We start from the raw sequence: 134,879 nt of genomic DNA, 5'->3' as shown, positions 1-134,879 counted from the left end.
GCAGTGATTTTGGAGCCCAGAAAAATAAAGTCTGACACTGTTTCCACTGTTTCCCCATCTATTTGCCATGAGGTGAAGGGACTGGATGCCATGAGCTTAGTTTTCTGAATGTTGAGCTTTAAGCCAACTTTTTCACTCTCCACTTTCACTTTCATCAAAAGGCTTTTTAGTTCCTCTTCACTTTCTGCCATAAGGGTGGTGTCATCTGCATATCTGACGTTATTGATATTTCTCCCGGCAATCTTGATTCCAGCTTGTGCTTCCTCCAGCCCAGCGCTTCTCTGTACTCTGCATATAAGTTAAATAAGCAGGGTGACAATATACAGCCTTGACACACTCCTTTTCCTATTTGGAACCAATCTGTTGTTCCATGTGCAGTTCTAACTGTTGCTTCCTGACCTGCATACAAATTTCTCAATAGGCAGGTCAGGTGGTCTGGTATTCCCATCTCTTTCAGAATTTTCCACAGTTTATTGTGATCTACACAGTCAAAGGCTTTAGCATAGTCAATAAAGCAGAAATAGATGTTTTTCTGGAACTCTCTTGCTTTTTCAGTGATCCAGTGGATGTTGGCAATTTGATCTCTGGTTCCTTTGCCTTTTCTAAAACCAGCTTGAACATCTGGAAGTTCTCGGTTCATGTATTGCTGAAGCCTAGCTTGGAGAATTTTAAGCATTGCTTTACTAGCGTGTGAGATGAGTGCAGTTGTGTGGTAGTTTGAGCATTCTTTGGCATTGCTTTTCTTTGGGGTTGGAATGAAAACTGACCTTTTCCAGTCCTGTGGCCACTGCTGAGTTTTCCAAATTTGCTGGCATATTGAGCGCAGAACTTTGACAGCATCATCTATCAGGATTTGAAATAGCTCAACTGAAATTCCATCACCTCCACTAGCTTTGTTCGTAGTGATGCTTCCTAAGGCCCAGTTGACTTCACATTCCAGGATGTCTGGCTCTAGGTGAGGGATCACACCATCGTGATTATCTGGACTGGAATGGGTGAATTTAATTCAGATGACCATTATATCTACTACTGTGGGCAAGAATACCTTAGAAGAAATGGAGTAGCCCTCATAGTCAACAAAAGAGTCTGAAATGCAAAACTTGGGTGCAATCTCAAAAATGACAGCATCATCTCTGTTCATTTCCAAGGCAAACCATTCAAATCACAGTAATCCAAGTCTATGCCCCAACTACTAATACTGAAGAAGCTGAAGTTGAATTGTTCTATGAAGACCTACAAGACCATCTAGAACTAACACCAAAAAAAAAAAAAAAAAAAAGTCCTTCTCATCATAGGGGACTGGAATGCAAAAGTAGGAAGTCAAGAAATACTTGGAGTAACCGACAAGTTTGACCTTGGAATACAAAATGAAGCAGGGCAAAGGCTAACATAGTTTTGCAAAGAGAAAGCACTGGTCATAGCAAACATGCTTTTTCAACAACACAAGAGAAGACTCTACACATGGACATTACCAGATGGTCAATACCGAAATCAGATTGATTATAGTGTTTGCAGTCAAAGATGGAGAAGCTCTATACAGTTGCAAAAGCAAGACTGGGAGCTGACTATGGCTCAGATCATCAACTCCATATTGCAAAATTCAGACTTAAATCGAAGAAAGTAGGGAAAACCACTAGACCATTCAGGTATGACCTAAATCATATCCTTTATGATTATACAGTGCAAGTGACAAATAGATTCAAGGGATTAGATCTGATAGACAGAATGCCTTAAGAACTATGGATGGAGGTTTGTAACATTGTATAGGAGGTGGTGATCAAAACCATCCCCAAGAAAAAGAAATGCAAAAAGGCAAAATGGTTGTCTGAGGAGGCCTTACAAATAGCTGAGAAAAGAGAAGTGAAAGGGAAAGGAGAAAAGGAAACATATATTGATCTGAATGCAGACGTCTGAAGAATAGCAAGAGAGATAAGACAGCCTTCCTAAGTGATCAATGTAAAGAAATAGAGGAAAACAATAGAATGGGAAAGACGAGAGATCTCTTCAAGAAAATTAGAGATACCAAGGGAACATTTCATGTAAAGATGAGCACAATAATGGACAGAAACAGTATGAACCTAACAGAAGCAGGAGATATTAAGAAGGGGTGGCAAGAATAAACAGAAGAACTGTACAGAAAAGATCTTAATGACCCAGATAACCACGATGGTGTGATCACTCAGCTAGAGCCAGACATCTTGGAGTGCAAAGTCAAGTGGGCCTTAGGAAGCATGACTACAAACAAAGCTAGTGGAGGTGATGGAATGCCAGTTGAGCTATTTCAAATCATAAAAGATGATGCTGTTAAAGTGCTGCACTCAATACACCAGCAAATTTGGAAAACTCCGCAGTGGCTGCAGGACTGGAAAAGGTCAGTTTTCATTCCAATCCCAAAGATGGGCAATGCCAGAGAATGTTCAAACTACTGTACAATTGCACTCATCTCACATGCTAGCAAAGTAATGCTCAAAATTCTCCAAGCCAGGCTTCCACAGTACATGAACCAAGAACTTCCAGATGTTCAAGCTGAATTTAGAAAAGGCAGAGGAACCAGAGATCAAATTGCCAACATCCTCTGGATCATAGAAAAAGCAAGAGAATTCCAGAAGAACATCTGCTTCATTGACTACACTAAAGCCTTTGACTCTGTGGATCACAACAAACTGTGGAACATTCTTAAAGAGATGAAATAGCAGACCACCTTACCTGCCTTTGAGAAAGCTGTATGAAGTTCAAAAAGTAACAGTTAGAACCAGACATGGAACAACAGACTAGTTCAAAATTGAGAAAGATGTACATCAAGGCTGTATATTGTCACCCTGCTTATTTAACTAATATGCAGAGTATATCATGCAGAATGCCAGGCGGGATGAAGCACAAGCCAGAATCAAGATTGCCGGGAGAAATATCAATAACCTCAGATATGCAGATGACACCACCCTTACAGCAGAAAGTGAAGAGGAACTAAAGAGCCTCTTAATGAAGGTGAAAGAGTAGAGTGAAAAAGCTGGCTTAAAACTCAACATTGGAAAATGAAGATCATGATATCCAGTCCCATCACTTCATGGCAAATAGATGGGGAGACAATGGAAATGGATTCCAAAATCATTGCAGTTGGTGACTGTAGCCATGAAATTAAAAGACACTTGTTCCTTGGAAGAAAAGCTATGACAAACCTAGACAGCATATTTAAAAGGAGGGGCATCACTTTGCTGTCAAAGGTCCATCTAGTCAAAGCTATGGTTTTTCCAGTAGTTATGTATGGATATGAGTGTTGGACCATAAAGAAGGCTGTACACTGAAGAATTGATGCTTTTGAGCTGTGGTGTTGGGGAAAATTCTTCAAAGTCCCTTGGACCTCAAGGAGATCAAACCAGTCTATCCTAAAGGAAATCAATCCTGAATATTCATTGGAAGGATTGATGCTGAAGCTGAAGCTCTAATACTCTGGCCACTTGATGCGAAGAACTGACTCATTGGAAAAGACCCTGATGCTGGGAAAGATTGAAGGTAAGAGGAGAAGGGTATGACAGAGGATGAGATGGTTGGATGGCATCACTGACTCAATGGATATGAGTTTGAGCAAGCTCCGGGAGATGGTGAAGGACAGATAAGCCTGTTGTGCTGCAGTCCATGGGATTGCAGAGTCGAACATGGCTGAGTGACTGAACAACAACAACTCTTATTTACATTTCAAGCCAAGACCAGGTGGGTTACTTCCTCCTGGAAGCCTTCCCTGCTCCCAGGTTGGGCTAGGCACTCCTCTGTGCTCCCAAAGCAACCTATGCTTATATCTGCCATTTGTATTATTTGGAGTAGCAGGCCATAACATGATCACCCATAGTTTATTTAAGTATTCATTCATTGAAAAACATCTGAGTTGTTTCCAGTTTGAGGCTATTACAAATCAAGTGGCTATAAATATTAATATTTGTGTACAAGTTTCTGCATGAATACATTTTCATTTCTCTAGGATGATTTCCAAGAGTATAATTGTGAGGAGTATGGTAATTGCGTTTTAGTTTTGTAAGAAACTGCCAGAGTGTCTGTACCATTTCACATTCCTACCAGTCATGAATGGGTAATCCACTTTCTCTACCTGCTTGCCAGCATTTTGTGTCATTAAAATTTTTCATTTTAGTCATTTGGATAGATGTGTACTAATATCACATTGTGATTTGAATTTGCATTTCTCTAATGGCTGATGATACTGAACATCTTTTCACATGTGAATTTGCTATCTGTATATCCTCTTTAGTGAAATAAATGTCATGTCTTTTGTGAGTTTCTGAATGGAGTTTTTTTGTTGTTGAGTTTCAAGAGCTCCTTATAGATTCTAAATATGAGTACTTTGTTAGCTATGTGGTTTGCAAATATTTTCTCCCAGTCTCTTAGCTTGTCTTTTCATCTTCTTGAGGGTTTTTTTTTGGCAGAGCAAAAGTTCTTTTTTTTTTATTATGGATTATACTTTTATGGTGTCATGTCTAAGAGCTATTTATCAAGCTGTAGGTCTCAAATGGTTTCTCCTATATTTTTCTCTAAAAGTTTTAGAGCTCTATGTTTTACACTTATATGTATGATCCATTTGAGCAAATTTTGTGGAAGATGTGAGGTTTATATTGAAGTCTATTTTTTTTCCTTCTGGCATATAGATGTCCAATCACTCCAGCAACATTTGTTGGAAATGTTGATCTTCATTAAATTCCTTTTGTACTTTTGTTAAAAATCAGTTGCCTGGGGACTTTCCTGGTGGTCCAGTGGCTAAGACTCCATGCTCCCAATGCTGGGGGCCTGAGTTCAATCCCTTGTGAGGGAACTAGATCCCACATGCCACAGCTAAGACCCGATGCAGCCAAATAAATAAATATTTTTTAAAAAATCAGTTGACTGTACTTGTGTGAATCTGTTCTGGATTCTCTGTTCTGTTCCATTGATCTATGTGTCTATCCCCTCATCAATACTACACTGTGTCATGCAGCCTTCATTACTGTAGCTGCACACTAAGTCTTAAATTTGGGTAGAGTGATTTCTCCCACTTTATTCTTTCTTGCAAAATTGTTTTAGCTATTCTATTTCTTTTTTTTACCTTACCATGTACATTTTAGAATAATCTTGTCTGTATCTACAAAAAATGTTGATGTGATTTTGATAGGAAAGTTGTTAAAACTGTAAAATATTTTGGGAATAATTAACATTCTTACTCTGTGGAGTTCTCCAATTCATGAACACAGTATGTCTCTCCATGTAGCTAGTTCTCCTTTGAGTTCTTTCATCAGTGTTTTGCAGTTTCAGCACACAAGTCCTGTACATGTTTTCTTAGATTTATATCTTTTCATTTTCTTTGAGTGATTTGTGCATGATATTGAAATTTTTTTTATTTGGCTGCATCAGGTTTTAGTTGCAGCATGTGGAATCTTCATTGTGTTATTCAGGATCTTGTGATACACAGATTCTCTAGTTGCGGTGAATAGGCTTAAATATTCCATGGCATGTGGATCTTAGTTCCCCGATCAGAGATTGAACCCATGCCCCCTACACTGCAAGGTGGATTCTTAACCACTGGCCCACCAACGAAGTCACATAATATTGTAATTTAAGCTTTGGCTTTCACATGTTCATTGCTGATATTTAGAAGTACAATTGAGTTTTATATGTTGATCTTGTATCCTGTGAGCTGTGATCTTGTTGAACTCATTTATTTGTTCTAGAAGGTTGGGTTTTATGTTTATTTTTACAGATATTTTGTGATTTTCTATATAGACCTGCCTCTTGAGAAATCTGTATGCAGGTCAGGAAGGAACAGTTAGAACTGGACATGGAACAACAGACTGGTTCCAAACAGGAAAAGGAGTACATCAAGACTGTATATTGTCACCCTGCTTATTTAACTTATATGCAGAGTACATCATGAAAAATGCTGGGCTGGATGAAGCACAAGCTGGAATCAATCAAGATTGCCGGGAGAAATATCAATAACCTCAGATATGCAGATGACACCACCCTTATGGCAGAAAGTGAAGAAGAACTAAGGAGCCTCTTGATGAAAGTGAAAGAAGAGAGTGAACAAGGTGACTTAAAACTCAACATTCAGAAAACTAAGCTCATGGCATCCAGTCCCATCACTTCATGGCAAATAGATCAGGAAACAGTGGAAACAGTGGCTGATTTTATTGTTTTGGGCTCCAAAATCACTGCAGATGGTGACTGCAGCGATGAAATTAAAAGACGCTTGCTCCTTGGAAGGAAAGTTATGACCAACCTAGACAGCATATTAAAAAGCAGAGACAGTACTTTGCCAACAAAGGTTCACCTACTTAAAGCTATGGTTTTTCCAGTGGTCATGTATGGATGTGAGAGTTGGACTATAAAGAAAGCTGAGCGCTGAGGAATTGATGTTTTTGAACTGTGGTGTTGGAGGTGACTCTTGAGAGTCCCTTGGACTGCAAAGAGATCCAACCAGTCCATCCCAAAGGAAATCATTCCTGAATATTCATTGGAAGGACTGATGTTGAAGCTGAAACTCCAATACTTTGGCCACCTGATGCAAAGAGCTGACTCATTTTAAAAGACCCTGACGCTGGGAAAGATTGAAGGTGGGAGGAGAAGGGGACGACAGAGGATGAGATGGCTGGATGGCATTACCAACTCAATGGACATAAGTTTGGGTAAACTCCGGGAGCTGGTGATGGACAGGGAGGCCTGGCATGCTGTACTCCATGGGGTCACAAAGAGTGGGACACGACTGAGTGACTGAACTGAACTGAACTGATAAAGACCAACATGTCATCTCCAAATAAGGATTCCCCCCCGCTTCCTTTCCAATCTGTATGCCTATTATTTCATTTTCTATTCTGGCTAGGGCTTTCAGTACTGTGTTGAATTAAGAGTGGTGAAAGGAGATATCCTTGCCTTGCTCCCGGTCTTGGGGAGAAAAGCATTTAGTATGGATGATGTTAGTTGTAGGGGTTTTATAGATGTTCTTTACCAACTTTAGGAAGTTCCCCCTCTTTTCCTAGTTTTCTAAATGAATGTGCAGTTCTGTGCTCAATGTTATGTGGCAGCCTGGGTGGGAGGGGAGTTTGGGGGAGAATGGATACGTGTACATGTATGGCTGAGTCCTTGTGCTGTTCACCTGAAACTATCATGACATTGTTAATCAATTATACCCCAATACAAAATTAAAAGTTTTTAAAAAATGAATGTGTGGTTACTTTTGTCAAATGCTCTTTTTTTGCATAAATTGATACAATCATGTGATTCTTTTTTAGTATGTTAATATGGTGGATTACACGGATTGATTTTCAAATGTTGAACCAGCTGCAAGGATTGATTGATGCAAACCCTTGGAATAAACCCTACTTGGTTATGGAGTATAATTCTTTTTATATATTGCTAAATTCTTTCTAAGTTTTTTAAATTGGAGTATAGTTGCTTTACACTGCTGTGTCAGTTTCTGCTGTACAGCAATGTGAATCAGCCATTCGTATGCACGTATATCCCCTCTTTTTAAAATTAATTAATTTGGCTGCACTGAGTCTTAGTTGCTGCATGCAAAGTCTTGGTTGCAGCATGTGGGATCTAGTTCCCTGACCAGGAATCTAACGTGGACCCCCTGACTATGACCTGGAGTATAGCCAGTGGACCACCAGGGAAGTCCCTGTATATCCTCTCTTTCTTAGATTTCCTTTCTATTTAGATCACCACAGAGCACCGAGTAGAGTTCCCAGTGCTATAAGGTAAGTTTTCATTTGTTATCCATTTTATGCATAGTAGTATATATATGTTAATCCCTATCTCCCAATTCATCCTACACTACCTTTCCCCCCTTGGCCTCCATACATTTGGTCTCTACATCTGTGTCTACTTCTGTTTTGAAATAAGACCATCTGTACCATTTTTCTAGATTCCACATATATGCATTAATATATGATATTTGTTTTTCTCTTTCTGAATTACTTTACCCTGTATGACAGTCTGTAGGTCCATCCATGTCTCTGCAAATGACACAATTTTGTTCCTTTTTATGGCTGACTAATACTCCCCTATATATATGTACCACATCTTTTTTATCCATTCCTCTATTGATGGACATTTAGGTTGCTTCCATGTCCTGGTTACTGTAAATAGTGCTGCAATGAAGACTGATGTGTATGTATCTTTTTGAATTATCGTTTTCTCTGGGTATATACCCAGGAGTGGGATTGCTGGGTCGTATAGTAGGCAATGGCACCCCACTCCAGTACTCTTGCCTGGAAAATCCCATGGACGGAGGAGCCTGGTAGGCTGCAGTCAATGGGGTCGCTAAGAGTCAGACATGACTAGGCGACTTCACTTTCACTTTTCACTTTCATGCATTGGAGAAGGAAATGGCAACCCACTCCAGTGTTCTTGCCTGGAGAATCCCAGGGACAGGGGAGCCTGGTAGGCTACCGTCTATGGGATCACACAGAGTCGGACACGACTGAAGTGACTTAGCATAGCATAGCATAGCATAGTATATATTGCTGAATTCTATTTGCTAATATTTTGTTGTGGATATTTACATCTATATTCATGGAGGATATTGATCTATAGTTTATTTTGTATTGTCTTTGGTTATTGTATAGGGCCTAACCTCATAAAATGAATTGGGAAATGTTCCCTCCTATTTTCTGAAAAAGATTATATAGAATTGGTATTAATACTTCTTTAGATATTTGGTAGAACTGTCCAATGAAACCACCAAAACTGTATTTCTTTTGGACAAACTTTTAGTTACATATTCAATTTTCTTCATAGGAATCAGTCTGTTGCATTTAGGTGTCAACATTTATTTTATTTTTAAATGTTTTTAAAAATGTATTTATTTTGGCTGTGCTGGGTCTTCATTGCTGCATGGGCTTTTCTCTAGTTACGATGAGCAGGGGCAACTCTCTAGTTGCAGTGCATGTGCTTCTCATTGGCTGGCTTCTCCTGTTGTAGAATACAAGCTCTAGGGCACACAGGTTTCAGTAGTTGTGGCTCCTGGGCTCTAGGGCACAGGCTCAATAGTTGTGGCCCATGGGTTTAGTTGCTCCACAGCACGTGAAATCTTCCCAGATCAGGGATCAAATACATATCTCCTGCACTGGCAGGCGGATTCTCTACCACTGAGCCACCAAGGAAGCCCTCAGTTCAGTTCAGTTCAGTCGCTCAGTCGTGTCGACTCTTTGTGACCCCATGGACTGCAGCATGCCAGGCCTCCCTGTCCATCACCAGCTCCTGGAGTTTACCCAAACTCATGTCCATTGAGTCAGTGATGCCATCCAACCATCTCATCCTCTGTTGCCCCCTTTTTCTGCCTTCAGTCTTTCCCAGCATCAGGGTCTTTTAAAATAAGTCAGCTCTTCTCATCAGGTGGCCAAAGTTTTGGAGTTTCAGCTTCAACATCAGTCCTTCCAATGAACATTCAGGACTGATGTCCTTTAAGATGGACTGGTTGGATCTCCTTGCAGTCCAAGGGACTCTCTCAAGAGTTTTCTCTAACACCACAGCTCAAAAGCATCAATCCTTTGGCACTCAGCTTTCTTTATAGTCCAACTCTCACATCCATACATGACTACTGGAAAAACCATAGCCTTGACAGAATGGACTTTTGTTGGCAAAGTAATGTCTCTGCTTTTTAATATGCTGTCTAGGTTGGTCATAACTTTTCTTACAAGGAGCAAGCGTCTTTTAATTTCATGGTTGTAGTCACCATCTGCAGTGATTTTGGAGCCCCCAAAAAATACAGTCTCTCACTCTTTCCATTGTTTCCCCATCGATTTGCCATGAAGTGACAAGACTGGATGCTATGATCTTAGTTTTCTGAATGTTGAGTTTTAAGTCACCTTTTTCACTCTCCTCTTTCACTTTCATCAAGAGGCTCTTTAGTTCTTCACTTTCTGCCATAAGGGTGGTGTCATCTGCATATCTGAGGTTATTGATATTTCTCCCGGCAATCTTGATTCCAGCTTGAGATTCATCCAGCCTGGCATTTTGCATAATGTACTCTGCATATAAATTAAATAAACAGGGTGACAATATACAGCCTTCATGAACTCTTTTCCCGATGTGGAACCAGTCTGTGGTTCCATGTCCAGTTCTAACTTGCATGTTGACCTGCATACAGATTTCTCAGGAGGCAGGTCAGATGGTCTGGTATTCCCATCTCTTTAAGTGTTCCACAGTTTGTTGTGATCCACAGAGTCAAAGGCTTTGGTGTAGTCAATAAAGCAGAAGTAGATGTTTTTCTGGAGCTTTCTTGCTTTTTTGATAATCCAGCAGATGTTGGCAATTTGATCTCTGGTTCCTCTGCCTTTTCTAAATCCAGCTTGAACATCTGGAAGCTCACAGTTCATGTACTGTGGAAGCCTGGCTTGGAGAATTTTGAGCATTACTTTGCTAGCATGTGAGATGAGTGCAATTGTGTGGTAGTTTGAACATTCTTTGGCATTGCCTTTCTTTGGGATTGGGATGAAAACTGACCTTTTCCAGTCCTGTGGCCACTGCTGAGTTTTCCAAATTTGCTGGCATATTAAATGCAGCAGTTTCAGAGTATCATCTTTTAGGATTTCAATCGCTCAACTGGCATTCCATCACCTCCATTAGCTTTGTTTGTAGTGATGCTTCCTAAGGCCCACTTGACTTCACATTCCAGGATGTCTGGCTCTAGGTGAGTGATCACACAATTGTGGTTATCTGGGTCATTAAGATCTTTTTTATACAGTTCCTCTGTGTATTCTTGCCACCTCCTCTTAATATCTTCTGCTTCTGTTAGGTCCATACCATTTCTGTTCTTTATTGTGCCCATCTTTGCATGAAATGTTCCTTTGGTATCTCTAATTTTCTTGAGGAAATCTCTAGTCTTTCCCATTCTATTGTTTTCCTCTATTTCTTTGCATTGATTGCTAAGGAAGGCTTTCTTATCTCTCCTTGCTATTCTTTGGAACTCTGCATTCAAATTGGTATATCTTTCCTTTTCTCCTTTGCCTTTAGCTTCTCTTCTTTTCTCAGCTATTTGTAAGGCCTCCTCAGACAACCATTTTGCCTTTCTTTTTCTTAGGGATGGTCTTGATCACTGCCTCCTGTACAATGTCACAAACCTCCATCCATAGTTCTTCAGGCACTCTGTCTATCAGATCTAATCCCTTGAATCTATTTGTCACTTGCACTGTATAATCATAAAGGATTTGATTTAGGTCATACCTGAACGGTAGTGGTTTTCTTTACTTTCTTTAAGTCTGAATTTGGCAATAAGAAGTTCAAAATCTGAGCCACAGTCAGCTCCCAGTCTTGTTTTTGCTGACTGTATAGAGTTTCTCCATCTTTGGCTGTAAAGAATATAATCAATCTGATTTCAGTATTGATCATCCATTCATATCCGTGTGTAGAGTCTTCTTCTGTGTTGTTGGAAGAGGGTGTTTGCTATGACCAGTGTGTTCTCTTGGCAAAACTCTGTTATCCCTTGCCCTGCTTCGTTCTGTACTCAAAGGCTAAATTTGCCTGTTACTCCGGGTATCTCTTGACTTCCTACTTTTGCATTCCAGTTCCCTATAATGAAAAAGATATCTTTTTTTGGTGTTAGTTCTAGAAGGTCTTATAGGTCTTCATAGAGCCGTTCAACTTCAGCTTCTTGAGCATTACTTGTTGGGGCATAGACTTGGATTACTGTGATATTGAATGGTTTGCCTTGGAAATGAACAGAGATCATTCTGTCATTTTTGAGATTGCACCCAAGTACTGTATATTGGACTTTTTTGTTGAATATGATGGCTACTCCATTTCTTCTAAGATATTCTTACCCACAGTAGTAGATATAATGGTCATCTGAGTTAAATTCACCCATTCCAGTTCATTTTGGTTCATTGATTCCTAAAATGTCAGTGTTCCCTCTTGCCATCTCTTGTTTGACCACTTCCAATTTACCTTGATTCATAGACTCAACATTGCAGATTCCTATGCAATATTGTTCTTACAGCATTGAACTTTACTTCCATCACCAGACACATCCACAACTGGGTGTTGCTTTTGTTTTGGCTCTGTCTGTTCATTCTTCCTAGAATTATTTCTCCACTTTTCTCCAGTAGCATATTGGGCACCTACCAACCTGGAGAGTTCATCTTTCAGTGTCCCATCTTTTTGCCTTTTCATGCTGTTCATTGGGTTCTCAAGGCAAGAATACTGAAGTGTTTTGCCATTCCCTTCTCCAGTGGACCATGTTTTGTCAGAACTCTCCACCATGACCTGTCCGTCTTGGGTGGCCCTACATGGCATGGCTCGTGGTTTCATTGAGTTAGACAAGGCTGTTGTCCACGTGATCAGTTTGATTAGTTTTCTATGATTGTGGTTTTCATTCTGTCTGCCCTCTGATGAATCAGGATAAGAGACTTATGGAAGCTTCCTGATGAGAGAGACTGACTGTGGGGGAAACTGGGTCTTGTTCTGATGGGCAGGGCCGTGCTCAGTAAGCAACAGTTAGAACTGGATATGAAACAACAGACTGGTTCCAAATTGGGAAAGGAGTATGTCAAGGCTGTATATTGTCACCCTGCTTATTTAACTTATATGCAGAGTACATCATGAGAAATACTGGGCTGGATGAAGTGCAAGCTGGAATTAAGATTGCTGGGAGAAATATTAACAGCCTCAGATATGCAGATGACACCACTCTTATGGCAGAAAATGAAGAACTAAAGAGCCTCTTGATGAAAGTGAAAGAGGAGAGTGAAAAAGGTGGCTTAAAACTCAACATTCAGAAAACTAAGATCATGGCATCTGGTCCCATCATTTCATGCCAAAGAGATGGGGAAACAATGGAAACAGTGACAGACTTTTTTTTTTTTGTGGCTCCAAAATCACTGTAGATAGTGACTGCAGCCATGAAATTAAAAGACCCTTGCTCCTTGGAGGAAAAGCTATGACCAACCTAGACAGAATATTAAAAAGCAGAGATGTTACTTTGCCAACAAAGGTCCGTCTAGTCAAAGCTATGGTTTTTCCAGTAGTCATGTATGGATGTGAGAGTTGGACTATAAAGAAAGCTGAACGCTGAAGAATTGATGCTTTTGAACTGTGGTGTTGGAGAAGACTCTTGAGAGTCCCTTGGACTACAAGGAGATCCAACCAGTCCATCCTAAAGGAAATCAGTCCTGAATATTCATTGAAAGGACTGACGTTGAAGCTGAAACTCCAATACTTTAGCCACCTGGTGTGAAGAACTGACTCATTTGAAAAGATCCTGATGCTGAGAAAAATAGAAGGTGGGAGGAGAAGGGGAACAGAGGATGAGATGGTTGGATGGCAGCACAGGCTCAGTGGACATGAGTTTGAACAAACTCCGGGAGTTGGTGTTGGACCGAGAGGCCCGGTGTGCTGCAGTCCATGGGCTTGCAAAGAGTCAGACAGGACCGAACTGAACTGATGCTCAGTAAACTTGTAATCCAATTTTCTGTTGATGGGTGGGGCTGTGTTCCCTCCCTGTTTGACCCGAGACCAAACTATGGTGGAGGAATGAAGACGATGGTGACCTCCTTCAAAGGGTCCTGTGCATGCACTGCAGTTGTAATTGTCAAATTTCCCTCCAAAGAGAGTAGACCAGCCAACATTCCCACTGAGCGTGTGTAAGGGCAACTATTTATCTACTAACATTTTATTCTTAAAAGAGCTGCCTTAATTACTTAATTAGCTAATAATTTAACAAGATCATTCTAGAAAACTTTCTCTGTATTCAGGCCATAGCACTGCCTCTGGAAGGGAAGTTACCATCTAGGAAGCATCTCCGATTACTTCAGAAATTACCCCCTTTTGCATCCCATCCAAGGCCTCTGGCCTAATACTAAAGTGGTTTTATGTGGAACAGTGCCATGGCAAGGTTCCAATGTGGTAGTCTTTGCTCTGCTGAAACATTTCATAAACAAAGTAAATTCATTACAGGCCTTTGGGGGCTTAGCTCCTTTGGGACTAAGATTACATCTAAAACATTTCAAGATAGTAATTTTTTTTTAAGCAAAGTTAGGCATGTTACTCTTTTGTAACCTCAACAGAATGCTTTTCTCCCAAAAGGATATGACGTTCACATGGCCTAATGGGTCATTCTGGTGTCTCCAAGTTTTGCCCCTTCTAACCTAATGATGTGAAAATATGCTAGGTCTGCTGTAAGAGCTTAGTATGAGTAAGGTAGTATTCAATGTGGAATGAATTAAAACAATACAAAAATTGATGTATGATATATCTGTATATGGGAGTAGGTTTATAGTGAGTATAGTGACTATCTGGGTATGAATCCTAGTTTTGTCACCTACCAGCTGTAACATCACAGGTAAGTTACTTTTTCTGGCCTTGTCTACAAAGCAGACTAATATTAGTATTTTCTTCATAGGACATTCAGAGAAGGCGATGGCACCCCACTCCAGTACTCTTGCCTGGAAAATCCCATGGACGGAGGGGCCTGGTGGGCTGCAGTCCATGGGGTCACTAGGAGTCGGACACGACTGAGCGACTTCACTTTCACTTTTCACTTTCATGCATTGGAGAAGGAAATGGCAACCCACTCCAGTGTTCTTGCCTGGAGAATCCCAGGGACGGTGGAGCCTGGTGGGCTGCCATCTATGGGGTCGCACAGAGTCGGACACGACTGAAGCGACTTAGCAGCAATAGCAGCATAGGACATTAGAAGGATTACAATAATTATTTTGAATAAAGCATTTAGAACTATGCTTAACACACAAGTACACTCTCAACAAAGATAAACAATTATTATGTTTGCATGAGCCAGTATTTTTTCTTTTTTTGGGCAAAGTGTGTTAATTAACATAATCAAAGCTCTGTGAGATGATATCCTGGTAGGTGGTAGGGTGTTTTAGAGTATAAGGTGCCTTATCCTAGCAAAACCTGTAAATACCCTAAGAAGCTATTCCAAAAGCAAAGAGAAGGAAGTCACACATATAGAGGTACATTAAACAGCAATGAACAATTGTCTATAAAAGACAGTTCATGCAGGAACTCAGAAATCACCACTGTGGTAGAAACTCCACTCTAACCTTTTATTCCAGATATTTGTCATTGGAGGCATTTACTCTCGTTAGATATGTGAATGGGCTATTTGGAGGGGGTAAGGCTAGGGCCACAGCTGGAAGCTGGAAGGAATTGACTGAAAACAGGAAAGTGTAAATAAACAGGGGTCAAAGCTCACAGACAGGCTGAGAAAGAGGGACTACAGGGCAAGTGGATTTTGCACAAGGTTTACGTGCCTATCTCACTTTAGGCTGTGAGCAATGCGAGGGCAGGGGCCCCATGTATTAATCATCTCTCTAGGCTGAAGATGATTCAGTAAATATTTACTGATGGCACTAAACGGAATTAAAATTAAATGGGCCAAGAATGGTGTTAAGGATTCTGAAGCAAGCAGGAGAGAACAGGCAGAATGGATTCCTACAGTGTTTGGGAACAGTGGCCCCAAACGCATCAGAAACAGATGGATACATGGAATTGGCAAAACACTGTTAGAGAAAAATAGGCAACAAAACATTGCAGAAAATTCGGAGAAACTATTTCTAATCATATCTCACTAGTAACAACTACAGTCATTTTTGTTTATTCCCTTGTAGTGGTTGTGATGCCATATGTATATTACTTTTCATTCTTAATTCATTCAACAAATGTTTACGAACACATGTGCCAGGCATGTTCTATACATGGTTGTACATGGTTTCAATCATAACTTTGCAGCCTGCTTCTCCATTTACTGTAGCATAAGCCAGGATTTCTCTCCTGTGTTTTGCTGAACACAAGCTGCCCCATGAGAAAAAGTTTCCATGATCAATAACCTGGGGTGGGATGGGGAGGGAAGTGGGAGGGAGATTCAAGAGGGACGGGACATATGTATACCTATGGCTGATTCATGTTGATGTTTGACAGCACCAACACAATTCTGTACAGCAATCCTTCAATTAAAAATAAATAAATTTAAAATAAAAAAAATAGGACTTGGGAACACTGCAGTCTAGAGTTCTTCTCTTGACAGTTCACAACTCAGCTTCCTTTCTTGGTTGTTCCTTCTTTGCTGGGTATCTAAACACAGGACAGCCCCAGGGCTCATCCTGGGTTCTCTTCTCTATTTTCTTTTGCTCCATAGGTGAACTCATCCAATCTTAAAGTATTAAACCATCAGTGTCCTAAGAGAACTCCCAAATTTCTTCAAGCCCTGACCACTGCCCTGAACTGCTTATCTGTATATCCAGCTGTCCACTGTATCATCCCTTGAATGTCTAATAGGCAATTCAGATTAAATATATATAAAGCATAATCTTGGTCCCTCCCAACTCCACTCTTTGTCAAATCTTCACCATCCTAATAAATGGTACCACCATCCATGCAGCTGCTGAAGCCTCAAACCTAGGAGTTTTTTTTTAATAATGATTTTTTAAAAATTGAAGTATAGGTCATTTACAATGTTGTGTTAGCTTCAAGTATACTGCAAAATGATTCAGTTTATATATATATATATAGTTTTTCAGACTCTTTTCCATTATAAGTTATTACAAGACATTGACTATTGCTCCCTGTGCTACAGTAGGACTTTGTTGCTTATCTGTTTTATATATAGTAGTGTGTGTGTGTGTGCTTAGTTGTGTCCGACTCCTTGCAATCCCATCCAACCCTATCAGCCTCCTCTATCCATGGGATTTTCCAGGCAAGAATACTACCATTCCCTTCTCCAATACATCATAGTGTGTACATGTTAATGCCAAACTAGGAGTCATTCTTGATTTCTCCTTTTCATTTGTCATCCACTTCCAAGTCACCAGAAGAAAGTCTAGTTGGCCCAATATTCAAAATATAACCCAAATACTTCCATTTCTCCCCATGTCCTTGGTTGCTACCCTGCCCCGAGCTGCTGTCCTCTCTGCCCAGCTTGTGGCAGTAATCTCCTCACTGGTCCTCTGTGTTCATTCTTGCTTCACTCCACTCTATTCTCCACAGAGCAGCGAAAACAGTTTTGAAAACAAATCAAATAATGTCAGTGACTCTCCTAAAACCCTCCAAGGGCTTTCCTTTGTTCTTAGGATCCCAACTCCTTAGCTTGGTCACTCTGCTTCACTCACTCTCTCCCAATCATGCCAGGCTTCTTTCTATTCTTTGAAAACAACAAATTCTCTCCTTCATCCAGGTTTTTGCATTTGCTGTTCTCCTGCCTGGAAGATTCTCCTTTCAGGCTCCTTGAGGTCACTCCAAAGGCACCTTCTGTTACCAACCCATCTAGAGTAGCTCTTCTCTCTCTATTCCCATCTCCCAGGTCACCCTGTTAATTCCCTGCACAGCACTTGCTGAAATCTGAAGTAATTTGGCATATTTACTTATATTTTGCCTCTTCTGATTGGAATATAAGCTTCATGAGGTCAGGGATCTTGTGTCTCTGTTCACTGCTATATTCCCAACAGCTGGGTGTCTGACATATCCAAAAAATACTTGCGGAATGAATAAATGTGTAATAAAAGCCCTGAGAAGTCTGAGATTGCTACTAAAAAAACCTTTAAAATCTGGTATTAAAAAAGACCTATTATGCCCACTCTCTCCAGTATTACTCAGCATAATTTTGGAAGTCCTAGCTATGGCAATCAGAGAAGAAAGAGAAATAAAAGGAATCCAGATTGAAAAAGAAGAAGTAAAACTCTTAGTGTTTGCAGATGACATGATATTATACATAGAAAACCCTAAAGATACTATCAAAAAATTACTAGAGCTAATCAGTGGGTTTAGTAAATTACAGGATACAAAATCAACACACAGAAATCACTTGCATTCCTATACACTAATAATGAAAAATTAGAGAAATTAAGGAATCAACCCCATTTACTATTGCAACAAAAAGAATAAAATACCTAGGAGTAAACCTACCTAAGGAGATAAAAGAGCTATATATAGAAAACTATGACACTGATGAAAGAAATCAATGATGACATAAACAGTTGGAGGGATATTCCATGTTCCTGGGTTGGAATAATTAATATTGTGAAAATGACTATACTACCAAATGCAATTCACAGATTCAATGCAATCCCTATTAAATTGCCAATGGCATTTTTCACAGAACAAGAAAAAATGATTTCACAATTCATATGGAAACACAAAAAACTCTTAATAGCCAAAGAAATAATAATGGAGCTGGAGGAATCAACCTTCTTGACTCCGACTATACTACAAAGCTACAGTCATTAAGACAGTATGGCACTGGCACAAAAACAGAAATATAGACCAATGGAACAAGATAGCAAGCCCAGAGATAAACCCACACTCCTATGCACACCTTATCTTTGACAAAGGAGGCAAGAATATACAAGGAGAAAAGGCAGTCTCTTCAGTAAGTGGTGCTGGGAAAACTGGACAGCTATGTGTAAAAGAATGAAATAAGAACACTTCCTAACACCATACACAAAAATAAACTAAAAAATGGATTAAAGATTTAAATGTAAGACCAGAAACTATAAAACTCTTAGAGGAAAACATAGGCAGAACAGTCTATGACATAAATCACAGCAAGATCCTCTATGACCTACCTCCTAGAGTAATGGAAATAAAAACAAAAATAAACAAGTGGGACCTAAGTAAACATAAATGCTTTTGCACAGCAAAGGAAACTATAAACAAGGTGAAAAGACAACCCTCAGAATGGGAGAAAATAATAGCAAATGAAACAACTGACAAAGGATTAATTTCCAAAATATGCAAGTAGTTCATGCAACTCAATACCAGAAAAACAAAAAACCCAATCAAAAAGTGGGCAGAAGGCCTAGACAGACATTTCTCCAAAGAAGACATACAGATGGCTAAGAAACATGTGAAAAAATGCTCAACATCGCTTATTATTTGAGAAATGCCAATCAAAATCACAATGAAATATCATCGCACCAGTCAGAATATCATACCCCAGTCAGAATGGCCATCATCAAAAAATTACAAACAATAAATGCTTAAGAGGGTGTGGAGCAAATGGAACCTTCTTGCACTGTTGGTGGGAATGTAAATTGACACAGCTACTATGGAGGAAAGTGTGGATATTCCTTAAAAAACTAGGAATAAAATTACCATATCACTCAACAATCCCACTACTGGGCATACACCCTGAGGAAACCAGAAGTGTAAAAGACACATGTACCCCAATGTTCATTGTAGCACAATTTACAATAGCTAGGACATGGAAGCAACCTAGATGTCCATTGGCAGGTGAATGGATAAGGAAGTTGTGGTACATATACCCAATGGAATATTACTCAGCTATAAAAAGGAATGCATTTTAGTCAGTTCTAATAAGGTGGATAAACCTAGAGCCTATTATACAGAGTGAAGTAAGTCAGAAAGAGAAAAACAAATATCATATACTAACACATATACTTGGAATCTAGAAAGATGGTAATGATGAACCTATTTTCAGGGAAGCAGGGGAGACACAGACATAGAGAACAGACTTATGGATATGGGGGGAGGGGAAGGAGAGGGTGGGATGAAAGGAGAGAGTATCATGGAAACATATATACTACCATATGTAAAATTCTTAAAGAGATGGGAATAGTAGACCACTTGACCTGCCTCCTGAGAAATCTGTATGCAGGTCAAGAAACGACAGGTGAAACTGGACATGGAACAATGGACTGGTTCTAAATTGGGAAAGGAATACATCAAGGCTGTATATTGTCACCCTCCTTATTTAGCTTATATGCAGAATGAAAGTGAAAGTCACTCAGTCATGTCTGACTCTTTGCGACCCCATGGACTATACAGTCCATGGAATTCTCCAGGCCAGAATACTGGAGTGGGTAGCCTTTCCCTTTTCCAGGAGATCTTCCCAACCCAGGGATCGAACCCAGGTCTCCTGCATTGCAGGCAGATTTTTTACCAGCTGAGCCACAAGGGAAGCACATATGCAGAGTACATCATGCCAAATGCCAGGCTGGATGAAGCACAAGCCAGAATCAAGATTGCCAGGAGAAATATCGATAACCTCAGATATGCAGATGACACCATCCTTATGGCAGAAAGTGAAGAGGAACTAAAGAGCCTCTTGATGAGGGTGAAAGAGGAGAGTGAAAAAGCTGGCTTAAAACTCAAAATTAAAAAAACTAAGATCATGGCATTCGGTCCCATCCCTTCATGGCAAACAGATGGGGAAACAATGGAAACAGTGAGAGACTTTATTTTCTTGAGCTCCAAAATCACTGCAGATGGTGACTGCAGCTGTGAAATTAAAAGACGCTTGCCCCTTGGAAGAAAAACTATGACAAACCTAGACAGTGTATTAAAAAGCAGAGACATCATTCTGCTGACAAAAGTCCATAGAGTCAAACCTATGGTTTTCCCAGTAGTCATGTATGGATGTGAGAGTTGGATCATAAAAAAGGCTGAGCACCAGAGAATTGATGCCTTTGAGCTATGGTGTTGGAGAAGACTCTTGAGAGTCCCTTGGACTGCAAGGAGATCAAACCAGTCAATCCTAAAGGAAATCAATCCTGAATATTTGTTAGAAGGGCTGATGCTGAAGCTGAAGTTCCAATACCTTGGCCACCTGATGCGAAGAGCCAACTCATTGGAGAAGACCCTGATGCTGGGAAAGATTGAAGGCAGGAGGAGAAGGGGATGACAGAGGACAAGATGGTTGGATGGCATCAATGACTCAATGGACATGAATTTGAGCAAACTTCAGGAGATGGTGAAGGACAGCGAAGCCTGGTAAGCTGCAGTCCATCAGATCAGAGTCGGACACAACTGAGCGACTGAACAACAACTATATGTAAAATAGATGGCTAGTGGGAATTTGCTCTATGACTCAGGGATCTCAGATCAGGACTTGTGACTACATAGAGGGGTAGGACAGGCTGAGAGGTGGGAAGGAGGCTCAAGACGGAAGGGACATATGTATACCTATGGGTTATTCATGTAGATGTATGGCAGAAACCAACAGAATATTGTAAAGCAGTTATCCTTCAATTAAAAATAAATAAATAAAAATGTTAACAAAATAAATAGCATACCAAAAAAGGCCTATTAGTAATGTCTTATGTCTTTTGGGAAAAAATACTTCAAGAAATGCTAGAAGTTTTTTTTTTTTTTTATTTTTTTCATGTTGCAGTATAATGGGGTGAAAATAACAGAATTTTCAATTCAGATAGATATGTACTCAAATCTTGGTTCTGTGCCTCACTAGCTGTGTGATCTTTGGCAAGTTAATTTGCTTCTCTGAGATTCAGTGTCTTCATATTTTAATGACAGTAACAATAAAAGACTTTGGAGTTAGCTGCATTAAACTAGATAAAGTAATGCACTTACTATAATACATGTTAAGACATATCACTAAATAAATGTTAGTTTCCTTCCTTCCTATTATCATAATTATGATTTTTACTTAGTGGTGCTTAACAAAGTTTATTCAATGGTTTCCCTGTTAAGGGATACTTGAGTCACTTCCAGATTTGTTCATATAACCTTTCCTTCCTTTGCATGATTTTCCTAGCACAGATTCCCAGAAGTAAGATTACTAAGATGGTATGAGCATTTTACAATTTCCTGATGCATATTGCCAGATTTTATTTTAATGGGATCGTGTTTTTTCATAGCATCAACAGCCAGTAACTCCAGGCTTCAATTTGGTACTCTTTCCAGCCTGACATATTGTGATTTCTTCTGCTTCCCCTCAATTTTTGCTACTATGATAGGCAAAAAATGGCCATTCAGTTTTTAAAATTTTGTATGTCTTATCTCATTAAAAAAGAGTATGCATTTCCTCATATGTTTGCCTTCTAACAGGCTTCCCTCATAGCTCAGTTGGTAAAGAATCTGCCTGCAATGCAGGAGACCCTGGTATGATTCCTGGCTTGGGAAGATCCCCTGGAGAAGGGATAGGCTACCCACTCCAGTACTCTTGGGCTTCCCTTGTGGCTCAGCTGGTAAAGAATCTGCCTGCAATGCTGGGGACCTGGGTTTGATCCCTGGGTTGGGAAGATCCCCCGGAAAAGGGAAAGGCTACCCACTCCAGTATTCTGGCCTGAAGAATTCCATGGACTATATAGTTCCCTGGGCTCGCAAAGAGTTGGACACACTGAGCAACTTTCACTTTTACTTTTCCTTCTAATAGTATTCCCATCTGTTTGTGCCTTCACTTATTTTCCTCTCATGTAAGCACATTCTTGTCATGGGTGCAAAGACCCAGAATGGTGGCTCTCAGACCTGCTTGCAATGCCTCCTGTGGAGCAGGGGTGAATAGGAGTTGGTGCTGTGGTCCACTCCCTTTGGAAATTTGGCAGCTTCTTTTCTGATTTGCTGCCTGCCCTATCTCTTTCCTATACTCCTTTTCCTGCAGCTTTTGTCTTAAATTTCGTGCAACTCAGAATTGTATCCTGAGTCTTTAAAAATGTTCTTATTGTAAAATATAACATACAGACATGCATACAGAAAAAAGTGTTTAAAACAAATGTATAGTTTATTTCTATGCTTATAATAATAGCTATAAGCGAACACCAGTGTAACTACTACTCAGTATCCAAAACTAGAACTTTGCCAGAACCCTAGAAGCCTCTCCTGTGTTCTCACCAATTACAGTTTCAGTTCAGTTCAGTTCAGTTTCTCAGTCGTGTCCCACTCTTTGCAACCCCATGAACCGCAGCATGCCAGGCCTCCTTGTCCATCACCAACTCCTGGAGTCCACCCAAACCCATGTCCATTGAGTCGGTGATGCCATCCAGCCATCTCATCCTCTGTTGTCTCCTTCTCCTCCTGCCCTCAATCTTTCCCAGCATCAGGGTTTTTTTTCCAATGAGTCAGCTCTTTGCATCAGGTGGCCAAAGTATTGGAGTTTCAGCTTCAACATCAGTCCTTCCAATGAACACCCAGGACTGATCTCCTTTAAGATGGACTGGTTGGATCTCCTTGCAGTCCAAGGGACTCTCACGAGTCTTCTCCAACACAACAGTTTAAAAGCATCAATTCTTCAGCACTCAGCTTTCTTCATAGTCCAACTCTCACATCCATACATGACTACTGGAAAAACCATAGCCTTGACTAGATGGACCTTTGTTGACAAAGTAATGTCTCTGCTTTTTAATATGCTGTCTAGATTGGTCATAACTTTCCTTCCAAGGAGTAAGAGTCTTTTAATTTCATGGCTGCAATCACCATCTGCAGTGATTTTGGAGCCCCCCAAAATAAAGTCAGCCACTGTTTCCACTGTTTCCCGATCTATTTGCCATGAGGTGATGGGACCAGATGCCATGATCTTAGTTTTCTGAATGTTGAACTTTAAGGCAACTTTTTCACTCTCTTCTTTCACTTTCATCAAGAGGCTCCTTAGTTCTTCTTCACTTTCTGCCATAAGGGTGGTGTCATCTGCATATCTGAGGTTATTGATATTTCTCCCGGCAATCTTGATTCCAGCTTGTGCTTCCTACAGCCCAGCATTTCTCATGATGTACTCTGCATATAAGTTAAATAAGCAGGGTGACAATATACAGCCTTGATATACTCCTTTTCCTATTTGGAACCAGTCTGTTGTTCCATGTCCAGTTCTAACTGTTGCTTCCTGACCTGTATACAAGTTTCTCAAGAGGCAGGTTAGGTGGTCTGGTATTCCCATCTCTTTCAGAATTTTCCACAGTTAATTACAATTTACCCTTCCTCTTATAAGAAGCCATTCTCTTAACTTTATAACAGTTTCCTTGCTTCTTTTACAAGTCTTTTTTAAAATCATCTATCTATGTATCCCTAAACAAGAGTTTAGTTTTGTTTATTTTTGTACTTTATCTAAATGAAATCATACTGTATGTGTTCCTTTGTGCCTTACTCTTTTGTGTTTGTTTGTTTTTAAGGTGCATGGCATGTGGGATCTTAATTCCCTGACCAGGTATTGAATCTGTGCCCCCTGTACTGGACTGAACTGAACTCCTGTACTGGAAGCACAAATTCCTAATCACTGGACCACCAGCAAACTCCCCTGTGCCTCGCTTCTTTTGATCAACTTTTTGTCTGTATGTTCCATACATGTTCTTGCATATGCCTATAGTTTAATTATCATTGCTGTATAATATTCCACAGTTTATTCATTCTCCTTTTGATGGACTCTTTGGTGGTTCCAGTTTGGGGTGTTACATGCAATGCTGCTATGTATTTTCTGTATATATTTTGGGAAAGATAGGCACACATTTCTGTAAGATGTATAGCTAGAGTAGAACTGCTGGGTCCTGGGGGATGTGTACCTTCAAGTTAAATAGATAATTACAAACTATTTTCCAAAGTGGTTGAAGCAATTCCAATCCCCACTGCTGCTGCTGCTGCTAAGTCACTTCAGTCGTGTCCGACTCTGTGCGACCCCATAGATGGCAGCCCACCAGGCTCCCCCGTTCCTGGGATTCTCCAGGCAAGAACACTGGAGTGGGTTGCCATTTCCTTCTCCAATGCATGAAAGTGGAAAGTGAAAGTGAAGTCACTCAGTCGTGTCTGACTCTTTGCGACCCCATGGACTGCAGCCTACCAGGCTCCTCCATCCATGGGATTTTCCAGGCAAGAGTATTGGAGTAGGGTGCCATTGCCTTCTCTGCCAATCCCCACTAGGGGTGTATAATAGTTTCTATTTCTATACCTCTTCCTCAACCCTATTTATTGTCAGACTTGAAAATATTTTGCCATAAGATTTAGAAAACTATTATACATAGAATCTTTTCTTGATCTTTTCTGCTTCTATTAGGTCATTACCATTTCTGTCCACTGTTGTGCCTGTCTTTGGATGAAATGTTCCTTTGAGATTTCCAATTTTCTTGAAGAGCTCTCTAGTTTTTCCCCTTCTGTTGTTTTCCTCTATTTCTTTGTATTGTTCATTGAAGAAGGCCTTTTAATCTCTCCTTGCTATCCTCTGGAACTTGAGATGGAGATCAAGAAGAGATGGAAAGAATACACAGAAGAACTGTACAAAAAAGATCTTAATGACCTGGATAACCATGATGATGTGGTCACTCACCCAGAGCCAGACATTCTGGACTGTGAAGTCATGTGGACCTTAGGAAGCACTGCTGTCAATAAAGCTAGTGAAGGTGATGGAATTCCAGCAGAGCTATTTAAAATCCTAAAAGATGATGCTATCAAAGTGCTGCACTCAATATATCAGCAAATTTGGAAAATCTAGCAGTGGCCACAGTACTGGAAAAGGTCAATCCTCATCCCAGTTCCCAAGAAGGGCAGTACTAAAGAATGTTCAAACCACCAAACAATTGCACTCATCCCCCATACTAGTAAGGTTATGCTCAAAATCCTGCATGCTAGGCTTCAGTATTACATGAACCGAGAACTTCCAGATGTCCAAACTGGGTTTAGAAAAGGCAGAGGAACCAGAGGTAAAATTGCCAACATTCGCTGGATCATAGAGAAAGCAAGGGAATTCCAGAAAAACATCTATCTTTGTTTCACTGACTACGCTAAAGACTTTGACTGTGTGGATCATAACAAGCTGTGGAAAACTCAGAGATGGGAATATCAGACCATCTTACCTGTCTCCTGAGAAACCTGTATGCTGGTCAAGAAGCAACAGTTAGAACCTTGTACAGAACAACTGACTGGTTCAGGATTGAGAAAGGAGTCCAACAAGGTTGTTTATTGTCACCCTGTTTATTTAACTTATATGCAGAGCACATCATGAAAAATGCTGGGCTGGATGAGTTACAAGCCGGAATTAAGATTGCCAGGAGAAATATCAACAACCTCAGATATGCAGATGATACAATTGTAATGACAGAAAGTGAAGAGGAACTAAAGAACCTCTTGATGAGGATGAAGAAGGAGAGTGAAAAATCCAACTTAAAAATAAACAACTAAACTTAGTTTTCTGTACAGCAGAAACTAACACAACATTGTAAATCAACTACACTTCAATAAAATAAAATATATTTTGCAGTCTGGTGGGTGTGAAATGGTATGTTATTGTGCATTTGTGTGTTTTACAGCTTTATTGAGGTATAACTGATGTACACCAAACTATATGTATTTAAAGTGACAGTTTGATGAATAAACATCTGTGAAACCAGAACAACAATCAATATAATGAACATACCCATCACCTCCTAAAGTTCCACTGCCCCTTGGTAATCTATCGCCCCTCAATCTTCATTTCTCTCTTAGATGAGGTTAAGCATATTTTAATGATTATTGGATATTTGGAGTTCTTTTATCATGAGTCTATACAGGTCCTTTACCTATTTTTTCTATTGAGTTTTCTTTTTATTACTAATTTGTAGGCGTTCTTTGTGTATTCTGAGTACCAATCTTTTTAAGTGTTGCAAATATCTTTTCTTTTACTGTGGCTTTCGTTTTCACTCTTTAAATGGTTTCCTAGTTTTAAAATAGTTGAATTTTATCAATTTTCCTTCATGGTTAGTGGTTTTGTATCTTATTTAAGAAATCTTTCTCGACTTTGAGGCATGAATATATTTTCCTTCATTATCTTCCAAAAGCTTTATATTCTTGCTGTTCATATTTAGGTTTTTGTCCACTTGGAACCAATTTCCTACTATGGTGTGAGGCTCACTTTTTATCGTGTGAAATAAATAACAGAATGATAGGCTTCTAAGTATTTATTGAGCCCTTACAGCAATTAATAAAAATAAAGAATGAAGAAATACAAGAGATATTTATGTGGTAGAATCTGCAAAGCTTTTTGAATGTAGCTTATCGAATGTAAGAAGAGACATCTATGAAGGTGTCCAGGCCCCTGACTCATGCAAATGAGTGGATGATGACATGATTCACTGAGGAATGAACCACAAGAAGAAGGGCAATAGGTGTGACTGAGACAGCCCAGGGCAAATCTGTAAAGGAGAAGGAGGGGAAAGTCTGAAATACAGGCCTGAGGACTCCAACTCAAGAATGGAGGCTACTGAGAACAGCATGGAGGTTCCTTAGAAAACTAAAAATATAACTACCATTTGATCTTGCAATCCCGCTCCTGGACATAAATACAGAGGAAAACTTGGTCTGAAAGGAAACACACACTCCAATGTTCATTGTAGTGCTGTTTACAATTGCCAAGACATGGAAGCAACCTAAATATCCATTGACAAAGGGATGGATAAAGAAGATGTGGTATGTATATACAATGGAATATTACTCAGCCATTAAAAAGAATGAAATAATGCCATTTGTAGCACCATGGATGGACCTAAAAATTTTCATGCTGAGTGAACTAAGTCAGACAGAGAAGGAGAAATATTGTATTACATCCCTTATATGTGGAATCTAAAAATAAATGATACAAATGAACTTATTTACAAATCAGAAAGAGACTCACAGACTTAGAGAAGAAACATGGTTGCCAGGGAGAGTGATGGGGGCAAGGGATAGTTAGAGAGTTCGGGAGAGACATGTACACACTGCTGTATTTAAAATGGGTAGCCAACAAAGACCTACTATATAGCACAAGGAACTCTGCTCAATGTTATGTGGCAACCTGGATGGGAGGGGAGTTTGGGGGAGAATGGCTACATGTATATGTATGGCTGAGTCCCTTTGTTGTTCACCTGAAACTTTTGCAACATTATTAATCCACTATGCTCCAACACAAAATAAAAATTAAAAAAAAAAATAAAGTGGAGAGAGAAGCAAGGGAAATTGCAAAGGAGTGCTCAGGTAAGTGAATGGGGAAACCAGGAGAGGGCAATGTCAGGGAGGCCAAACGAAGAAGCTTCTATTTTAAGAAGAAGCTTATTGAGAAGAAGGCGGTGCTCAATGTACCAAGTGCTTCAAAGGTATAAGGCAGAACTGAAAGCGTCGCTGGACGTTTTTGACATGGAGTTCTTCAGTGTCCTCAGGACAGCATGTGGACGTGGCGGAGGGAGGAGGGTAGAACTCAGATCACAGAGAGTTGTGAGAGGGTGACACATGAAGAACAGAGCTGGGCAGTGGTGACAGTTCTTTCATGATGTTAATTTTTTTTCTTGTTCAATATCTATTGGTTTCATATTTGTTGGTTTGATATTAAGCAAAACCAAAGAATAGATAACTATCCTTAGGAGAATTTGAGGTGTTATAATTTTAAAATATGTAAGTAAAATGACTTCTCATAAATTGCAAATGTTCACAAAATATTATTTCACACAGCAGTGCAGAGTTGAGACTTTTGACTCATGAAGGATCAAAAATTAAGATTTGTTTTCATTATCAATTCTTGAAAGAAATAAATTAGTCATGAATGTAGTTAATATTAAAGATTATCCTATCCTGATTTTTTTTAAGTTGAAGTATAGTTGATTTACAATATTGTTCTAGTTTCCAGTGTACAGCACAGTGATTCAGATATATGTGTGTGTATATAAACATATATATATATACACATAACACATAATACATTCTTTTTCACATTTTTTTCCATTATAGGTTGTTACAAGATAATGAGTGTAATTCCCTGTACTATACAGAAGGACCTAGTTGTTTATCTATTTTGTGTATAGCACTGTGTTTCTGCTAATCCCAAACTCCTAATTTATCCCCTCCCCTTCTTTCCCTTTGGTAACCATAAGTAAGTTTGTATGTCTTTGAGTCTGTTTCTGTTTTGTAAATAAGTTCATTTTTATCATGATGTTAATTTAAATGACAGGAGATGAGACAAGGGATGGTAGCTGAGAAGTGATGTGAAGTTGAGGAAGAGTTATGTTTAGGATGGAGAGATATGGCTGTCTCTGTTCCATCAGGAGTCAGGAGAAAGGAATCCCAGGTTACTGTATGACCTCCACATTGCCTTGTTATTTCCGGAGAGAGTGACCACTCCACCCAAAAGGCCACACTATCTCAGCTGATGGCTTTGCTTCCTATTTCACTGAGAAATTTGAAGTAGCCAGAAATGAACTTCCTCAGGCTCCTATATTCACACCAGTCCATAAAACCTGTGTTTATGCCCAAATACTCTGCTTTCCGTCCTGTTACTATGGAAGAACTCTCTTCACTCCTTATAAAAAGCCAGCCAACCCTTCTTCCTGTGTTCAGGGTATTATTCACTCTCACCTTTTCTTTCTTTTTTAAAAAATTTTATTGACATGTGGTTGATTTACAATGTAGTATTAGTTTCAGGTGTACAGAAAAGTGATTTAATTATACATATATGTATGTATTACATATACTATGTATATGCAAATACATTCTTTTCCATTAGAGGTCATTGCAAGACATTGAATATAGTTCTCTGTGCTATACGGTTAGGTCTTTGTTGAGTATCTATTTTATATATAGTACTGTGTATCTGTTAGTGCCAGACTCTTAATTTATACACCCCCTTTCCCTTTTGGTAACTATAAGTTTGTTTTCTATGTCTATGAGTCTATTTCTGCTTGGCATCATTTTTTTAGATTCCACATATAAATGATATCATGTGATAGTTGTCTTTCTCTGTATGACTGACTATCACCCTCACCTTTTCAATGGCTCTGCTGCATCAACAGGGCTGTAGAGTGAACTAGTCTCAGCAGTGGCCCCAGTGGACTGTAAACTCCACGAGAAATGGGCACACTATCTGTGTTGGTCACTACTGTACCCTCAGCACCTAACACCCTGCCAGGCAGATTGCTGTTGTTGTTCAGTTGCTCAGTCATGTCCAAATCTTTGCGACCCCCTGGACTGCAACATGCCAGGCCTCCCTGTCCTTCACTATCTCCCAGAGTGTGCTCAGACTCATGTCCATTGAATTGGTGATGTCATCTAACCATCTCATCCTCTTTTGTCCCCTTATCCTCCTGCCTTCAATCTCTGGTGGCCAAAGTATTGGAGCTTCAGCATCAGTCCTTCCAGTGAATATTCAGAGTTGATTTCCTTTAGGATTGACTGGTTTGATCTCTTTGCAGTCCAAGGGACTCTCAAGAGTCTTCTCCAGCACCACAGTTCAAAAGCATCAATTCTTCGGCACTCAGCCAGGTAGGTAGAAGGAGCCTGTTACATTTTTGCTGACTGGATGAATAACAGAAGTGGCTGGGGGAGCACACAATGTTTGAGCCGTCTCAGGTGCTTGATAGATGCTGACACCATTTTATTCCTGGTATCTATGATGGATTGATCCATTTGCATCTATGACATGCCCTCAGAGAAAGTTTGCTAATGGGCATGAATGAGGTTTGTGAAACACCAAAGGCCAATTAAGGCTACTGGCATGTATCCTGAAATGGTGACAACAATTTAAGAGCTATATACCTCATCAGATGAACTGTAATCTGTCTGAGGTAACAGGAAATAAGAATTTGTGTGTTTTTTTAAAAGATTTATTTGGCTGTGCGGGGTCTTCATTGTTGTGTGCAGACTTTCTCTATTTGTGGTTAGCAGAGCCTACTCTCTAGTGCTCAGGCTTCTCATTGCGGTGACTTCTCTTGTTGTAGTGCATGGGCTCTAGAGCTCAGGCTCAGTAGTTGTGGTACAGGGGATTAGTTGCTCCATGGCATGTGGGATCTTCCTGGACCAGGGATTGAACCTGTGTCCCCTGCATTGGCAGGTGGATTCTTAACCACTGGACCACTAGGGAAGTCCCAGAATTTGTGTTTAACCTGCACTGTGCTTGTGAGAAAGACACCTGTGATGGATACAGAACTGTGTCGGCCAGATCCCCCTTCAAGGGCAGATGTTGCTCCAGCTGCTGGGAGTGCTGTCAGCCAAGAACTTTCTTTAGCTGTCCCCCACCTTTGGGGACTGCCTCTGCTGGAGAAAGTCATCTCACCCAAGGTCAGGCCCTTGGTGGGATGGCCCCATAGCCAGAAACTGACTGAAGCAGGGTGTGAAAGCCTGCCTTTGGCTTGTGCAGGACAACTCTGACGGGTCATATTAGTGCCAGAGCTCTCTGTAGAGTCAGCCAAGGCTATCCGGCGCCTGCATTGCTGCTCTTTTCTCCTTCGGCCTAAGCCTGTTTCTTTCCCTTCTTTCCCACAGATGTCAATCCCCTGGACATTTCCTAACAAACATCCCACACACCAAACTCCATCTCTGAGTCTGCTTCCCAGGGAGCCCAACCGCAACAAGGTGTCGCAGGCTCAAATGCCTTCAGGAGCCTGGCAGGTGATATAAATGAATGAAGCTAGTTGGACTTCATATAACAGGGAGTGGTGGGGAACTGGGTAAAGTGAAGACTTTGTGTCCCATCTACATTTTGAAAAATTAAAAACCAACATTAAGTACTCTGCTACTGCTGCTGCTGCTAAGTCACTTCAGTTGTGTCTGACTCTGTGTGACCCCATAGACGGAAGCCCACCAGGCTCCCCGGTCCCTGGGATTCTCCAGGCAAGAACACTGGAGTGGGTTGCCATTTCCTTCTCCAATGCATGAAAGTGAAAAGTGAAAGTGAAGTCGCTCAGTCGTGTCCGACCCTCCGCGACCCCATGGACTGCAGCCTTCCAGGCTCCTCCGTCCATGGGATTTTCCAGGCAGGAGTACTGGGCAATGTATAAGAACTCAATTCAGTCTGTGGGCTTCCTGTTGGCCTGTATGACCTGTGCTTTAAAGGTATGCTCTCTCTTTGGTTATACTGGTATATTTAAAGTATTTAAAGGCAAGTATCTCTTTGCCTTTAACATGTAGTTTGTGACTTTGGTCAATGTGGATCAATCCCTCAAAGCTTCCCCAGCTCACGGTGGGGGGTGAAAGGGGGCCCAGACCCTGCTGGGATCAACACTAGCTGGAACCACAGGGTCTCATTGAGGTACTGCGTCCCATGAGGCCCACATCGAGTCAGCCTCCTTCTCTGACCTTGGTCTTAAGTCTTGATACCTGCTATTGTCTGAGAGTAGCCCTGGCCCTTCTTCCTTCCCCTGTAAACTTCCTAGGTTGTTTCCAGCTCTGCGGTGTCTTTTCGGAAGATCAGTCAGTGGTATCAGCGGAGGTGAGCTAGCACGGGGACTGGGAAGACAAGAAGGCTGGTTGCAAGGGCCTCACCCTTAGAGGCCTGGGCCAACCGGGACCAGAGAACAAAGTTTTGGATGGGACTTGACCCATGAATATAGCAGTCACCACCAGTATAGTGGGACCATTCCCTTCTTGAGGGAGGAGGTGATCTGAGCCATATCTGGTCTGCATTTTTTGCTCCCAGTCCTGACTCACTCTAATCTGCCCCTGCCGGGTGGCTTCATTGAGCCAAAGAACAAAGAGGGAGTGCGTGCCCTGAGCACAGTTGCTATGGCAACCTCCTCCCCTCAGGAGCCTGGTGACTGCTGCCCACTTCAGCAGAGCTGTGTTTGTCTGAGACCCCTTGTTGCTTCCAGGAGTAGTTGAATGAGAATCCCTGAGACAAAGTCCTCAAGCATGGATTCCCTGCCCATATAACATAGATTCACAGATGGATGGGTTATGTTTCTATAAGACACTGTCCTGCATATCTGTTTTGGGCTCTCGGGGGTTTGTGAGAATCAAAGCTCATATTTGTGGGCCCCATACTTGTGTTGTTGGGAAAAGGTACTCACAAACTAGGCTTAGCATCTGGATAAACGAATCATTGCTACAATGAGAACCAGAGGATGAAACAGAAAATTATTTTAACAGAAAAAATTTATTTTAAGAAGACACAAACAGCTCTAGCTATATAAAGAATACAGTTCAATTGCTGGTAGCAAGCCAGTAAGGAATGCTTTTTTTTTTTTTTAAGGAAAAAAGAAAAAGAAAGAAAGACAAATAAGACCCTTTGTAATATCACCCCACAGAGGGCTCCCTTCCATTCTGTGTTGTAATTCCAAAAAGACTGGGATGACACTCTTCTCCTAGTGTATGTTGCTTCTTGAAATTTCAATCCAGGGATACATTCTCATCACTGGGGGAATTGCCTCATCACTGTCTTTCAGTTTAGGATATTGGTCTGCAAGTTCCTGTCTTCCTTATTTTTCTAGAGCGCATCACACCCACTCAGTAAGCACTGAATGGTAAGCACTAACTTAACAAAAGTCCTCCTGACTGCAGAGTACGACTAGCCAATCCTCCTTCATCATTTTGTTTTTGGCAAGTGTGCTACTTTTGCTGCTTTAGAGTCCAGGGTACAAGCCTGGTTCCCTCAAGGCTGGAAATCCTAATCAAAATGCAGAAAGGAACTGTTTCATGAATGCTTTTAAATAGGGAAATCCTAAAGTTACTAGTGTCTCTGGTCTTTTAAAAATGTAGATTTTAGTAAGTGGGTAAATCCCTGGGCTCAAATGACAGAAAGCAAACTAAAGGTCCCCAGAAACAAAGTTCTTAGATTTAAAAAATCCTGCAGCCTGAGAAATACGTCTAAGTGACAGAATTCATAAAGGATTAAAGTCCTAGCTCTCTGTATGTTGGCTGTCCAAAACTGCCCCAGAGGAGTATCTTCAAATGGCTTCCTGGGAGAAGTGAGCATAAGCCAGTGGAAAGGAGGTTTCAAAAGACAAGAAAAGGGAAATGTCTCAGGAGCCCCCACTATCCCCTACTCCTTGGCCAGCCCCATCAGACCTGGAACTGGACCAGAGAACTGATGAGAGAACTGGACAGTGTATGTGTGTGTGTGTGTGTGTGTGTGTGTGTGTGTAAGATACACTAGCAAATGGGACCTTCACAGTCCAGGTGGCGAAACCATGCTGTTCTCATACACAGGCACATAACTTGTTATTCACTGGTATCCTCCAATATTTATATGAGCAAATGTGAAAATGTGAAACTGAGCTTTACACACCCAAGCAGCATGAGAGGTAGAGACAGGAGTGAGATGAAGAGAGATGTGGAGGAACTTTAACGAATCCTTTTAGAGGTTCAAAAAACAGGAGGTGGCAGTGTGCTGAATGCCTGCTGGCTGTGGTGCTGCATTGGGCATCCCAAGGAGCCTATTCCTGGGGCTGGGGGTCAGGGATGCAGGCGGTTTAGGCAGGGGAAAACTGTGGACATAGAACACCTTCCATACCTCACTGGTTTCATTGCTGGGGCTGAGTCTAGAACAAGTCCAAATCACATTAAAATGGGCACATGGACATTTCAGATTTTGAAACCAGCCATTAGAACCAAGAGAGCTGGTGATTTCCCTAGGAAACTGTAGACTGAACTGGAATCTCATGACCCGGGCCACCAGACTTTCCAGAGATGGCCCTGAACATGTGAGGGAAGTATTGGGCACAGTGGGACTGATGACCAGGGCCAGGGGTCCCCGATCATAGTTTGGAATGAACGAAATAAGAAAACTCAGAAAACCATTCTTTCCTGCCAGCTTAACCCACACTCGAGGAAGCAGAGGCACATTAGATAACCAGTACAGGAGATCTGGAGAAAAGAATGAGGGTTCTACACTGAGGTAGTCAGAGAGAGAGAGGGGGACAGAGACAGAGACAGACTAAGAGAGTCTATGAAGGGCATCTGTCAGAGAGTACTGGTTGGCATGTGCAACGCCTTTCCACCCACCTCTGTGCGGGTGAGTCTGACATTGTGGTAAATGGAAGGGCAGTGTGCACATCACGCAGCACACAACCCAGTCATCACGTGGGTCACAGAAATGTCCGACCCAGGGGTCAGGAAACTATGACAGGCAGGCCAATTTCAGTCTGCAGCTTTGTATGGCCCAAGAGCTAAGAATAGTATTTACATTTTTAAAGTGTTGTAAAGCAAGCAAACAAACACTAACAAAGAAGAAGACTATGGTACAGAGACCATCTGTTCCCTGCCCACAAAGCCTGAAAGAGTTACTATCTGGACCTTTATGGTAACAGTCTGTCAAGCCTTGGTCTAGATGAAGAGGAAAATCCCATCAATCTCTGAGTATTCCTGAAAAGGGAAACCAGAGCAGGTTCAGGAGAAGGACTGGAACAATGGGATAACTGAAAACACCACTCCATCTGATGAATACTGCCTGCAACTCCACTAAACCACACTAGTGAGGTACACATGAGCTTTGGAAGGAAGCCTGAGAATAGCTAAAGAGAGAGTCATAATAAGGAACATTAGGCAAAGCATGTTCTGGAAAACAAACAGCATGCAGAGCTCAGTACGGATGAGAAAATTCGGTTATGTTTGATAAAATTGAGATAGAGTTTGAGCCCAGGGATTGATAAAATATCAAGAAGTTTCTAGAACACAAGTAAGTATCTCATGAGCATCTAACAGTCTGAAACTATCTTGTAAAGTTTAATAAGGGAAGAATAAAGTAGATTCTAGGAAAGTCTATATTGGTTTGCCCTACTTTAAATAAATACCAGTTACAAAAGTTCACACTGAAGAAGAAAATAGAGGCATTAGGGATATGGACAAGAGCATTTTTCATTTTTCAAAAGAAGATGCCCTTCTGTAAGAAGCTTATCTCTTAAAACATGGAATTTGATCTACAAAAATTCAGTTTTTCAAATAACTCTTAGAGAAAACATCCACTGTAAAGAGTAGGGCACATATATTTAATTTGGAGGGAAATGAATGTTTCTATACTAAAAATCAGATTTGTCTTTGGATTCACGAACATTTTCCTTAAAGCATATGTATTATTCACTGACATACCTGGGAAATTCATGTGTCATAATAGTAGAAGCCAGCTGTGGGTCTTCCATAAATGCAGTGACTTGGATGAAAAAACACTGGGCCCAGAGGCAGGAGAACTGGGATTGAGGCTGGGCCTGCCACTGCATGACTTTGCGTAAGTTATTTAACTTTCTGGGCCTCAGTTTCCTCATCTGTAAGAGGAGAGGTTGGTCCCTTTCAGCACTAACATTCCATGACTACAGATAAATATAGAAATAAGATCAATACAACAATCTAAAAATAAGAAATAATCCCCAAAGTAAGCTCTGGAGTCAGTAGAAAAAAGTAGCAATGAAATATAATAAAAAGAATTAAATTTTAACTACTAGCCAGAGTAAATATATCTCATTTAAAAATTAATGAAAAGATTTGTAATTTACAATTGATTAGGAGAGGTAAGAACATACATGTTGCTATTTCTTCACCATCATACATATGGAGGAGATGAGTGTCTGGTGACTTGTACAATGAGCACAATGCTGCGTTTGCATGCAGAACATTTTGTAAAATTGGACATTAAAAAGAGCTCAACACCACATAAGGAATAAAGAAAGAGTAGTTAACTAGTTGCTGCAGTTCAGATTTTTTTTGCAGATTTGTTGATATCAAATTCCACAAATATGCAAAATCTTAAAAATCAAATCTACTTCTATAAGAACCTCCCTAGAGAATAGCCACCACAGGGAAGATAGACATTTAAGGGTCGGCAGTATCAAACAAATGTAACACCTTTTATTTTTCCTATTTGTGGATTAAAAAATTGTTTTTAAACCAAAAACAGGCCAGATGTGCTGGCTAAGTCAAATCAAAAGTTTCTGCAGGTTGAGCGAGTAGTTGATTCAATATGATAATTACTTAACACCAAATAAACATATTATCTGACGAACATGATAACGTAAGTCACATGGCCGGAGATTGATCACTTAATGTAATGACAGCAGAAAAGATAGGAAAGGCTAGAATCATTTGGAGTCGTGGCTATAGTGACTCAGGAGCTTGAAGAAGTAACAGCACTAGAACACACACACACACACAGACACACACTATTCGGATACTGCTGCTGCTGGTCCTGGGACCATGCTTTGAGAACCACTGGGCTAGATTTTGGGCTTTACTGAACAGAAGTAGATACCTATTTCACATAACTCATTACTTATGCAAATTTTTTTTGCTAAACTTATTAAAAGTGCCTCAAATGTGTGCCTATGACCATTTCCTACTGTATTCCTCTACAAAATGTTTCAGATTATTAAAAAATTTATTTCGTATCCTTGCTAAAATCCTTATCATTTTTGCCGCCCTTTCACAAAGTTAGCTCTTTGCATCTCTTTCTCACTCTCTCAACATTTTAAATCCGTAATAGTTTAGTCACTTATAGCTGAAATACACACAAAGGCTTTGGAAGGACCGTACTCTGGAATAGATCTGGTCTCATTCTCACACCAAGAGGAAGTGGTAGCACAAAACACAGATAAGGGTTGGGGCCGAGGCTGCGTGCAGTAAAGTTGCACCTTGAAGAAGTTTAATAATCACCACTGATACCAGATGGCTGACATTGATCTGGCACTTATTGGACAGTTTCACCTTTCATAAACAAGACACATTTTCACAAACTCTTTAAGTCCTTGTGTTTTTTACTCAAATGATAAGTAGTACTAATTGCATTTGTGTAAAAATGTTAAGGTACAACAAGAATTATCTAGGCCTCCTAAATGTCTTGAGTAGCCATTTCTGAGACTCCGTTGGTAGAAACCATACTGAACAGCACTGAGAATCAGGAGAATTTAATTGACCATCAGCAATTTACTCAGATAGTTCCAGGAGATTAAGGTATTTTCTATATTTAGGAATTAGTTATCAGTGAATTTGACCTTTCCATGGTGAAAAATATACTTCTGTAACTGACAGATGCCTACAATTCTACAAGTAGAACATCATTCCTTTGGCTTAAGGCTTTTTCCCTGTTAAAATGCAAGTGACCCTCCAAAGAGGTTTCAATAAGCCTTATAATCTCAAAGTAAAGGAATTTATTCCTTTCCTGAGAGCATGCTTTCCTTAGCAAGGAAGAGGACAAACAAGGAGGCATTCAGGAGAGTTGGTACCAAGCAAGGTCTGCGGGGAATGGAGCAGAAAGAGGAGACAAAGGATGCCAATGACAGACCTCCAACTAATTCACTATTTTGCTGAAGGGCTGTCTCTGTCAGTATTCCTACTGAAATGAGTGCTAACTTGCCACTTGGAGCAGGTTACTTAGAAATCAGCCATGTTTTCTGATAATATTGAAGAGTCTTTGATGTATAGGCATACAAAGGTTTAGAACCATGGAAAAATTGATGGCAATGAAACATTTGGTGCAACAACAGATAGGGAGTTACCCTCCCCCCTCAAATCAGAAGAACCGTACATGTCCATAGGAAGAAGTTAAATTGATATTTCTTTACAGAGTGCAAATTGCAAGGCCGGGATTAGGGTAAGGCACTTACATGGCCCTGAGAGTGGGTGCCTCCTTAAATTTTGCACCCCAGGTGCCTCACTCACCCCACTCTAGCCCTGGCCCTGGCAAATCATATTAAAGTGAAGGCTGGCCATTGTGTTACATACTTGGTGATAATCGAAGGCTGCACTGGAGAACAGAGCACTGACTATGAACTTGTCCTTTTAGGGAACAGTTTGTTGATGAGGAAGAGAGCAGGTGCCTGGACAGATCTGCTCAGACTGATGGGTCTTGTGGGATCACAATCTGACCTGTGTCACTGGAGAATTAAAATGGGTGTCTGGTGACACTCCTGTTATAAGAGCCTTGCAGACTCTCCTCTGTCTTTGCACATTCAAGGTAATGTTTCCAGATCAACTGGTTGATTTGTGGTCAGTAAGCTAACATGAGCTTTTTTGCTTCCTATGATCTTGCCTCCTTAAAGGGTGAGCTGTTGGCCAGGGATGTAGTTCACAGGAATGCCTACTGAGGGACATGTTGGGGCCAGGTGGGAGGCCCAGGTGAGAGACTGAGGCAGGCAAAGGACAAGAGACAGCAGCAAAGATTCCTGTTGTGCTGAGAATGACTTGCTCTCCACACTCAACCTTTGAACCACAAACACATAATGAATACCCACCAAGGGCAAAGTGCTCTTAGCTACCGATTAACCTCCTCCCCTGGGGATGACTCCCTCTACTCCTGACTAGACAGAAGTCAGTCCAGCAGAGAACCCTGCTGCTATTAGTTGGAATCAGAGGAAACAAAGGGACAGAAACAACTTGAATTGGAAGTTGATTTCCTGGGGCTAACTTCATTTCATCTGAATCCCTTCTGTATTCCACCTTCAAAAATTATTATTTTTATTCACACTAGTAATAGTGGCAACAGTGGGTTTTCTGAAAGTCTTACTGGAAGGGGCTTTCTGCCTCTCTTCCCGTCTCGGCAGAGTAGGTGCAGAAGGCAGCAAAGACTGCAGCTTGTGCCTGGATGGGAGACAGTTGGTGTTATGATAAACAAGGGGAAGCAAAACGTTGAGTGCTAGGACTAGGAGAGCTGTCTGGTATGATGTTCATCAAAGATTGATAGAAATGCTATAGTTTGGTTGTTTGTTTAGGACTACGTCCACCTGCTGCAATATTAAATGATTATTACCAGCCTTCATTGTTACCTCTGACTACACCATCTCTGCCCCGAATCCTTTTCTGCTAATAGGAACAACACTGGGTATTGGAGGGCCATAGTGAAGATGTATAAGACTTTCTAAAAAATGCAGGCATGCAGAATATTGCAGAGGAAAGCAAGGCTTAGGGTTATTGAAAAACGTCAAGATGTCTGGGTATTCAGCTTTAGAATCTTTGGGGAAAACCACCAGAGGGGAGAGACAAAAGTAGCAAACAAGAAGCTTCCAAAAAGTCAGCAGAAGTAACAAGTCTTATACGATGTGAGTCTCATACTCTGTTTTATAGCTCATAATGGTTCAAGAGTACAGGGCCCTGGCAGTCTTTCACTTTTGTTAGGCAAAAGAACGAACACTCCATTTCCCCACAGAGGAAAATGTTTCTGTCCTTTGACATTCTGAGTCGAGGGCAGACAAGTGTGGTATTTGTATATAAATTAAGGCTAGGAATGAATCTTATTTTACTTTAGGCAAAACCTCTGAAATCTGGTCAGGGCCTTTGAACCAACTAGTAGACAGCAAGGGAGTGGATGGGCCTGGTCTGCACTCAGAAGTCTAGAATTCAAAACTGTACCAACCAAGGGTCCAGGCCTAGGCCTTCTATGTGAGAGGCCCAAGTCCCATCAGCACTTAGTCTGGTTTTCCAGCTGCTCTGTCTGCTGTGTGGGCAGCTGGGCTAAAGGGTTTGCTTCTTATTGAGACCTATCAAAATCAAGATCTGCTTGTTTCTGGGGGGATGTTTCCACATCCCCCAAGAGGTTGACCAATGAATCTGTTGGGTGGGGGGGGGGGGGTGAAGGAGGAAGAGGTCAGGATACTGTCTTTGTGAATTTCATTTGACTTTCTTTTTTCCCTCTTGGGAATGGTGGACAATTAATTTTCCATTATTGGTCAGCTAGTTTTCTTTGTTCAAAGCTGTCTGTTTTCCCCCTCAACCTCTCAGAAACCAGACATATGAAAATCAAATGAATCACGGCTCTTGCTTTTCTTAGAAAATTGAACTGACAAGAATAGTTAACGTCTATAAGCTTTGGCAGGGGGTAGGGGGAAGGGGTCACAATGATTGTTCTGGTGCTCTGTCAGCATCCCATTTAACAAAGTTCTTACTTTCTCCCCTAGCATGGTTAATTGAAAATTGGTCAAACAGCAGAACCTAAATGGCAAAAAGTAGCCCTTTTTAGGGGGTTATGGACCATAGTAACTTACAAGGCTGCCTTTCAGATTTTCGCTCTATCCTTTTAGTGTGTATGTTCTTGGGAACAGAGGAAGATCTCCTTCAAACAAAATCAAATCAACCACAAACCACAATCTGAACTGAATGGTGGTGGGCAAGTTACACTTACTTTCTCTCCTCCTTGAGCCTCTGAGGATGCTCTTCCTTCAGCTAATGACTTCCTGTAATGAATGCTATATGCAAATGAAACCAGAGTTCTTCGAATGCAGCATGAGCTGGGCACAGACACTAGCTATCGTTGGTGGCAGACACTTGAAGGATCTCAAAGTGCATGTGTGAGTTACCTTGGGTAGATGTGAGTGAACAAATGGCTGCCTTGTTTGTTGACTGAGATTGATTCATCCAAAGCAACCCAGTTCTGACCTTTTCTAGCAGAGGAGTGAGGAGGGGGAGGTCTATATGTTTACTGAAACTCATCACCCTGATCTCCGTGTAGACAATCAAACTGAAAAAGGCATGAAGTTCAGGACAGAGTCACATTCATATTTTGTACTACAAAAGCCATCCAATCAACCCCATGCCGAAATAAACGCACACCTGCAAACCTCTCATGAGAGAGAGTTATACTGTGGTTGAAGAGGCATTAGAGTCCTTCTGTTTCTCCATACAAGGTCATCAGGGCCTTGATGGGAAAGTGAATAATGAGCATTGGCACCCTATATCCCCTGGGATTGGCAGCCCTCAAACTGCTCTCTCACTGTGCCCCTCAGTGACAGGAGCCAGGGATGGAGCAGCTTGGTGATTGATTAAAGAGATGGCACATGTGCCCTTGCATCTGAGAATTTCTTCTAAGTGCATACCACTGGGGGAAATAAGGAGAAAATCGGTACTCAGTAATGGCAAGATTTTAAGTATGAAAATGTAAAATGTCTGAAGATGATTAAAGTGCCTGATAAATTTAGTTCTAGATGTGGCCTCTCTCCTGCTGTCCAGAGTGTAAGTTAACATCAAAGAAATGCAGGCTTTTTTGTTATGTTCTTTTTCAAAACCTTCTTTTCCTCTTCCCCCTTCTCTACTCAAGTTTAGTAACTAAACCTTGCTTGCTGAACCCAGGGCTTAGGTACTGGGGTTATCAGGGGTTTTGTAGTCTTTTGAAAATTGTGCAATAATTCGCCGAGCCAGTGGGTTAGTGGTCTTCAGCAGTTCGGCTGCTGAGGGGCGGGACCTTGGAGTTGCCTTGCTTCCCTTCTTCTGTAGCAAGGCCTTGAAATCATCATTTCTGCCAGCATCTAGGTTGGCACTGCCGCTTGACCCTGCAGAGGCAGCCAACTCACTGACCGGAGACTCAGGTGGGTTCCTTACTGGTGAGTGGGAGCTTGGTCTGCTGCTGCCAGCAAAGGTCTCACCAGGTTCCTTCCAGCCAAGCAGCTTTCTTTTGGACCTAAATAAGAGAAAGTGTGTTTTCAGTGAATTCATGTGCAAACATTTCCTAATGCTTCATATAGTGTCACGAGTGTCGGTGACATGATCTGGGAATGTCCATGCAACAGCTTTGTGAGCAGTTGTACCTCCAGCTTTCTCTCTCTCTGCTAAGTCCTCAGAGTTCCTCGTCTGGTCCCGTCCCTATACTCCTTTCAATGTCCACATCTGGAGTCACTGGGCCTGTGCCTGCAGGCTCAGTCCTGCCCAGGTTCTGGGACTCTGGGACCAATGAAGAATTTAAGGAGTCAAGGCTAGTACCTCAGTGACTCTGAATCAAGACAGCCTGGGAGCTGGTCCTGTTATGAACTTGTGTTCCAACTCCAGTAACTAGGCTCTTTCCAGTTTCCTCACTATTGAATCCCTGCTTTGTGCCCCGGTCCAATAACTGGGTCCCCATGTGGTCATTCTTTGCTTATAACTGGGTCCCCATGTGGTCATCCTTTGGCTAAGTTCCTGCTCTGATGCTCAGCCTGGTGTCCCACTTTACTTTTTGATGAGGTTTTTTTTTTTGGGGTACAGGAATTCTGTGAAGGGTTAAATGTCTCTGACTGTAGGCAGAGCTGTGAGAGAGCAGATGGAGCCACAATAGGCCATGTGGTTGCTAAGAGACGAGGGGCCTCTCACTCCGCACCTGGTCCTCCCTTCCCTGCCTGCCCCTCCTCCACTTCACCCGAAGATGTCAGTGAATCAGAGACGTGAGGCCCTGCACTGTGTTCACATACGTGGACATCTGAACTTAGTCTCCAGTTTCCAATCTAATGCTTAGAGGTAGCAGTTTTTCTTCTGGTATAAGGAGGGAAGGCAATTATAATGAGAATTAAAGAAATTGGTCCAGACCTGTGGATCACAGTAAATAAATCTTCAGTTGTACGTGAAGCCACAAACACATCATCATCATCTTCTGCAATCCATTCGGCTGTTTTATCACTGATTACACTTTTTTCTTCGGTGCTTGGTTCCATCAAACTCCCTAGGCATAAAAACCAGAAAGAATTATTTTGACCACAATCATTAGGACAAAGCACATTCTCAGATGTATTTTATCTGATGTTCAGAGCAACTCTGGGAGGGCAGCAGGGCAGAAACTTGTTGTCTGCATTTTGCAGAGAACAAGATGTTCCCAAGGTTAGTGATTTGGCCTGCACAATGTGGAGGGAGTGATGAAGACCAGCCTGGCTCCCTGTTTTCTCATGCCTTTTCCATTACAACAATGCTTAGGTTGCCTGAGCAGTCTCTTGTTTTAAATGTATCATTTTTAAAACTGGAGGAGCTGAGAACAATCTAAAGCAATGACTCAACCAGTGGGTGGAAGTGGGACCTATCTGAATCTCAGAGGGAGCCTGTGGAGTTTGAGGAAGCAGATTCTAAAATTACCTGTGGCTTTGACTTGTTTGCTTGTTTTAGTTACAATGATTTAACTTATGTCGAAAATCCAAATCAGCTTAAGGAAGGCCATAAGATTTTGATGTTTGTGTTAAGGGTTTCAAAAAGGATGAGAAACACAGATGAACCTGGAGGACATTATGTTAAATGAAATAGCCAGTCATCAAAAGACAAATACTATATAATTCCACTTATATGTGGTCCCTATAGGAGTCAAATTCATAGAGACAGAAAGTAGAAGAGTGGTTGCCAGGGGCTGCAGGGAGAGGATGATGGGGAGTTATTGTTGACTGGGTACTGACTTCAATTTTGCAAGATATAGAGAGTTCTGGAGATGGATGGTGGTGATGGTTGCTGCTGCTGCTGCTGCTGCTAAGTCTGTTCAGTCGTGTCCGACTCTGTGCAACTCCATAGACGGCAGCCCACCAGGCTCCCCCGTCCCTGGGATTCTCCAGGCAAGAACACTGGAGTGGGTTGCCATTTCCTTCTCCACTGCATGAAAGTGAAAAGTGAAAGTGAAGTCGCTCAGTCGCATTCGACTCTTAGCGACCCCATGGACTGCAGCCCACCAGGCTCCTCCGTCCATGGGATTTTCCAGGCAAGAGTACTGGAGTGGGGTGCCATTGCCTTCTCCGGGTGATGGTTGCACAACACTATAAATGCACTTAACACCTACTGACCTGTGCACTTAAAAATGGTTGCATGCATGCTAGGTTGCTTTAGTCATGTCCGACTGTTTGCAACCCTATGGACTAGAGCACACCAGGCTCCTCTGTCCATGGAATTCTCCAGGCAAGAATACTGGGAGTGGCTTGCCATTTCTACCTCCAGGGGATCTTACTGACCCAGTCATTGAATGCATATCTCTTATGTCTCCTGCATTGGCAGGCAGGTTCTTTACCACTAGTGCCACCTGGGAAGCCCTCAAAATGGTTAAGATGGTAAATTTTACATTATATGTATTTTACCACAGTTAAAGCAAAAAGAGACAAGAAAGAAAAAAAAAAAAAAAACCAAAAGGATATGAAATATCATCCAGCTTGGTCTTATGGTTCCAGGCAGAGATAGGCTCAAACCATCCAAGAAAGTGAGCCCCCTTTCCTCTAGAAAACACTAAGAGAAGCTGCTGGTGGTAAAATATTACACTGCTTGAAGCCCGCCAGTCTGCCATGGCACTTGAACTCAGACTGGGAGGGTACTTAGTCCCATGCATGAAACTAAATTTAGTGGAAGCTGGTGAAAAGTGCTGTCTAGTGAGATGGAGAGACGGTTCCTAGGGCAGGAGGTGCCTGCCTGAGGAGGAAGATGGGTTCCTAAGGTCTTAGGGTGCTGAGACCTAGGTGATTTCATTAGCTCACCACTGGGGGTTCCAGGGTAGACTGTTCCATACTGTCCCATACTCCACTGATTGCTGTGGAGATCCCCCCGACCCCCGGATCAGTCCTGATCCCAAGGGCAGTGAGACCAATTTAGAGTAACTCAAACCTCAAGAGGTGTCCACTCTTGATTTGGTCGCCCTGGGATCAGGCTCATTATCTGGGGGCGTTTGCTTCTGCCTCTGGCACCCCATCCTCACTCTTGTCTCTTCTGGGATTGAAAGGAAAAGCCCACAGACACTTTACTAACCTGGAGGACTTGCTTCCCTTTCGCTGTTGGACTGTGGCCTTGAGGTCATCCTTGTACCAGCAGATGGCAGGTGATCATCAGTTGGGAGACACTTGGCCTCTTCCTCCAGGGTGATGATGGGGCTGAGGGGCAGTCTTGGTTCAGTCACATAGGCCTCCGCTTGAGCCGTGGGTGAAGTGAGAGGCAGGTACAGCACGCTGGGCTTTTTTGGTACAGGAGGTGGAATCTTGCCTTTCTTTTTCTCAGCTTCTTCTTGGCTCTGGAGGCTAATTCTTTCAGGCAGGGCTCTCCCCTTAGGGCCCTCATCCTCCATACTTCCCTGGGGAGGTTGCTGTGTTCCTGAGAAGAAAGCACCAGAGGAACTGGCAAAAGGCGTGAAAACAAGAGATGAGGGTGCTGTGGACTCCCCTGGGCTTCTGCTCTCAGGGAAGCTGGAGGACTTTGATTTCCGCACCACTGTGTAGATATCTTGAGGGAGTGGCCTTATGTGCTGAATTGAGCTCTTGGGAGTCATAGCCAAGGTAGGCGAAGTTAATGGGTACTCCTCGGGGACAGATGGTGGCTTGTGGACTAAGCTTGCAGGCCTTCGGGCCAGAGGGGGCTTCTCGGCTATGGGAGGTTTCATCTTCCTCTCTGGCAAGGTGAAGACTTCAGCTCCTGATTCCTCAGCATAGTCAGGGCTCTCAATGTCATCTTCCAGCTCAGACTTGCTGACTGACCTCAGGCGAACAGAACGTAAGTCAGACTGAGTAACCATAGGCATGATTGGCTGGTTGGGGCTAGTTTTCTGGGCCAGCTTGGCCCCCAAATTTGTGTCTGAGTGATGCTGGCTCACCTTGTTTTTGCTTCGGATTGAGATACTCATCCCAGACAGATCCAGGTTGGTTGAAGAGGTCAATGGTAGGTCAAACGATAGCCGTGACTTGGACATTTTTTCCATTGGTGATGTTGGGGGTAGTGATGACTTCCTCTCAGGTACCACTGGACGCACCCGGACACTGCTGCTTGGAGGGGGCAAGTGGCCCAGGGTCAAGGACATGGAGACAGTGGGTGTTGGCGTCTCTGACTGGCTGGAGTATCCACTGGAGGGTGACATCAGCCCAGTAGGCCTTCCTGGAGAGGATACCTCCCTGGCCTCCACCTCGATGGAAAGCTGGGAAGGCGTCGTGGCTCTGGAAGTGGAAGGGGAGGCAAGAGACTCTGAGCTGCCCTGAACTTGGGTGCACTCAATGACTGTGGTGCCAGTGGCGGTGCTGGAGCTGGACAAGGACTGGTAGGTGTCACCAGACTTCCAGTCAGTAAGATACCAGTGATGGGCGAATTGTGTACCTTCTGGGTCTTTGAAGGTTGGCACAGCTGGGTGACCCTGAGTATCTGGGTGGGATGAGTGATGTCCTTGGTGTTCCAAGGAGAGACAAAGGCTCCTGGGCCTCTGGTCCTTGGGTAGTACTGACCCACCTTCCGGCAAGAGGACTGGTTCATCTTTGACCAGTGAGACACTGCGAGTCGGAGGGGAAGGCTTCTTCTTGGCCTTCTTGAGTGAGATGCTCTTGGACCTCTGCCTTCTGTGATGGGCCTCCTGTTGGGCACTGAGGGAGGCAATGTTGTCAGCACTGTTACTGCCCTCAGAACTCGTACTGGCATAAGGTAGGGCACAGGCTTCACTGGCCTTCTGCTCCTCCTCATAGTCCACATCCATGGTACCTGTATCTGTGGGTACAGACAGTGACCGCTCCCGGAACCTGCTGGCCCCACCTGGGCCTGTCTCCAGCCTTGAGGTACCACCGGTCAGAAGGCCAATCTTGGAGGGTCGCTCAGATACTTGGCTTCGTTGAGTAGGATGCTGAGAGTAGCCAGCAGGCCCACTGCACCCTGCTGGGATATCACGAGTGACAAAGAGGGTAGCAGCCTCCTTAGGAACAAGAGGTGGCAGTGTGTGCAGAGAGACCCAGGAATTCCCAGAGGAAGGATTTTTTCCATTTTCATTGACTTGACTGCTCTGAGCGGTGGCACTTGGAGTCACATAGGTAAAAGCATCTCCCTTCCAGGAAGCAGAGAATGTCGATTCTGTTGGTCCATTGCAAGAACCAGGAATGCTGTACACCATCCCCATGCTCTCCATTCCAGGGGGTTTTGTGGCACCCCATGCCTGGGGAGGTTCTTCCGGATGACTAGAAGGATTTCTTAGTACTGGTGAGGTGAGATTTGGGAACCGAGCTTCCTGACCAAGTGCAACTCTTCCATGAACACTTTCTGGAACTGAATGGCTGGGCCTGATGTCTGAGGTGGTGGAGTGGGCCACACTGCCTGCTGGGCTGTTGCTGTGACCTGGAGGAGGTAAACACAGAATGTTAGTGGTGTGGTTAGGGATCCCCCAGCAGCAGCTGTCACCAAAGAGACGGGATCACCAATTTTTTGTCAAGAAGCATTTGCCAATAGCTTGGTCAGAATTCCTTGGTTCTTCCTTTCCATAGTTGAGGATGCTGGGGAAGTTGAGTCCTTACCCATCACCACACGGTGAGGCACAGGGTGCCCTTGAATTGTCCAGATGGCTGCCAAAGACTTTCCAGCTTTTTAAAATATATATATATATATATTTTTTTTAATTGAAGGATGATTGCTTTACAACATTGGTTTGATTTTTGCCATACATCAACATGAATCAGCCATAGGAGGGAGGTTCAAGACGGAGGGGACATATGTACATCTCTGACTTTCCCGCTTTGAATATGCCTTTCGGAGCTGAAGTAGCATGTGGGACAGCCATGGTCTTTTTTCCCCCAGGTTTTCACCCCAGGCTCAGGAAGCCACCACAGACAGCCCTCAGCATTCACCTCTCCAGAGATGAGAGCAGAGGCTTTCAAACTGATAAAGGACAGCAGTGTGACCTTCAGTTCCAGCAGCACATTGGGAGTATGCCACAGCTGAAAAGTTGTTTGGTTGCATTCTTGGCTTTTTAGATTGCCAACAGGAGAAAGTGAGGATAACTTACAATGTGAGGAAACCATTCAGATGTTGAAAACCCCCAAAGGTTTTCTCATATACATAACAATTATTACTGTTATGAGGATGACTACTCTTATGATAATTTATAATAACGGCCACTGTTTACTGAACACATACTATGTACTGGGCACATGGTAGGAAAATTACATACAATAACTCTAATCCTCATGACCACTCCATGGGTTGGAATCATCATCCCCACTCACAGATGAAGAAGCTGAGGCTCAAAGAGGTTAGGGAACTTGGCTAAGGCCTCACAGTTAGTAAGTGGAGAGGCCAGAATTTGTATTCACATTTCTCTGGTCTGTGCTCTTTGGATGGCATTCATTTAATGGCAGTAATGGTTGTGTGAAGATGCTACTTTTAGTGATGATTTCCTTCTTTATCCACCTAAAGTTGACATATATAGCTATATTCTACTTATAATGGGAAACAATAACATAACAAATTTATTAGCCTGGAGATCTCCTGTCCATTTTCAGTTGCTGCCCTGTAAGCCTTGTTACAAAAGGCTTTTGGTTATCCTTAATTACTATTAATATATTGCCTTTTTCAAGATGTCCAGAGTCCCCCTCTCCCCCAATCACTCCTGTTGTCTGTCACAACAATAACACTTAGGTTGCAGAAATGGTAAGAGTGAGCAAGGGAAAAGGTTTGGGGGATCAGCTATGGTGGGGTCACCTTGGTCTCGCTGGGAATAGTTAGAGAATCCAATAATGGTCCGCCTCCGCCTCAGGGTGGACTTGGGGTTCACGGCTGTCTCTGTGTTAAACAACGAGTGTCGCAAACTTGCATGTTTATCAAACTGCTGCCCTGTAGCCAAAATAAAGACACTTGGGTGCATCCTGGTTTCTGTTCACAGTATGGTAGAAACTGGCCTGAAGTAGAGAGAAGGGATGATGGCAGTAGCGATGAGAATGAATAGCATTCAGGCAGGTGACCCTTCTTCCCCATCCCTCCCATCTTGGCCCTGGGCACGCGCAGCTCCAAAGCATGCATGCTGAATTTCAGAGGTCCACCCTGGGGTCACCTGTGAGTCTTAGGTGGCTGAGAGCTGTGGTTTTCAACCCTGGTTTTATATCGAAATAAACTGGGTGGCTTTTCAAACTCTAACAACTGGACCCCATCTCAGAACACTTAACACTCTGGGAATAGGGCCCAGGTAGAAGCATTTTCTCAGACTCCCCAGGTGATTGTTCAGATGTACAACCTGGGGTGAGAACCCTTGAAGTGGAGAGACAGGTTGAGACTAGATGTTGTTTGATTGCAATCTTTTCTCAAAGAATGCTGTAACTTGGGCCAATGAGTGTCTCCAAGAAATTGCCCCATCCCGGCATCCAGGAAGCAGTCAGATAAACCTGCCCTCCAGCCCCCTGATCACATTTGATCAAAGTTCGCCCTGCATGGTGACTGAGATCTACTTTTCTCAAAGCACTGGCTCAGCCTTTGCTTCTGTGGAATTGCTAGGGCAAGGACAGGGTGAGGGCAGTGGAGTGAAGTTTGCTGCTTCCCACCACTGTCTCTCTTACAGCGGCTGGCTAACCAAACCCTCCCCTCTCAGTCCCATGAACACATAGGTACCCGCCTCCCCAGCAAGTGGCTCTGTGGACAAATCACAGGGCCAGCCTCGTTGAGGGCAAGGTAGAAGTTCAAAAACAAAGTGCCCACCATCACTGTGAGCTTTTCGTCTCAGCCCTCACACTTCTGGGTATATCTCCTGAGGCTCTGGGCTCTGTTTCCTGCCTGATTTCCTGAGATGACACCAGTGGCATTGGATGACCTCATATCCAGGGAGTATCACCACCTGTGGCCAGAGCTGTCCTTATCATCTTCATCAACTTTTTCCAGCACACCACAGGCCAGTGCTGGCGCACAGGGTGCCTCTGGTCCCCTTGGGTTAGGAGGTCTTGATCTCATCAAGTTGTTGGCCCTATCTCCTGAAATGGTTGACATTCCTCCTCTTCCACTTATAGCTGGTGAAGTGTGGTGAATGAATTAATAATGGGCACGGTAGAGGGTTCCACATGCCCCCAGAGAAAAAGCCAGCTGAGTTGTATACAGTATTTTTCCCATCTCAAGGTAGTACCGGGTTCCTCTTTGATCTTACACAATAGGAGGAGGCCCACCCCCACTAGGAGACGGAGTGACGACTCAAAGTGCTGCAAGGCCCTTGGTCTGTGCTCTGTGTCTGGTCTTACTATTTACCACCAGCACCCTGAACCCCACACATCCCCTGAAACTCCTATCTGTGTGCTCCAAACCCAGCTTCTGGCACAAGTTTTCTTTCCCCAAACCAAACATAACTCATACACTCTTAAGTTTCCACAATGCTCCAAAGAGCACACAAATTCATAAAGTTTTAGAGTTTTCTGATAAGAGAGTTTCCTTTGCCATCAAATGGTCTCAGTTAGCGTGGCAGGGCCAGTAGAAAGTGAAGAAAGAGCATGCCTCCATTCCCTGGTGAGATCCACGATCTTGACAGTGCGGGGTGAGCCAGTAGCAAAGAAAGTCTTGCTCCCTCCCCCAGCACCCAGTGCATTTGGACAGGATGATCTATAGTTGGCATGGAGGGAAGCGAACAGAGGTGATGCTAAGCAACTCTACCGGAGACGTTGATGGGCACGATGTCAGAGTGTGTGGGGCAAGACTGAAGCCACCGCTTCTCCTCTAGGATGGGCAGAGGAAAGGGGCTATTCCAGGCAGCTTGCTTGTCGGCTGTGGTAGGCAGGCTCAGGGAGGCCTCAGGGGCCCTCACACCCTGCATGGTAGTCTCATCCTCGCTCAGCTGCCATTTTGTGGGCTGTTGGGAAAGAAGGTGATGGGAAGGGTGTGCTTCCAACTGGAGATGAGCTGTGCCCACAGGATGGCTGTCTAGGCAGGGTGGTCAGAGGCTTCATCTGGGAGGCAGGAAAGCGTGGATAGGCTGCCAGGCCAGATGCCTGCTGTGTAGGGCCCACCTCAGTGGGGCCTCGGGATGGCTCTGCTGGTGAGCAGAAGTAAGTAGCAGCTTCCAGTGGGTAATGAAAGTTGTTTCAGGTCCCCCGTCAAAGGGCGCAGGGCAAGCTCTGCATGCTGGCTCTCCCAGGTGGGGGAAGAGGCAACTCACCATCAGTACAAACTCCAGACGCCTGGCAGACTGGAGCCTTGGGCTGGGGGTGGGCTCAGGGGCCTCATCAGCAGAGCGGAAGGTCTGCCCCAGAAGTCTGGCCTCCGAGTACTGTTCCTCATATTCTTCTGAAAAACAGCACAGTGGATACACACTCTAGGGAGCCACGGCCAAGTGCCAGGCTGGGGAAGGACCACAAGCTGGGGGCTCCTGCTCTAGCTGCCAGGTCTGACTCTCATTGTTTCTTTAAGTTAGTTCCCAGCATCTGAGCCTCTGGATTCAGGAATGGAAAAATGCCTACTTCCTACGAGGAGAAAAGAGAGTCAATGGATTTGAGTTGTGCTGGTTCGGGGACTAAGCCTTTGTCTCCATGGCCCCCATGGTAAGTGTTCAACTCAGGGAAGAGGCTCAGGATGCAGATGCCTTTGGCCACTCTTTGCTCCAAGGCCCTCTCTTTGAAGCCCTTCAGCTCTCTAGGTTTTTACGCAACTCTACCAGGGACATGACCTGTGTGAAGCACAAAGAAATATGCCTTGGGAAGTCCAATGTTGAACATTTCCTTGGATGCCGAGAACTCTTACCTCAGCCTCTAAGGGCTTGGTTCCCTGCACCTTAGCCCCACTGTGGTGGGGGGCGATGTCAGTTCCAGCGGGGCTAAGGTGAAAGAGAGGGAAGGCGGAGGTAGTGGCAGAGGAGAAAGAGAAGTTTGGGGGCATTGTCAGGGAATAACAAGGATGCAGAAGATTTGAATGGGTTTTATTTAAGTGATGGATTCAATGAATGAAGGAAGTGAGGCTAAAGAACCAACAGTCAGAGCTTGCACATTTGAACAGAGACTTGAAGAATCATAGAAACTTGGAGTCAGGAGGGGCCTCGAGGGTTCTCTGGTCCAATGTTTCATTCTGGGCTCCCATTTCCTCCTCAGCAGCCCTTCTAGGTGTTTCTTCAGCCTCCACACACACCTGCCTGCAGAGACGGGAAGCAGCCTTCCTCCCAAGGTGGCTCATTCCATCCAAGGACAGTTGGGGCTGTCAGGCGTATGGAAAGTTCTTCCTTATCTTGAGGTGAAATCTACCTCCCCCTAGGTTTCCACCCACCTGTCCTCATTCTGCCCATGGCGGTAACACAGAGCACACTGACTCTTTCTGCATGGCAGCTCCTCTCATCAGAACACAAGGCTCACGGTGTCCCTTGGAATCTTGCTTCTCTAAGCTTGCCACTGCCCTGGCAGGGAGGTGGGGTTCATGGCTGTTGTCCAGTTTTCTATTCTCCATAAAAGTTAGCCTTTGTTGGTAATGCATAAATAACAGCTGGTAAGACCTCTTTTCGCTTTTAATGTTCATTCAACAAATGCCCTCCTGCGGATGCAGCCCTACGCCAGGTGCTCCCGGAAACCTGAGAGTTCTAAGAGATGTGATCTTTTACATTGAGAAGCCCAGTATGGTTAGGTGGACAAAATATATACCTGGGATTAGCAGAAGAATGAGTAAATGAACAAATGAGTAAATGAATGGAAAATCAGTTCATAACTATACAAGTCCTTTTGAGCTGGATGGTACAAAGGGCCTTGTATGAGTGCTTAGGGAGGGAATGATGCAAAGTGCAGAACTAGCGTTAAAGGTCTTCTTGGAGTCAGCAAGCATAGAACTTGGAAGAAAGTGTAAGGATTGGAGTGAGGAAGAGGGAGGAAGGGCTTCTCTGTTTGGAAAAGAGCCTGGAGTGGGGCAATGAGTGCCTGGAGGGTATAAGGAGCTTGTGACTAGCACTGGGGTTTTATTTGTATTTTTTTCTTCAGATCTAACTTACCTACAGTAAAGTACACAAATCTTCAGTGTGCAGTTCAGTGAATTCTGATATATGCATGCTCCTTGTAATCTCCATCCAGATATTTGCAGCACCCTAAGAGTTTCTCTCATAGCATTGAGTTTTAATCCTCTTGCTACTTACATTGGATAAATCCCACTGGTCAATGTGTATGTTTTTCATATTTTAAGATCTATTAGGGACCACATTGTTTTTTTCTTTACGTTAATTTTAACATTGTGTCTAGATCAGTCTGTGTTCCAAAGGACACCAATCAGGAGTTGATGTTGCATTTTATCAGTATCATTTTACCCAGATGCCAGATACTGTTGCTAACTGGTTTAGGAACACCTTATTTTTAATTCTCACAAGATTCTGCCATGTGGGGAACTGGAATCCCCATTTTAAAGATGACGGACTAATCTGAGGCTCAGAGAGATTGGGTAATATGCATAATGCCACACAGCTAGTTAGGTGTGGGATTCAAATCAGATTCTGGCTCTGTCTGATTTTAAAGTATGGGTTTTCTCACTCCACCTGGTGCGAGCAGTCTGACTGCTCAGGTGTTATGACTGGGATGTTTCTCTGGTTGTGTGGACCCAGATTTGTGTACAAGGTGCTCATCAGTATACCTCAAAGACACTGAGTTGGGAATTGGGAATGAGATGAAGTCTGAGTGCTGTGTATTGGGCTTACTTGGTGAGGCAGGAGTGACCCAGGAGACACATGAACAAGGCTATTTCAAAAGCAGAGAGAGTGAAGCCCAGAGAGGGAGACCCTGCTGATGTCTCATTTGTCTTCGGGTGCCAGAATTCCAAAGGCTTGGGTGATGTGGCAAGAGAAGACCTGAGGGTATGTGGACCCACATTCTTCGGAGTCTCTCATCTGGTGTTCTTCGTAAATGACTTGACTCATGGCTCTGTCTCGGCCTCTGTACCTTTTCCCCCAGAGACAATGAACTGAAAAAAAGTAAGGGGGGAGCAAGGGCTGTAAACAGCCTTAAAATTAGGGTCTTTTGGAGTCAGTAGTTTGGAAGGTGAAAGATGGCAAGTGTGTCTTTTGTTTTTCAATAGGTTTTCTACTATTCTCTCTTTTTCTCTCGCGGGTCCCTGTCCTTTCTTCGTCGCCTCCCTCTAGCCGCTGCTGGGCCCGTGGCCTCTGGCCGCAGCCCCCCTCCCTCTCAGTACCTTGCAACAGGCTCTGGAGATTGAGCTGCGCCTCGCGAAGCAGCTCCTCTACACTCGGGGGCCTGCCCGAGGAGAGGAACACGTTCACTGGCTGTCGCCATGACGACCTCGAGTGGGCAGTCGCTGTCGCATTTTCCCGACCCGAGTTAGCTGCAGCTAGGGAAGGAGAGAGGCAGTGAGAGGCGCTGCCAAACGGGGGGGCGGGGGGGTTTGAGGGGGGCGGCACGCAGCGGCCAGTGGGCTCCCGCGGTTCCCTAAGACCCGCCCCTGCCGGGGGTGGGGGGTGGTGGCGCGGGCCGCGCTTAAAAGGCGGGGACGCGCCAGCCGCAAGATTTTTCCTCGACAGATCGTGCCGCGGTCAGTTCCCTACCTCGCCGCCAGCCTCCACCCGCCCGATTGCCGCCTCGCTGCCTCGCCGCCCGCCTCCTACGCCTGGCGCCTCCCGGCTCCCGCCGCCGCCCGCCCTTTGCGATCCCCGGGACGAGGTAACGCGCCCCGGGCGGAGCCTCCAGGCCCTCCGAGCTCGCTCCAGTGGGTGTGGCTCGGCCCCCCGCGCGCCCCGCCGCGGCCCCCGGCTCCTCTCACGGCCCTATCTCCCCATCCCACCCCTGCTCACAGCCCCAGAGCCCCGGCTAGTCCTGATGTCCGAGGCGGCCGGGAATCTCAATAGCCTCCGCATGGCGAACGTGGCCCTGCGAGAAGAATTAAATGCCCTTCGCGGGGAGAATGCCAATCTGGGCCTTCAGCTCGGCAGAGCCCTGGCCGAGGTCAATTCCTTGCGGGGCAATGTCTCGAGCTACATGCGCTGGCCGGTCCCCGGGGTGCCCGCCCTTTCTGAGGAGAACTTTGAGTTCCCGCTCAGTGAGATCGACGCCACTCCCGAGGGAGAACTGCCCTTCCTGTGCTGGCCTCCCCCGCGCACCGAGCCCGAGTATGCCCCGGACGAGCTGTTGATTAGCGTGATCCAGGATTGCAGTACTTCCGGCGCACCCACCGACCCACCCCCGATGCCCAGTCCACCCCCGCCGGCGCTGCCCCCGCCTCCGGCCAAGGAGCTGCCCCCGCAGCCTCTTCTGCCGCCGCTGGAGCGGCCTGAGATAGAGCCCTTCTCGGGGGACCCAGTCTACCTGGCTGAATTCTTGATGCAGCTAGAGACTTTCATAGCCGACCATGAGGATCATTTCCCCGGGGGCGCTGAGCGGGTGGCCTTTCTGATCTCCTTTTTCGCTGGTGAAGCCAAGGACTGGGCCGTCTCAGTCACCCAGGAAGGAAGCCCCCTGCATGCTAACTTTCCGCGCTTCCTAGATGAAATCCGTAAGCAATTCTGTGGCCCCATTCCCCCAAGCGTGGCAAAAAAAGCCATCCGCAAGCTCAAGCAGGGAGACTGTACCCTGGGCAGCTATGCAGATGCTTTTCAGTTCCTGGCTCAATTCTTGTCTTGGGATGACTGCCGCCTTCAAAACCAGTTCCTCAAAGGCTTATCAGAGTTCTTCCGCAAGGAGCTCTTATGGTCAACTGAAATGGCCGACCTGGACGAGCTGATTCTCGAGTGTGTGGAGATAGAAAGAAAAGTGCGTGTCCCCAAGCCAATGCCACTCCCTGGGGTTCGCAATATCTTCTTCCCTTTTGCAGCAGACCGTAATCTCGAAGGTGAAGAGGGAGAAGAGTGCCACAGTGGGGATCAAGATGAAGAGGCACGCAGGTGCAGGATTCTCAACAAGGACCAGCGGAGGCGCGTGAGAGCAATCCAACAAGAGACCAGGGGGGAGGAGGAGGAGAAGAGGAGGAAGAGGGAGGAAGAGATGAGGAAGGAGCTGAAACAGAAAGGGGAGGAGGACGGGGAGGAGGAGGAGGAAGAAGAGGAGGCGGAAGAAAAGGAGGAGAAAGAAGAGGAGGAAGAGGAGGGGATGAGGAAGAAGAGGAAGAAGGAGGAGGAAGATCAGAGTAAGGATAAGAAAGAAGAGGAACATGAGGGTGGCCTCCAGGAACCAGAGCAGGAGCCTGAGCAAGAACCCGAGCAGGAGCAGGAGACAGAGGATGAGACCCAAGATGATGACCTGGATGAGCTGATGGAGATGGAGCCCACCTATGCCAACGCTTCATCCCAGACTTCCGGCTACTATCATGAAAACTTCCTAGATGTGACGCCTCCCATCATACAGCCCAGCAGACGGAGGAACCAGAATCGACTCCCACTTCTGGAGGGCCTTCCAGGTACCAATTCACCATTCTACAGTTCACCGCCGCTAATTCGCCGCGCGGGTCGCCTGGGGCAACGCCAAATTCGACGCCGTCCCCCAGTGCTATTTCGCCTCACTCCGAGGCAGGGGGGCCACCGGGCTGCACGGGGCCGTATTCGCGTGTGAGAGCTGGAGTGAGCTGCCCCCTCCCCCACAACACACCCTTCCACTGTGTTCCCTGCCCCTGCTTTCGCTGCCACACCTGCCTCATTCACTGACCAGTACTTAAAGGGAGTTCCGGACCTGCAGAACCCGAAGAAGACCTGGAGGACTCCAGACCGTCCTGTGACCTTGACTGGGGAGTGACACTCGGCAAAGGAGGGCGCAGTGATAGCTGTCCTCTTAGTGTGCACTCTGCTCATACCTGCCAGGATCTAGAGAGCAGGTTTCTAGGCCTGTTCTCATAAATGAACTGGTCACCCTCTTGTATTTCCCCTCTAGTTCCAAGCCCTCACCTCTCCTGTGTTAATTCACACTGTGTTCTATGGTTTAATCCTCTGGCTGGATAACCTGGACTTCACCCAATGGCTCACTGCTCTGCCCCGGACAGGCTCCACTGAACTTCTAAAGCCACTGAAGCCACTTACTAGGTATAATTGGTGGACAGCAGGATACTATCAAGAAACGTACCTGGAAGCCTACACTTGCTTCAGGTCACCCCTCCAGCAGGAGGGCCCTGAAAATGCCCCTCCAATTAGCCCAGTGAGAGAATGCAAAGCCACATGTCCAATGGATCACCCAGCTGAGACCTGTCTTCAACTGACTGAGCAAGCTGGTTCCACCTTCCCACAGACCATGGGCTTAGGGCCTCAGAGCTCACCAGATCTGGGACCCTTTCCTCTTACTTCACTGCTCTCCTGGGCATCCCTAGCAGACACAGCCCAATATTCCATGCCCTACTCCTTTCCTTGACATTGCCTAAAGGGTAGGCAGTTAGGTTGGGGAGGAGGAGGAGAAAGCAGCAGCAACAACTCAATTTTCAATTTGACCTTGTAAGGAGTGACTCTTTCCTTAGGGATGGTGGTCTCCTCTCCTGGCCAGGCCTTGGACTGCAGTCTCCAGCCATAGGTCTTGGCAGAAGATTTGCCATCCTTGGGGTTCCTTTCCTTCCCAGAATGCCAGAGAGAGAGAGGTCCAAATCCTGCTCTTCAACTCCAGCGTGAAGGACTCCTTAGTTCTGAGAGGAGAGAGGAAGGTTCTCTCTACAGAGACTGTGCCTCCTGCAGCTTTGCAACTGGGATGACCTCATGTCTCTCACATGAGGGGCGAGCCATAGCCTGATGCTGGGCATTGAGCAGATGGTGAGGTTTAAGAGGTAGACTGCCTCCTAGTAACTCCTGGGGCTTCTGGGTCCTAACCTAGGGGCCTTCACAGAGACCTGCTGCTGGCCTTGGGTCCAGCAGTGAAAAGTACATACTATGTTACTCTGGCCACAGAATGGCAGCCAGATCCACTGATAGCCTGAACTGCCCTCCACACGGGGCTTCCTGCACAGGGCCTGGTAGCTGGGCAAGTGCAGCCAAAGTGTCTGTGGCCAGACGGAAGAAAACATAGTAAATTAAACCTCTGTTCCTCACTGGAGTCTGACAGATAACCTCAGCCCAGCCTTAGGATTTTGAGCTCAGAGGCAAGAAAAAGGAGCAGGAGGAAGAGGAGTCACAGAGAAACCCAGTCCTCCGACTGGTTTCCGGTGAGGTCTCTATTCATCAGTCGGAGGTAAGAAGCACTTCTGTTGCTCACACATTTCTCAGCCTGGGGATTGGTGGAGCCAGGTTCCTATAACCTGTTGCTATCTTTTAAAAAGGCTACTCCCTTCTCCAAATAGAAAAGTAATACATAATCATTATAGAAAATTTGGCAAATAGAGAAAATGATGGGGATCCAAAAGCCACATGCAGAATCCCACCACACAGATGAGCCACACTCTTAACACTTTGCTGCCTTTCTTTCTAGTGTGTTCTTGCCATGTCTTTTCAAAGCTGAGATCTGTGAGCTCTTGATCAGCAGGATTTAAAATGGCTGCCACCTATGTAATCACACAGACAGAATAACATTTGAGCTTTCTCCTAATGTGTTGGACACGTCAATTGCCTGGTTTTCCCCGTCCCCGCCAGTTCAAAAGTAAATAACCTTGTAAAGAAAATTTTGTCTGTTTTTCAGCTATTTTCTCAGGAGAGAGTTCCAGAAGGAGGCCTGCCATTCTTCAAGGCTGTGGACTCTGTTTGCTGATGGTCAACATGCTGGCCCTGCTGCCCATGTCCCTGTCAGAGAAGTCCAAAGGACAGGTGCCTTGCACCCACACTTCCAGGGACCCCTCATCACAGGCCCTGCCTGTTCCCATGGTGCTTTTCATCCTGAGCCCATGTAGCCTCGGCTGGGGCAAGAACAGATGAGCAGTGAGCTGGTTTGTGGCCCTCTGGTGGCAAGGGAGCTTGGGCTCCCCTTTGACCCTCTTCCCCTCCTTTCTCAGATCTTCAATATCTAACAGCCACGAGAGCTGTAAGAGGAACTACGGGCTTTGGGCTATTTCTTGGGTTTAAAGAGGGGTGGGTGGGGGTGGGCGTATGCATGCAGGGGTATGAGGGCAGCCCAGGGATTCCCAGAGACCCGGGGAGAAATCGTTTGAAACCAATGTGTTATTGTGTTATTGTTGTTTTACTGTGTTGTGAAGATGAGAAATTGTTCTGTATGCTAAAGCTTTCTCCTCAATAAAAAGATAAAGGGTGTGTAAAGACTGTGTCTCTCTGGGTTATTGAGCAAGCACAGAAGACCATCTAGGAGGCATTAGGTACTTCCCAGGCACTTCACCTGGATCAACCCTAGCCTGAAGCCTCGAAGTCCTTCAAACTAAGGGCTCCAGCCTACTGAATCTGTGAATGGCAGAAGCTGTCAGGAGGGAAGTGGAGGGACTAGGCATCTTAAAAAACAGCATTAGTTCTCCACTAATATAAAGATACGAGTGACCTAGCCTTACCATCCTGTAACAGTGCAGTCCCCCTGGCCTCCAAACACAACACACACGCACACACACGACTTTGGAGGGAGGGAGAAGGGAAGGAGGGAAGGCCCTTCCACTTCTTGGCACTAGATGGTGCTATGGGACATCAATCAGAAAGCTGGTGAAGATTTTTAAATACACTCTCAGAGCAAGTCCACGCAGACACTGTCCAGCAAGAATTCACTGCTCCTCACAGACTGTGGGGTCAGAAGAAACTGAATCCCATTCTGGGATTTGCTCAGGTTTCCCAGCCATGAGCTGAATTTTCCCCACCTGGGACAGTGGGTGAGAACGCTTATGGAGTCCCTACCAGTGGCTCCGCCAAGCACCTCACACCCGTTATCTCACTCATCTCACTCTCCTCTTACAGATGAGGAGACTGAGGCTTAGAAACGAGAAAGCCTGGCCCAAGGTTTACAGCTGCTAAGTGGCGCTATCATAGCATCACAGCTGCCCATTCCTCAGCTCTAGGGATGCTTCACCCCTCTCCGCCTCCCTCTACTGGCCCTCCAACACGGTCTGTCCTGCCTTGCCCACCACCATACAGACATGCTGTGAGAAACAAAGCCCGGCATCAGATGTGCGCTTGCTTTGCCTCTTTATGGGGAAGGAACAAAGGGAAGGAGGGAGAAAAGAGAGAGGAAACTAGCGTGTTTCTGACCGTGTGCCAGGCACTTTCACCACATTTCATTCCCACACTCAGTGAAGAAGGTAATGGTGTCTTCTTTTAGAACTGAGGGACCTGAATTTCAGAGATATTAGGTTGCATGGTGGACTCGGGTCATTGTGACTCCCAGATTTATACTCTCTCAATTCTGATACTCCAAGCCTTTTCCCAAGAAAGCCCCCCGACACACTCAAGCCTCAACCTGACCAGATTCTGGGTCTTTGCCAAAGCAACCAGGTGCCCGATCTCTGGAAGTTCCAGAACCAGCCAGTTCTGTCCTTCAGGGAAGGGCCTGAAGAGCAAGGCAGGGCAGTGGCAGGGCTGAGTTTATGGAGATGAGTATGCATGAGTGTGTGGCTGACAACTGCCCCTTTTGGGGAAGGACAAGGCTGTGGGGCCATGAGCAGCACCAGTGAGTACTGGAGCTCCCCTTTTTGCTTTAGGGGATCAGATAAAGTCTCCAGCACCCAATGGAGTTTCTCATGCCATTTCAGGGAGAGCTAGGTGATCCCAGATTGCATACGTGATGGCCTGTCAAAGGAGGCGGGGGCAAGTAAGAGCAGGCTCAGCCTTGCTAACCCTTGCAGTGGGGAGCCCTGTGAGAATAGGAAAAAGAGCCCTGTATTCCAGTCTGGTCACACCACTGGCTGGATTTGGGACCCTGTGTGACTCCCAATCCTGCTTAGGACATAACTTCCTCATCCATATGGTCCCCTGGACCCAGCACACAGCTATCCAGCACAGGTATTAGCATTTCATGATCCACACAGTAGGATCACAACCCTAGTTTAGTACATAAACAAGTGAGTGAATACATGGGCTGCTGGATGGAGACCTAGAGGTAGGCTGCCAAGGGCATTAGCAGATGGTATTAAGTTGAAGGACTAGAGGACCCCCTCCAAAATGGAATCAGGAGCCACCCGCTCCCAGTCTAGCTTGGAAGGATGTGCTGAAATGATCTTTACTAGGTGCACCGGTGAGATCTTGCAGTTAAGTTCACAAAACCATCTGCAGAAACCTGAGTGGGGAAGATGTGGATGAGAAGAAAGTTGTGGAAAAAAACTGAAAGTTGATGGGGGCCTGAGGTGATGGGGGCTCAGGATGAATCAGCAGAGTGCCATGGGTGCCAGAAATGCTAATACTTTCCAGGGCTGCTGCAACAGAGTGCATGCAGGACTCAGGAAATAGCAGGCCGTACCTGGGATCCGGGCTGCCCAATGGAAGTGAGCAGGTTGTATCTCACAGAAGCCCATTTGCATGCCCCAAACAAGGAAATAGAACAAAGGCCCAGAAGAGGCAGCTTAAGGTCGCTTGCTCCATCTGCAGAGTTCAACTGTGAGGTCTAGCAATGACATCCATAACTCAGCCTCCACCCTCCACTCACACCCACACTGGTGGAATCAGAATCTCCAGGAATTTGTATTTCTAAAAAGCTCCCTAGGCAATTCTAATGACTAGCCCAGCCCAGTGCAGAAAAGAGCCTTGGAGACCAACCAGCTCAGGTGACATTTAGTGGCCAGTTTGGTTCTGAGCCTTCCCATAGAGCTTCCTGGGGCAGGAGCCAGCCTGGAGATCCTGCACTAGCGTGCAGTATGGGATCAGGAAATGTTTGTGCAGTGATCCCCCAGCATGTAGCATGGCTTGGTATGAGCTTCCCCCTCCAGGACACTTGATCAGATTGCACTTCCTGAGAGGTGTGCCATAAGATGGGCCCGGCCTTGAGAAACCAGGTCCACCAGAGCCTAGGCTGCCAGAACTGACTTCCCTGGGGCCTTGGCCCCTCCCAGGGGATGAAGAAAGGCATTAACAAGGCAAGAGATTATCTCTAAATGGGAGTAGGGGCTCCACCTCCAGCTAGCACTTCCTGCTTCCTGCCTAGACTAGGGAAAGCTCCGCAGATCACTTCTCCCCAGGGACTCCACAGACAGAAACACAAAGCCCAGGGTTCTTCGTTGCCCTGGTAACAGCGGGACCTACTTGGAAGAAAACAGTCTCTGAAAGGCTTAGGAGGGTGGATATTTCCTTTGACTGAGGGCAGGCTCTGACCTGCTCTTCGAGGCCCCTCTCTCCTTCCTGCCTGCCACGCAGAGGGGTAGAGCTGGGGCCCCTCATCTCAGCTACTCTCCTAGGAGGGCAGGGCCAGAAAGTAGGACCCTGGCTATTTATTTATTCTGCTCTTGGAGGTGTTAGCCTGTGAATTCATGGAGATTGTCTTCTGGCATGAAGAAGACTTTCCAAACACAATGAAACTTGAGGAGGGCAAGCACCCCCAGCCATTGTGGTCCTGATCCCACCTCCTCCTCACCACTTAGTGCAGAGGCTGAGCCAGAGGGAATGTCAGAAGCTCCAGACTCCTTCCTTCCCAGTTTAGCCCTGCCTCATCTCTCCACCTACTACTGAAGTAGCCTCCCGATTGGTCTTGTTTGTTGTTGTTTAGTTGCTCAGTCGTGTCCGACTTTTTTTGCAACTCCATGGACAATAGCTCACCAGGCTCCTCTGTCCACGGGATTCTCCAGGCAAGAAAACTGGAGTGGGTTGCCATTTCCTTCTCCAGAGGATATTCCCGACCCTAGTCTCTTTTGTCTCCTGCATTGGCAGGCAGGTTCTTTATAGTAGCGCTACCTGTTGGTCTAAACAGCCTCTAGTCTCTACCCCTTCTAATCAATCCACCTTCTGCAAGCTTGCTTGTGGGGTGGGTGGGCATGGTTCTTTGAACAGGCAAATCTGGTCCTGTTGCTGCTATATAAAAACCTTTCAACGGCTCTCCTTCCTCTATTGGAACATTTGTGGACCAGGTTCTGACCTTCCTCACTCAGTTCAGTTCAGTCACTCAGTTGTGTCCGACTCTTTGCGACCCCATGGACTGCAGCACACCAGGCCTCTCTGTCCATCACCAACACCCGGAGTTTACTCAAACTCATGTCCACTGAGTCGGTGATGTCATCCAACCATCTCATCTTCTGTCATCCCCTTCGCCTACCACCTTCAATCTTTCCTAGCATAAGGATCTTTTCCAATGAGTCAGCTCTTCACATCAGGTGGCCAAAGTATTGGAGTTTCAGCTTCAGCATCAGTCCTTCCAATGAATATTCAGGACTGATTTCCTTTAGGATTGACTGGTTTGATCTCCTTGTAGTCCAAGAGACTCTCAAGAGTCTTTTCCAACACCACAGTTCAAAAGCATCAATTCTTCGGCACTTAGCCTTCTTTATCATCCAACTCTCACATCATACATGACTATTGGAAAAACCATAGCTTTGACTATACGGACCTTTGTAGGCAAAGTAATGAATGTCTCTGCTTTTTAATATGCTATCTAGGTTGGTCATAACTTTTCTTCCAAGGAGCAAGCATCTTTTAATTTCATGGCTGCAGCCTTCCTCACTATCTGGTTATAAATAAACTGCCATCTCATCTGCCCATGCCAACCTTCTTCCCTCTTCCATTCAATCCAAACCCCAGACATCCTGAATTACTTTCTTCTTTCCTTACATATCAGACTCTTTTATGCCTCTTGCCCTTTGCATGGCCTATTCCCTCTGCCTTAAAAATTCATAAGCACTCCTGGCCCCACTCCAACTGGTGATCTCCTCTGCTCCCAGACCACTTCCTTCTCAATGCCACTTTCACTGCCCAGACAAGCTCATCCATTTCTGAGTCCCCAGTTGCTCCCCTACCCCCAACTCCAATGCTCTGTAAGGCTTGAGTAGAGGCTGGTTCACGACCCCAAATGAGCTTGGTATTCATTTGTCCCCTTCACATGTAGGGGCTGCACTGGCAGTAGACTTTGGGAGGATGGGAGGACTGGCCTCCTGAGATCTGGCTGAGGGCTGATGGTATATAAGTGGAGCTGGGAGCACCCCCTCCCCCCCATCAAGCTGGAGGTGTGGACAGTAGGAATAAGTTGGGGAAGAGAAATCAGGAGTGTGCAGAGCTTGTTGTTCATTCCCAAACGACTCCCCCCTTGATGGTCCCCATCTGTTTGGGGGAGACGGGGAGTTGCTTCTAATCAGCCATGTGGTGAAGAGAGACCTCTGCTGGCCTTGAGAGTCACACAGACCTGGCTCTGAACTCTGGCTCTACCATGTCCTTGTGTGTATCCTTGGGTCAGTCATTTCACCTCTCTAAGCTCCAGTTTCCTTTTTCTAAAAACAGAGATAGTAATAGAATATATCTCTGTTTTTAGAAAAAGGAAACTGGAGCTTAGAGAGGTAAAATGACTGACATATATATATTAGTGAGATAATCGATATGAACAATAATAAAAATAACTAATACTTATGAGCAGTTACTACTTGTTGGGGACTAAGTGCTTTACATGTATTAACTCATTGAGTCGTTGCAACAACCCTATAAAAGTAGGTAAGTCAGTAGTGTTATCATTCCCTACTTTGCAGATTGAGAAGCAGCAGGGAAATTTGAATTTGCCTAATGTCACAGCACTAGCACATAAGTGTTTTGGGCCCTCCAGTAAGATAAGGAAAGTTTTGTAGATCAGAAATGAAGCCAGTGGAGTAGGAGAGCACCAAGATATAGGGCGAGCATCTCAGCCTCTTTTTGGTCATCCGTCCCTCTAGCAGTTTGGGCAAACCTCTGGACCTCAGAATATGGTTTTCAGATCATAAAATATAATACGTAGAATTACAAAGGAAATGAATCATATTGAAATGGTTATAAGAATACTTTTAAGAAATTGTGATCTAGTTATATTACTTTAATAATGCATTAAGTTACAAGACTGAGTGGCAAGTCTATAGATTAGAAGTTTTGAAGTGATGATGAGCATAAATAACTTTTCAGAGATACAATAACTGTAATCTGATATGAAAATATTTGTGATTTCTATTGCAGATAAAGTCCCAGATACTGTTAATACTATTATGGCTTGCTGCCTACATTCCAAATTTGAGGAAATGCTCAATTTCTGTTAGAGATTAGTGGAAAAGGATCAAATAGTTTTCCCATCCAAGTTCATAGACCCCCTAAATTCTTTCCACAAACTGCTTGGAGGTCCACAGAGCTCAAGTTGAGAAGCCCTGCCCTACAGTGTCACAGAAAAGACAATAGCTGCATTTTAAGCTCTAAGGAGAAGCTGGGGGCTGGCAGAAAGACAAGTGTGTGGTTTCTCTTTCAAGAACTGTTTACAGAAATCATGAAGTCTGGCAGCTCCTTCTTCCTTTTGGTCCTGAGTCAGCAGCCCAGGGTGGGGCTGAGGCTGTCACACTTGGTTTGAATTTCAAGCTCACCACACACTCATCCCTAAGAGTTGATTTGTTGCCACTTCCTTTCCAGTGAAATCTCAGTGGGTTTTGCTCCCTTTTAAAATTTGGACTTGCTTGCACATACAGATTTCCTATTAGTCTGGAAATAATCTTTAAGCGAACATTTTATTGGCTCAAAGACATTTTCTGAGATAATAGATACTTCTAACCCCAACACCCCAGCCAGACTTAAGGCTTGCAGAGAGGGGAAAGATCACCAACTGTGCTATGCACCCCAGACCACCAGTCAAAATTGGCACTTTCCCAAAACACCAAATGCCTTTTCCTGACTTCCTGACTTTGCCACCTGTCAGCTGAATCCCTGCCAACCAGGGCAGCACAGTCTGGGTGCCATGGCTAAGGAGACAAATGGTCAGAACAGCAGTAGGCCTCTGGCCTTTCTAACTTGCCTCTGTTCCCATTCAAGACTCAAAGAGCACTGTTTATCAAGACCAGGCCTCAGGTCTACTCACAATGCTTTGCTTGGGGCTTCTAGCTAGCCAGGGTCTGCTGCCTTCTGCTCTTCCCCAGGTCCCCATATTTATTCAGAAATAAGCAATACTTGGCTGATGGCCAGTGTGCTAAAAGGGCTGCAGCTTAATTTCTAAAACGAGCAGTTGAGATTGTGATAGTCTTATGAACTATAGCCAGGGGCTAATAAAGAGGCTGGTTCACAATGAATCTGCTTCAGTTAGCCAAGGGAACAGAATAGTATGCTTTGGGGGTTTAGATTGAGAGCTTCATGTGCTGGAATGTGAATAAGACTTATTCTTTTGACTATAAAAGAAATATATATATGTTCTTAGGTCTCCAAGAACTCTTAGGCCAAGTCTCCCAAACATAGGCAGAAAGAAACTGAGGATCAAATGAGAATTCAAAAGAACTTTGATTAGCTAGACTGACCAAGAACAAAAGTGAGAAGATCCCAATTACTTGAATCAGAAATTAAAAAGGGGACATTACAATCCACCTTACAGAAATAAAAAAGATTATAAAAGAATACTATGAACAATTGTATGACAATAAATTATACAAGTTAAATGAAATGCATAAATGCTTAGAAAGACACAAACTATTGAAAAGACACAAAGAAGAAACAAAAGCTCCAAATAAATTTGTTGTAAGTAAAGAGATTGAATTAATAATCAAAAGTACCCATGAAGAAAAGCCCAGACACAGATGGCTTCTCTGATGAATTCTACCAAATAATTAAAGAAGAATTAATGTCAATTCTTAAAAAACTCTTTCAAAATGTAGAAGAAGAAGTAATACTTCTCAACTCATTCTATGAGGCCAGTATTATCCTGATAACAAAAATAGACACAAAACATAACAAGAAAACTACAGACTGATATCTCTTCTTATTATGGACACAAAAATCCTCAACAAGATATGAGCAAACCAAATCCAGCAACATACACATTACCATATGTAAAATAGAGAGCCAGTGGGAATTTGCTGTGTAACTCAGGAAACTCAACCTGGGGCTCTGTGACAACCTAGAGGGGTGGGATGGGGTGGGAAGTGGGAGGGAGGTTGAAGAGGGAGGGGACATATGTATATCTATGGCTAATTTATGTTGACATATGGCAGAAACCAACAGAATATTGTAAAGAAATTATCCTTCAATTAAAAATAAATAAATTAAAAAAAGAAGGATCACACACCATGGCCAAGTAGGATTTATCCCAGGAATGCACAGTTGTTGTAACGTTTGAAAATCATTTTATGAAAAACAGCATATCAACAGAATAAAAAGCAAAAACAATTATTTCAAAAGGCACAGAGAAAGGACTTGACAAAATCCAACACCCTTTCATGATAAAAAAATACTCTCAACCAATAGAACTAGAAGTTGACAAAGGGCATCTGTGAAAAACCCACAAGAACATCAAAATAGTGAAATGCTAGAAGTTTTCCCTCCAGACCAGGAATGGACAAGGGTATCCTCTCTTGCCACTTCTGCTTGACATTGTACTGGAGGTTCTAGCCAGAGCAATTTGATAGGAAAAAGAAATAAAAGGCACTGGAAAGACTGGAAAGGAAGAAGGACAGATGACATGATCCTGTATATAGACATTCTAAGGAATCCACTAAAAACTATTCAAAGTAATGGATGAATTCAACAAAGTTGTAGGATATGAAATCAATATAAAAATTGTATTGTTATATACGTGTAATGAACAATCTGGAGTAAAATTAAGAAAATAACTCTGTTTACAATATCATCAAAAGAATAAAACACTTAGAAAAAATTAAACAAAAGTGGTGCCAGACTTGTACACTGAAAACTTACAAAAGAAAGAAGACTGAAACAGATGGAAAGACCAAATACTTAACATTGTTAAGACGGCAATACTCTCCAAAATGATCTACAGATTGAATGCAATTTGGATCAGAAGTCCGGTTGAATTCCTTGTAGAAACTGACAGGCCGATGTTAAAATTCATATGGAAATTCCAGGGACCCAAACAAACTTAAAAAAGAACAAAGTTGGAGGACTCACACTTCCCACCAATTTCAAAACTCTATGCAAAGCTACTGGGAGTAGGAAATGGCAACTCACCCCAGTATTCTTGCCTGCAGAATTTCACGGACAGAGGACCCTGGTGGGCTACAGCCCATGGGGTTGCAAAGAGTCGGATACAACTGAGCACACATGCACAGTAGTTAAAATAATGTGCTACTAGTATAAGGACCGGAGAAGGCAGTGGCACCCCACTCCGGTACTCTTGCCTGGAAAATCCCATGGATGGAGGAGCCTGGTGGGCTGCAGTCCATGGGGTCGCTGAGGGTCAGACACGACTGAGAGACTTCACTTTCACTTTTCACTTTTGTGCACTGGAGAAGGAAATGGCAACCCACTCCAGTGTTCTTGCCTGGAGAATCCCAGGGACGGGGGAGCCTGGTGGGCTGCCGTCTATGGGGTCACACAGAGTCGGACACGACTGAAGTGACGTAGCAGCAGCAGCAGTATAAGGATAGCATATAGATCAATGGAACAGAATTGAGAATCCAGAAATAATACTCATGGCCAACTGATTTTTGACAAGAATGCCAAATTCATTCAATGGGGAAAGAACAGTCTTTTCAACAAGTGGTATTAGGACAACTGGATCTCCACATGTAGAAGCATGAACTTGGGAATTCTTTCTTACACTTACACAAAATTAAACTCAAATTAGATCAAATTAAACTCAAATTAGATCAAATTAGATCATAACAACTAAAACTATAAAACTGAGAAGGAAATATAGACGTAAATTTTTGAGACCTTGGATTATACAACAGTTGCTTAGTTGTGGCACATTGCACAAATAACTAAAGAAAAAATAAACTGGAATTTATTAAAAATGAAAAAAAAATGTGTTATAAATAATGCCATTGAGCAAGTAAAAAAGCCTGGACTTCTCTGGCCATCCAGTGGTTAAGAATACACCTGCCAATTCCAGGGACACAGGTTCCATCCCTGGTCCAGGAAGACCCCACATATCATGAGGCAGCTAAGTGTGTGCCCCACAACTACTGAGCCCACGCACAACTACTAAAGCCTGCACACACTAGAGCCTGTGCTCCACAACAAAGAGAACCCACCACCACGAGAAGCCCACACACCACAATTAGAGAGCAGCCCCCACTTGCCATAGCTGGAGAAAGCCCATGCACTGCAACAAAGACTTAAGGTGGGCACCAATAAATAAATAAATACATAAAAGTAAATAGCCTTCAGAATGCCAGAAAATATTTGCGAACCATGTATCTAATAAAAGACTTGTATCCAGAATATATAAACATCTCTTGCAAATCAGTAATAAAAAGACAAATAACTGAATTCAAAAATGGGTAAAAGATCTGATTAGACATTTCTCCAAGATATACAAATGGCCAATGAGCACATAAAAGATGTTCAGCATCATTAGTCATTAGGAGAACACAAATAAAAAACACAGTGAGATCCCACTCCACACCCTCTAGGATGGCTAGAATCAAAAAGTCAGACAAATGTTGATGAGGATTGAAAAACCTGGTACTCTTACACATTGCTGGTGGGGATGTAACATAGTGCAGCTGCTTTGGAAAATGGTCAGTCCCTCAGAATGTTAAACACGGGGTCATCATACAATCCAGTCCTTCCATTACTAGGCATACCCCCAAGTGAAATCTTGGTGTAAAAATACACATCCACACAAAAACTTGTAAATGAATATTTATAGCCACATTATTTACAATAGCCAAAAGAGGAAGCAACCTGTGTGCATCAGCTGATGAATAGATAAAAAAATAAACAAAATATGGTGTAATCATACAATGGAATACGATCCAGTCATATGCTAAAGCCTTTGACTGTGTGGATCACAAACTGTAGAAAATTCTTAAAGAGAGGGGAATACCAGACTACCTTACCTGCCTCCTGAGAAACCTGTATATAGGTCAAGAATCAACAGTTAGAACTGGACATGGAACAACAGACTGGTTGTTGTTGTCAAGGCTGTATATTGTCACTCTGCTTATTTAGCTTATATGTAGTGTACATCATGTGAAATGCCAGGCTGAATGAAGCACAAGCTGGAATCAAGTTTGCCAGGAGAAATATCAATAACCTCAGATATGCAGATGACACCACCCTTATGGCAGAAAGCAAAGAGGAGCTAAAAAGCTTCTTGATGAAGGTGAAAGAGGAGAGTGAAAAAGCTGGATTAAAACTCAACATTCAAAAAACTAAGATCATGGCATCATCACTTCATGGCAAATAGAGGGGGAAACGAAGGAAACAGTGAGAGACTTTATTTTCTTGGGCTCCAAAATCACTGCAGATGGTGACTGCAGCCATAAAATTAAAAGATGTTTGCTCCTTGGAAGAAAAGCTGTGATAAACCTAAATAGCACATTAAAAAGCAGAGACATTACTTTGCTGACAAAGGTCCATATAGCCAGGGTTATGGTTTTTCTAGTAGTCATGTACAGATGGGAGAGTTGGACCAAAAAGAAGGCTGAGCACTGAAGAATTGATGCTTTTGAACTGTGGTGTTGGAGAAGATTCTTGAGAGTCCCTTGGACAACAAGGAGATTAAACCAGTTAATCCTAAAGGGAATCAACCCTGAATATTCATTGGAAGGACTGATGCTGAAGCTGAAACTCTAATACTTAGGCCACCTGATGAGAAGAGCTGACTCATTGGGAAAGATCCTGATGCTGGGGAAGACTGAAGGCGAGAAGAGAAGGGGACGACAGAGGATGAGATGGTTGGATGGCATCACTGACTCAAAGGATGTAAGTTTGAGCAAACTCCGAGAGATGGTGAAGGACAGGGAAACCTGGCATGTTGCAGTCCATGGGATCACAAAGAGTTGGACAGAAGTGAGTAACTAATTTGAACTGAACTGATCCAGTCATAAAAGGGAGTGAAGTACTGAGACATACTACAACATCAATAAACCTTGAAAACATTATGCCACACCAAAGAAGCCAGACACAAAAGGCCACATAGTGAATGATTCTATTTACATGGCATGCCCAGAATAGGCAAATCCATAGAGATAGTAAGTAGATTAGTGGTTATCTAGGGCTGGGAAGGGGGTTTAAGGTTTCTTTCAGGGTATTGAAAATGTTCCAAGATTGGGGTGATTGCTGCAGAACTCTTGTTCAGTTGCACAACTCTTTAAATATACTAAAACCCGCTGAATTGTACATTTAAAAATGTGTGAACTGTATGGTAAATTCATGCATTATGTCTCAATAAAGCTGTTATATACATGAAAAAGAACCTTGGTAAGTCAGAAGGGTACCACAATATCATACTCAAGTGTCAAAGGCCACAAGATGAGATCAGCATTGTTGTTGTTTAGTGACTAAGTCTTGTCTGACTCTTTGCAGCCCTTTTGTGCCAGGCCCCTCTGTCCATGAGATTCTCCAGGCAAAAATACTGGAGTGGGTTGCCATTTCCTTCTTCAGGGGATCTTCCCAACCCAGGGATCAACTGTGTCTCTTGCGGATTCTTTACCTTTGAGCCACGAGGGAAGCCCAAGATCATGGTAGCTAATTGATAAACTGCAGAAATTCTAGTATGTCTTAGTAGATTCCATAGTGACCATGTATCAACAGATATGCTACCATTTAAAAGTAAACTGGTTACCAAGGTACAAAGAAATACTGCTTGTAGAGATCTTAGTAAACTCTAACTGGAGAGTCGTTGTTCTAAGTAGCAGAGTGTAAAAGAGGAAAGTAGAGCTGAGAGTAGCACACTTGCCTGAAGTTTCCAACTTACTACATACCTACCCCAGCAATCTGACCTCGACCTTGATCCTAAAGTCAGCTATTTTGACCTTATGCTAGGATTTTACAGTCCAATCAGGAGTCCCCTGGTACCTAAATATATATGCAGGTGGAAAGATGGGGATATAGACGTGCCAGCTAGCTGGACTTATTCCCTTTAGAGATGGAGATCTAGTTGAAGCTCTCACCAAATATTCAGATGTTTCCAAGAAATCAGCGAGGTCTGAGCTCCCAAGGCCATGCTGAGTCTCAGCTGGAATGTTTCTCCCTTTCTGAGGATGAGTTCACTGTCCAGCCCTCATGCCCACCTCCCAGCCATCTTTGGTGCCATTATTGAGGTTCTTTATTTGGACCAGACTCTGGCTCACATCTCTTCCATTTTAACCTTGAGGGACTTTAGTTTTGCTCTCCTGTACCTGAATGGAGATAGGGACAAATGGCAGTCCTATACCTTGAGTGCTCTAGAGCAGTCTTTTCTTCAACTCCACCCATTGGTTGTCTATGATGAAATACATTTTTCTTGTCTAATCTGATTTATTTAATATTTTGATTCCAAAGATATATTTAATTACATGCAAATGTTTGTGATTAGAGAAAGAAATCGCCCATGATTTTACCCTGTTCATGTGCATACACAGTTTTACATAAGTACAATAACAGTAAAGATACAATTCTGTACCATTTTTTTTTTTTACTTACCAAATCATAGAAACTTTACGACCCTGTTTTTACTTAGAATCCCTGTCATGCTGAATGAGCAGACAGAAGCCCTAGGCTCCATTATTTCCAACAATAACAGTTGTTAACATATATAAATGTTACACCAGGCAAAAGGAGAAGAGGGTGGCAGAGGATGAGATGGGTGGACGGCATCACCAATTCAATGGACACAAACTTGGGCAAACTCCGGGAGATGATGAGGGACAGGGAGGCCTGGTGTGCTGCAGTCCTGCCCTGCTAAGTCACTTCAGTCGTGTCCAACTCTGTGTGACCCCATAGACAGCAGCCCACCAGGCTCCCCTGTCCCTGGGATTCTCCAGGCAAGAACACTGGAGTGGCTTGCCTTTCCTTCTCCAATGCATGAAAGTGAAAAGTGAAAGTCAAGTCGCTCCGTCGTGTCTGACTCTTAGCGACCCCATGGACTGCAGCCCACCAGGCTCCTCCGTCCCTGGGATTCTCCAGGCAAGAGCGCTGGAGTGGGGCACCAGTGCTGCAGTCCATGGGGTCACAAAGAGCTGGACATGACTTAGTGACTGAACAACACAAAAAACAACATTTATAAATATAGCTCCTTACCATGTCCCAGACATTGGTCTAGGCACTTTGCAAGTTTAATCTTGCAGGATTGTTGTGAACCCTGTAAGGCAGGTACTATTACGGCCCCCATTTCACAGATGAAGAAACTGAGATACTGAAAAGTTAGGTCTTTTGTCCAAAGTCATAGCTAGTAACGCAGGCTGCCTGGTGCCAGAGTTTGTACTCATAACTCCTTCAGTGAGTCTCAGACTTTACTGAGAATCAGAATTCCATGGAGGGCCTCTTAAAATACAAATTGCTGGGCCCCACTCCCAGAGTTTATAATCTAGTAGGTTTGGAGTAGAGTCCAAAATTCTGCATTTCTCACAAGTCGCCAAGGGATGCTTACCCTGCTGGTGTGAGGATCACATTTGGGAACCACTGCCTCCTGAGAGCAGCATGCAAGTTAGGTATCTGGGTCCCCAAACCAGTCCTTACAGTGTGCTTACAGGAAGGGGGCATTACTTGCTACCTGCTTCTTCTTCCCTTACTATTCCCTCTGTAGGACATCCACCCAGGAGCACCATGTCACAAGGGGGTTGCCTGAAGAGAGGGCATATTCACGCCAGTCTCAGACTCAATTAGCTAAATGCAATCCCATCCATTAAAAGGACTGATAAATCAGCCCCTGGCCGTCAGGCTACTCTGGTCACTACTGAATCAATGCCTGTGCTGTCACTTGCCTGGTGCCTTCAGCCAATTGATCTCACAGGTTAATAAGATTAACTCAAGCTTAACTCAGCCAGACTGGCTTCAGCCTCCCATGTCCCCCCAAACTGGGGAGGCTCAGGTGCAAGAGAGCTCTGCTCCTCTCCAAAGAGAGCAGCTTTCCAGGAGAGGAAGGGTGATTTTATATTGCATCAACTAAGTGAAAGTGCACTTTGTGATTTGCAGGATTGAGGTGGGCCCATCTGGAAACTGATTGGTGGGCATGGGGAACAAAGTGGTTTGGCAATAATGAGAAGGAACAGATTTGTCCATTTGATCACAAAACAAATCACTTGAAAGTCTGGGCAGCTGTGTCACCAGGGACACAGAGGGTGGGACCTGGGGCTGGACAGAGCTGGCTCTGAGCCTACGTCATCACAACTTAGCTGGGTCTCCTCTCTGAACCTAGGATTCCTCATTGATAAAATGTGCTCAGAATATTTCCATTCTGTCTGTATTCCAGAGCAATGAAAGTATCCTAGGAGATAAAGTTGGGAGTAGTGTTGTGGATCGTGGAAAGCACCTAAACTAAAGGCTGGCCCATCAGTGGCCCTCAAAGGTCACTGCCTGGGGAGACAAATTGGAATAGAGATTAGAGCTCAGAATAGGAGGGCAGCCAGGCATCTGAATTCAAAAATGATGCTTTCCTCTTTGAAAATCCCTCTGACCTACAGCCTTGCCCTTCATGGAGGTCTCCTTTGCCAGGCAGTCTCCTAATAGCAGACACTGATGTCCTGCCCAGATCTCACCTCAGGGACAAACAATTTAGTCTCCTAAGTGTTTACAGAGCTGCCTTAGGCAGCATTGTACTGCTTTGGGGATTCCTTTGCTTTCCTTGGGGATTCCTTTGCTTTGGGGAATCTGTGGGGATTCCTTGTCAAATGTCACACCATCTTCCTAGGGTGGCTCTTTCATCCCCAGTCAGGCCAACTCTGAATTGCCGGCTCAGAGCCAGAGACTCCCGCTTAGGTTGACTGAGCAAGGCCTTAGGACAGCAGTGCGCTTTGTCCCACCTGCACAACCCTGCTTCTTCACCCTCTTTCCAAAGCTGCAGATCCTGAGATCCTCCCTAATAAACCTCCTGCACACTCATCTCCATCTCAGAGTCCAATTTCTGGGACATGCAACCTCTCTTGGTGGAGAGCGCACCTCATGTTTTGAAAGGTGTGTTGGCACGTGCTCCTACTGGCTCTGGTAGAGACTACCTTTTTTGCTCCCTTTCCCTGTTAATGACCTCTAGGCAATCTCTCTCTTTAAGAAATGTCAATTTTAGCATTTCCCTGGTGGTCCAGTGATTAAGAATCCACCTGCCAATGCTGGGGACATGGGAAGATTCCATATGCTGGGGACATGGGGAGATTCCATATGCTGGGGACATGGGGAGATTCCATATGCTGGGGACATGGGGAGATTCCATATGCTGCAGAGCAACCAAGTCTGTGTGCCACAACTACTGAGCCCATGCCCTAGAACCCACACACTGCAGCTACGGAAGCCCCCATCCTACAGCCCGTGCTCCACAACAAGAAGCCGTTGCAATGAGAAGCCAGTGTACCGCAATGAGAGAGTGGCCCCGCTTACCACAACCAGAGAAAAGACCGCAGAGCAACGAAGACCCAGCACAGCCAAAAATAAATAAATAAAATTTAATTTTAAAATGTCAATTTTACTTTCTTTCTCATATGCTTTTCTTTTTTTCCTTGTTACAAAAGCAAAACATGTTTATCAAAGTGAAAAATCAGAACATACAAGCAAACTGAAAGAGGGAAAAAAAAAAAAACACATCATCTTCCACATGCCAGAGACAAGCACTACTGATACTTTGGGTGTACCTCTCCGGAAGTTTTCCAATGCCAAACAAAGCATGGGATCATACTGTAAATACTGCTTTGTGGTTTGCTCTCACTCCCACAACAAATCTTTCCTGCCAGCCTCACTTAGCTACCCTGTGAGACTGGGAAAGCAAAGACCCAGAAGCCTGTGGGCGGCCAGAGATGTGGAAACTGGGGCCCAGAAAGAGGAAAGGTGTCTTCTCAGGTCCTACACTGAGTTAGTGTGAGAGGGGCTCCTCCCCGGCCACCCAAGGCCATCCACATCTGAGCCTATTTTCCAGACATTTGAGTTGTCCAACCAGGTGCATGCAGGATTAGCATAAAAGAAAGGCAAGAAAATGAGGACAGCATGTAAATGCTTGTGTCCGGGTCTGGGCTGTTTTGTAGGCTTTGGAGCCCAGCCCTCAATCAGGAGGTCGAAGTTCTGCATTGAGTGCTCAGAGTGACCCCTCATGGCCACTTTCATTCTGCCTCTGCTCTGTGCTCTGCGTCCCTGCCTTCCATCTGTTCCCAGCGTGGTGGCCAGAAGAGTCATTTTCAAAGCTAAGGGACAAGGAGATGGGTTCTTAGATATGACACCAAGAGCACAAGCAACAGAAGAAAAAAATAAGATAAACTGTACTTCATTAAAAAAAAAAAAACCTTTTGTGCTTCAAACAACACCATCAAAAAAGTGAAAAGAACAACTCACAGAACTGGAGAAAATATTTGCCAATCATCTACCTGATAAGGAACTTGTATTTATCAATAGAATATATAAAGAACTCTTACAACTCAATACTAAAAAGACAAATACTAACATAATGTGCACACGGGGAGACATTTCTCCAAAGAACATACATAAACGGCCATCCACGGCCAGTAAGCACATGGAAAGATGCTTGACATCTTTAGTCATCAGGGAAATGCACACTGAAACCACAATGAGATCCCACTTCACACTCACTAAGATGGCTAGAATCAGATAGTCACAAGTGTTGGCAAGGATGTGGAGGAATTGGCCACAGATACATTGCTGGAGGAAATATAAAATTATGCAGCCACAATGGAAAACAGACTGCAGTTTCTCAAATGATTAAACACAGAGTTATGACATGATCCAGCAGTTCTACTCATAGTTATCACCCGAGAAAATTGAAAACATATGTCCATAAAAAATCATGTACATGAATGCTTGTAGCAATACTATGCATAATAGCCAAAAGGTAGAAACAAACCCAATGTCCATCAATGGATGAATGGATAAACCAAATGTGGTATATCCGCACAATGATACATTATTTGCCAGTAAAAAGGAATGAAGTTCTTATACATGTTATAACATGGATGAACTTTGTTGACATTATGCTAAGTGAAATATGCTAGTCACAAAAGGTAACACATTGTATGATTCTATTCATGTGACGTGTCCAGACTAGACAAATCCAAGAGACAGAAAGTAGATTAGTGATTACCAATGGCCAGGGTAGGTGATGGTGAGAGTAGGACATGATTGCTAATGGGTGAAGGGTCGCAAACTTTCTGGAATTAAACTGTTGATGGTTGCACATATATGGGAATATACTAAGAACCAATGAATTATATGCTTTAAATGGGTGAACAGATACATGCACCCCAATGTTCACAATAGCCAAGACATGGAAGTAACCTAAATGTCCGTTGACCAATGAATGGATAAAAAGATGTGGTATACACACACACACACACACACACACACACACACAATGGAATATTACTCAGCCATAAAAAGGAATGAAATCATGCCATTTTAGCAACATGGATGAACCTAGATAGAGATCCTCATACTAAATGAAGTCAGACAGAAAGACAAATATCATATGATGTCACTTATATGTGGAATTTAAAAAATGATACAAATGAATTTATTTACAAAACAGAAATAGACTCACAGACATAGGAAACAGACTTACGGTTACAAAGGGGAAAGGGTAGGGGAGGGATAAATAAAGACTTTGGGATTAGCAGATACAAACTACTATGTGTGAAACATAAACAACAAGAACCTACTGTATAGCAGAGGGAACTATATTCAATGTATTGTAATTATAATGGAAAAGAATCTAGAAGAGATATATGCATATATTTTCATACATATATAGATATAACTAAATCACTGTACTGTATACCTGAAACTAATACAACATTGTATTAATAAATCAACTATATTCAATACAAATAAATAAATGGGTGAATTGTATAGCATATGAATTATATTAATATCTCAATAAACCTGTTACTAAAGAAAAAAGTTTATTGTATTTTATTGTTCCCCAGCACACCTTCCCATTGCTTCTCATCACATTATATGAAGATGAAAAGTCCCTACCATCATCTGGCCTCTGGCTTCCTCTCTGGCCTCATTGCTTACCACTCTCCTTGCAAGCTCTTTTTGGTCACTGCTGCCTTCCTGCTGCTTCTCAAATATGCCAGGCCCATTCCCACTTCAAGGCCTTGGTACTGGTTGCCCTCTGCCTGGGAACACTCTTCTACCAGGTAGTCACATGGTTTGCTTTCTTCTTTCAGCTGGGTCTTCACTCAAATATCACCTTCTTAGGTGATAAGGACCTTGGTTCCCCCATCAGGGATCAAATCTGCTGGGTCTTCACTCAAATATCACCTTCTTAGGTGATAAGGACCTTGGTTCCCCAATCAGGGATCAAATCCGCACTCTTGACAGTGGAATATAAATGGGTGAAAAAATTTTATTTTATTTAAATCTTAGACTTTCTTTCATCCTGCAATCCTATGGTGCCCAGATCCTAGTCATCCTGGCCACATCTCTGCTTGCTTTCCTTCATAGTGCTTCCGCCATTTGAAACTTTTCTGGTTTATTGATTTTATTGTTTCCTATCTGTTTGTCTTTCATTGGAGGTAAACTCCCCAAGGCAAGGGACTTTGTCTTGGTCACCTGTGTATCCACAGTGCCTGGCATACAGTAGGTGCTCGGTAAATGCATGTTGAATGAATAAACGAGTGAATCTCACTCCAGCCAACTGAGCCACAAGGGAAGCCCAAGAATACTGGAGTGGGTAGCCTATCCCTTCTCCAGGGGATCTTCCCAACCCATGAATCGAACCGGGGTCTCCTGAATTGCAGGTGGATTCTTTACCGACTGAGCTATTAGGGAAGCCCACTCCAGCCAGCTGTCCTTGCAAATATCCACTCCTGATGCTGAGGGGGGCTGAGTGTGAGTGTGCAGAGGGTCAGTGCAGCCCCTCCTCACTGCTAACATGCTACTGTGGAGCTGCTACTTGTTGCTGGATTTGTTTGTTTCTGGCCCCCTGGCATGGCCTGTAGGACCTTGGTTCCCCAATCAGGGATCAAATCCGCACCCTTGGCAGTGGACTCACAGAGTCTTAACCATTGGACCACCAGGGAATTCTCTGTAATGCTTTAATTTAGCTTTAGATGGCGCTTATCGCCTGCAGTCAGCTGCAACCCAATCCTTGTCCCAGTACCAGGTTGCAGTCCTGGCTTCTATGGGCTGTGGTTGCTTGCCTCTGTCTTTTCCATTTGTTGGGAGCTCCTTGTGAAGAGGGGCCATGGGCATCATTCCTGGAACCCCACTTGTACCTTAGAGCCATCTGCAGAATTTAACAATACTAATCCCTAGGCCCCACTTTCAGGGATTTTGATTTACTTGGTCTGGAGTAGGGCTCCAACATGGGCTATTTTCAAAAACTCTCCAGATGATTCTTTTATTTATCCCTTTATTTGGTTCCTGTTGTATATCAGGCATTAGGAGCCTGGTAGGCTGCAGTCCATGGGGTCACTAAGAGTCGGACACGACTGAGTGACTTCACTTTCACTTTTCACTTTCACACATTGGAGAAGGAAATGGCAACCCACTCCAGTGTTCTTGCATGGAGAATCCCAGGGACGGGGGAGCCTGGTGGCTGCCATCTATGTGGTCACACAGAGTCGGACACGACTGAAGTGACTTAGCAGCAGCAGTGTATATATTATCTCTAATTCTTACAACAAACTTTCATTTAAAAATGAGATTGAGAGGCTCTGTAAACCACCCAGCTAGTAAACAATAGCCCTACACTTAAATTCAGGTCTCTCTGACAGTTAATTTCCCAACCTAGTTTGCAGAAACAGATATGATTTCTTAATCAGATATATCCCCAGTGATTCCAGTGGGCAGTGGCTTTGCTAACGCTGAGCAGAATGTAAATAGTGCTTGGGGCTGCTGAGGCAGTCAACAGAGTCATAAGGCAGTTTTCTGGGGGGTTCTTCAGCCCAGGAAGCAGTAAGGAATGAGAACCTCTGTGGTTCTTAGTCCCAGCTCTGTGACTTCCCATCTGTGTGACCATGGGCATTTCCCTAGCCCTTTGAGAGTCTCCATTTTATCTTCCATAAAATGAGGAAAATAGCATGTACCTTGCAGTGAGGAGTAAATGGGAATGGAGATGTTTAATTTCTAGCAAATTTTATTCCCCCACTCAAAACTGCACAAGACGTGGTGTAAGCGTGTGTGTGTGAGGGTCCTCAATGAGTCTCTGGAGTGCAGATGGAACCCCTCCGTATTCCCTGCTGAGCACTGACTAAGCTGTGCTGGGATAAGGGTGTGCCCACTGGGTCTCAGGTTGGTGATCCTCCAGGCAGGCTCTGAAGGCTTTGTCTTGGGCTGGGTTAGGGGCTCTTGCTTAAGTTGTTATTCAGCCAGGCCCCAGCCTATGCTGACAGCAAACTGGCACACAACACACTGGTGATGATCTCACAACAGTAGCCTATTTGAGGCTAGAAAGAAAAGAGGGCAAAGTGCCTCAGCACTATTCACATAATACTAACTGGCAATTTAAGAAGCAGCAACAAATTTCGCTACGTGTTAAGAAAAGCTTTGGTGCACAATGACTCGGTTTAGCCAGATGGAACCCGCTTTTTCTAGTGGGACCAGGACACCTCACAGCAGCCTCCTAGCCTCCATCACTGTGAGGTTTATGGTGCATTCCCCAGACTTGTGGGGAAGGAAGCAGAAAACTTGACCAAGGCTGGGTCCTCTGACTGGCCTCCCTTCCTGACTCTTGGAGTCTCAGGTGCTCTTGCCCCTCTCTTCTGTTGGCCTGAGCCCCTCAACCTCTCTGCTTTCCATGCCAAAGGACAGTGTTTCCGGAGTCTAAGGAGCACTTTGGAATATCTGAAAGGGAGAGGGAAGCAGGAAGGGAGAGCAGGGCCCCTCTGAGGAAGGGCGGATTTGCCATTTCTTCTGTTCAGGGCTCTTGGGCTCTCTGACTGCTTAGCATCTTGCCTGGGGCAGCCTGTTGGTACCCACCTTATTGCAAGGTTTCCCCCACAAGGTTTCTGACTCCTTGAAGGCAAGAAGCAGATGCAATATGTGTATGCTCTTCTCAGGGCCTGGCACAGAGTAGGTACTCCATAAATGATTTTTAACTGAATGAATGAATGAGGGCTTAAGATAATACCTGGTTTCTTGTTTCAGGTGATTAGTCCTTTGACTTTGCAGCAGAGGCTGCAAACAGTGACTTAAGATTCCAATCCCAGCTCTGCACTTCCTGTGTGACCTTTGACAAGTCACCCCATTGACCTAATACTCCGTCTCCTTATTTGAAGAACTGAGGTAATAATACTACCTGGCAGGGTTGTTGCGAGGATTGAATGTGAAAGTGTCAAGGACTTAGCTCAGTGCCCAGCACACAGTAAAGACCCAGTCAAGAGTAGCTATTGCGATTTTTCTTCAATTCTCCCACCTTTCCCTTACTCCAGGAAGTTGCAGCACTCCCCTGGCAGCAGAGTAGTGGGCTTGCTTGCACATGCAGTTCTGGACCTCTGGTCAGGACATCCTCTTCCCCAGTAGTTTCCTTTCCCACATATCCTTTATGACCTCAGCCTGCATCACCACAGGCAGGGCCCCTGAGAGTGGCCCCCAGTCCCCCTGCACAAGCCCATCCAGGTGGGACGGGCTGATTCCCAACTGGCCCTCCTCTTCCTCCCCCTCTCCCTCCTACTCTAGGCAGAGCCAGGAGACAGAGAGATGAGCTCACAAATTGTTTTCTGCTCTTCTGAAAACTCTCAGTCCCAAAACGTTGAACATAACCTCCTTGGCCAAGTAACTTTCCTAATCCCAGTTGCCATAACAACGTGACTTAATGAAGGAGCAATTTTTTTTTTCTTAAAATAATTCGACCCGTTTCCATATCAACAGAGGTTTATTTTGGTTGCACACTCAAGGAGGGCTTAGTAGCCAGCACCTGGCAGCACCTTCTGCACCTTGGAAGGGATCTGGATTTCCAGGAGGGGAATGCCTTTGAGAAACGACATGGGGATGGTGGCGGTCACTTGTGCTGAGGAAGCCAGGTCCTCTGAAGAGAGCAAAAAACAGAGTGTAGGTGCCTCAGAAGTTCCTCCTTGGGGTTTTCAGGATGGGAGGATGGAGGAAGCAAGCCTGTTTGGCATCCTATCCAAAGTCTAAGGCCTATAGAGACAAACCTCCGGTTGGTGGGCCTCCCTCATGGGACCACAGGCTGGGAGGGAGCCTCAGGGCTGGACCCTCTGCCTTGGGCAGCTTACAAGAGCAGGTGACAAGTGCAGGCAGGGCTGCACAACCTGCCTGGTACATGATTCTACCTGTACTTAAGCTGGCTAGATTCCTTCAGAAATTTACTCATTCAACACACATCACTGAGTACCTGCTAGGTGCCTGGCACTGTGCAAGGACCCTGGGGGCACAAGATGACACAGTTTTGCCCTGAGGGAGCTCCCATCTGGTGAGGAGTCAGGTCAATTCTCAAAGGTTGCCCCCTAGGTCAATGCTTCTCAACTTTTCATGCATAAGAATCCCCTGAGGGTCTTGTTAAAATGAAGGTTTGAATCAGTAGGTGGAGAGGGCTATGTGCCGAGATGCTGTGTTCCTAACTGAGAGCCAGGTGTTGCTATTGCTGCTGGTCCTCATATCACACTCTGAGTAACAAGAAGTTGGTTGAGAAAAGATACCTGGGCCAGAGGGAGGCATTTTGCCCTTCTGTTCCTGCATCCTCCAGGGGATGCTCAGTCCTTTGGGTTTCAGCTTCATCTCCCATGGGGGTAGGAAGACTTTCTCACTGACTGGGAACTCTGCTTTGCATTCTGAGGGGCAAATCTAACTTCTCTAAATTAGGTTTTTTAAATAAACAAGAATGAAAAAATGGAACAACCTGGACCTTCTCAGTTGAGATCCTGTTTGGATGCATACTTTGGAGCAATGTATTGTAGGGGAAGCAGCATCAATCAGGAGTCAAATGCCAGCTCTGTCTCTTCCTAATCCCCATGATCTTGGGCAAGTCTCTCCACCTCTGCATGCCTCATTCTCCTCATCTTAAAAATGGGAATCATAGGCATACCTGGCTTCTTCTCATGGGGATATTTCAAGAATGAAATGAATCAATATTTGTGAAGTACCTGACATACATGCATGTGTGCTAAGTTGCTTCAGTCGTGTTCAACTCTGTGACCCTATGGACTGTAGCCCGCCAGGCTCCTCTGTCCATGGGGATTCTCCAGGCAAGAATACCAGAGTGGGTTGCATGCCCTCCTTCAGGGGATCTTCCCGACCCAGGGATTGAATCTGTGTCTCTTACATCTCCTGCATTAGCAGGAGAGTTCTTTACCATTAACACCACCTGGGAAGCCCACCTGATACACATTAGGTGCCAAAAAAGTAGTTCATTCATTCAGCACTTATTGGGTCCTTTCTGTGTACTGGGGACATAGACATTGGGGCATACAGTGATGACCAGGATTGGGCACAGTCCCTGCCCGGGACATTGCTTTGAAGCAGAGGAGATTGTCCTTACAGCTAAGGTCAGGATGGGTGCCAGGGTATCAGGAGTGACACTGGGGAGCTCCTCAAGGAGCAGGTTGCCTTGTGGGATGATAGTTCATTCGCTGTTTTTGGCTTTGAGGTCGGAGTGCATTAACAGATGGATAAGTACTGAACGAAGGGCACCCGCTACAGCGGCCACCAGCAGAGCTCTGCGGTGCACTATGGCGCACAAGTTCCCATCCACCTTGAGGAATCACCGGGACCTGGCCGTCTGACCTCCTAAATCCCTCATGAATCCCTTCCTTCCTTCATTCACTGGCATCTCCTCAAATAAAATCTCTATGACTTCTCGCTCAAGCACTGGCAAGAACCTCCTGCCTGCCCTCCCTGCCTGGGATGTTGCTCTCCACGGGGCCACCACAGTCATATTCTGGTCACACAAGTCAGATCAGCTCATGCCTCTGCCTTAAAATCTCTGGAGTAAAATGCCAACCCTCAACCTGGCTGGCAAGACCTCTTCCACTCCTCTCCATTAAACACGAGCCACTTCATTTAGAAACGCCATTCTCCAGGCATTCCTTTGTACTGACATGCCTCTTTCTCCCACCCCCACCTTTTTTTCCACCCATTAGAAGTCTATCGGTCCTCCTAGAATCTCTGAAGTTTTCCTAACTTCTCTTTACCACATCAGTATCTTCTTCTCCAAAGCCCTGTCTATTGGTGCATAACAGATCTGCAATGTCTAGGTTGGTGGGTCTGAGTCCCACACTAGGTGAGGAGTGGAAGAGGGCAGAGACAGTCCTGGGAGCAGAGCTATAAAACTCATCCAGCATTGCAGCCTCAGCATCCAACTTTGCTGGCTCTAGTGTTCATGATCAAACCAGTCAATCCTAAAGGAAATCAACCCTGAATATTCATTGGAAGGACTGATGCTGAAGCTGAAGCTCCAATATTTTGGCCACCTGATATGAAGGGCCCACTCATTGGAAAAAACCCTGATGATGGGACGGATTGAGAGTAGGAGGAGAAGGGGACCACAGAGGACAAGATGGTTGGAAGGCATCATTGACTCAATGGACATGAGTTTGAGCAAACTCTGGGAGATGGTGAAGGACAGGGAAGCCTGGCGTGCTGCAGTCCATCGGGCGGCAAAGAGTCAGACAGGACTGAGCGACTGAACAAGTGTTCGTGAACATGAATGCTGGCATGCAGGGCCTCTACGCAGGAGAGCAGGGGACTGAATGGTGCCTGACGTAAACTAGGGGATAGGAGGTATGCCCATTCACAAGGCGACAGGACTTCTCAGTTCTAACTGACAGGTTCATTGTGGTCAGATCTTAGAATTTTTTAAAAAGTGAGTTGGCAACTAACAAATTATTTTTAAAACTATGCACAATAACAAGAAAAAACTGACCTTCAGGCCACAGTTGGCCTATCATTTTGCAAACTCAAAGCCTGTTATTTTTTTATGGAATGAATGAGCAAATGAATCAATTTTTCTGGATTTTGCATTTTGGGAAGAGCTTGTGCCTAATAAGTTTGGTTGCTATTTAGTTTGCTTTTTTGGTCTTCGGACATAAATGTCAAAACCAAAAGTCTAGTTTGTACATGTGTCACTTTCAAAATGAAGCCCAACCTCCTTTTACTTGGCAGCTCTAACAGGATCATTTCTTGGACAGACTGCAGGCTTTGTGAGTAGGGCTCTCACCTCAATTGTGGTGACATCCCCTTTTTGAGATGTGGGTCACCCCAAAGGGAAGGGAGGGACCCAGAGGCCACAGAACTTGTTTCTGCTGCGGTTGGTTTGCTCAGTTTGGTAACCTCTTAAAAACAAACAGCGGAGGATAGCAATGGCTCAGCTCTCTCCAACTTCCCCCCAGCTTAGCCCCAAATGGGAGAAGTGGGAGTAAATACTGAGACCTCTGTATTACAGGCACCAAAGACTCAAATTCCTTTTAGGCCATGGTTCCCTGTCCCTAGAGTCCTACAACTGGCTGTAGACTGCAGGATGGGACTTCCTCAAAGGCCTGTGCAGGGTTAGGGGTAGTTATCTGCACTTTCTGTAGGGCTGGGACAGCAGACTTGAAGTTTTTCCCTTCCCTCATTCAGGAGCAAGGAACTCATCCCCCTAGTTGCTAGGGATGTTGGCTGGTAGCTCATAGTTGAGTCCCTATCCAAGTAAATGCCCCAGGGGAGGGCAGCCTATATCCAAAGACTAGTCAAAATATGGGGGCAAGGGTGGTAGGAAGAGAAAGACCCAGCCACCCGGCCACATTTGGGACCCTATGAAGGACATCCCAGTTCAGAACTCCTCATAGGATCAGCTAAGGTCTCCAGTGTGACTATGTTTTGCAGTTCAACTCTTCCTTTGACCAATCCTGCTTCAGTTACTTCTTCATAGGTGCTGTTCTAGAAGCCATTCTCCTTGCATACCTGCATGCAAATCTCTGTCTCAGAATCTGTTTCCCAGAGAATCCAGCCTATGACAGCCTCTTGCCTTGGCCTCTTTTCTCCCACTGTCTTTTTTCTATTGAAGGCTACAATTACTCTAAACTCTTCTATGACCATCTTGAAGGATGACCCCCTCAAATCTTTTCTGTTGCAATGGCCACTCTCCCAGTCTGCCCACTTGCATTTTCCAGAGCTGGGTGGACAATTTCACGTAGATGTCCAATTTTTAGTCCCGATTTTAATATGTTTAAAACAAAAGTCTCTCCCACTACCTTAATTGACCTTTCCTCCTGACTTCTCTATTTCTGTTAATGCTACCACCATCTCTGGAATCCCAGGCTGGACACCTCAGCACCATCTTGGGCAGTCTCCTGCTTAGAAACCTTTAGTATCCTCTTGGTGCCTACAGAGCACAAGCCTGTGTTGCCTCTTCTGGCATCCAGGCCTCCCCTGTTGGCCACAATTGGCCTGACTTCCTGCCAAATCTCAAACCCAGGAGTTCTTAACACATTTATGGCTTGGACCATTTGGGGAGTCTGATGATACCTACGGACCCTTTCTTGAAATGTTTCTATGAGCATAAAATAAGATACATAGGATACCAAGGGAAGCCAATTATTTTTAAAGATTATTATAAACATGTATGCTTTAAAATTTGTGATATAGTAATAGATATTTCATTATTAGCATATTGAGTAATATGATCTAGTGGCAGGTCCAGTAACTACCACACTCATGGCTATGAGTGTAATGATATTTCAAGATATCTGCAGCAAGAGTGATGTGGTGGTGTGTGTATGCTCAGTCATGTCCCACTCTGCAACCCCATGGACTGTAGCCTGCCAGGCTCCTCTACTCATGGGATTTTCCAGGCAAGAATACTGGAGTGAATTGCCATTTCCTACTCCAGGGGATCTTCCTGACTCAGGGATCGAACCCACGTCGCTTGAGTCTCCTGTACTAGCAGGCAGATTCTTTACCACTGTGCCACCTGGGAAGCCCACAGCAAGAGTAATGAGATATAAAAATCTCTGCAGTTTTAATTGGAGACAAAGTCGCTGGTAGTGCTAATACAACTGCAGGGTGTTGCTGCATTCATAATGGAAGGGAAGTCAAAATTTCAATTAGACGTTAGTGAAGATAAAGTTGTAATTTTTTTCCCATCCAAGTACATGGACTCCTGGTCAAGCACCTCTGTGCTCTGGCGGGGTCAACGCTGTAGCTCAGCTTGGAGATTCATCATACTTTCCTGAAAAAATTTCACACATCCCACTCCCATCCTGCCTGATGCTGGGTAACTGGCACTTGGGCCTGGGGTTGAGTTGGCCCCACCCTCTGTGTGGACTCTTTGGCACAGGCTGGCCAGGGCTTGGGTCCCTGAGCAGAGTGGTTCACTGCCTGCCAGGGGTATAACCCCCATTCGGGCAGCTCCTGGGGGAATATCTTTCCTGGCTTTTCTACCCTGAGGTCCCAGGCCCCATCTGACTGATTTTACACGTCTCCACTGGCCCAGTCAAGATTACCCAGTCACTGGGTTCATGGGCTAGCTCATGGCCATCAGGCCAACACACAGTTGTGGAGCATCTACTTTAAAAAGTCATCTTCAAGGTGCCATTCAGAGTGATGGAGAGGCCACCACTCTGCTGGGGCCATTCTCCTGAGCTTCAGTGACTGGGACTCACTTGGCTCTTAGGCTTACAAGGTGCACCCTATCCTTATCTTGCTGTCAGATGCTACTCGGCCTGCAATGCATGGGACAGTCCAGTACAATGAACTGTACTGACCAAAACGACAATTGTGCCCTCATTGGGAAACACTGAGTAGGCACTCTGTAAATATCTGCTTAGTGCCCCTGTGGTCTCCATCGGCCTGGAGTGCTGGTATCCAAGGCACAGCCAGTCACTGGGCATTTCTTTGGACTTCTCCCATGCCCCTCCCACTTGAAACCCCATGAATTTTACAGATAGAGCTGGGATTGAGTAGCAGATATGTAGAATGGTGAGAGGGCTTTCCCTACTGTGATCATCATGGCTGTTGGTTCCAAATTGGAGCTTTGTCAGGCCTGAATCTTTGCTGGATTAAGAGAAGCTGGGCTTGACAGCTGCCACTAGGCAGAAAAAAGCTGGCAGGCAGCTGCTTTCATTTTCTCCCAAATGCCTGATGGTCTGGGACCCCTGTGGCTCTGCTCCTGGGAAGGAAAGCCCGTCCTAGGCCATCTCTGCCTTGGAACTTGACTTATGAAGTGAGCACTCCTGCCCAGGTCAGGAGAAGCTGCCAACTCCTACTGTGCTCTTCTGGGTAAATCATTCCCAGGTAGGAGCTGCCAGAAGTCACCCTGTTTCTCACCTCCTTTGCTTTCCATGAACCAGTCTAGTCTCTTAAAAATACCTGGTCCCGATTTCCCAGGCCAAAGTACTCCAGGAAATGCCTGCAGCTGTGATTGGTGGAGGAGTAGCTGCTACTATTAGTTTGACCTGCATTCTGATGAAAAGGAGGAAGCACTTTATATATTAGGTTGAATTGTACAAAACTGCTGGTGTTCAACTGTTTTGGGGCAATTTCTTAGGGTTCATCCTAATACATTTTCTCATTTATTCCTTACCACAATCCCAGATAGGTATTTTCAGCTCCACTTTACAAAGCAGAGTACTAAGTCTTGGAGAGGCTATGTAACTTTTGATTAAGGTCATGTAAATAGGAAAAAGCAGGCTTGAGACTAGAATCCAATCCCATGCTTTTGATTCTCAAAGTAGGATGATTCAGCCCAGAGGACCCTAAAAGCAATAACGTGAAGAGAGAGAAGCAATAATGCACAGTGAGATCATTCTCCCAGCCTACCCTCAGGAGTCCTTGGGTTGGCTGTACTCATGACTTTTTCTTAGTAGAGATTTGTGGCAGCTGAGGTGCCTGGAGTAGAAGGAGCAAAAGTGATATGAGAGACTTTAATTTGAGGGCTTTGGGAGCAAGTGGTACAGCAAAGACAAAATCTAGAACATGATCATTCATCCATCAATCCAAGAAAATACTACTGGGTAGCTCCCATGTATGTGCCAAGCTCTATGCGAAGCTACTGGCATTCAGGGATGAGTCTTAATTAGCAGGGTTCCACCCTTTGGTCAGCTGGAGAAGGGGACTGGCACAGTGGAACTGGGGGGAGGCCACTGTATGCATATGGGACTTTGATTTGCTGTGAAGCTGCTCTGTCTTCCTGGTACTTTTACTCCGGCCCAGGCTCAACTTGTTGGGAGGCCTCAGCTTAGAGGATCAGGCAGAAAGCTACCAAAATCAGACTGATTATATTCTTTGCAACTGAAGATAAAGAAGCTCTATACAGTCAGTAAAAACAAGACCAGGAGCTGACTGTGGCTCTGATCATAAGCTCCTTATTGCAAAATTCAGACAAATTGAAGACAGTAGGGAAAACTACTAGGCCATTCAGGTATGATGTAAATCAAATCACTTATGATTATACAGTGGAAGGGACAAATGGATTCAAATTAAATCTGATAGAGTGCCTGAAGAACTATGGACGGAGGTTCATAACACTGCACAGAAGATGTTGACCAAAAACATCCCCAAGAAAAAGAAATGCAAAAAGCCAAAGTGGTTGTCTGAGGAGATCTTACAAATAGCTGAGAAAAGAGAAGCAAAAGGCAAAGGAGAAAGGGAAAGATACCCAAATGAAAGCAGAGTTCCAGAGAATAGCCAGGAGAAATAAGAAAGCCTTCTTAAGTGAACAATACAAAGAAATAGAGGAACAAAATAGAACAGGAAAGACGAGAGATCTCTTCAAGAAAGTTAGAGATACCAAGGGAACATTTCATGCAAAGATGGGCACAATAAAGGACAGAAATGGCAAGGACCTAATAGAAGCAGAAGAGATTAAGAAGAGGTGGCAAGAATACACAGAGGAATTGCACACAAAAGGTCTTAAGAACCTGGATAACCACGATGACGTGGTCACTCACCTAGAGCCAGACATCTTGGAGTGTAAAGTCAAGTGGGCCTTAGGAAGCAGTACTACAAACAAAGCTAGTGGAGGTGATGCAATTTCAGCTGAACCTCTTCAAATTCTAAAAAGATGCTGCTAAAGTGCTGCACTCAATATGTCAGCAAATTTGGAAAACTCAGCAGTGGCCACAGGACTGCAAAAGGTCAGTTTGCATTCCAATCCCAAAGAAAGACAATGCTAAAGAATGTTCAAATCACTGTACAATTATGCTCATTTAACATGCTAGCAAGGTAATGCTCAAAATCCTTCAAGCTAGGCTTCAACAGTATGTGAACAGAGAACTTTCAGATATACAAGCTGGATTTAGAAAAGGCAGAGGAACCAGCGATCAAATTCCCAGCATCTGCTGGATCATAGAAAAAGCAAGAGAATTCCAAGAAAACATCTACTGCTGCTTCATTGACTATGCTAAAGCCTTTGACTGTGTGGATCACAACAAACTGTTGAAAATTCTTTTTTTTTAAATATGATATTATACATGTTTTAATGCCATTCTCCCAAATCATCCCCCCCTCCCTCTCCCACAGAGTCCAAAAGACTGTTCTATACATCTGTGTCTCTTTTGCTGTCTCGCATACAAGAGATGGGAATACCAGTCCACCTTACCTGCCTCCTGCGAAACCTATATGCAGGTCAAGAAGCAACAGAACCACACATGGAATAATGGACTGGTTCAAAATTGGGAAAGGAGTATGTCAAGGCTGTATATTGCCATCCTGCTTATTTAACTTATATGCAGAGTACATCATGCAAAATGCCAGGCTAGATGAATCACAAGCTGGAATCAAGATTGCCAGCAGAAATATCAATAACCTCAGATATGCAGATGATAGCACTCCAATGGCAGAAAGTGAAGAGGAACTAAAGAGCCTCTTAATGAGGGTGAAAGAGGGGAATGAAAAAGTTGACTTAAAACTCAACACTCAAAAAATTAAGATCATGGCATCTGGTCCCACTTTGTGGCAAATAGATGGGGAAAAAGTGGAAACAGTAACAGATTTTATTTTCTTGGGCACCAAAATCACTGAGGATGGTGACTGCAGCCATGAAATTAAAAGACGTTTGCTCCTTGAAGAAAAGCTATGACAGACCTAGAAACAGCATATTAAAAAACAGAGACATCACTTTGCTGACAAATATCCGTTTAGTCAAAGCTATGGTTTTTCCAGTGGTCATGTATGGATGTGAGAGTTGCATCATAAAGAAGGCTGAGCACCCCCATGTAAGGCAGTCGCTGGAAACTGGGAGAGGGGCCAGTGAAGAAGAGCTCCCTTTCTCCTGTTTCAGAGTCCACTCTGAGCCCCTGGAGCAGCTCAGCACCATGCGTGGCCAGCAGGGAAAGGCTAGGCTGGGGTAGGGCTGGCTTGGAAATCAGTCAGGCAGGGGGCATTGGGGCCACTGCCTTTGCCCAGGGACAGCATGCTGTGCTGCAGGAGATAATCATATTTCTCAGTTTCCTGCCAACTTGGGGGCAAGCCCTCAAGCCTGCTGGGAAGTCCAAATGCTTCCCAAACCTGGCCAAAGATGGCCTCCCCGTCCTCAGTGTCCTCCAGCCACCTGCCTCCTCCCATACTGCCAGCACCCATCCAGGCGCCAACCTCCAACCTCCAACCCCATTGCAAATCCCCTTGCAGTATGAAATCATGCCCGTGCTCACCATTCCATGCTCTAGGCTGGGCCACCATCGCTGTTGCCACTGCCACCAGGGAACACAGTAGCTCTGGGAGCTTCTGGGTTAAGATCTTACAGTTGAGTAAGCCACAGTGTGGGTTCCTCCCACCACACCCTCTCTGACACCAGTGAAGGGCTTTCCTCAGAGCCCCATTGGCACATCACTCTACTTTTGAAAAAAGGAAATGGAGCATTGGGTACAATGCTCATTAAGTGCAATGAGAAGCTGCGAACAGATGCACTTCTGGAAGCAAAGAAAGGGGAACCTGTGGCAGGCCCCAGATAATCACTTCCTGAGCACTCAAGGTCGTTTCTTTATCTCTGTGGCCAGCAGAGCTAGAGCCCCTCAGGGGGTAAGGAGCTGGGCTTTTTGTGCATGGGTCAGCTATTTTGCCTTGCACCAGGGCAGCATACAGCAAATTTATGGGGATCCACACACAAACGACCCAAGAGGGCCCAGGAGTTGTCCCAAGTGGTGACACTGAGGTTTTCATCCTCAGCTTCTGCCATTCTAAGCCATTCCTACCGCCACAGAGACACACAACTTGGGTGACATTTTGGGCCTCTGTCTGGTTGACCTCCATTGTCCAGGACCACAGCGACCAGCCATGTGTGGCTCCTGAGCACTTGAAATTGGCTAGTGTGAACTGAAATGTGCTAGAAGTGTAAAATTCACACCTGATTTTAAAGACTGAGTATGAAACAGAGTGTTAAATATCTTACTAATAATATTTACTATTGATTTCATGTTGAAATAATATTTTTGATACATGGGATTCAATAAAATATATTCTTAAGATTACTTTCATCTCTTTCTTATAAACTTATGATTACTGAAAAGGAAAGGGTGGGGAGAGGATAAATTAGAAGTTTAGGATTAACAGATACACACTAATGTATATAAAACAGATAAACAAGGACCTACTGTATAGCACAAGGAACTATATTCAGTCTCTTGTAATAACCTATAATGGAAAAGAATCTGAAAAAGAATATAAATATACATATATACATGCACACACACATATATGTAACTGACTCACTTTGCTGTATACCTGACACACAACATTGTAAATCAACTATACTTCAACGAAAAACTATCTTATACTAAAGTATTTTAAAAATTTTCATAAAAGTTTCATCTCTTTAGTTTTGTTGAGTACGGAAATGAACTGAAGCAAGATATATAATGGAAAAAACCAACTATGCTAAAAATTGTTTCTAGAAGTTCTTTTTTAATTTTTACTTTTTAAATGTGGCTACTGGAAATGGTGTAGAAATAGGCAAATTGGTGAATGAAATAAAATAGTCCAAAACAATTTCATGTATAAAAGTGGCATCTCAAATCAGCAAGAAGAAAATATGGCTACTACTAGAAATTTCAAAATTCTATAGGCAGCTCACATTTGTGGTTCACATTTTATTTCTATTGGGTGGTGCTGCTCTGGGCTCCCTATTTCATTTAAATGTCTGTCAACAGGGTTCCACACACCACAGGGCACACATACAATGGGATGTCATGCAACCATTAATAAGAATGAAGTAGATCTCTATGAGAAGAAATGGGAATACGTCAAATATTGTAAATGAACCATACTTCAATGAAAATAAATGAGAAGATGTGGTACATATGTACCATGGAATACTACTCAGCCATAAAAGGATGAAATAATGCCATTTGCAGCAGCATGGATGGATCTAGAGATTATCATAAAAAGTGAAGTAAGTCAGAAAAAGACAAATATCACATATCACTTATACGTGGAATGTAAAAAATGATATAAATGAACTTATTTATGAAACAGAAACACACTCACAGACATAGAAAAGAAACTTATGGTTACCAAAGAGGAAATGGTAGGGGAGGGATATATTAGGAGTTTGGGATATATAAAATAAACAACAAGGTCCTACTGTATAACACAGGGAACCATATTCAGTATCTTGTAATAAACTATAATGAAAAAAATATGAAAAAGAATATATATATATGTATAATGGAATCACTTTACTGTACACCAGAAACTAACACAATATTGTAAATCAACTATACTTCAATTAAAAAAAAACCTTTGTTTTAAAACTACCCCAAAATTAAATTAAAAACGAAATGGTAAAATTCCAGATAGTTATTATTAATTTTAAGGAAAAAAGGGCTAGGAATGGGCCATAATAAATAGTATGATCTCATTTATGCATCTAGAAAACACACTTAAGTTTGCATATGAACAGAGCTAGTCTGTCTGCCAAGGACGCACAAAAACTGTTACCACTAACGGGCCTCTGGGGGCCAGAGGAGGGCTTTGAGGGAAGGGGAAGGACTCCGACCCAGATTTTTCACTTTAAACTCTTCAGTGCTATTTGAAGTTTTAACGACAAATGTGATATTTTTACAATAATGAAACCATTACATTCGTTTAAATTTTATATGTTGGAAAATAATTTAGTATAATAGTTTATATAAAAGTATTAATATTTTTCAACCAAAAAAAATTAGAGGTTCTATTATTCTTTTCATAGCTTTATTTCTACTTGCAAATACCCCTCTCACCTTACTCTTTCTTGTTCCTCTTTTTCTGCCCTTTTCTTTCCTCACCTTCCCTTTCCTCTCACCCTCAAAACCCTGTGCATGGGGAGCCACTCCACATCTGTTGGCTCCTTGCTCAGCTTGAACCTGAGGCTCCCTCTGTCTTCCCATAGAAGAGGAAGGCACCATCCTGGATAAAGCTCAATTACCCACAGCATTATCAAAGACGGCCAGGTCAGCCCCATCCACTATGGCGAGAAAAACCTACTCAGTGGAGATACATCCTACCATTTCTCCCTAGGAGTTTGCCACATTCATGTTAAGATGAGATTGCTTACAAAAGAGGGAAAAAAAAACAACAACTTAGGAAAACGTGTGTGGTTTTTTTCTTTCCTGGTTCAGGGATGGGTGGAGGCAGGGTTGAAACAGTAGGCTTTGGAGAGCCTTGCTCAAAGTTTGGGAAACCAATTTCATGCACCATCTGCAGTTGAGGGTCAAGTGTTTTGAAAAGAGAACTACAGAGGTTGGAGAAAGCAATAAAGCTCTTCAGCTTCTTGGAAACAGGTATAACAAAAGATTTGTCTGCTCCAGGGCAGATGGGAACCTCAATCCTTAGTGTTTAATTGAGAGAGGAAAAGAGACAAGAGGTCTCAGCCAGTTGTCAAGCAGATAATAGCTTCTGAAGGGTGGGCCTGCAAGGACTGAGAAATGAAAGCCCTGTTGATGTGTGTAGCAGACAAGTGGTGTGGGAAAATACCAAATTTTCTTTTAACAATCATTCTCAATGCAAATGAAATAAATTGCTTGGATAAAGAAGGGCCTTGTACGTCTACTGAAACATTTTTGTTTTTCATGGAGAGCTCTGCTCCTCCCCCACCTAGCCCCCAAACTTAAGGACTTGGCAGTGCTATAAGTATCAAAATCACCAGACTGGGAGTCAGGACATACCTCTGGTCCTGAATTACAAAACACGACAACAAATAATTGGCATGAAATTCCTTTGAAAAGCATAAAGTATGGTCCATTATTGTTATGAAACTCAACCTTGTCTTTGGGCCTTCCTGTTTCCCCCTTTCCTTTCAGGCCCTCTTCTCTCCCAGCCTCTCAGAACAAAAAAATACCAAGCCAGAGCTTTGAAAGGAATGCAATTTAAAGAACATATGCTGGCCCTGAGATCACCTAGATTGAAGAAGTTTTTCAGCATCCTAAATGAATGGAAACTATGTTGTTTTTAAAGTAACATTCCATTTGATGGAGCCATAGAGAAAGGACTTGCAGATGCAGAGGGTAGGGAGAGAGTGGGAGGAATGGAGAGAGTAGCATGGAAACATATACATTACCATTTGTAAAACAGATAGCCAGTGGGAACTTGCTGTATGACTCAGAGAGCTCAAACCAGCGCTCTGTGACAACCTAGAGGGGTGGGATGGAGTGGGAAGTGGGAGGGATGTTCAAGAGGGAGCGGACATATGTATACCTATGACTGATTCATGTTGATGTATGGCAGAAACCCACACAGTGTTGTAAAGCAATTATCCTTCAATTAAAAATAAATTAAAAATTTATTTGGAAATAAAATTTCCATTTGAAATTTGGAAGCAAAGGATTTCCCATTAAGAGGAAATCTGCATTCATTGTAAAGACAGAATGCCATATATTTGCCTATATTATCAACTATAAAGCAAAATTTTAAATACTAAACGATTAAGATCAAGTCTAGCAAACAGATTTGATGGGAACTGCACCATTCTACAGAAGGGTGATTGTGCTTCGTTGCTCAATTGTGTCTGACTCTTTGTAACCTCATGGACTATAGGCCGCCAGGTTCCTCTGTCCATGGGGATTCTCCAGGCAAGAATACTGGAGTGGTTTGCCATGCCCTCCTTCAGGGGATCTTCCAACCCAGGGATCAAACCCATGTCTCCCGCATTACAGGTGGATTCTTTACCGTCTGAGCTACAGAGAAGAGAGGAAACCCAAGCTTCACATGGGCTCCCTCGGCAGCCTTGGGACTGTCTTTGTGGCTCCAGTGGCCCCAGTCCTGGGGACACAGCTAGCTAAGATACCTCCTTGCTTCTTCCTTGCTCTGAAATGTCAGTCCATCATCCAGTCTGTTGCTTCTACCTTCAAAATAGATCCAGAATCTGACCCCTTCTCACCGTCACTGCCACCACTGCCACCACCCTAGCCCACGCTACTGTGGCTGGCAGAAGCCTCCTAAGCGGCCTCCAGCCCCTTCTCTCACTGCCTCACTCTACAAAGCAGCCAGAGCCAGCTTTTAGAAAGAACAGCTCTACCTCATCTCTCCGCTGTGTGAACTCTGAATGGGTGATTCTTTGGCTAATGTCTGCCATCTCCCCTGGGCTAAAAGTTCCATGCTAGCAGGGACCTTGTCTGTTTTGCTCATGTCTGTACCCCCAGGACTGGCCTCATATAAGCCTCACATGTAGTAGACACTTACTGGATGAATGAAGGGATTAATTTTAATAACTAACTTTTGTTTGAACTTTAAAGGTAAACATCTCATTTGATGTTTGCTTGGGCTTCCCTGGTAGCTCAGATGGTAAAGAATCCACCGGCAATGCGGGAGACCTGGGTTCAATACCTGGGTTGGGAAGATTCCCTGGAGAAGGGCGTGGCAACCCACTCTAGTATTCTTGCCTGGAGAGTCCCCATGAATTGAGGAGCCTGGCGGGCTGTAATCCACGGGGTCGCAAAGAGTCAGACACGACTGAGTGACTTCACTTTTCTTTGGAATAAACCTGGTATTGTTGTTCTTATTTTACAGATGAGGAAATTGGGGCTCAGAGCACTGACCAAACTGACAGAATAAATGCAGAGAATATTGAAACCTAGGTTTATGGGGGTCAAAACCTATCCCTTTCTGGCTACACACCCTGTAGAGAGCTACAGGGGTGTGGAGGGCAAGGAGGCACTCTGATGCTTGTTGGCAGTATAAAAGGCCACATTACTCAGGTCTTTAGTGCCCAGGGGCAGGCACTGTGGGGATTCCCTGCCACCCAGTGGGGGCAGAGTGAATTCTAAGTCAGCTTTTCCTGGATAATTTAGAGAGCTACTATAACTACAGTGACCTTATTTTTCTGAATCTCAAATCAGGATCCTGGGTCTGACAAACAGAACCCAATACTTTAAACTGGGACTTTTCTGGAAAATCTAGGGCGCAGAGTTGCTATACTTGAAACCCAAAGCAGCTGCATAATGGGCACTTCTCAGCTAATTCTGACCCAGCCACCTCAATCCATCACATCTCAAGAACAGTCCTTAAAAGAAACTGTTTTCTCGGCCTCATGTTTCTATACACCAAATTCTTTTCATTTGTTTAATTACTTCCCTACTCACTCTTACCTTTTCTGTTAATCACTTTCTCCCTGGTCTGCCTCAGAGAGCTTCTAGGTCCTGCTTGCTGATGGATGCCATGAATGGTTGAAAGAAATAGTAAGCAAACGTGCTTGGGAACCATGGCAACAGGGGCCATGGCAACAGGGCCAAGCACTGAGGACTGCCCTTCCTATTCCTCCTAGTTTCTGTTTTAGACCAAGTGCTGCTGATAAGGGCTAATGGTTCCATTGTGTCACCTAATCAGGGCAATGCTGCTTGCAGGAGGCATTGTGGCAAAACTTCAGTTCTAGGAAGAGCTTGGCAATATTCCTGTTTCCTTGCATCTGTGGTGCAGTGGTAGGGTAAAGGGTGTTACCAAATCAGGATTGGATCTAACATTTGCCCCAAACACTTGATTTGAGTACACTCAGAATCCCTAGATGGGTGGGCAGGCAGACTCCAGCATTTAAAGGCAATGGCACCCCGCTCCAGTACTCTTGCCTGGAAAATCCCATGGACGGAGGAGCCTGGTGGGCTGCAGTCCATGGGGTCGCTGAGGGTCGGACATGACTGAGCGACTTCACTTTCGCTTTTCACGTTCATGCATTGGAGAAGGAAATGACAACCCACTCCAGTGTTCTTGCCTGGAGAATCCCAGGGACGGCGGAGCCTGGTGGGCTGCCGTCTATGGGATCACACAGAGTCGGACACGACTGAAGTGACTTAGCAGCAGCAGCAAAAATTCAGTGGTCACCCTCTTAGGTCAGGAAGTCAAGCATCATAATGTTATCACCCAAGCAATCTACTTCAAGGATTTATACTGGAGTCTGAAACAGAAGGAGGTTCTCAGTGAGTCAAGGTGCGAGCTCCATTCTCATAGGGGTTATTGGTCTCTCTGGTGTACTGGTTGCTCCTGAACGAAAGGGTGAACTCCAGAGGGGCTGTGAACCTGTCTCAGCCTCAGTTTTCTCATCTTCACAAAAAGAGTAGAGGGAATCTTTGCCCTGCTTTTCTCTCCTTCTGTTTTGAAGATGTTGAACTATTTGAAACATACAGAAAAGTATTAGGAACAACACATTTCCCAGTATTTGTCCTAGAATATTTTCTTGAAATAAAATATTACAGGGTCAGTTGAAGCCTCTTGTGTCCCTCCTCCCAAAGGCAGCCATCCCCTGAATTGAGAGGCTATGATTCACATGCATGTTTAAAAATATACTCTGCATATGCTCATAAACAATACACAATATACAGTATTGTTTTGCACATCCTTAAACTTTATACAAATTATTACTGAACTGTATTTATCCTTCTACAGTGTGCTTTCTTTGTTCAACATTAGATATGTGAGAAATAGTCACACTGATGTTGGTTCAGACATTTTTATGCTGTGTAGTATTCCACTGTTTTAATCCACAATAATCAATGATTTTATTTATCTGTCCTCCTGCTGTTTCTCAAGCTTTTACTCTTGTAAACAACATTGTCATGAACATTCATGGCATATGTGTCATTGTCTACCTGTATGAGAGTCTCTCTAGGATATATACCTAGGCATGCAATAGTTGAGGTAAATGATGGAAGTGTAAATTTTAAAAGGCTTTTTGAGGCAATATTCTGATATTTATCCAAAGTAACTATTCATACTGTATTTGACCCAGTAACTGCACTTTCATAAAGCTAGACTAGGTAAGTATTCATACATGTGCATGCTCAATTGCTCAGTCATTTCTGATTGTTTACAACCCCATGGACTGTATACAGCCAGGCTCCTCTGTCCATGGGATTTTCCAGGCAAGAATACTGGAGTGGGTTGCCATTTCCTTCTCCAGGGGATCTTCCTGACCCAGGGATGGAACCTGAGTCTCTTGCATCTCCTGCATTGGCAGGCAGGTTCTTTACCACTGCGCCACCTGGGAAGCCCCAGTATATACACAGATATATGTATGAGAATGCTTATCACCCCGTTGTTGGTACTTGGGTGAAACTAGAAACATTCTCAACATCCATCAGTGTAGAGCGGGGCAGATGAACAATTTGTGGGATCCCTACCCTAGAGAATAGAGTTTGGAAGAAAGCAATGTTAAGTGGTCCCTTTCTCACCTACTACCTTGACTCCTGGACTGAAGAAATAATGTTGCTCACAGCACAGGGCCAGGCACCAGGGAGGCGACATAACTGCTGATGTATTAGATGGAGATACCCTCACTCCTGCCATTTGGAGACCTGACTAGAGTTCCAGTCTGCTGGGAAGGTGCCTTTCTTGGAAATCAATTTTAAAAAAATAGGGAAGTAGTCCAAGGAATAAATTAGAACTCAGGTTGTGGAACTATCAGAAGGAGACAGAATTCATAAGTATTTGAAAGGAACATTTGCAAATTGATGAGATGACTTGCCTTGTTTCAAAGCTAAATGCTGAACAGAAAGAAAAGGAAGAAAAGGCTTTTTCTTTTGGTAACAAACATCAATAAGAGGAAATGTTTGTGGTGCCTGGGAGAATTTGACTTGAGACATTCAAGCATATCTCTAAAATTGCAAGCATGCTCTCATTTACTGGGAGCTTAATGGATAAAGCCAGAAGGTTTAACTTTTTAAAACGACTTTAATAACCACAATAGATAATGCCTCTTAAACACCTTTAAGTACTAGGCACTGCATTCTTTGTCTAGACTAGTTTTCCTAATAATACCATAAGATAAATGTATTATGAAAGTGAAAGTGTCAGTCGCTCAGTCGTGTCTGACTCTTTGTGACCCATGGACTGTAGCCCATCAGGCTCCTCTGTCCATGGGATTCTCCAGGCAAAAATACTGAATGGGTTGCCAATCCCTTCTCCAGGGGATCTTCTGACTCAGGGATCAAACCCACGTCTCCTGCACTGAAAGGAGATTCTTTACCATTTGAGCCACCAGAGAAGCCCCAGATATACTATGAGGCTCATTTTTTGGTAAGGACATGAAGAGGTCAAGGAACCTGCCCAAAGCTGCAGAGTTAGTGATAGTCAGGATTTGAGTTCAGGTCTGTCTGTATTCTTCTCCTTATAATATTCCACCTCTACATTCGAGACAGAAGTATATCAGAAATCCAGGTAATTAATTTGCTAAATGTGACCTTAGAGAGGGGTCCCACAGTGTTTTGTGTGCCTGCCTCACCTATAGCCCCTTCTGAACAAAGTATACAGAAGTGATTTCTTGATTCTGGATTATTATTTATTCATTCAAGAAATATTTTATTGAGTGGCTACTCTGTGCCAGGCACTGTTCTTTTGGTTGTGACTGAATAATTTAGGAAGTCTGTGCTTGAGTTAAGGGAAGTCATCTGCCAGCTGGCTCTGAGGGCACACAGTGGGCTGTGAGGGTTCTGCAGTGAGGACCCAGACAGACAGGTACTCCAGAATGCAGAGGGACCAGCTGACCCTAGAGATGCCTTCCCTGGGGAACACAGACAGGAGAGCACAAGCTGTGGGGGTGGTCCAGAAGCCCAGAGAGATAGCAGTAAGCAGAAGCCACAGGGAGCAGGTAAAGCACAGCCACAGGGAGCAGCAGGAGAGGGAACGGCAGAGAGCAACTGAGTGGGAGAAGTGGCAGACACTGCTTGTCTTGTAAAGCACTGCTGAGGCATTAGGTGTGAAGAATAGTGGCTGCTGGAGATGACTTCCTCTCCTTCACTTACGCATGAATCCTCACACTCATGGCCTGCTGCCCAAGGAAACTGAGGCACACCCTTGTTCTTGCAACTGATTAACCTCAAGTGTCTGGGAACCCAGACCGCACGTGAGCTGTGCTTCCCAAGGCCTGGGCTTGCATTCTGAACCTGGGTGTTGAGTTCTATAGGTAGTCCTTGTGTGTGTGTGTGTGTGTGTGTGTATGTGTGTGTGAATTTGGGAACAGTGGGTGAAAAATTCTGCTCACTAGCAGAATGTCATCCAGGCTTCTCGGTCCTGGCTGGTGATGTACATGAAGAAGTCCAGAAGAGGTTCTGTGTGAAGCTGTAAGAGGGTGGCAAGAACCACAAAGGATCTCTTTGGGCAACCCAAGACTGCATCACATGGGTTTGTGGATCATGGGTAATTTCTGGGTGCCACTAGACACCTAAGGTCTTGGGGACACAATGTTTTTGAGTTACAAGCACTGTTGGGCTGTTATGAGTCTCAGCCATACCCATCGGGAATATGGGGAACAACCGGGCCATCTCTGCCTTTCCTGATGACACTCGCACCTCATCATCTCAGGCTTTCATCCTGTTCCTCTGGCACAGATGAAAAAATTTTTATTACCCACTGTGATGGGGAGAGGGTATATGGGGACAGGATTCACACAGCTAGTGGAAGGGTTAACTGGAACAACTTCTTGGGAGGACAGTTTGGCATTATCTGTCAAAAGTGTAAATATGTGTTCCTTGTACCCAAATATTGAAGGCAGAAGGAGAGGGGGACGACAGAGGATGAGATGGTTGGATGGCATCACTAACTCAATGGACATGAGTTTGAGCAACCTCTGGGAGTTGGTGATGGACAGGGAGGCCTGGTGTGCTGCAGTCCATGGGGTCGCAAAGAGTCGGACATGACTGAGTGAGTGAACTGAACTGAACTTTACCCAACACCGTCACTTCTAGGAATTTACACTAGAGGCAAAGTACACATGAAGGCAAGTGAACAAAGGTATACATTATACTACTATGTACAGATTTTTTTTCTTGGGCTCCAAAATCACTGCAGACAGTGACTATAGCCATGAAATTAAAAGACGTTTGCTCCTTGGAAGGAAACCTATGATAAACCTCGACAGCATATTAAAAAGCAGAGACATTACTTAGCCAACAAAGATCCATACAGTCAAAACTATGGTTTTCCCAGTAGTCATGTATGGACGTGAGAGTTGGACAAAAAACAAGACTGAGCACCAAAGAATTGATGCTTTCAAATTGTGGTGCTGGAGGAGTCTTGAGAGTCCCTTGGACAGCAAGGAGATCAAACCATCCAATCCTAAAGGAAATCAACCCTGAATATTCATTGGAAGGACTGATGCTAAAGCTCCAATACTTTGGCCAGCTGATGCGAAGAGCTGATTCATTGGAAAAGACCCTGATGCAGGTAAAGATTGAAGGCAAAAGGAGAAAGGGGCAGCAGAGGATGAGATGGTTAGATAGCATCACGGACTCAATGGACATGACTTTGAGCAGACTTTGGGAGACAGTGGAGGACAGAGGAGCCTGGTGTGCTGCAGTCCATGTGGTTGTGAAGAGTCGGACATGACTTAACGACTGAACAAACAAATAAAACTATGTACAATAGCAAACTACTAGCAATAACCCCTTCAATAGAAGATACGCTAGATAAACAGTGGTTTAGCCACATGATAAAACACTCTGCAGCCATTAAGAAGAATCATGCAGCTAAAATATGCGCTGATATAGAATGTTCTCTCCTTCTCTGCCCCCCTCCCTCTCTCCTTCTCCATGTGCTAAGTCACTTCAGTCATGTCTGACTCTTTGCAACCCTATGGACTGTGGCCCGCCAGGCTCCTCTGTCCATGGGATTTTCCAGGCAAGAATACTGGAGTGGGTTGCCATTTCCTCCTCTAGGGGATCTTCCTGACTCAAAGATCAAACCCACATCTATTACATTTCCTGCATTGGCAGGCAGGTTCTTTACCACTAGTGACACCTGGAAAGTCCCTCCTTCTCCATACACACACACACACACACACACACGCACACACACACACTCTCATACATAGACGTGATCTATGTATATGCATAGATCATCTCCAGGTACATAGATCACTTCTGGAAGGACACACAAACTACTGGTCTCTGTGGTTGCCTCTTGAAAGGGGAGCTAATAAAGTGGGGGTGGGGGTTAGGGATAGTCAGGATAACTGCTTTTCCTGCTTTTTACTGTTGAGTTTCTTTTGCTACATGCACATGTTACTTAAAGACATGAAAGTAAAAAGAAAAAGCAAAATTAATTGCAGAAGTCTTCATCAACAAGGGGTTGGTTAAACAAGTTGCAATATAGTCTTACTAAGGAATGCTACACAGCCATTCAGAAGAAGAGATTCTGCCACAGAAATTGTCCATAGACATATTAGGTTAAAAATCTCAAGGCTCTGTACAAGATGCATAAGAGAACCCCACTTATGTAAAAAGATACACATCCACGGGCGTGTTCATAGGAAAAGATCTAGAATGAGTCACAACATGCAAAGAACAGATGTAGTCTCTGAAAGTGACTGGGAGTGGCTAGGGGGAGAGGGAGGAGAGATAAGAGGGGAACATTTTTTACCCCCTAAATACTTGTTGATTTACTTGTGATTTTTTGGCATAATGACTATATTTTATCTCATAATAAAAACATACATATGGTAAATAAATCATGAGGAAAACAAGAAATCCGATCTTAGAGAAAGCTGCATTCTAAAGCTTGATTTAGATTGTTCCTCTGTTCAAAAGCTGCCCAGTGACCTCATGGCGGGAAGGCCCAGCACCTTAGCCTGGCACTGGAGGCCTCCAGGTGTGGCTCACCTCCCCGTTTCTCCCACTGCCCCCACTGCCCCAGTTGGGATATGGCTTTGCATATCCCAACTGGCCTCCTCACTCCTCATCAGCCCCAAGCAGGTGTCTGCTTTTCTTCCCTATTCAATTTGCTTCTCTCATGCTCCACACCTATCTCTGCTCCCCTTCCCTACCTCCACTCCTTACTGACCTTCTGCTCTTGCTTCATGGCCCATCTCAAGAAGCCTTCTGGAACCATTCTGCCCATTAGTAAGTGAGTACCAGAGGGACTCATGTGGAGCTTGGAAAACTGCCTTATGACATTTTTCATTTGGCCATCTTGTATTGTTATGGAAACTTTATGGAAATATTTAACGAAAATATAGATATCATGTTCTTATGACTTATGATACATGACTTATGATACATGACTATCACTTCATTGGAGCCTCCCATCCATTCTACGAGGGAGGCAAAGCAGGTATGATCATTGCTATTTTCATTTCATTGATGAGGAAACTGAGGGGCAGGGAGGTTTCTTCTTCAAGGTAACATAAGTAGAAAATGGACAAGGGGGAAGCTACATTTGCTGGACTCACCAAGAACACCTAATTTTGTTTTTCCAGCCAGAATATAAGTCCCTGGAGGACCGGGAGTACATTTTCAACATTTCTCTGCACACTAAAGGGACAGAGGGAAAGTCAGCAGTGTTCTGAGAAGAAGTTTATCAAGGAAGACAGCTACTCAGTCAACCAAAGGTTTTGTGGTAAGTACATGCCAAGGGCTTAGGCCAGCGCTGTATGATGAGGGACACCAGAACCATAGTACTTGTCCTCAAGGAGTTACCATCTTCAAGTGAGGCCAAACACACTGAACAATTAGAATACAACCACATATGAAATAAATGTGATTTGAAGCGGTACACCAGTGAATTTTTCTTTTTTAAACAGCCTATCAAACCTGCAGCTTTGGGCAAATAACTTTTTAAAAGAGAGTCATTTTTTTAAAATCAGAAAACAGTACAGATAGCAAACAAAATTTGTGACAGCTGTACATGGATGACTGAATTTGGGAAACTGCCATAAGCCCATTAGGATAAGAGATGGGCCAGAGACATAAAATGGGAGTGTCTGCCTAAGGGAAGGTCAGAAACTCAGCAAGGAGTTTGGAGAGACCCACCTGATTGGGACTGAGGGCAATGAAACCAAAAAGCTTTCTTTCAAATTTCGAGCCAGGCTAGATTCCAGAGACTTCTGTGAACCAGTCTGGGAAGTGTGGACTATATCAGGAGTGATTTCAGTTTTGTGTGTAGGAGGGACACAGTGAAAGTGATGTTTTGAAAGACCAGCCTGGTGGATTCATACTGGATTTAGCATGGACTGAAGTGAGCCTGACAAGTAGCCAAAGACTGTACTTGCTGGGTGCCACCCAGAAGATGTCACCAAGATGTTAATGCCATGAGAGTCAGGCCTTGAAACTAAAGTTAAGTTTTCTTCATGGAGACTTATATGAGAGCTGTGGTTCATCATGTATTATTTGAAGTGTTAAGAATTATCTGAAACTTGACACGGCAAAAAATATTACTGAATGCCCTTTCAAGAACACAGGAGAACATCATCTATGTGATTGTTTGACTATTCACTACTTAAAAGTTTTTAAATTGAAGTATAGTTGATTTACAATGTTGTGTTAGTTTCATGTGTACAGCAAAGTGGTTTGGCTATACATATATCTGTATATATCTATAGTCTTGTTTTCCAATTCTTTTCCATTATAGTTTATTACAAGATACTGAATACAATTTCCTGTGCTATACACTAAATCCTTGTTGTTTGACTGTTCAGTATTAATTAAGGCCCACTCTGTAAAGTTAAACATTAGCTAGTAGAAGATTGATAAGTTACAAGTGATTTTTGCCTGGTAGAAATGAAAATTATTTCTGTCTAGTAGAAAAAATAGCCCCAAAGATTACAGTTTTATTATCTTGTAGAACTAGTTTTGTATCCAGCTTTTTATCTTATCCCAGCATTCTTTTGAAAATTCCAATATCTTTTGGCCTCTCACACTTTTTTTTGCTATTTTTAATGAAGTTTTATATATATATATATATATAGCACAAAATTGTCAATAAAATCATTTCAAGCATATAGTTCAGTGGCATTAATTATACTCATGATATTGTACAACCATTGCCACTATCCATTTCCAAAATTTTTCATCATCCCAAACAAGAACATTAAGCAGTAATTTCCCTTTCCCTCTTTTCCCAGCCCCTGGTAACTTCCAGTCTACTTTCTGTCCCTATGAATTGGCCTATTCTAGACATTTCACATAAATGGAATCATACAATATTTCTTTTGTGTTTGGCTTCGTTCACTGAGCATAATGTGTTCAAGTTCATCCGTACTGTGCTATGGATTAGCACTTCACTCCCTTTTACTGATGGATAATGTTTCGTTGTATGGATATACCACATCTTGTTTATTCATTTATCTATTGGTGGGCATTTGGATTGTGAACAATGGACCTTTTGGCTATTGTGAATAATGCTGTTATGAACATTAATGTACAAGTATCTGTTCAAGTCCCTATTCTCGATTCTTTTGGATATATACCTAGAAGTGGAATTGCTAGCTCATATGGTATTGGTAACCCACTCCAGTACTCTTGCCTGGAAAATCCCATGGACGGAGGAGCCTGGTAGGCTACAGTCCATGGGGTTGCAAAGAGTTGGACACAACTGAGCGAATTCACATCATCACATGGTTATTCTATATTTAACTTTTTGAGGAACTGCTAAAATCTCATTTCAATTAAAACCAGCTTTACCATAATGCTGTTTATTTCATCAATGAGTTTAATAAAATTTTGATAGGTGATCACTATATATTTCAATGAGAGTCATGTTTTTAATTTTTTGAGAGTTACACTTCAATAAGGGTGATCTATCTACCTTGCTAATCTTTAAAACAAAATTGACTCCTGTACCTCACTTCAGCTTCTATTGCTTATTGCAAGCTCCCTACAAGGAAGTCAAGGAAATGAGTAGAAAGGACAGCTCTCTTTAGCCCATGAGGCCAGCATGGTATTTTAGCAGTTATAATGAGAGGGGAAATTTTAATTATGGTTCCATAATAGTGATGGCAAATAGTATCACGCAGGGCTAGGCATGGACACAGATCGTGTAAATCTTTGTTTTCATTGGGGACATATGGAGACTTTTCTCCTGCGCAACACAGAGCAACTGTTGGTTCTCTGCAATGTGACAGCTTCTGCTTGGAAAACTCTAGAGAAAAGCTTTGCTTTAGATGAACTCTGGGACCAGAGAGACTACAATAGAATCTATTGGGAGAGATGCTAGAATTGCGGCGGGGGGGGGCAGCTTCAAAATTTGCCTTCATCATCATTTGACAGAAAATCTTTAAGGCTGTGAATGAAGAGAAGAAAAACCTCAGCCTGGAGCTTGAGGAGGATGGTGGGCACAAAGGTGGAGAGAGGGCACAGCCTGGGGTGGTGAGAGAGGGAGCAAGGAGCAGCAACCCTGCCCAAGACCCAGCTCCTCAAGGGGTATTTTTAGTTGCTCCTAAGTGGTCTTTTATTCAAACTCTACAGTCTCCCCCACAGAACATTTCTCCTAGAGTATTAATCACATGTAGAATCAGAGATATTCTTGGTTTCATACATTTTTAACATTTCAAACCAAGAAAGTTTTGCCTTTCTGAGTAAGGCTGAAAGTAAAAAAAAAAAAAAAAAAAAAAAAAACCCATATAATTCCCCCACTCACAGTACAAAAGGGATGAACTGGATTTTGATCATAATTTTCTCATTTTTGAGATAAAATATGGAAGAACAGATGAGTGTAGTGGAAGAATTTCACAGGTGGTTAACAATGTGTAGGGAAAAAACAGAATAAAAAAGAATGTCACTGTTACAAATATGATCAGAATATATCTGAAAGCATACCAGGCAGGTTAAGAAAATAAAGGTAAAAAACAGCTTTTTTTCTGGCACCCTTATTTTGCTCCCTCACAGTGCTGTGACAAGATAGAATATATGTAATAAGCACTTTGTAAAGGACTGTACGTGGCTTGGAGAGGGGCTGGGTGGTTCAGGGCTGCTTGCTTGGGGGATCTGAGCGGCAGTGAGTTTTAGAGCAAATCTGGGGCTCTCAATTTTCACATGCCTAGAGTGAGGACAAGAATTCATGCCTTAGAGGGTTGTCAGAAGAGTGGTAAGCTAAAGCCTCCAACAGAAGGAAGAACGAGATGCTGTGGCAACATGGTCTTTGGTACACATTGTTCTACACATGTTGTTCTGGAATAGGTTTTTTTTTTTTCCATATCTGTCACCCTAATTCTACCAGAAGTTACCTGTGACTTGTTTGCCTCTAAGCACATTGCCTTGAACCTCATACTTGGACATTCATTTTTAAACGAACATTAATAGACTCTTCCAGTTTCCAACTCTTGACAGCTACATTCTGCCCTTTAAACCACTGCAGTATTCTCCCTGTCCTCCCAGCACTGAAGTCCCGTGGGGAAGACAAGGTCCTGTCGTGAATACAGTGATACCCCTCCTTCACATACTTGCCTAGGACTGAGTGTTGTTGGCTGACAGTCCTCTTCAAGGATTGCCCAGCAGCCTCCTCAGACCCATGCTGCCTTGCTCAAGACTGTGCTCCCTCCCTGGGGCCAGCCTGCATCAAATAAGTGGTCCATATGGGCTGATGTCAATGTCTGAGCCCCTCACCCTAACTCAGAACAACTCTGAAGGGCCAACCCAGTTCCAGAGCTCCTCATGGTCAGCTGAGGCTGTCATGAGCTATGCCAGCCCAACTTCTTCCTTGAACCAATCCTGCTGTCTTCTCTTGGATCCCAGGTGTTGATCTCAAAGGCACCTGTACCCCAAAGAGCGTTCTACATGTGGCCTGCAACTGTCCCTCAGAGGCAGCCCCCAGGTCGGCTTTGTGGCCTCTGTAGGCTCTGGATCAGCATTTGAGAAGCCTCAAATCCAAGTGATCCAAGGAGCTGTGCACACGCCTCTCTCACAGTTACATTTTTCTTTCTCTCTCTCTTTCTTATAAAATGCATTTGGAACCAATAGGGTAGAAGATATTAGCCTAGAAGAAAATACACATAGCCCAGAGAGAGACACTATAATAGAGAAATAAATGAACTTAGTGCTTAGCTGAAGGAAAGCTCCCTAGAGGAGGTGCCATTTAATCTGAGTCTTGAAGGCTGAGTTAGAGTTTGATGGGTGGACAGGGGATGTGGGAGAGGCACTCTAGGCACAGGGTACAACATGTGCAAAGGCTGGCAGGCATGCAAGGGAATAAGGTGCGGGAGGAAAGGGAGTAAGGGACAACAAGTCCGGGATACTAGCAGGGGCAAACTGTGCAGGGCCCCACGGGCCACACTGAGGATCTTGGTGTTGAATGAATGCCGCCTTTCAGTGTTGCCCAAGCTTCCACCATTTAGGAACCACTTCCACAAGTTTTGCCATATCTAGGCACCGCTGGTTGTATTTACTATTAATCTTTTTCTCAATGTGAGTTTTTTTTTTTTGCTTAAAGAAATATATATTAATTTTTTATATGGCACCCAAGAACCAAAAAGAATAACACTTGCCAGAAATAGAAAGTAACTGTAAAAATAAATACAAAGAAATAGAACAGAGTAATTAAATTCTATGTAGATATCATTGCCTGTCACTGTCTTTGAGCCTGAGGCCTGCTCTCGTTCTGTTCCGAAAGAAGATTAGCAAGCATTACAGAGGGTGAAGAATAGCATCACACTGAGCTTTTTCCCTTGATGTAATCAGAAAGCTGGAAAAGAGAAGGAAGCAAGAATCATTTTCTCACCATGTAATTTAGTGTTTTTTAAATGTACCATGTACCATCACAATCACCTTGGAGTCCCCCTCCCTAGCACTCTGCTGGCTGTGAGAGCAGTTGGTATAAACCATAAAGTGCCCTACAAATGTGGTTGTTAGTGCCACTTGATTGTTTTGTCCATTGGCACTGGGGCAGTTACTTTGATGTAGCTGTCCTTTCATTCAGCTTAGTGAAGGTTTCCAAACCAGTGCCTGTGGTGACCAGCATTCCCCACACTGTGTGAGAGAAAGCAGCAGGGTGGGGCTGGGAGAGGGGCAGAATCTTGGGCAACCCGGGCTCTTAGAACTGGGAGTACTTTACAGAACATCCTATCTTCCCACTTTACATCTGGGGAAACTGAGACCAGAGCAGGGACACAATCTGTCTAAGGCCACAGAGGGTGTTAGTGTTAGCAGTCTAGGGGGCAGACATGGAAGAAAGAATTGTATTTCTTTCTCAAACAAGCTTATTGTTTGAGACTCCTGGTCCTAATAGCTGCTACCTGCAAGGCAGAAGAGAACAGAATGTGGAAGCAGAGATGAAGTCAGCCCATCAGGCCTGAGAGCATGGGGGCACCATCAAAAGACCGGATCTCCTGGGCTGGGTTCAGCAGCTAGGGGTGGAGGCTGAGGTGGGCCTGGGGCCTGCGTGATGGGCAGCGTGGACAGAGCCTTCAAGAGGCTCTAGCATTTGCAGACATGCAAGGAAATGAGGGAGAGCTGCTCCAAAGGGCAGTTCCTACTCAGCCGGGGAGGATTTGGAGCTTGACAGGCCTAGGTTCAATGCCGGTTCTGTCACTTTCCAGCTATGTCTGACTTTGGGTAAAGTCACTAAACTACTCTGAGCCCATCTCCTCACTGGAGACAATGGTGGGTACTATCAGTACCTACCTCCTAGGATTGCTAGGAGGATCGCACCAGGCAATGTATGCAAAATATCGTATACAGGGTCCACAGCACATTACTCAGCACTACTCCCTTCCCCCTTTCTGTGTCCACAGCAAGAGATCTGATGAGATGTTTTCTTCACTACTGGTTCCCCTACCTAGCCCAGCCCATGTCTCCTGGCCCTGTCCTCTGTCCTATTCTTGAGCTCATCTGCTGTCCCACATATTGGGTTATAGGTTTCCTAAAGAGTCTTTCAGGTATTTGCAGATAAGAAAGCTGAGGGGGCACACTCCAGGGGGTGGGACAGGGATGTCCCTCACCTAGAGACAGAGGGGAGGGGGGGTGCTCTGGGGCAAATGGCCTGCCCCCACTGGAGGGAGAGGCTGGCTGTGGTCTTAGTCTTACAGAGAACAAAGAAAAGGCACTGGTCTCCTGCAGCAGCATTAGAAGGCAGCGCCTGAAGCGAGTCCCTCCATTATAAGCTACAAGGCGGAAGGTTAAATATAGCCCTTTCCAGCTGTCTAGGACATAGATTTATGAAATGTCAGATCTGCGTTAGAGTGAGAAACGATCTTATCTCTGCACTGTTTTTAGAGAGTAGAAAGGAGGCAATAGAGAAGAGAAATAAATCTGGACTTGCACCAGTGGGTGGTGGGCGGTCATTGGAGGATTTTTGAGCAGCTGGGGCTGTTTTATAAGGTCGCACTCTGGCCGCAGAGTGGAGAATGAGCTGGAGAGAGGCAAGAGTGAAAGCAGGGAGCCCAGGTAATCCTGGTGCCCCACTCACTCCTCCTTGGAAGAAGGCCAGCTCTCACTTGCCCTTGTCTTCTCAAGGGCTCACCCTGTGATTTCCCAAAGGCACTCAGACTCGTTACTTCTTTGCAAGGCAAGAGTCTGTTAGAAAGTTGTCCTTGTCCATAGGTCACACAGCTCTGTCTCCTGAGCCCCCCTCAATTCCCTTCACCCTGTGACAGACCCTCAAAGACCTGAAGACGAAAGACCACTTTCCCTCTGCTTCTTCTCCATGCCAAACAGCATGTAGTCCTCACACAGTGCCATCACTCTGCTTTTCAAACTCCTTTAGCTCATAAACTCCTTTGAAGTCTGCCACAGAGGGCCAACTCCTGCTCCTGTTAGCTACCTCTGCAGCTGTAACTGGATCTTCAGGAACATTGTCAAGGGCAAGCAACATCCTTGTCACACAAAAAGCCCCCTGGTGTGGCTCAGGACCCTGAAATTGATTCCACCCTACTGCCACTACTTCCAGCTTGACCTGCACTTAGCAAGCACTTGGTCCCTTAGTAGTCACCTGTGTTGACAGATGACTAGCGACAGACACCGCTTTCCTGCCCCTCCCTGTCTTCCCTGTCGGTATTGTGAAAAAAATCAGCATTTTAGCAGCAGTCCAGGAGCTGGGTAAAGCCCTGAGGGTGACGGAAACAGCATTTTCCACCATGCAAGGGACAAGGCTTCAAAGAGCGTGCTAAGTCGATTTATAGAAGATGAGAGAGTGTTTCTTACACACACACTTAACAATTCTTCAGTCACTTTTCTTATCCCTCTAGAATGGCAGATTATCAGGGTTGGGATGTGATCACATCCACCCTCCCCTCCTCCAGAGCCACCCAATTTTTAATTCCTTTTATAGCCCTTCTGCCAAGTGGTTAGCCTGTCCCTCCTCATACGCCTCTAGGACTGAAAAGGGACCTATGTTCCCCCAAACAGTCCAGGCTGCTTCAGGACACCTCCGAGTGCTCAACCCTCTCCCTCAGCGAGCGCTGATTCCTCCCCATGCCACCTCTGCTGAGCCCGTGAACCTGCTCCTCCTCCATGCGACTCACCTCCCCGGCTCCAGAAGAGGGTGATAGCCTCGGCTCTCTCCATCCTAGCGGTGTGGACGACTAAGACTCCACATCCGGCAACTCCACACTGGGGGCAGGGAGCCAAGGAGCTCCACGCTGTTCTGAATCCCTTTCCTGGGCTCCTCCGTGGGCACCCAGAGACTCCTCCTGAACCCCGTTTCCCAGCACCCTGGCCGGGTCAGTTTGGCCCCTTCAGTCACATGCTCTGTTGCCCGTAAAGTTGTTTCTAGGCCGCCCAGCCCAGGGAAAGCAATGCAGGATTCAAAGAGTGAGTTTCCTCTCTCTCTTTTTCCACTCCCCACTGCCCCCACTTGCCTGCCCACAGCCACACTGGTCCAGTCCGTCCTCTCACAGAGAGACCTGTTTGTGAGTTGGTCTCGTCTTTCTCTAAGAAAGGTTCTCAGCCAAAGGCCTGAATCAGAGCCCCACGGAGGGCTGACCTCCCGCTCGGTGGCCGTCCTGCGGCGAGGGGAAATGAGCAGGAACTGGCTGTCTGAGTCAGCGCCCCTGGTCTATTGTCACCGTGCGGGCCCCTTCCTTTCCAGAGGAGAGACGTGCAGAGAGATAGGCCTTGTTTTTTGCAAATCTCTCTTGCACACACACACTTTCTCTCTTGGCCTAGAACAAGTCTGTGCATGATGGCCGAACACAATTCAGTTCAGCTTCCACAACTCCTAGGGAGTGCCTACTCCAGCAGAGTATCGTGCCTCCAGCAGGTAGGGGTCATCTCCCAGCATCCTTGCCACAGACAGAGGAGCTAATGATGATGGGTTCCAGTACCAGGGGAGGAAACTGAAGCTCTGAGAGGGAAAGGGGTTTTCCCAAGGCCCAACAGCCAGAGAATATGCGACTCAGAGTCCACCTTTTCTCTCCATAGCATCGGGTGGAGAACCCTGCTGGTCTCCCTCACTGCTTCTCCCATCTCCACCCTTCCAGCATTCTAGAATCAGTACTGCAAATGCTAGCAAAGCCTATTTTCCCAGGACACAAAACAGGAGAGAATCGCTGGTTTTAAAACATTTAAAATGCATTTTTGTTCAATTTGTTTCTCTGTGTTTAGAAACACAAGGGCCCAGGAAACAATCCGTGCATGCCAGAAGCTCATTGCAGAGGGACTCCATGACTCTTCTGGCAAAAAGAGCACAGGCATTGGCCTGCACCCTGTCCCAGTAACCGGCTTTTAACTGGAAGAGAAGTATTGAGAGTTCTCGCTCACAGAGTGAAAAGACCTAGCCAGAGCTTTGTTCTCTTTCCTATTTTTGCCAGAAGTACAAAGAGACAGGGAAGCAGCTTGAGGGAAGGAGTTGGGCGGCTCCCCTTGAGGAACCACCTTGTCACCTCAAGGACGAGGATACTGAATCCCTTCTGTGCTGACTTTCAGCTCCTCAAGGGCAGGGTTGTGGGTCTCTGGAGGCCCTGGCCCCAGGAAATATTTGTATGGTTTGAGACAAAAAGCCATCTAAAAAGACTGATGTGAAATTTCCAGACAAGGACAATGGGTTTGTGACCCCGAGGTTGGGAGAAGGTTAGCTTCTAGGAGCAAGGACCAATTGACATCAGGAATTGCATTCCAGAATTTAAGTAGGCTGAGGACCAAGCAGTGAATGTGTGCTGCGGCAGTATCAAGAGGGGTAGTAGCCTTGGCAAGGCCAGCTTGCAGAGGCCAGACGGCAGCAGGTTAAGGAGGGAAATGGGAGGGGAGGGGGGACAACTCTCAGGAAGTCTGGCTGTGGTTAGAGAGGAAAGAGAGCCATAGCTGGAGGGAGTGACAGAGCTCTGGCTGGGAGTTAGATGTTTGTCAGGATGGGAGAGGTGCTGTGTGTTTTTAAGTTGAGGAGCTTTCACCAAAATTGCTGCTCACCCTATCCTCCATATCCCCTGTGTGCTGGACTTCATCTCAGACCAATTAAACCAGAATTTCTCAGGCGTGGAGACTAGGCATTGATGGTGTTCTAAATCTCCTCAGGTTGGGAATCATTACACTAATTCTTAGTAGAGACTGAAGTCTAGCCTTAGCCCAGCTAGTGGGTTGAAGGCAAATTGGCCAATTCTTAGTAGAGACTGAAGTCTAGCCTTAGCCCAGCTAGTGGGTTGAAGGCAAATTGGCCTGACTGGCTTAGCTCTCCTATGTTGGCAGCTTAGCAGAGTGGTTAAGAAGACAGACTTGAGATACCTACTATCTGCACTCGAACCCCAGTCTCACCTGTGTGCCCTTGTGCAAGTTACCCTCTCTGATCCTCAGTTTCTAATCTATAGATTAGTTACATAATCGACAGTTTCTAAACTATATATCCCTTTAGAAGATAATAAAAGTACCTACACCATCAGGTTGTTGTGTGGATCAAATGCGTTAATATCTGCAAAGTGCTCAGAATGCTGCCTAGTTCGATAGAAGCAATGTTGGGGCTGGCCTATGTCTTCCACTGTCTCTCCCTAAGGCTCAGGAGGGCCTCCCTTCAAAAACATTGATGGTCAACTTGGTCTCCCATCGGCTATCATCCCTGGCCTGCCTGGCTCACGCTGGCATCTGTCATCCCCCTTGGCAGCTTCTTCTCACCTGGGTTCCTCTAGGCTGGAGCTATAGCTGCTGTTGCTGTGATAGGGGGCCACCACCACGCATAACTGAAGCCACATTGTTTGGGATGGGAAGACTCCACAATTAGAGTCTCAGCTGATATCTGCCTTTTGTCTTCCAACTCAGGTTTTTGTGTTCTTCTGGCTGGAGTCAAGGCAAACAATTGCCCCTGGGTGGGGAAATGATTGGTGTGTGTCAGTTTCTACAACATACACTTCATTTTGGGGGGTGGTGGTGGAAGCCTGAAGATGATGGGCATGGCGGTTGTCTTCATCCTCAGAACAAGTGGTGTGACCTTGGGCTCTCTGGATCAGGACTCTGGCTTGGGTGGCCACCAAAAGAGATCTCACCCTTCCCCCTTTTGCCCTTTACCTTAATCAGACAGCTCCTGTCCCCTAGGCCAGGCCCTGAAGTATCCAGAGAAGAGGAAGGAGTTGGTGACAGAACCAAAGGTGGGAGTAGATGTCCAGGAAGACATCCACGGTGCAGGGACAGGGGTAATCAAGAGTCTGGAAAAAGAGATGGGGGAAGCATCAATGTTCTGCAATGAAAGCAAGTCAGAAATCCCAGGAGTCAGGCCCCTGAAGTTAGGTTCTCAGAAGCAGGAGTAAGGTCCCAGGCTGCTAGGTGGGTGAGACTATTTCAGAGGAGCACTATGCAAGACATAGTATGTGCCTTTTATCTCCTGTGTGGCACTGGAGGTGGGAACATCTCTGAGTCAAGCCTAAAGGGCCTAATCAGTAAACTGCACCCACTCCCCACCAACCTCCAAGTCTACAAATTCCACAAAAGGAATTCACAGAGGTGGTTCTGTGCTACCCTCCCCAATGCTAGAAACCAGACGTGGATAACATGCTCTACTCGAATGGCAGGGAGCAACTGGGAGCCTCATCTCACTTCTGGGATCCCACAGCCCTCCATCTGTGCTCTTGGAGAATTTGATAGGAGATTGACTTTTTAAATAGAAAATCTGCTGTTGAGAAAGATGAAGGTTTCATCTTTCTCCAAAGACCATTTACTCTACAGGGATGCAGATGGCACTTAGGAGGCCATGTCAGCCTAGATTGTTTGGAAGTACCACCTGGGGATGATGCAGAGCTGACCTGTCAGCATGCAGGACCACCTTGCAGGGGCATCTTTCTTCATCATCTCAAGCATCATTCTTGCCTCTTCTCCATGTCAAGGCTTTGTCTGTCTTCTCTTAGTTTGGTCATATGGCTGTGGCTATGTGGCACAGGGTGTCTCCACCAGGGTGATGAGGAAATCCCAGAGGCCATGAAGACATCTCGTGGGCAGTGGTAACAGCAGTAGGGGTGAGGGCAGGGGCAGAGAGCAGCTGGACTGTGGCCCACATTAATCTCATCTCTGTAGTTAGGTGACTGTGGGCCCATCACCTCACTTGTGTGGGTCTATAAAATGCAAGGTTTGTGGGAGTCTACTGGGTTAAAATAACCAGGTCTCACCATGATACACAAAAAGTCTACTTTTCCCATAGAAGACTTTTCAACATTGACATGCAAATATTATAATATGTACACACTGTGCTCCCACAAGACTCCCTCCACACCCCTCTCAGCACCCATTGAGAAGCTTGGAATCGGGTGATCCCTAGAGACCTCTCTTCCTCTGGCAATTTCAGACAGTGATGACGGCAGCACACCTGTTCTCCTTGCTTATTATGTGCCAGGGCTTTTGCACGCAGCATCTTATTTCATCCTCACAACCACCCTATGAGGGAGACACTGTGAATCCTGCCAGATAAAGGAGGCAACAGAGACTCTGAGAGCTTAGGTCCCTTGCCCAAAGGCCTACAGCTAGTAGGTGGCCAAGTCTGGCTGAGAACCCAAGGAGCTGTGGAAGTCTTCACCAAGTTGTACATCCATGATTCTCATCTCTCCATGAATTTTAAACATTTTAGATGAGAAAAACCTATAACATTGCCCCAGATATTCCCCAACTATGGCTAAAACCAGAAAGCTTCACATGCTTGACCACATTTCACTGGCATTCTATAATCAGAGAAGACATCTGAAACCACCCAGCGGCACAGGCCCAGCCTGGCTTTGTTGTCAACTGAGGTGGAACAGGGACAAACAATACCTATTACTTTTGTTTCCAAGTCTTTCTATCTCTACCATGATAAGGCTTACACTGTGCAGCATTTTTACACCTCACGAAAAGCCCTTTAGAACATCCTGCACCATTGGTTCCTTACCACAGCCCTGTAAAGTGGTGGTGGTGATTACGATTATCCTCTTGTGGCAGATGAAGAAATTGAGGCTACCGCAGTGAAATTACTTCTGCTAAAGACCCTAAGTAAGGGTCAGAGCTTGGATTCAAACCTGAGGTTTCCCACACTAAACCCACACATTTCCCCGTTCCCTGTGGCTGCTTCTTTCTGTAAAAAGAGGCGCAGACTTTTGCATTTACGTCTTTCAACTCTGTTTGTTGGCTCAGGGACATGATATGATTTGGTCTCTCAGCTTGACAGAATGATTTGCCAGGGTGCTTGTTCTATATGTTAATGGTTTTTCTTTTTCTTTGCACAAGCATTATAACAACGTTAATGGAAGTCTAGAAAGAAAAATTCACCAATAAGCCTGCCACCCACAATAAATTAAGTTTTGCTTTTTCCACAAATACCATTCCAATCCTCGCTCATGTGCAGACATGCTTTTTTTTACAGGGTTTGTAAAGCTCAGCCTCGATAAAATTTTGTATCATGCCGTTTGCATGTTACATTGCGCTTTACTATAAGCACTGTCCATGTTGCTCAACTGTCTTCATAATTAGCTCTTTAGCACTCCACCGTGCTTCAGTGAGGTAGGCTGCATCAGATTTACTTAGCCATTATCCTATTATTTGACAATGGGGGGTTACTGTAATTTTTTATACCCACTTTTTGTTTTCTTCTAGTTCTGGCCCAAGGAATGTGGGAGTATCACCATTGGCCTTAAGCCCAGGGCCCATGCCATACCTTCAACGTGTCTCTCATTCGTGGGAGGTGAGGAGTACCAGGAAATATTTTGTTTGGTGGCCTAGAGTTTCAATTTCTTCCATACCTTCCAATGGGCTCATTAAATTGGATTAGGAATTATGCCTTTGGGAAGAAGTTTTCCCAGGGGAATAGAGGCTGACTGACCCCCTTATAAGTCTCTGCCACTTCAGCATCCATCAAACTGAAATCAAAGATTTTGAGGATTCCATAAGCTTGTGGACTATGAAAGGGTTAGGTCAACTACAAAAATGCCTGGTAAATGCAATGAGATCGTTTCTCCATTGTTTTTAGGTACAGAGGAGAGAATGGTGGACTCATCTTCATCTTGAAGCACAGGTCACCTTGCTGCCTGACAATGAGCAAGGTGAGGTGGAAAGGGAGGTGGAAATTGGTATGATATCAGTTATCTCCACATTGGAAGCCCTTCTCAATGCCCAATTTGGGCTTAAACTCAAGAATTCCCCTACCTTCTCACTAGCTCAGGAATCAGCTCTAGCTTCTGGAACCAACATGGAGCTTCAAATTAGTTCAGTTATTCCAACAACCAAAACACGTCATTAGACAGATATATGATGGGACTTCTACAAGGCTGGGAATTGCAGTCCTTGTTGCTATAGAGATCTGCTAGCCTTATCAGCATAGAACTGCAGAATCCACCCTTCACCACACCCGGTCTCCAGGGTTACTAACTCCTATCACAGATGCAAAGATGCTGAAAAGCACGTGGCATGGTGCAGAAGGCACAAGCTTTGACAGTCCAACAGGCTTGGCTTCCAGTCTTGCCTCTACAACTTCTTTTTTATTGGACCATGAGGCAGCTCACCCCTGAGTCTCAGTGTTTTCCTCTGTAAAATGGCGTCAATAGTCCCTGCCTGCCCAGCAGAGACAAGACTACCCATGAGCAGAGGCTAGCTCCAGCTGGTACAGGTCAGAGGCATTCTGGGGGAAAAGGTGAGGGATACCTGGAGGAGGAAAGTGGGGATGGGGGTGGGGAGGGAGCAGTAAAACTTGGTGTGGGTCATTTACAAGGAGAGATTGATCAAGTCCAAGACTGTGACTTGTCATCTCACCTTCAGGCGAACCATTTTTGAAAACTGTTTCACAGAACAAATAGGAGCTATACTAATGGGAAGTTGAATGCAATATGTGAGAATTATCAAAATAAAAAAAATGTTTCTCTATCGTTTTCCAAAAAACAACCCCCCCGCCGAAAAAAAATCAGTCCCTGCTTGGAGGTTGTTCTGAGAGTTAAGCAAAGTTGTAAATGAGACATGCTGGCATTTATATACAGAATGGATAAGCAACAAGATCCTACTGTATAGCACAGAGAAGTATATTCAATATCCTATGATAAACCATAATGGAAAACAACATTAAAAAAGAATGCATATATATGTAAGACAGAATCACTTTGCTGTACAGCAGTAATGAATACAATGCTGTAAATCAGCTATACGTCAATAAAAAATGTGCTGGCATACAGTACATGTGTGATATTTGTTCCCTGTCTCTTCTCTGTGGGATACTTGTTCATATAGATGGTTCATATGTGCACAGCTATGTAAATGCTGTGTAGTTAGGGTGGCGCTAGCATGTATCTCCCCTAAAGTCCATAGATATTCATAGGGCAACATGGTTACACTCACTCAAGAAGTGAAAGGGGGTGTGAAAGTTGATGAGAGGTCAATTCCAACTCACGAGCCTGGTAGACAAGTCTTTTCAGAGTCAAAGCAACCTACGCTCTAAGGTCATGGTGGGTTTCCACATGCTGTGACTACCCTGCCCCCACCCTCCACTTCCATTTGCTTTGCAACGGCACTGGCTGCTCCCCATGGTCCCCCAAACATACAAAGCTCACTTCCGGTTCCATTCTCAGGGCAAGACCCATGCTATTCTTCTATCTACAACTACAATTACTTGTTTCATTTGAAAAGCAATCTCAACTTTTTAAAAGCTCTCCTAGCATCTCATATCATATCTTCCCAAGCTCCCTTGGCAGTTTTGGGGAGAGGTGTGTGTGATAAGAATCCCCCTTAACGATTTACAGCTTTATAGCTGAAGGATGGGAGTAGCAGAGGTGAATTACTTGCCTAAGATCACACTGCTCGTTCATAGCCAAGAGAGATCAGAACCCAAGCCTTTCAAGACCTGGTTAACAGTTTTCCTCCAACCTCTGGTAAATAAGATTTTTGCTATGCTGAGCTTAGTTGTTCAGTCATGTCCAACTCTTTGAGGCAGCATGGACTGTAGCCCACCAGGCTTATCTGTCCATGGGGATTCTCCAGACAAGAATACTGGAAAGGGTTGCCATGCCCTCCTCCAGGGGATCTTCCCAACCCAGGTCTCCTGCATTGCAGGCAGATTCTTTACCAGCTGAGCTACCAGGGAAGCTCAATTTTAGGCCTTATCTTAGAAAAGCTCACATTTTAGTAGGGCATATAAGCATGTAACAGCAACCATAAAAATGACAATGCTGGAAGGAAACCATCTGAAAAGGCTACATACTGTATGATTCCAGCTATATGATATTCTGTAAAAGGCAAAACTATGTTAATATTATAATGATCAGTGGTTGCTAGAGGGATTGGTGGTGGTGGAGGGGAGATGGAGGTGAAGCAGAGAGGACTTTTAGGGCAGTGAAAACATTCTGTATGATACCGTAATTATAGATATATGTCACTATACCTTTGCCCAAACCCATAGAATGCACAACACCGAGAGTGAACCATAATGTAAACTATGGACTTTGGGTTATTATGATGTGTCGATGTAGGCTCATCAATTATAACAAATGTACCACTCTGGTGGGGATGTAGACCATGGGGGAAACTATGCATGTGTGGGGGTAGGAGGTATATGAGAAATCTCTATACCGTCTCTTTAATTTTCTGTGAATCTAAAACTGATCTTAAAAATAAAAGGCCTTACTTTTAAAAAGACAGAAGAAAAGCACATTGGAAAAAAGACAATGCCAGCAATGATAAAATTATGTACAAGTTCCCAAATCAGTACAGAGGAATGAAGGATGAACTCCGTTAATTAATTCTGTATGGAGGAAGGAGATTGGTCAGGTAAGGTTTTAAAGAAGAGGTGACACCTAATCAGGGTTTCGAAGGATGGCTAGGAAATTGCCAAGAGAAGATAGGTGGTTAGAGGCAGGGATCCAGGCAGAGCAAAGTGCACTTGTAAAAGCATGGACATGTTGAATGGGCATGGTGTATTTGGTAAACCACAAGTGATTCAAGATGGGTGAATCATCAAGTTCAACTGGAAGTGAAAGGAGGTAAGGCCAGAGAGGTAGGCAGGGTCTAATCATGGAAGGTCTCTAAGTTGTGCTAAGGAACATATATTTTATCCTAGAAACTGGTGCTTCCCAAACCTCAGGCAATACTGTTTTGCATTCTCAACTTTTTTCATGCACCACCTATACTACTATTTACTTACTTGGCCATTTTATTAAAAGAGATTTACTCTAAAAATGCTTAATCTTGCCCTAATTAAAAATATATGAGTAACTGTGGGTTGGATTTACTAGTTGTATTTTTCCTAGTGCACATTAAAATATGCCCAGAACTCTGAAAGGCAAAAAAAGTTTTGTCTATACCACCTGCAAATGATCTCCTGGGCCACCTGGGATGCACTGGGTACATGCTGGGAGCAATCCTGACCTCCCCTCCTGAAATTAGCAAGCTTTGGGTTCATAGCAAGGGAGTGCAGGGCAGATCATTCTGGGGACTTTGCTAGGCATGGCCGGGAGAAGGGCAAATGTGGAGGCAGGGAGCCTAGTTCTGGAATGGGCCAGAGATAATAAAGGCCTGGACTCAGACACTGACAGTGTGATAAGAGGAGGGGTTTCCAGGTCTCAGAGAAGACTCGACAGTAAAGACTTGTTGAATGGATGGATGGATGGGTGGGTGGATGAGTGTAAGTATGAGATGAGGCAGCAAGAGGAGCTGACTCCCAGGTGTCTAGTTTGGGTTCCTGGAGAGATGATGGTGTCAGCAAGTGAAAATGGAAAAGAGAAAGGGGAGCTTCTCTGCAGGGGCAGAGGGTGGAACAAGAAGATGTGCTCGGCTGAGTGTGAAACCCCTGTGTACTATTCAGATGGAGATGGAGCAATCCACTATGTTAGTTTGAGCTGGAGGTAGAGATTTGGAGGCCAAGCTTCTGGAGGTGGTCTCTGGGTGTGGTCTTGACCACAAGGGGAGAGGGTGTAGAGTAGGAGGAGACACAGGTCTGAGACAATGCTCTGAGGAAAGAAATCTGCATGTAAGGGTGGGCAATGGAGGAGGTGTTTTTTTCTCCATGAAGCATTTCCTAGTAACCACAGGACAGACTGCCTCCCATGGTTAAGGCATTGCTCCCTCCCTTAGACCACTAGCTGACTGTCTCCTGTGCTTCCCTCCTCTCTTTGACCAGTCTGTGGGCAGCTTGGGCCCGGGAGGCTAACCAGCCTTTCTCTAGCTAGCCCGGTGAGCATGAATGTTCAACCAAGGCTTCTGGGACTGCTTGGCGATGGTGAGTGTGCAAGTGCAGTGCTGGGGGAAGCCAAGGGCTGAGAAGTGAAGCAGGGCAGGAGGTGGAGCGAGAGAGAGAAGAATCGGTCATGAGACTCCCTTCTCAGGCAGCCAGAAGCTGGTCCAGTAGTTACCACTTCCAGGATGACCTTGGACTGGAGCTGGCACTGAAGATGCAGAGCAGTTTTTAAAAGATGAAATGGCAGTCAGTAACTGTCCTGAGCTGTAGCACCAGCAGTTACATAGAAAGTTACCCTCAAGCTCCCATCGTGGCCTGTACAGAGCATCTCTATTTAACACCAGCAGGTCCCGAGCTTCTGTGGCAGAGATGCAGGATGCTAGCGGCTGGCGGTTGGGCCATTCACCTAATGGTGGCCTTAGAAGAGTGTGTCCACGGAAGATTCCAAAGAAACTCCAATGCCCAGAACCTTTGCTCCTGGCTCAGTCCACCATAGGGGCCCCAATTCAGCCCATCCAGGAGGCCAAACCAGAATCTGCTCTGACACGTGGGCCCCCATGGCCATCAGCCTGCATGGCAGCACATCCCAGGTCACTTTTTGTAGCTTCCCTCCCACTACACCCCATGAGACTCCCATTCTAGGGCTGCCCCTAGGACTGCTTGGCTCTGGACAACTTCCTTCAACCTGATGGCCAGCTGAGTCCCCAGGAAAAGGCTGGACAACCCTCTGGGCCTGAGCATAGCAGGCTTTCAGCAAGACACCTATTTGCTGCTTTCTGATGGTAAACTGGAATTAAACTTAGCAAAATTTTTTTCTTTCTTCCCACTGGCCTGAATGGTAGCTGAGGGCCTCCCCAACAGGTACAGAGGAAAACCACAGGCTTCTCTGAGAGGAGAGACGCTGAGAAGGGAGGGGGGCACCATCCAGACAGAGGAAGGAGGACAGGGAAGGTACCCTCAGCTTAATTGCTGCTGCCTGATCGGGTGCTTCCCAGTGACCAAGGGAAAAGCAGGAAGGAAAAGAGCTGGTGGGGAGTGAACAGGACAAGAGAAGTTGCGTCCATGTTGCTCTTGCACTGTCTGGGATGGTGGGCTAGGAAAAGTTGTCTGCAGATCCCGTCTCCCTGATTTCCATGCTGGTAGCATCCAGGAAGGGGTTGTTGGGGAGAGCTATGCCAGCACCTTTGAGTGAGTCCTTGTCTGGAGAGGGCCCAGGGGCGAAGCAGGGCACACCCAGGGTAGGAGGGCAACAAGCTCAAGGCTGGCACATGCTCCTCTCACCCTTGCGGAGAGGAGAGCTCTCTGCCAGGGCTGGGGCAGGAGGTGGGGGCAGGGCATTACACAGCAAGAAACAGATTCATCTGGATCATTCCGTGCATGCAGCATAGGAGGTAGAGGCAGGAGAGGTGTAGGTGTTCAGTGCAGGGTGGGGGCAGCTGGGGGAGATGAAGGTTGGAATAACAAAGGAGGCTCGTAAAGGATAAGCCATGCATGGTTCCAGGTCTCTGCTTACTGGATGCAGACAGAAAGCACAGTCTTAGCAATAAACTTCAGTCCATGGCACGTTGCTCACTTCCCTGACGCTCCAGCTACCCTCCAGAGGCTACATGGGGTTGCTGGCAAAGAGGCTGGCCCCTACCAGCTTGGGGAGCTCTGACTTATGCAATTCGGGCTGGCGCGGGAGCAGGGGAGCTGGGAGTTCACCGGCATCTCCCTCGAGCTCTCCCCGCCCCCAGCCAGCCCCTGAAAGTCACGCCAAGGGTCAGGGGCCCCCGCGCGGCTGTAGCTGGGGAGGCCCTGGCTGGAGGGGCCCCGGAAAAAGGAGGGAAGGGAAGAGAGTACCTGTTGCTGAATGCATCCCGCTTTGGCTCTTACTCCTCGGTTGCTTGTGGTGAGAGTTGCCCATCATTCTGTTCTGGACTGGCAGCCGCCCTGTGGCTGCCGCCGCCGCCTCCTCCTCCTCCTTTTCCTCCTCCTCCTCCCCCCACCTCCTCCTCCTCCTCCTCTGCCTGTGCTCCTCCCCAGGTGCTTACATCACCTCAGCTTTGCTTCTCACACACATGGCTCATCCAAATCCCACTTGTGCTCCTGGCACACATTTGTCCAGACCTGACCCTCTCACTTGGACTAGAGCCTGCTAGGAGCTTCTCCCAGCCTCTCTCTCTCTTCTCTCTTCCTCCCTCTCCTCTCTCTCTCCCTCCCTTCCTCTCTCTCCCCCTTCCTCCCCCTCCTCCTTGCTTGGTGCTCCACTCAGGTCGAGCAGCCCAGGTTCCAGGAGAACCCTAGTGAGCCCCCACCAAATCTGCCTCTGCAGACGGGGCCAGCACGGGTGCCCTTGGGGACCCACCTTGCCAGCCCTCACCATCCCTGGCCGCCTGTTCCCAGTGCTGTCATTTCTGCTGCCGCTAGCTCACAGCTCCGTCTGCAGAAGCTCGCAGGACTGAGGGGCCAATAACAGAGCCTAATCCGGGAGTGTGACAGCGACCAGTGAAGGAATGTGGTACTCGGGAGTTCTAAGTGACACAGCTCCCTGCTCCGCTGGGGGACGGATCCAGTTCTGTAAGTGACAGCTGCCAATAGACTCTGGGCTCCAGTCCTGACCGAGACCTGGGGAAATCTGGGCAGAACATGAGGCTGCCAGGCTGCAGACTGGGAACGAACGCAGCCAGATGTCTCTTGCATGCCCAGTGTGGCCACTAGGCGTACCTGGCTCCTTGTCAGACACACCTGGAGTCTCACTCCACTCTCCCCTCTTTCTCCTGCCTTGCCTTCCCAGGGGAGGGTAGTGCTGGCAGCCCAGAGATTCACAGACTGGAGCCGGGACCCTTGGCAGCCAATGAGAAAGCTCTGTCCATGAGTCACATTGTAAATCCTCTCTCTCTCTCTCTCTCTCTCTCTTTCTCTCTCTCACACACACACATGCAGCTGCTCACTGAAAGTGCTGCAGCCCCATGGGATAAATGACATGGGGCAGGTTGTGCTGGATTGGCAGCTCATTCCAGCCTCAATAGCCTGGCAGTGAGGAAGGGCCATGACTCCTGGAATCAACTCTGCCAGAGCCAGAGAGCCTTGAGTGACTTCACTTACTTAGCGGAGTTGTAGTACTGTCCAAGGCTGATGTCATCAGACCCACGCTCACAGACACAGGGGGCCTGTCTGTCACGGTCACAGAGCACTGTGGGTGCAGGTCCAACTAGAGCCTCAGCCTGGCAGAGTTAGGGCTCTGTGCTACCCAGAAAGCAGAACTTTCTGACTTTGGGACAAGAGGTCTAAAGTGGGATCCATCTATCCATCCATCCATCCATCCATCCATCTACTCACCCACTCTCCCATTCAGTCATTTAGTCATTCTTTCAACAGTCCCCAGGGATCTGCTCTGGCCAGGCAGGCCTCATGTTAGGTGTTGGGGACACAGAGGTATAAGTCACCATCTAGGAGGGGTGACCAACATATCCACAGACAACAGTACAGTGTGATCACTGCTATTCCAGGGAAAGGATCACGTGTTGGGGGAACACCAGAGAGAAATTTCTTTGGTCTGGAAGAGATGGAGTTACCTTCTCAGAGGAAGTGACTCTTTGAATGGGTCAAAAAGGATGAAGAAGAATTGGTCAGATTCAGAAAGGGAAAGGGTAGACTGCTAAATTGGAGAAGGAAATGGCAGCTCACTCCAGTATTCTGGCTTGGAGAATTCCTTGGACAGAGGAGCCTGGTGGGCTACAGTCCATGGAGTTGCAAAAAGCCGGACACAACTGAGCAACCAACACTACTAGACTGTTAAATATTTGGTATAGTTAGTACCTGTGTGGCTTCCCTGGTGGCTCAACTGGTAAAGAATCTGCCTGCAATGCAGGAGACACAGGTTTGATCCCTGGGTCAGGAAGATTCCCTGGAGAAGGAAATAGCAACCCACTCCAGTATTCTTGCCTGGAAAATCCCATGGACAGAGGACCCTGGCAGGCTACAGTCCATAGGGTTGCAGAGTCAGACATGACTGAGCAACTAAACACAAGTACCTGTGCTAGGAACATCTTCTGCCAGGCCCCTAGACATCAAGGATCTCTTCAGCTTTCTTTAATAATTCCACACACATCCCTTAAGCTCCACCTTTGTGCCAGAACAAGGCTACAGAGGGAGGCAGACACTGACTTTAAGGCTCCCTAAAGCCTTGTTGGCGGAGAAGGAAATGGCAACCCACTCCAGTGTTCTTGCCTGGAGAATCCCAGGGACGGGGGAGCCTGGTGGGCTGCCATCTATGGGGTTGCACAGAGTCGGACACGACTGAAGCGACTTAGCAGCAGCAGCAGCAGCAGCAGCAGCAAAGCCTTGTTGGGGAAATAGATAATTATACTGAGAAGTCACAGGATGGTGTGATCCTTGCTTGGGCTTTGCAGCTAACTGTAGAAAGTGTCAGGAGGCCTCCAAGAGGACCTACTGGAGGTCAGAAAAGAGGTCTTGGGAAATAGAGGTCCCAGAGCAACTGTGAAAGACAAAGAGTGAAGCATCTTGGGAAAACAGATTAATGCAAAAAACCTTAAAGATTTATGAACATAGCAAAACTTGAAAGTAAGGTTTGGGGACAGTTTGGTCCCTGCCCTCTTGTTCACTTATGCTGGGTCCAAGATACAAGTCTTGGTAGGTTCAGAGTTGTAAATATGGACTGAAAAAAGCTTAGAGAGACTGGAAGAGACAGAACCATGATGTCTTGAGACAGTCCTAAAATGCATGGGATGCCCTGAGAGTCAAAGCAGAATCGAACTCAACTGGGCTGTGCACGTGGGACTCCGGATGATATTCTCAGGGGTCAGGTGAGGAAGTCTGAATAGGGACAGGCATGCTTTGGAAGCATTTGGGGAGTAAGGGGAGGGAGGAAGCTGCTGAGGAATGAGTGAATGATAAACTAAACACACCTGTGTACACACTACCCAAGTCAACAAGTTTAGCCTAACCTGGTCTACAAAAGCCCCCCTCTAAGCAGTTTTTAAATCATCATTGCGATCTCACAATAGCCCTGAGTATATATCAGTTGAGTCCACTTCATGCATGTGTGCTCAGTCGCTTCAGTCGTGTCGGACTTTTTGCGACCCTATGGACTGTAGCCCGCCAGTCTCCTCTGTCCATGGGATTCTCCAGGGAAGAATACTAGAGTGGGTTGCCATGCCCTCCTCCAGGGGATATTCCTGACCCAGTAATCGAACCCGCATCTCGTGCACTGCAGGCGAATTCTTTACCCACTGAGCCACCCGAGAAATCCCTTGATCCACTTTATAGATACCAAAATGGAAGCTAAGTGAGAGGAGGCAGCTTGGCTGAGGTCTCCACTGGCCTGTTCCACTGGGCCTACACGCCTTTGCTAGTTGCCCCCAGAGAAGAAAAGCCAACAGAAGAGAACAGATCAGCAGGCAGAGAATCCCTCTTTTCTCCCAGGGTCCCTTGATGTTTTCATTCCTCTCCCTCTTCTTGTCTGAGCTTCTTGTAAGGAGAGTCTACAGCACGTGTTCCATGTCCTCACGTCCTCCCCTCTGCAGTTTCAGCCCTTCTTCAGCCCTTACCCAGTCACCAGTGTCCCCATGGCCACAGCCAGGATGCTTCAGCATCTTTTCTCATTGGGACTTCCTGCTTTATTTGCCACTGGGAGTCACATGCTCCTTCTTGACTAAATGAACCTAACCAGTACATGGGGCAGCCAGTATTTGAATCGCTGTCTGGTTATCTCCAAATTCAGCACCTTCTCCACCATATCTCTCTTTATCATCCAAGGGGGATGGACATCTTTACTGCGTTCCTCTCCCTCCCTGATCCATTCACTGAATCTTGTGAGTTGTTCCTTGTGTGCATGTGTGCATGCGTGCTCAGTTGTGTCCAACTCTTTCAGACCTCATGGACTGCAGCCTACCAGGCTCCTCTGCCCATGGAATTTTCTAGGCAAGAATACCGGAATGGGTTGCCATTTCCTATTCTGGGGATCTTTCCGACCTAGGGATCGAACCCGCGTCTCCTGTGTCCTCCATTGACCAGCAGATTCTTTACCACTGCACCACCTGGGAAGCCAAGCAGTTCCTTAGAATTGTCTCATATCTAAGCATTTCTCACTGTCACCTCCATTTCTCTCACCCTGACCCCAGCCACCATTACCTTCTCCCCAAGAACACTAAAGTGAACATCTTCTTCACTGGGTTTTCTTCTTCTATCTCTGCATTTTATAATCTGTTCAGCATCCACAATAAGCTTTTACAAACATAAAGCAAATCATATCAGTCCGTTGCTTGGAACTTTCCAATGATCTGGTTGTTAAAGTGTCAAGTACATGCTCTCTAGCAACACTCAGAACCTGTCCCAGGTAATCTCTTTACCTTCTCTCTCTTTGCTCCCTGAAACAAACCCCTCTGCCCATTCAATCTATGGGGTACTCATTATATTATTTATCTTGTCCTTGTGATTTATCACTCCATGGTGCAGCCATGGAAGTAACTTTGCAAGGTCACACAGGTAGAAATGGCAGGTTGAGGATTTGAATCTACATTTCCCTAATTCAGAATCAATGTTTTCAGAACTATGGAATTAACCAAAAGCTTACAGCAATCCAAGGATTATTATTTATTAAAAATGGCTGAATCTTGATAAAAAGAATATCTTTGTGACACTTTAACTTGCCCTATTCTCATCCCCCACTCCCCAAGTCCATGGTGTCTTGAAAATCTGAGCTTGCAAAGTTATTCAACCTCCCCAGCCTCAATTTTCCATATCTGTATAATAGAGGATGAAAACATCTAACTTGCAGGCTGTTGACAGATTTCTGTTAGTTTAACAGGCATCAGGCACATGGTAGTTAAAAAGTGCTTCTCATCCCCTTCTCACTGTCTCTCCTTACTGTTCCCAAACCCTACTGCCCCTCAAGCTTCAGCTCAATCTTCATTGTGCAGTGAAAGCCCACTCCTCATCCATCCTCAGTCTGCAGTCTCACTTCCCCCTCCGTGGGTGTACAAGTCACTCACTTGTCCCTAAACACAGATGTCCTGGAATTGTTACAAATCTTCCATGTTCTCATGAACCTTCTCTGTCCCAGCAGCTTGTGAGTACCTTGAGGGACTGGGTGGAATTTGTGTTGAGTCTGCTAGGTGCAGTGCCTGGCACAGAGGCTGTCTCAGTGTTAGCCCATGAATCAGCAAGCTACCTTGCTACTTTGCCCTGCAGAGCTTCTTTCCTCCTCTTCCTCCACGTTTCCTTAGCTCCTTGACAATCTCTCCAAAAGCTCCACATGCTTGGTCCTAGTAGTCCCACTAACCCAAGAGTCTTTTGAATATGTCCTCATCCTTTCTTACTTAGCAGGGTGAGCCTCCTGGCTGTATGGTGCTTGTGGCTGCTCTTCCAGTGGGTCCACTGATGCGAGATCACTGCCCATGGAAAGGTGCCAGGAAGATCAGCTACCCGTTGTGCTGAGCACTGTGCTGGAGGGGGGGTGCAGCGGCTTTAGGAAGGGGTTAGACTCACTATGGTGTCTTCATGTGGAGTTTTCAAGGGGAAAGGCCTTCTCCCCAGCATGCACATAAGCTGAGCCAGGCCAGGAGCAGCTGTGTCTATGGTGGAAATGCAGGTCCTCACCTGAGGTGGAGCCTTAGAGACACCAGTAGAGGTGACAGAGAGGTCCAAGGCCTGAAATAAGCAAGTTTGGGGTCCATTTCCCCAAAGTGAAAGCGTTTAAAGCTCATTGCTGTCTCCTCACCAGCCACATCCAGCTGTACTTGGAGGTGGAAGAGGGGTGGACAGGGCTCAGGGGTCCAGGAGTTGGGACTAGAGGTGGCTTAGGTCATGCTCTCACACTCTTCACAAGCCCCCTGTGGCCTGTGCATTATCAGGCCCAGTTCTGTAGACGAGAATATGGAGACTGTGGAGAGAAGTGGAGCTGCTAAGTGGCATGGTCAGGACTAAAACCCAAGTTAGACCAACTCCAAACCTAGTTCTTCCTTCCTCTGGCCTGTCTGCCATGACCTACATGCACGCTCCTGCTGTGGGCGAACCTTCAGGCGCAAGTTCCACAAGGAGAAGTGGATTCTAATTTCCGGCTCAGACTCTGGTGGGCCCATAGCCGACCAAATGCTGGCTCCTGGCAGTTCACTCAGCGCCCTGCCCTGGGGACACTTTCCCACTGCACATCAGTCACAGTCCCTCAAGCCTGAAGCACCAACTGCTCTTCCAGCCCCAAACAAGAGCTGTCTGTTTTCTGTTTCTTCTGCCAGGAATGCCTTTCCTTCCACTTCCATCTCTGCTTGTGAAAAGTCATACTCATCTGTCAAGACCCAGCCTTCTCCTCCATGAAGTTTACCCTCAGCCTTGCAGCCACAAGCAAGCTCCCCTCCACGAGGTCATCTTAATTTATTTATTAAACTTTTCTTTCCAAATTCAAGTTATATACGTTAACTATGTACAGCTTTTTGCTTGTCAACCATACCTCAATAAAGTGGTTAAAAAATATCCTCTTCACAAATGTTAGGTTCACTGCACATGCCGCCTCATCTTGCTTCAAGCCTCTCCTGATCTTCCCAAATGTAAACAGCTTCCTCCTTGCATTTATAATGTTACAACAGTGTTCCCTAAAGTGTGGTACACATTTTGCTAGTGCATGTGAGGGAATGGTAGGAGAGAGGGAATTTTCAATATATGTGAAGGATCCCTTTTAAGGTTTAATAGTCATGTATTTATTCTAATGCATATTAAGTTCTAATAATATTCAGAGGAAAAAAATCTAATGGAGAAAATGTGTAATTTCCTGAGTACCCAAGGCTCAATTAAATGAGTTGGCTTAAAGAAAAATAACTCTTGACACACTGAACTACAGAGTAGGACCCCAGCCAGGGGGGCCCCTCTATACACCTGACGCACCGAACAACAGAGAAGGACCTCAGGCAAGGGAGCCCTCTAAGTTCTAAGCCACAGAGAAAGACTGGCCAAAGAGGCCTTCTGATGGCCAGCTACAAGAGGCTCGAAAAAAGACTCTGATAGGGCCATAGCTCCTGTGGCGGAGGCAGTCCGTGTCCCTGCACACTTGGTGCTGCCAGGGTCCCTGCAAGACAAGCAGCTGTGCCACCTTCACGCAACTCTCACTGGGGCAGAGCTGCCACAGGCAAAAAAAAGTCTCGTGTCTTGCATGCAGGGTCGCTTTGGTTGTGTCCGACTCTTTGCAACCCTGTAGACTGTGGCCTGCCAGGCTTCTCTGTCAGAGAGGGGGTTCTCCAGGCAAGAATACTGGAGCATATTGGCCAATACTGGTTGCCATACCCTTCTAGAGCACTGTATTTCCTGCTGTCTTAGCTGCAAACCCCCTGAGTACCTGGTGCAGCCAGAACCCCTGCGACCCAAGCAGCTCCACCACTTCCACACCTGGCCCTCACAGGGGCAAACCCAAGACCTCCAGGGCAGCCTCAGGAGTTACACCCCAGTGGACCACCCACATGTAGAGCTGGAAATAAAACCACAATTGAAACCCAGGGGCAGTGTGGCTAAGGAAGAAGACCCGAAACCTTCCCACCAGCTGTACAAGCTGCAGATTAAATCCACATGACCAACTAAGCAGACTCTGTGTCGATGGAATATATAAAAGGCCATTGAGAGCTCCCACAAAAGAAAATGCACTAGGCTCTCATAGCTGTGTGGACACTGGAGACAAGAATACAGAGGAGTAGGACCAGATTAGAATCTGAGCTGCCCCCTCAGCAGGTCCAGAGATCAGCACAGTGCTGGAGGGCATCCTAGGGAGGTGAGGTGGACTGTGACTCTCAGTGAGGGAAAGGACTCTGACAGCAGTGACTCAAGAAAAACATTTATTATTCATATTTTTTGACTTGTTCTGTAGATTCTTTAGGATTTTCTTTTCTTCCTCCCCTCCCCCCCCCGTTGTAGTTGTCGATTTTATTGGCACTAAGAAATCCAATTAAGCTTTTGAGCTTTTTTTCCCCCTCAGTCACATTTTTCATTGTTGTCATAAACCTCTGCCTCTACATTGGGCTTTTGCAGTTCTGTGGAGTTTTCCTTCTTCTTTTTTCTTTTCTCTTTTAAAAATTTTAATTTTCTTAAACCTATTATTATTTTTTCTACATTTATTCCTTTGACTTTCCTACTGCTCTTTTACCCTTGCAGTTAATCTTTAACGTATATAAATCTTCTTCAGTTCAGTTCAGTTCAGTCACTCAGTTGAGTCCGACTCTGCAACCCCATGAACTGCAGCACACCAGGCCTCCCTATCCATCACCAACTCCAGGAGTCCACCCAAACCCATGTCCATTGAGTCGGTGATGCCATCCAACCATCTCATCCTCTGTCGTTCCCTTCTCTTCCTGCCCTCAATCTTTCCCAGCATCAGGGTATTTTCCAATGAGTCAGCTCTTCGCATCAGGTGGCCAAAGTATTGGAGTTTCAGCTTCAACATCAGTCCTACCAATAAACACCCAGGACTGATCTCCTTTAGGATGGACTGGTTGGATCTCCTTGCAGTCCAAGGGACTCTCAAGAGTCTTCTCCAATACCACAGTTCAAAAGCATCAATTCTTCTGCGCTCAGCTTTCTTTATAGTCCAACTCTCACATCCATACATGGCCACTGGAAAAACCATAGCCTTGACTAGATGGACCTTAGTTGGCAAAGTAATGTCTCTGCTTTTTAATATGCTATCTAGGTTGGTCATAACTTTTCTTCTAAGGAGTAAGCGTTTTTTTAATTTCATGGCTGCAATCACCATCTGAAGTGATTTTGGAGCCCCCAAAAATAAAGTCAGCCACTGTTTCCACTGTTTCCCCATCTATTTGCCATGAGGTGATGGGACCGGATGCCATGATCTTAGTTTTCTGAATGTGGAGCTTTAAGCCAACTTTTTCACTCTCCTCTTTCACTTTCATCATGAGGCTCTTTAGTTCCTCTTCACTTTCTGCCATAAGGGTGGTGTCATCTGCATCTCTGAGGTTATTGATATTTCTCCTGGCAATCTTGATTCCAGCTTGTGCTTCTTCCAGCACAGTGTTTCTCATGATGTACTCTGTGTATAAGTTAAATAATCAGGGTGACAATATACAGCCTTGACGTACTCCTTTTCCTATTTGGAACCAGTCTGTTGTTCCATGTACAGTTCTAACTGTTGCTTCCTGACCTCTATTTAACTTTGCATATCTATTCTCTGTCTTTTCTTTCTCTCCTTTATTCTCAACATATTTGTTAGTCTTATTTCCATTGCTTTATCCCCCACTTGGCACCTTGCTTTAGTTTTGTTTCCAGTTTGTGCTTAAGTTAGTTTTGTTCTTAACTGGTAGATATAATTTTTGGTTTCCTTTGTTCACCAGGTCAATCTACTGTACTTTATTTTTGTTGGACTGTTTTGACTTTGCTTGTGTGTGCATATGTATATGTTTATGTGTATATTGCATTATTTTAATTATTATTTGCCTGATTTTGTAACTGCCATTTGTCTGGGGTTCATCTTTGGTTTCTCATTTTGGGATATTTGTTTTACTCTCACTTAATGCCATAACAAAACACTTATAGAATCTTCATTCCTGAACAGAGATCAAGCCGTGAGCCTTTGGAGTAGGAGCACTGACTCCAAGACCCTAGACTACCAGAGAACTAGCCCTAGGGAGTATCACATAGTGAGAACTCACCCAAAGGAAACCACTTGAATACAAGACCTGACATCACCAAACCACTGGTAGCACCCTGTGCCGGATGCATCATCTAAACAATAAACAAAACAAAAATACAAACCCAATCATCAGCGGACAAGAGTACCACCTCACTCAGCCTTGTCCATCAGAGGAAAAACAAACAAACAAACAAACAAACAAAAACTCAGCACAAATCTCACCCTATATGAAGCTCATACAAACCACTGGACCAATCTTAGGAGGGCGGAAACCAAGAGGAAGAAAGAATTCAATCTTCTTCAAGGAAAGAATTCAACTTTTCTTGAAGCCTGGTAAAGGAGACCTCAAACACAATAAGCTAAAAAAAAAAATAATGAAAAGGCAGAGAAATACTGCAAAAATGAAGGAACAAACTAGAAACACCAAAGTCCAAATAAATGAAGAGGAAATAGGCAAACCACCTGAAAAAGAATTCAGAATAGTGATAGTAATGATCAAAAACCTTGAAAAGAAAATGGATAAAATGCAAGAATCAATTAACAAAGACATAGAAGAATTAAAGAATAAACATACAGAGACAAATAACACAATTACAGAAATTAAAAATATTCTAGAAAGAATCAATAGCAGAATATCTGAAGCAGAAGAACGCATCAGTGAACTGGAAGATAAAATGGTGGAAATAACTTCTGAAGAGCAGAATAAAGTAAAAAGCATGAAAAGAGCTGAGGACAGTCTCAGAGACTTCTGGGACCATGTCAAACGTACCAATATTTGAACTATAGGGGTTCTAGAAGAAGAATAGAAAGAGAAAGGGTATGAGAAATTTTTTCAAGAGATTATAGTTGAAAATTTCCCCAACATGGAAAAGGAAATAATCAAGTCCAAGAGGCACAAAGAGTCCCATACAGGATAAACCCAAGGAGAAACACGCCAAGACACATACTAATCAAACTAACAAAGACTAAACACAAAGAATATTAAAAGCAGCAAAGGAGAAGCAACAAGTAACATACAAGGGAAACCCCATATGTTTAACAGCTGATCTTTCAGCAGAAACTCTGCAGGCCAGAAAGGAATGGCAGGATATATTTAAAGCATTGAAAGGGAAGAGTCTACAACCATGA

General features: G+C 44.7%; 2 protein-coding genes and 1 long non-coding RNA gene across 9 annotated transcripts; 2 read left to right on the top strand and 1 right to left on the bottom strand.

Moving 5' to 3' along the window:
* Positions 1-29,865: 29,865 nt before the first annotated feature.
* On the top strand, positions 29,866-31,174 carry LOC123331731. The gene is made up of 2 exons (XR_006548478.1): positions 29,866-29,925; positions 30,925-31,174. It is a non-coding gene; the product is annotated as an uncharacterized LOC123331731 (long non-coding RNA).
* Positions 31,175-32,514: 1,340 nt separating this feature from the next.
* Positions 32,515-123,820, bottom strand: LOC102398431 (NHS-like protein 2). Of its 6 annotated transcripts, none has more exons than XM_006070033.4 (8): positions 112,056-123,820; positions 53,902-54,057; positions 50,912-51,039; positions 50,410-50,605; positions 48,487-48,618; positions 44,800-47,127; positions 42,628-42,760; positions 32,515-41,749 (listed from the first exon to the last, which is right to left on the bottom strand). In XM_006070033.4, the coding sequence occupies exons 1-8, from the start codon at positions 112,096-112,098 to the stop codon at positions 41,425-41,427; spliced, it is 3,441 nt and encodes a 1,146-aa protein (XP_006070095.3). In that variant the 5' UTR covers positions 112,099-123,820; the 3' UTR covers positions 32,515-41,424. The 6 variants fall into 6 exon arrangements, with proteins under 6 accessions (XP_006070095.3, XP_006070096.3, XP_044793062.1 ...); XM_006070034.4 differs by lacking the exon at positions 112,056-123,820 and adding an exon at positions 91,084-92,018; XM_044937127.2 differs by lacking the exon at positions 112,056-123,820 and having other exon boundaries at positions 50,912-53,673; positions 53,902-54,049.
* On the top strand, positions 54,225-58,873 carry RTL5 (retrotransposon Gag like 5). 2 transcript variants are annotated; one of them, XM_006070032.3, is made up of 2 exons: positions 54,225-57,857; positions 58,302-58,410. In XM_006070032.3, exon 1 carries the CDS (start codon positions 54,543-54,545, stop codon positions 56,265-56,267), a length of 1,725 nt encoding a protein of 574 aa, XP_006070094.1. In that variant the 5' UTR covers positions 54,225-54,542; the 3' UTR covers positions 56,268-57,857; positions 58,302-58,410. The 2 variants fall into 2 exon arrangements, with proteins under 2 accessions (XP_006070094.1, XP_025132461.1); XM_025276676.2 differs by having other exon boundaries at positions 54,226-56,115; positions 58,302-58,873.
* Positions 123,821-134,879: the final 11,059 nt, after the last annotated feature.

The sequence above is a fragment of the Bubalus bubalis genome, chromosome X (genome assembly GCF_019923935.1).
Source record: "Bubalus bubalis isolate 160015118507 breed Murrah chromosome X, NDDB_SH_1, whole genome shotgun sequence".
NCBI classification, from domain to species: domain Eukaryota; kingdom Metazoa; phylum Chordata; class Mammalia; order Artiodactyla; family Bovidae; genus Bubalus; species Bubalus bubalis.
The sequence above is the reverse complement of the archived record's forward strand: the minus strand, read 5'-3'. Positions and strand labels throughout refer to the sequence as shown.

Coding starts and splice junctions, on each gene's coding strand:
- RTL5 (XM_025276676.2), top strand. CDS start 54,543: ATGTCCGAGGCGGCCGGGAATCTCAATAGCCTCCGCATGGCGAACGTG. Junction 56,116..58,301: donor ACTTCTGGAGGGCCTTCCAG/GTACCAATTCAC, acceptor TCTGTTTTTCAG/CTATTTTCTCAGGAGAGAGT.
- LOC102398431 (XM_006070033.4), bottom strand. CDS start 112,098: ATGGAGAGAGCCGAGGCTATCACCCTCTTCTGGAGCCGGGGAG. Junction 51,040..53,901: donor TCTCCAGAGCCTGTTGCAAG/GTACTGAGAGGG, acceptor GCTGTTTTTCAG/AAGAATATGAGGAACAGTAC. Junction 42,761..44,799: donor AAGGGAAGCAAGTCCTCCAG/GTTAGTAAAGTG, acceptor TTTTATGCCTAG/GGAGTTTGATGGAACCAAGC.